The 108721-nt window shown below is 35.0% G+C and overlaps 1 protein-coding gene and 1 pseudogene across 4 annotated transcripts; both read left to right on the forward strand.

The window, feature by feature from the left end:
* Positions 1-5239: 5239 nt before the first annotated feature.
* On the forward strand, positions 5240-92755 carry Rmdn2 (regulator of microtubule dynamics 2). 4 transcript variants are annotated; one of them, XM_071601505.1, is made up of 12 exons: positions 5240-5615; positions 14212-14679; positions 52119-52293; positions 58418-58520; positions 62448-62508; positions 71595-71670; positions 72285-72362; positions 77547-77645; positions 83035-83088; positions 83174-83254; positions 87707-87756; positions 89712-92755. In XM_071601505.1, exons 2-12 carry the CDS (start codon positions 14228-14230, stop codon positions 89758-89760), a joined length of 1278 nt encoding a protein of 425 aa, XP_071457606.1. In that variant the 5' UTR covers positions 5240-5615; positions 14212-14227; the 3' UTR covers positions 89761-92755. The 4 variants fall into 4 exon arrangements, with proteins under 4 accessions (XP_071457606.1, XP_071457607.1, XP_027789285.1 ...); XM_071601506.1 differs by lacking the exon at positions 5240-5615 and adding an exon at positions 7401-7453; XM_027933484.3 differs by lacking the exon at positions 5240-5615 and adding an exon at positions 13479-13653.
* Positions 92756-94868: 2113 nt separating this feature from the next.
* On the forward strand, positions 94869-95599 carry LOC114091043 (shieldin complex subunit 3 pseudogene; annotated as a pseudogene).
* The last annotated feature ends 13122 nt before the right edge of the window (positions 95600-108721 follow it).

The raw sequence follows: 108721 nt of genomic DNA on the forward strand, positions 1-108721 counted from the left end.
TTTACTTTTAATTTGCTATAAAATTGACCTAGGTTTGTGAAGTTAATGTGTATACTGTCAAGGACGTCCTTGAACATTTTCTCTCAAGATAAAGAAAGAATGAGGGAGGGGCAAAGTTACTCTTTACTCTGCATCTGTTGAATTTCATTTTAGAGTGTATCCAAGGCTGTTCTTTGAACAGACTACCAAAACTCAATGTAAGAATGTGACTTCTGTGATTTCTGAAGAAACTTTGTTCTTGTCTTGAAATGTCGCAGAAAAACTGTTGATAACCATTGAGCACGATTAGTATCAATCAGAGAAGGTACTATATATGCTTTTCTAAAAATGACTACTTCTTCATCAAACAAAGCTAGAATTTTTAACAAAATAGAAAGTTCCTAACAATTCTATACCTTAATAAAATAGCTGTATTTGTAATAAATTGATTTAACTTTGAACTGCTAGGTAATATTGCATATATATTGTTACTAACTTATCTTTCATATATATCTTTCTAAATTACCATTTTTATTTATTCAGTTTAGGGCAAACCATTTTATCATATTTAAGTGATTAATAATTTCTTGCACTAATTGGTCTTACAGAAATATTCAACAATAAGCATACCCTCATATGTTTTTCATATAAAGCATTTTTCTCTTATAAGGTCCAATTTAGTCATGATAATCTTTTCAGAAAAAAATAATTTGTAATTTTCTTGTATTTTAGAGATCTCCTAATTTTTTAAACAATTTTCCCCCAAACTCTTTGCCTAGCCGAACCTGAATATGGTGGGCACAGAGTGGCTTAGAAAGCATGGCCCTGGGGATTATGCTCCATGAAGTAAGTACTCTGAGCTGAAGATCTGGTTCCTCTTCCAACAGAAGCAGTGAAGGCTGAGTCCTTGGTAGTTGAAGTGGAAGACACAGACATGTGTGTCATGTGAGGGAAATAGTCCCTCGGGTGCTCCATCAAAGATGGAAAGGGCTGGCTGCGTAGGCGGAGCTTGCTGGGAGTGGTGAAAGGTTTTCAGACAGTTGTTTACTAATTGCCTCTAAAACTGGTTCACTGCTTGGTGTGGGACTCGTTTTTTCACCTCTCAAAGACTCCATTTCCTTACCAGTCATGTTATTCACCTCATTGGCCTATTGAGAAGATGGAGTAGGATGACTCATATAGATGAAGTGGGAGAAGTGGGAGTAAGACTCAGATGTTCTTGCTATGGCTGTTGCTACTGTTGTTTGCAGGCCTGACTGTGGCTTCAGTTACACCTGATTGGCTCCTACTCTTCCCTGGTTCTTTGCGTGTACATTCAGCCTGTGGACACCTTGCCAACAGCACATCTCTTTGAAACTCTCTCAATAGAGAGGTTATGGCTGTTCTAATTAATTTTTAAAATAATTTCTTCACCTGTTTAGCAATAAAGTAGTTCCTTAATCCCTGCTTTGAGATAAATTAATTTATTAATTTTGCTGTTTTGAGGTAGGAGTTTGTGGTTACATAGTGGTGCTGATTATATTCACGGTTCATCCCTCAGCTTACAAATTAAGAAATTCGGGCTATAAATTTAAAAATCTGAAAGGCAAAAGAAATAAATAAATCACCCTGGAATGTAAGTTGTATTATCCGACCATTACCAATCCTTAAGCTTTAAAGTAAAACTCATATAAATTTCTAACAAAAAGAAGACTATCTTCTCAAGGAAATGGAGAAAAAAACTTTGGGTTGCCTTCAAACTAAACAATTCATTTTCCCTTAATCTGTTCACTTGGTCATTTGATAGGTGATTAAAGGGTTTAGAAATAATCAAGGAATTATAATACAGAAAGTTAACTATATGGTATATTGGGAGCTGTTGGAGGGCAAAAACGAACTTAATTGCCTCCTGGAAATAGAACTATTCAGATACAACCTCAGAAACAAAAACATAACAAAGCAAAATGCAAGTCGTTGACACATTACTACTACCTGAAGGACTATGAATTTTCCAAGTGGTTTTCCCTCAAGAGTATATATTACTTTCAAAGAAATGTTTTCAAATATTTACCTACTACAAAGAGAATACAGGTTGTGCCAAGCGCTGGGAAGATAAAGTTAAATATTACCTCCTTCCTTGCCTTGAAGATGGGCACAGTGTCATGGACATAGTAGTCACTGGTGAGCAGAAATTACACAGTGTACATGATGCATGCTGAAGAACAGTATATGTGGGGGCGTTGCATTTGTTTAAATTCCATATCTTTGCACAAAAGTTTCAATGAGGCATGAATAAATACTTCTTAAGGGGCCAAGGGAAATGTGCACAGTACCTTCTCCAGGGAAGCAGATCAAAGTAGATGAATTAACAGGTGGCAAGGAGCAGGGTATTCCAAGCACAAAGGACAGTATGAAAAGGACACAGCTTGTGAAGGGAAGATCAGGTAGCTTGGTTGCAGGTATAGGCTGGCAGAAATGGAAGGGGGAAAATTAGACATGGAGGTGAGACAAACTCAGAAGGGCCAGTAGTCATTCCTGACAAATGATTGTAATGCTGTGTTGGTTGTGATGAGTAAAAGCAACCTGAGATTCTTAGTGTTCTGTTTTTATTTTTCTTTAGATGTTCCTTTTAGATAAAATACTCCTGTTAGGGGTGGAGTCATATTTTGTCACTCCTACTACAGTGCCTGATCAAGACAATGACTCTTTACTATTTAACTTTGCCATGTATAATGGCTATCAGTTTCTGAGTTTCTACCTCTCAGATAATTCTTACTGCTTAAGGAATAGAATCATAGGTATTTAGGAGGCAGGAACAGATGTTATATAGGAAAAGAGGAAAACTCCAATTATTTCTCCCTACTTGAAGGTCAAGTATCAGCTGGCATCACTATTTCCCTCTCAGAGAAGAGGTGACACAATCCCTCAGCCCGCACCCCACATTTTTTTTATTAGTTGTTCAAAACATTACAAAGCTCTTGACATATCATATTTCATACATTTGATTCAAGTGGGTTATGAACTCCCATTTTTACCCCGTATACAGATTGCAGAATCACATCGGTTACACATCCACATTTATACATACTGCCATACTAGTGTCTGTTGTATTCTGCTGCCTTTCCTACCCCCTACTATCTCCCCTCCCCTCCCCTCCCCTCCCATCTTCTCTCTCTACCCCATCTACTGTAATTCATTTCTCTCTCTCTTTTTTTCCCCTTTCCCCTCACCTCCTCTTATATGTAATTTTGTATAACAGTAAGAGTCTCCTTCCATTTCCATGGAGTTTCCCTGCTCTCTCCCTTTCCCTCCCACCTCTTGTCCCTGTTTAATTTGGTAATCTTCTTCTCATGCTCTTCCTCCCTGCTCTGTTTTGCGTTGCCCTCCTTATATCAAAGAAGATATTTGGCATTTGTTTTTTAGGGATTGGCTAGCTTCACTTAGCATAATCTGCTCTAATGCCATCCATTTCCCTGCAAATGCCATGATTTTGTTATTTTTTTAGTGCTGAGTAATACTCCATTGTGTATAAATGCCACATTTTTTTTTTATCCATTCATCTATTGAAGGGCATCTAGGTTGGTTCCACAGTTTAGCTATTGTGAATTGTGCTGTTATGAACATCGATGTAGCAGTATCCCTATAGTACGCTCTTTTAAGGTCTTTGGGGAATAGTCCGAGAAGGGGAATAGCTGGGTCAAATGGTGGTTCCATTCCCAGCTTTCCAAGGAATCTCCATACTGCTTTCCAAATTGGCCGCACCCATTTGCAGTCCCACCAGCAATGTACAAGTGTACCCCTTTCCCCACATCCTCACCAGCACTTATTGTTGTTTGACTTCATAATGGCTGCCATTCTTACTGGAGTGAGATGGTATCTTAGGGTGGTTTTAGTTTGCATTTCTCTGACTGCTAGAGATGGTGAGCATTTTTTCGTGTATTTGTTGATTATTTGTATATCATCCTCTGAGAAGTGTCTGTTCAGGTCCTTGGCCCATTTGTTGATTGGGTTGTTTGTTTTCTTATTGTTTAATTTTTTGAGTTCTTTGTATACTCTGGATATTAGGGCTCTATCTGAAGTGTGAGGAGTAAAAATTTGTTCCCAGGATGTAGGCTCCCTATTTACCTCTCTTATTGTTTCTCTTGCTGAGAAAAAACTTTTTAGTTTGAGTAAGTCCCATTTGTTGATTCTTGTTTTTAACTCTTGTGCTATAGGTGTCCTATTAAGGAATCTGGAGCCCGACCCCACGAGATGTAGATTAGAGCCAATTTTTTCTTCTATCAGATGCAGAGTCTCTGGTTTGATATCAAGCTCCTTGTTATAAGCCTCTTTTGTGCTGTGTGAGAGGCTGCAGCAGTGACCTGGAAATGCTTAAATTGTCTTTTAAGCCTTAAAAAAAACCCAAACAAACAACAACAAAAAAAACCAAACAAACAAACAAAAACCCTCCTAGTATTACTGAAGAGAGTACAGTTTCTTTTGTATTCAAATCTCCAAAGAAGAAACTATCACTCCACACAGGTTTACATTACACTGTACTCTGGTTAAATAAAGAAAATACTGACATTAGATGGAAATTATCTTTGCAAACCATAATAAAACAGGAGTTAAAGTGGTTCCCTGTAAAGAAATTTGAGAGCATAAATATTAGTCTGCTCTTTAAATAAAATGTGGCTAGGATTCAATGCAGTTTGCTTAAAGCTAAAAAATAAATTACATAAACATACAATCCCCAATTTCCATCTGTGAATACGGATTGTACAATCAGTCTTCTGAAGAATCCTTATGGGGAAGTTTGGTTTTTGTTTTTATAAACAAGAGTGTACCCATTTTTTATTCTGTTCAGTATATTGGTGGGGGATTTAGTAATTAAAACTAAGTTTTCAATACAAGTCTAAGCTTAAATCAATAATGCTCAAGGTTGAAGGCAATACAAAAGGGGCGTGTGAGCAATATTTAACAGTTTGCCATATTATTCTCATTTTACAAACCACAGAAACTGAAGTTGGGCAGAACCTTGAACCATGGTCATTTGAGAAGATAAATGACTTTTATCTAAAGGCGACTCGGACTGATGCGAGGACGAAGAGATTGGGAATTTTGCTCATTAAAAAAGAATGTGAGTTACAGTGAAGTTAAGGAAAAGGGGCTGTGGACACCATTTGCAATAGATGCAAACTGTGACGTTTGTTTGCCATGCAGAATAGGGTTCAAGGTTATGCCTAAAAGGGGACAACACCGGGGAGAGGGGGGAAGGTTTGGGAGTTGGAAGGAAGCAGAGTTGGCGCGAGTTTGGAGGCAGTGATGGCAGAAGGGGACGCCGGGGAGCAGGCGCGGTGGCCCTGAGCTCGGGTGGCAAGTCAGGAGAGGGGACGAAGTGACTGGAGCCGCAAGGTGCTGTGCGGGTGAGGGCGGAAAGCACGCGGGGCGCCCGTCCCGGGTGAGAAGTCCGGACGGGCGGAGGCGGGAGCCGCGGGCCGAGCAGCCACGGACTCCTCCCCCGGCGCCTAGACTTTCTGGGTCAGGACACGGCGGCGCGGTGCTGGACTGTGGGACACGCGGCCTCGGGCGCCGCCGTCTGCCCGCTGCTCCCCGCCCGCCCGCAGGCCAGGGTCGGCGGCCGGCGAACCGCAGACAGGTCCGCTTAACGAACGCAGGTGCGTACGGAAGAGGGAAAGGGGCAACTGAGCGGACCAGGGCCGACGCGGTCGGGGGCGTGAGGAGGCAGCGGCAGTACTTCCGGCAGCGGCGACTGCACTTCCGGGGTCGCTCTTTTGGCCCCGTCTGCGGTCTGTTCCTGAAGCTGGAGAACTTGTGCTCGGGTTTCCAAACGCAGCTTTTGCGGAGCGCATGCCTCGGAAGTGGCGTCCGGGAAGTGGCTGGCCTTTCCACGCTTTAACCCCAGGGCCGGGGGAGTGGGCACCATGTCCCCGCAGCCTGGCGGGTCCCTGCGAGCCGCCAAGTTCCAGCAGAGACAAGCCGGGCGCTCATCCGGGCGGCGGATCTTTCCTCGCCGCCTAGCGCCAGCGTTGCGTTTTGTTTGCGTTTCTTTCCCCGCTGAAATACAGATTCTTTTCCTGTTTGGCACAAAAACGAAGGCCCGGATATCAGTACTGTCATTTGCAAATAAGCCAAACGTCAGGGATCCCTAAATTTAAAATAAATTCTAACTAAGTAAAACCATGAAAAGCTGATGACAAATGAGTAGAATTCACTTTGAAAGTAAACCGAGTTTTCTGGGTCGCATCAGAATCTGATCACTTATTCAAGGTCTCAGGGCAGTTCCCTTGGGAAACTTAAACCTCAGGTTGGTCTATAAGACATTAATTTTTCTTTAACCTTACTGCGAAAGTCTTCATTGATTTCTCGAGTTTATCAGGGCATTTTATACTTTTTCCCCTAAGGATCAGCAGATGAATTATAGGAATATATATATATATATATGCTAGATATGTACTGTAAGCATTAATATAGTTATGTGGTAAAGCATAATTTTATGTCTAAAAATTAAAAGTTGAAAATGAAATAACTTTATTCAGAAAGCATTATTTTTATGTTCTAGTTTTCTTTAGCAACATTTTGATTTATCGTTTCACTAGAATTCTCATTTTACTAGACAATTCTGTAACCTTGGATTAAGTACTAATTTTAGATGCCAGTAATTTATATTAAAATAAGTCTAATTTTCTGGTATTACTGCCTTAAAATTTTAACATTGTAACATTAACAGTACTTTGCACCTGAGTATTAAAATATTAGAGCTCTGAAGTTTGCTCAGTGAAATTCTTAATTATTGTATTTTTATTCTATAATAGAAGTAATTCCAACTAATGAAAATGAAAAAGCTATGCAAATGACTTCATACAATCTTTGAAATCATACTTCAGGCAAGAAGTATTCTGGTTATTACTTTTGTATCTCAATATTTTTAATTAGTGTCATTTTTCAAATTATTGGTGTAAAAGCACATTGATTTTATAGTGATATAAAATTCAAACATAGCCTAAACTATTTGTTTATAATTGTAGTTATTTAAAACAAATACCAGCTCCATTGATTCTAGTTTTTTCCACAGCTAAATTTCATGATTCTGAAGTCATATTTCACCTATGGACATCTCTGCACAGTCAGCATTCTCCTTCATGTCCTTGTTGATGCTTTCTGAATCTTCAGCATTCAGCTAGGTGCATCCCGGGAGTTTCCTCACAGGATGTTAAGGGTGACATTTTCCACTTCCTAGTTGGATGACCCTCAGGGTAAATGACTTGGTAGTTGCTGGTGCCTCAGCTTGCTTATCAGAAAAATAATAATAGTACTATTATTATTTATATATTTTTGTGGTTACTGAAGATTGAGCCAAAGGTATTTTATATACTGAGCTACATCCCCAGACCTTTTTATTGTTGATTTAAGACAAGGTGTCACTGAATTACTCAGGCTGGACTTGAATTTGTGATCCTCCAGTTTCAACCTCCTGAAGTCATTGAGATTACAGGTGTGTACCACCACTCCTGGCAGGACTTGACTTTTGTTTTACTCTGCCTCCAGCAGATAATTTGAAAGTGGTGTAATTACTAAAGAAAGGTTAAGCAAAGTATATTCCTCATATGTTTAAAGGTGGTTCTGTCTCAGGGATAAGGTTTTTACCCTAGGGAGATTTTCACATCTAGTTACTTATGAAATGAAAAAAAAAAAAACAAAACACTTTTAAAACTAAACTGTTTATTAATGTAAAGTTCAAAGAAACAATAGAGGAATGGACAAAAAAAAATGCAGTAAGTATAGGAAAGATCTTTTTAGTAGTCATCTAGACCAGCATATGGACATCCTGATTTTATCTTGTATGTAGTTTGGGGGTGGGGCTCTAACCCAGGATCTTGTACACGCTAAGCATGCACTGTACTAGTGAACTACACCACCACCATTGATCTTTTTATTGAAAAAAAAAGATGATCAACCTTGATACATTATTATTAACTGTGATGTAAATGTAAGTTGTAGGTATATAGTGGCTTTTCTTAGATCTATTGCTTTTTTGCAATAATCTTCCAAGTAAATTTCTGATACAGTATAATGTTTTGTGGAAATAACAACTAATAATTACCTATAATTTCAGCTGAAGTTACAGATTGATTGAAATATGCTGTTGGCATTTCTTCTTGATATTATGGGAATAGGCAGATAGTTAGATTTATAAATTCCCAGTTATAGTGTTAGGGGACAGATAGATGCAAATGACAGGAACATGAGGTTAAGGGAAAAAAAGCTATAAAATGGGTCCACTGTGCTACCCCCCACATGCTTTCTTTTCCAAGAAGCAATTTACCTGCAACTCTGCCTGGTCTGAGTGGACAGGCCATGTCACATTCCTCACCAAACTACCTGTTAACTATAGGAGAAATGCAGGCCCACGGTAATGTTGATAAGAGGAACTCAAATTACCTTGAATGGAGAGACTTTTGTGACTAGATACTGAAAATCAGAAGATGGTTAGGGTAATTCCTTCTAACCATAAGAATTTAAGGTTAAGAATCCAAGTAGGACTGGTCAGCATGGGCCAAGGTGACCTACAGTTGTCCTGGCAGTGGGGATTTGAAAGTCTTGATGTCACCCTAATGTGGGACTCTGTAGAAACTTCTATGGAATCCCCAATAAAACTGAAGTGCAAGAGAGACACATTGTTCCTCTCCTATCTGAGACGACCCACTCTCCTTTTACAGTGATCCCTTTCCCTTTGCCTATTCTTTAAATAAATTCATTCCTGTTTCTCTGAGTGACATTTCTGAAATCTTTCTGAGTTGATCACAAGAATCAGGGTTTGAACAGGAGTCTTCACATTGCCTTAGTTTCCAGGAAGTCCCCAGCTCTGTAACAATACCAACTAGGTAAAAGTATCTAATCCCAGGCAAAATGATCTGTCATTCAGGCCAGCTTAAAGTTGCAAGACTTTCTCTGGAATTCTTTTAGGAGATAAACCTAAAACCTCTTCAAGATAATATTCACTGACATCTGAAGTAATTTCTAGAATACTATTTTACAGCTGGTCCTTCTCATTAACCTTTCAGCCAATAATGAGGTAGAACATCCAAATAGGGCAATTGTTGTGATCATGTATGTAGTGCAGTGTAACAAATCTAAAAAGAGCCATTCTTTTAAGAAGTCTTCTCAGAATAGATTCTTGTTCCTTATTCTTTGAGAATCTCTTTCATAGGTCATATGACACATTATATTAAATCGGCCATTTAGTGTATAAGGAACAACGATTTGCTAGAATATGTGGAATCATAGAATATAAACTCTAGGAAGTCAAATTTTTGGTATACAACCTAATTTAGAATTTGCATATTTCCAATATTTCTGCCTGGATTCTTAATCCTAGCTGTTTTACTATTTCACTTAAGAAGCAATCGAAGAGAACTTCCATCAGTTCTCACCACAACATCTACCCACATACCTGAATCTCTGCTCACATAATCTGCCTTGTTTTTGTTACTGTGAATGAGTGGTTTGTGTTCCCATCAAAGGTCAACCCTTGAACTTTTGCACTAGAGCCCACCCCATTGGCTTTCTCAAGTTTATTGTTGTACAGTTTTCTAACATTTCTTCCGCTTTTCCTTTTTAATTGGGTTTTTTTTTTTTTATTGGCAAATAAAAATACTGTTGTTTCTTCATTTCTTAATAGAGTTACGGCATCATTTCTCTTTTCCTGGTTGTTTTCTGTTTGTCTGTCTGTTTTCCCCCTTTCCTTGAACTAATGAATGTCTTCAGTATTACATTTTTGTCTCCACTACTGGCTTATCTATATCTTTGCATTTTTTTCCCTTTATTCTTGTAGTAGCTATTCTAGAATTTATAACTATGCATCTTTAACTTGATAACACTATTATAATTTAAGATATTTACAAACACTTTGAGTTATTGTATTATTTTTTACTTATATGTACATTATAAACCCTATGGTACATTATTGTCATCTTTGATTTAATAAGCAAACATTTTATAAAGAAATTTTAAAATGAGAAAAATGACTTTGGAGTGGGGTACCAGGACTTGAACTCAGGGGCTTTGGACCACTGAGCCACATCTCCAGCCCTATTTTGTATTTTATTTAGAGACAGTGTCTTACTGAGTTGTTCAGTGCCTTGCTTTTTGCTGAGGCTGGCTTTTAACTGAGATCTTCCTGCCTCAGCCTCCTGAGCTTCTGGGATTACAGGCACGCACCACCATGCCTACCTAGAAAATGACTTTTATGTTTATCCATGTGTATTTTCCACAGCAGGATTTTTGTTTTGTTTTGTTTTTTAGAGAGAGAGAGAGAATGAATCTTTTTGTAGATGGACACAACACAATGCCTTTATTTTTATGTGGTGCTGAGAATCGAACCCAGGTCCTGCCCATGTTAAGCGAGTGCTCTACCTCTGAGCCACAATCCCAGCCCACAGCAGGTATTCTTCATCCTTCAAACTTTTCATTTTTCTTCTGCTTTAAGAACTTCTGCTAGCATTTCTTTCTTCTCTCTCTCTTTTTTTTTTTTTTTGGTAAAAGAGATTGAACCCAAGGGGATTCAACCACTGAGCCACATCCTCAGCTCATTATTTTTTTTTTTATTTTTTATTTTAAGACCCTTACTAAATTGCTGAGGGTGGCCTTGAATTTATGATCCTCCTGACTCAGCCTCCTGAGGTGCTGGGAGTACAGGTATGTGTCACCACGCCTGGTTGTTAGCGTTTCTTATGTCTGAATTGGTGATGAATTCCCTCAGCTTTCCTTTGTCTAAAATAAATAAATAAATAAATGTTTATTTTGCTTTCAATTTTGACAAGATATTTCACTGGGTATAGTAATTTAAGTTGACAGTTCTTTCACCATTTTAAATATGTCACTTCATTGTTTTCTTGCTTAAATAGTACCTGAGGTTTATATACAATGTGTCTTTTTCTCTGATGACTTTTTATTTATTTGTTTATTTATTTATTTATTTGGTACCAGGACTTGAATTCAGGGGCATTGGACCACTGAGCCACATCCCTAGCCCTATTTTGTATTTTATTTAGAGACAGGGTCTCACTGAGTTGTCCAACGCCTTGCTTTTGCTAAGGCTGGCTTTGAACTCCCGAGCCTCCTGCCTCAGCCTCCCAAGCTGTTGGGATTACAGGCATGTGCCACCCTGGTTGGCCTCTGATGACTTTTAAGATATTCTTTTTGTCACTAATTTTTATCAATCTAATAATGTTATGCCTTATTTTTGTTTTCTTATTCTACTTGGATTATGTTGACCTTGTGTGTTTTCTCTAATTTGGGAATGTTTTTGGTCATTTTTTCCCCCCTCTAACTTCATGTATTTTTTCAGACTGCTTGATATTGCCCCCTGGCTACTATTTTTCTGCTTAGTTGCATGTTTAGTAATTTTTATTGGTGTTGAGCATTTTAATTTTACATGGTTTTATATTTTGATCTGTTATATGTTTATCTAACTTGGGAATTTTAGGTTACTGTTCCCCCTCTAATTTGATGTATTTTTTAGACTGATATTGTTCCATAAGTTTTGTTTGTTTTGTTTTGTTTGTGTACTTTATTTAGAATGGCTGTTTTTGCTATGTCTTCAGGATTACTGATTTTGTTTTTTGTTCCATGGTGATTTTTCTATTAATCCCATTTAGTACAGTTGTTTTCAGACATTTTATTTTTCATGTCTAGAAATTCCTTTTGGTTTGGATTGATACCTTCTTTTTCTTTCCCCGTCATGTTTATGTTTTCTGTTAATGTATTTGTATATGTAATAAATAGCAAACATATTTGCAATCATTCTAACACCTTTGTCTTCTAATTATCTCTGTCAGTGTCCTGTGTCTTTCCATGTCTAATAATTTTTATTGGATATTAGACATTTGATTTTATGCTGTTGAATTCTGGCTTTTCTGATTTTTCAAGTATTGGACTTTCATCATCATGGCAGTTAAAGTATTGTTGAATCAGTTTAATCCTTTGGAGGCATATTTTTAAGTCTATTTTAGGGAAAGCTTAAATAGCCTTAACTCTAGAGTTACTTTAGTCCCACTACTCCCTATGTTACCCATCTGGGGTCTCTGCTGAAAGCTTCATGTATTCTATAGGAATTCTTGGGAACTTGAATACTTCCCAGTTCTGTGTAATCTAAAGGAGTAGTTCAGTTTATAGCTTCCTGGTGATTGTTTTCTCCGTACAAATTGTTCTTTGCCAGTCCTGATGGGGTTTCAATGTGTATTTCTAGAGCTCTTTCTCTGAATATACCTCCCTCATCTCAGTACTCTGACACACAAATTCTGGGTGCTTCAGTTTGTATGAATTCAGATCTCTGTCCATTCTGTCCATTTAAACTCACTGAGACTATCAGGCTGTTGGTTTTCTCCTCTTTGTGCCATGGCCCAGAAATTGCCTCCAGTTGGAAATCAAGAGACAGTATAGGACTTTCTCCTAACCCCTTTTCTCAGGGCTCTAGGTGGCAATGCTCTAATTATCTGCTCCTTGATAAAGTTTCAGGAAAAATTAATCAAAAAAATTACAAATTTCATTTACTATATTGAACAACTTATTACTATTTGTAACATTTCTCCAAAGTCATTAGTAAAATTTAATATAGGTTTTTACCTGTTATAAAATAGGGTTTACTAAAGGTAAAACAATTTGGGGAACTTTGAATTTATAGGATTTTTTTAAAAAAAACTTCAGTATACTTTACTGTAGTTTCAAAAGTTTAGTAGAGCACTAACATATTTATTGCCATTTTAAGTCTCAGATAAAAGCATATATCAATGGTTTCCTTTATTTGTCTTGTGATTTTAAGAGCAGGGATAAGCCATAGAACTAGTGAAGTGAGATTTACTAGAGAATAATTTTATGTATTTAGTCCAAGTAGCTGAGTTTATGTGGAATGAGGTGGGGGATAGCTTGTGCCTTGAATGCAAAAAGGTAAAAGGTCAGAAAGAGAAAGGAATCAAATCAAAATATTTTTTAAAGTGAAAATATAAAATAAAACAAAAACATTAAGACTTCAGATATAAGCAGAAATATAAGGAGAGAGAAATTCTGGGTTAGAAGATGGACAATACTTACATATATGTTAGTGAGTCAGAAAGATAGACCACTATAGGCAGCCAGGAAAAGGGTCTCAGAGAAGAAAAGGAGGAAGACACCATGCTATCTTAGTCTGGAGAACATTCTATTGCTTCCCCTGACAACTTCAACCACAAGAGCTCTTCCTTAGTTACCCCTACCCCTACCCTTAGCAACAGCCAACCACAAAATCTGTATCTACCCCAAGCACTTCCTCTTGAGCCAACAAACCCAACCCCCCACCCCGTGCCAATAAAGGCTTAAAAAACACTTTTCTCCAGATTTGCTGAAGAAGACAAAATAAAGAGAGCTGATTGGCCCCTTTCTGAATCCTGTATTTACATATCATCCAACCAATCACCTATAGGGACATATGAAACCATAAAAACCCTAGACAACAGACATGCATTGGCAGCCGTCTCTTGGGACCCCTCCCTCTTCAGGAGCTCTGCTTTCTCTCTATTATTCTAATAAATCCTGTTACTTTGATCTCTCTCTTGTGTCTGGAGATTTCATTCTTCGAATTTGTGGGATAACCCACCCATCCATGCTGTATGTTACATTATCACTTCTGCTTTCCATGTTGAATAAACCAGAGATGAGGTGAGTTATAAACTTACCAAAACTCTCTAATATATTTTTTTTCTTTAAGTCCTGGACTTTAAAAACTGTATTGTTAATCACTCTAAATTTAAGTCCTAATATGAGGTAGGTGCCAGGGAAGAGCTTCTTGGCCTTCTTTAAAGACTAGATAAGACCAAGAAATCCATCAAATTCATTATGTATAAATAAAATTTCAGAGAAAATTAATAATAACTTGAATTCACAAATTTTCTCAGAGATTTATAATGTAACTTTTGCTTCTATTTATCAAATCCTTTACAAATATAAATAAAAGGTGCATTTCAAATAGGTCATGCAGAATACAAATTCTGGATTAGAGTCCATACTTTACACTAGATTTCAGTAATTTTTCTTAAAGTAAATATTTCCATTGGGTCATATGTATTATTGAGGTACTTACTCATACACGTTAGATTATGATTTCTGAAGATTTTTTTTTAAATGTAGACTTGTCTTTTATTGATTGCAAATGCACTAATATTTTTGTCTTGGACAAAGACAAACAACATTCATTTACATTTATGCTTTTAATTTTAGAAACAAAACCCAAGAAATGCTTCATTCCACAAATAAGGAACTGATACTTGGCATCATGGTGGGAACTGCTGGGATTAGTTTGCTGGTTTTGTGGTATCACAAGGTCCGTAAACCAACTACAACATTGAATTTACCTAAATTTCTTTCTCTGGGTAATATGTGTAATTCAATAACTCTGCAAGATGAAATGTATACTGGCCAAGGAACAGCAGTAATTGTCCAACGAAGACAAATTCAGATACTGGAGAAGTTAAATGAATTACTGACAAATATGGAAGAACTCAAAGAGGAAATCAGATTTCTTAAGGAAACCATTCCAAAGCTGGAAGAATATATACAAGATGAATTTGGAGGGAAGATAACAGTTCATAAGATAAGTCCTCAGCACAGAGCTAGAAAAAGAAGGCTGACTACAGTTCAAAGTACAGCAACAAGTAACAGTTCTGAGGAAGCAGAAAGTGAAGGAGGGTAAGTTTCCATAAGATGTTTCCCATCTTGAATTATTTTTTGTATTATTGCTATTATTTAGGTATTTATATATTTCCATATTTCCAGTCATATATTATGATAGTAACAAGAAATGAAAAGGAATTATTATTTTGAATGAGATTATAATTAAAACCATATTCAGTATTGTCATTATTTTAGGCTGTTTAGATCACATTGACAAAAGGAATTTAAGTAATTAGTAATAGGTGACATTATGTAAGTATTGAGAAAGATATAATTGTTTGCTGAAATGGATAACTTATTTTTTAATGTGGTCACTGTGTGATCTTGTATGTAAGAACTCTCTAGATAGTGCTATCTAATAAAGCATTCTGTGTTGATGGAAATATACTATATCTATGCTGCCCAATATGGTAGCCACTAACCACATGTGGCTCTTAAGCACTTAAAATGTGGCTGGTGAAAGTAAAAACCTGAATTTTAAATTTTATTTCATTGTACTTATAATATTTTGTAATCAAATTTGAATACCTCTTGGTGATAGTGGCTACTGAATTTTAGTGCAGTTCTAAAAAGATTTGAGAATGTGTGATTCAGTTTCATCCTTACACAGATTAATTTATTGAATTCTAACACCAAAAACATAATATTCTTTAAGGAAGACACAAATAATTTTTAAATTAAAAAATTGTGCCTGACTAGTGTTTTTAAGAGTAAAGTAAATAGGTTAAAATTTTAAAAATCACTGGATATGGTACAGTTTATAATTCTTTTTTTTATTTCTTACATACATGACAATAGTGGAATGCATTACATTCATAATTACAGCACAATTTTTCGTAACTCTATGTCAGGGCCACTGGGTTTCATTGTTGTATTTCTAACACCTTACTTCTGTACCTCGCACAGAGTAGATTCCAGTAAAGAGTTCTTGAATGAATGAGTGTTTCCAAAGTTTTTGCCATGGAATTGGGAGGAGGGATATGAAGGGAAGAAACAAAGAGTAGGGTATGGATAAAAGGGTGATTTCATAGAAAGAAGTATAAATAGTTGAGAGATCAATGCCAGGACTGAATTTGTTTAGCACCTTTTATATGAACTTGGGGAAATGACTATGAAAAGTTTTTTCAGATTGGGAAGAGCCACAAATGATGGATCTAGATAATAAGAAGGTCTGAAAAATTTGTGTTCCTGAACACAAAAAACAAACAGTTTTAAAACAGGCAAGTGAAATGTTTAGAAAGAATCTAAAATAGTTCTAAATCACTCAAAACTATAACTCATAAAAGAGACCTTTAGTTACTATAGGAATAGGTCATGTCGGTTTAGTACTCTGATAAAGACAAAAATTCCACCATAACATGGCACATCATTGAGAATTATTAAATACAAATCATCTGGTTATTCTGCCTGCATATAAACCTGTGGTATTTCCTCATCAGGAGTCCTGTGTTCATTTTTTGACAATCACGTCATAGGAAGAACATAACAGAACTAGGAACTAGCCAGAGAAGAACTTCTAGGCCAAGAGGAAGATTGGCAGTCTAGGCCCAAAGCATGAGTGGACCTTATCTAAAAAGACCTTTGCTAAGTGAGCATAAGCTTATTCAAGAAATGATAACACTCTAGAATTTAGGAAAGATAGAAATAAGATAATTACAGGACTTATAACTTCAAATAATGTCATAGGCATACATTTTTAATGTGGGTTCAAGAAGGATTTGTGAAATTTATGAGTAACAGTCACATGCAGCTAGTGTGGAAAAGTAAGCATATGACAACTGATAGGAGGTAAGACATTGCCTCTCTTGTTTGATCCTGGTGTCTTTGTTAGTAATAAAATACTAGAGTAAATTAATGCAGCCCTAATGACAGAGTAAGCTATAGTAAATGGTACCAAGTATAGTAGAGGGAAAGTCATTTTTCCTATTTTCTCCACATTTAAAAAATTTTTAAATAAATTAACCCATACTGAATTTGATATATTTTGGGGGAAAGGAATAAGATATAGAAAGATTTAACACATTTCTGAATAAATACCAAGAAACTAACCTTATAAATAAAATAGAATAATTTTTAGAAACAAAGTATTTATGAACTATGTTATAGACTGCCTGTTCTTTTATAAATTCTTATGTGTCTGAGATGATCATTGGTGGTGAGATGTAGTCAATATCCCTTTAGCACTTTAAGATGGGATGCATCCTACATACACTATGTCCTTGATGACAGAATTAAAACATCAAATGACAATTACATATTCCATATGGAAAACTGATCTTTTGTGAGAGGTGCCTAGAAATTTTTACTACTTTTAGCAAAATAGATACCAGCTACAATTTTCTAATGCTTTTAGTTTTACAAAAGAAGGGAAAAATATAATCATAAGATTAGTTGTTGATTAAAACTCAATGTTGGTACTCGTAAAATCTGCTCACAGAAAAGTTTAGTGGGATGCATTTTCTGCAAACATTATAAGAATCTATTATTACATGCCTTCTTAATATGTGAGTATCACTGTGGCCTTATGAGTTCTATTGCCTCTTTTGGACTCAGCTAATTTCATATATTTGGGTGTGAAAGTGATGACTGATGCCCAAATTCTTATACACTCTGAGGGCATGTTAAAGTTGTTTCATTACCTGAACAAGTATTTACACTTGGAAAGAATCTTTGCTTCTTAATAATAATGTATTTTGACCGATTGTGTTTTTGTCCCTGCTCCATGGCATATAATCAGTTACTGCCTTGCCAGCATTGGTTCCCCTTAGGAGAATAGTATTAAATACTAAAATCTTGACATGTGGAGATGTGGAGGTGTACTGTTTTTGTTTTGGTTTGGTTTTTGGTGCCAGAGATTGAACCCAAGGGTGCTTAACCACTAAACCACATCCCAGCCCTATTTAGTTTTTTATTTTCCGACAGGATCTCACTAAATTGCTTAGAACCTTGCTAAATTGCCAAGACTGGCTTTGAATTTGCAATCCTCCTGCCTTAACCTCCCAAGCCACTGGGATTATTGGTGTGTGCCATCATCCTAGCTTTGGGGGTTTTTTGTTTGTTTGTTTGTTTGAATTCTGCTTTATCAGATATAAAAGTACCTATTCCTGCTTGTTTTCAGATTCTGTTTGCTTGGTATATTAATTTCTATCCTTTCACTCTCAGCCTATGGCTGTCTTTGCCTGTAAGGTGAATCTCTTACAAACAATATATAGTTGTGTTTATTCCATTTTGCCAGTCTATATCTTTTAATTGGAATGTTGCAACCATTAACATTCAACATTATTATAGAGGAATGTTTATTAATTCCTGCCATTTTGATTTATTTATCATGCTCAATTTGGTCCTGCTTCTTATTTGCTTAGCTAATGTGATTTCTTCATTTGTGAGTTCTGGGTTTAATTTTTTATTTTTCCTGTGTATTTCTTTAAGAAAATTTTGTAGTTTAGTAGTCATGAATTGTTTTAGTTTCTGTTTATCTTGGAAGGTTTTTAATTTTTATTCTATTTTGGAGGATTGCTTTGCTGGATATGGCAGTCTTGAAGACAATTGTTTTCTTTCAATATTTGGAACGTATCATTCCAAGCTCTTCTGGCTTATTTCTTATCATAAACCCAACATGTAACATTACATGTTGGGTTTGTGCTAAGAATTCAGAAGTGATTCTTATTGGCTTGTCTGTAAATATGACCTGATGTTTTTCTCTTGAGACTTTTAAAATGCTATCATTGTTCTGTATGTTAGGCATTTTAATTATAATGTATTGTGGAGAGGTTCTTTTTTGATCTTGTCTGTTTGGGGTTTTGAATACCTCTTGTATCTGGATGTTCATCTCTCTCTGAAGCCTTGAAAAATGTTCTGTTATTACTTCCCTGAAGACAAGTTATCCATTCCATTAGCCTGCCTCTTAACAACCCTTCTCCAGCCCAGTGATTCTTAAATTTGGTCTCTTAATGTTGTCCCAGAGTTCTTATATATTCTGATTATGGTTACTTATTTTCTTATCTTTAATGCTGTCTGAGTGTCTAAGGCTGGCAACTTTGTCGTCCAGCTCTGAGATTCTGTCTTCAGCATGATCATGAGACTTTTGGCTGAACATTTTATTTAATTCATTTCCAAGATTTATGCTTGGTTCTTTTTTTAGTATTTATATCTCCTTATTGAATCCCTCATATACAAGATATAATTCATATCTTGTACTGACTTCCTTAATCAATTCAGTTGCTCTTCTGTGTTCTCTTGGAATTCATTGATCATTTTTATAATGATTCTTTTGAATTCTTTATCTGCTATTTCATCCACTTCAACATCTTTGGGATTAGTTGCTGGTGAATTTTGAATTTTAGGAGGTGTTGTGTTGTCTTGTTTTTTCTTATTTTTTGTATCCTTGTGTTGAGTTTTATGGATCTGCTGGGAGGGATTTTTCTTCCACTCTTATATTGTTAAGGTGTGGTTCCAAAAATCCCAAATAAAACTATGGGTCTTTTTGAAGTAAAAGACAAAAGATTTATTCTGGCCAGGGCTGAGGGAGCAGAAAGCAAATAGTTCTGCCACTATGACAAAGAATACAGGTGGAAAATTAGCTTAAGAACAACAACAGAGTAGTCACATCACCCCAATTGGAGTAGGGGCAGAGCAGAGCCACCGCCCGCACCCGGAACAGGCCCAGCGACCCGCCAGCGTGGTAGTCACATCACCCCAATTGGAGTAGGGGCCGAGCAGAGCCGCCGCCCGCACCCGGAACAGGCCCAGCGACCCGCTGGCATGGTAGTCACGTCACCCCAATTGGAGTAGGGGCAGAGCAGAGCCGCCGCCCGCGCCCGCAAGGTAGGCAGACCTGCGACCGACCGGCGGAACAGGCCTAGCGGCCTGCCGGCATGGTAGACACGTCACCCCAATTGGAGTAGGGGCAGAGCAGAGCTGCTGCCCGCACCCGGAACAGGCCCAGCGGCCCGCCGGCGTGGTAGTAACGTCACCCCAATTGGAGTAGGGGCAGAGCAGAGCCGCCTCCTGCACCCGGAATAAGCCCAGCGACCCGCCGGTGTGGTAGACACGTCACCCCAATTGGAGTAAGGGCAGAGCAGAGCCGCCGCCCGCTCCTGCAAGGTAGGCAGACCTGCGACCGACCGGCAGAACAGGCCCAGGGGTCCGCGGGCGTGGTAGACACGTCACACCAATTAGAGGAGGGGCAGAGCAGAGCCGCCGCCCGCGCCTGCAAGGTAGGCAGACCTGCGACCGACCAGCAGAACAGGCCCAGCGGCCGTCAGCGTGGTAGACAGATCACCCCAATTGGAGGAGGAGCACAGCCACTGCCCGACCCTGCAAGGGAGACTTTTCAACTATACAAGAGCAATATAAATATATAGGGGGAAAATTTCAAAAACACAACAGTTTCACCAAGCAGAAAGAAACGCGAGCAGTATGAAAAGACAAGGAAAGAAAGGACCACAAGCAATGCAGGTCAACTCAACTTTAGAAGAGGTAATAGCTGTAGCAGATGGAATGTCAGATAAAGAATTCAGGATATACATGCTTCAGATGATCTGGAGTCTCAAGGAAGACATTAGACAGCAAAATCAGACAATGAAAGATCACTTCGACAATGAATTACACAAACAAATCCAGGAAGCAAAAGATCAACTATACAGGGAGATAGAGGTTATAAAAAACAAACAGAAATCCTAGAAATGCAGGAAGCAATAAACCAACTTAAAAACTCAATTGAGAATACTACCAGCAGAGTAGAACACTTAGAAGATAGAACATCAGACAATGAAGACAAAGTATTTCAACTTGAAAAGAACATAGACAGCTCAGCAAGACTGTTAAGAAACCATGAGCAGAACATCCAAGAAATATGGGATAACATAAAGAGACCAAACTTAAGAGTCATTGGGATACAGGAAGGTATAGAGGTCCAAACCAAAGAAATGAGCAATCTATTCAGTGAAATAATACGAGAAAACTTCCCAGACTTGAAGAATGAGACAGAATCCCAAATCCTAGAAGCCTACAGGACGCCGAATGTGCAAAATCATAAGAGATCCACACCTAGACACATTATAATGAAGATGCCCAACATACAGAATAAGGAGAGAATTTTAAAAGCTACAAGAGAAAGGAAGCAGATTACATTTAGGGGTAAGCCAATCAGGATAACAGCTGATCTTTCAACACAGACTCTGAAAGCTAGAAGATCCTGGAATAACATATTTCAAACACTGAAAGAAAATGGGTTCCAACCAAGAATTGTGTATCCAGTGAAATTAAGCTTCAGGATGGAAGATGAAATTAAAACCTTCCACGATAAACAAAAGTTAAAAGAATTTGCAGCTAGAAAACCATCTCTTCAAAACATCCTCGGCAAAACATTACAGGAAGAGGATATGGAAAATAACAATGAAAACCAACAGTGGGAGGTAGGACACTAAAGGGGGGAAAAATAATCAAAGAGGAAAACAAACCATGTTTAGTAACATAAATAAACAAATATGGCTGGAAGAACAACCCATATCTCAATAATAACCCTAAATGTTAATGGCTTAAACTCACCAATTAAGAGACACAGGCTAGTAGAATGGATCACAAAACGAGACCCAACAATATGCTGCCTACAGGAGACACATTTGATAGGAAAAGACATACATAGGCTGAAGGTGAAAGGTTGGGAAAAATCATATCACTCATATGGACTTCGGAAACAAGCAGGAGTGTCCATACTCATATCAAATAAAATAGATTTCAAGCCAAAGTTAATCAAAAGGGATAAAGAGGGACACTACATACTGCTCAAGGGAACCATACACCAACAAGACATAGCAATCATAAATATATATGCCCCAAACAATGGTGCAGCTATGTTCATCAAACAAACTCTTCTCAAGTTCAAGAGTCTAATAGACCACCATACAATAATCGTGGGAGACGTCAACACACCTCTCTCACCACTGGACAGACCTTCCAAACAAAAGTTGAATAAGGAAACTGTAGAACTCAATAACACAATTAATAACCTAGACTTAATTGACATATATAGAATATACCACCAACATCAAGCAGTTACACTTTTTTCTCAGCAGCACATGGATCCTTCTCAAAAATAGATCATATATTATGTCACAGGGCAACTCTTAGACAATATAAAGGAGTAGAGATAATACCATGCATCTTATCTGATCATAATGGAATGAAACTGAAAATCAACGATAAAAGAAGGAAGGAAAAATCATGCATCACTTGGAGAATGAACAATAGGTTACTGAATGATCAATGGGTTATAGAAGACATCAAGGAGGAAATTAAAAAATTCTTAGAGATAAATGAAAACACAGACACAACATATCGGAATCTATGGGACACATTGAAAGCAGTTCTAAGAGGAAAATTCATTGCTTGGAGTTCATTCCTTAAAAAAAGAAAAAAACCAACAAATAAATGATCTCATACTTCATCTCAAAATCCTAGGAAAAGAAGAGCAAAACAACAGCAAAAGAAGTAGAAGGCAAGAAATAATTAAAATCAGAGCTGAAATTAATGAAATCGAAACAAAAGAAACAATTGAAAAAATTGACAAAACTAAAATTGGTTCTTTGAAAAAATAAATAAAATCGACAGACCCTTAGCCATGCTAATGAAGAGAAGAAGAGAGAGAACTCAAATTACTAACATACGGGATGAAAAAGGCAATATCACAACAGACACTTCAGAAATACAGAAGATAATCAGAAATTATTTTGAATCCTTATACTCCAATAAAATAGAAGATAGTGAAGGCATCGATAAATTTCTTAAATCATATGATCTGCCCAGATTGAGTGAGGAGGATATAGACAACCTAAACAGACCAATATCAACTGAGAAAATAGAAGAAACCATCAAAAGACTACCAACTAAGAAAAGCCCAGGACCGGATGGGTATACAGCAGAGTTTTACAAAACCTTTAAAGAGGAACTAATACCAATACTTTTCAAGCTATTTCAGGAAATAGAAAAAGAGGGAGAACTTCCAAATTCATTCTACGAGGCCAACATCACCCTGATTCCTAAACCAGACAAAGACACTTCAAAGAAAGAAAACTACAGACCAATATTTCTAATGAACCTAGATGCAAAAATCCTCAATAAAATTCTGGCGAATCGGATACAAAAACATATCAAAAAAATTGTGCACCATGATCAAGTAGGATTCATCCCTGGGATGCAAGGCTGGTTCAATATACGGAAATCAATAAATGTTATTCACCACATCAATAGACTTAAAAATAAGAACCATATGATCATCTCGATAGATGCGGAAAAAGCATTCGACAAAGTACAGCACCCTTTATGTTCAAAACTCTAGAAAAACTAGGGATAACAGGAACATACCTCAATATTGTAAAAGCAATTTATGCTAAGCCTCAGGCTAGCATCATTCTGAATGGAGAAAAATTGAAGGCATTCCCTCTAAAATCTGGAACAAGACAGGGATGCCCTCTCTCAGCACTTCTGTTCAACATAGTTCTCGAAACACTGGCCAGAGCAATTAGACAGACGAAAGAAATTAAAGGCATAAAAATAGGAAAAGAAGAACTTAAATTATCACTATTTGCAGAAGACATGATTCTATACCTAGCAGACCCAAAAGGGTCTACAAAGAAACTATTAGAGCTAATAAATGAATTCAGCAAAGTGGCAGGATATAAAATCAACACACATAAATCAAAGGCATTCCTGTATATCAGCAACAAATCCTCTGAAATGGAAATGAGGACAACCACTCCATTCACAATATCCTCAAAAAAAATAAAATACTTGGGAATCAACCTAACAAAAGAGGTGAAAGACTTATACAATGAAAACTACAGAACCCTAAAGAGAGAAATAGAAGAAGATCTTAGAAGATGGAAAAATATACCCTGTTCATGGATAGGCAGAACTAACATCATCAAAATGGTGATATTACCAAAAGTTCTCTATAGGTTTAATGCAATGCCAATCAAAATCCCAACGGCATTTCTTGTAGAAATAGAGAAAGCAATCATGAAACTCATATGGAAAAATAAAAGACCCAGAATAGCAAAAACAATGCTAAGCAGGAAGTGTGAATCAGGCGGTATAGCGATACCAGACTTCAAACTATACTACAGAGCAATAGTAACAAAAACAGCATGGTACTGGTACCAAAACAGGCAGGTGGACCAATGGTACAGAATAGAGGACACAGAAACCAATCCACAAAACTACAACTATCTTATATTTGATAAAGGGGCTAAAAGCATGCAATGGAGGAAGGATAGCATCTTCAACAAATGGTGCTGGGAAAACTGGAAATCCATATGCAACAAAATGAAACTGAATCCCTTTCTCTCGCCATGCACAAAAGTTAACTCAAAATGGATCAAGGAGCTTGATATCAAATCAGAGACACGGCATCTGATAGAAGAAAAAGTTGGCTCCGATCTACATACTGTGGGGTCTGGCTCCAAATTCCTCAATAGGACACCCATAGCACAAGAGTTAGTAACTAGAATCAACAAATGGGACTTACTCAAACTAAAAAGTTTTTTCTCAGCAAAAGAAACAATAAGAGAGGTAAATAGGGAGCCTACATCCTGGGAACAAATCTTTACTCCTCACACTTCAGATAGAGCCCTAATATCCAGAGTATACAAAGAACTCAAAAAATTAGACAATAAGATAACAAATAACCCAATCAACAAATGGGCCAAGGACCTGAACAGACACTTCTCAGAGGAGGACATACAATCAATCAACAAGTACATGAAAAAATGCTCACCATCTCTAGCTGTCAGAGAAATGCAAATCAAAACCACCCTAAGATACCATCTCACTCCAGTTAGATTGGCAGCCATTATGAAGTCAAACAACAACAAGTGCTGGCAAGGATGTGGGGAAAAGGGTACACTTGTACATTGCTGGTGGGACTGCAAATTGGTGCAGCCAATTTGGAAAGCAGTATGGAGATTTCTTGGAAAGCTGGGAATGGAGCCACCATTTGACCCAGCTATTCCCCTTCTCGGTCTATTCCCTAAAGACCTAAAAAGAGCATGCTACAGGGACACTGCTACATCGATGTTCATAGCAGCACAATTCACAATAGCAAGACTGTGGAACCAACCTAGATGCCCTTCAATAGACGAATGGATAAAAAAAAAATGTGGCATTTATACACAATGGAGCATTACTCTGCATTAAAAAATGACAAAATCATAGAATTTGCAGGGAAATGGATGGCATTAGAGCAGATTATGCTAAGTGAAGCTAGCCAATCCCTAAAAAACAAATGCCAAATGTCTTCTTTGATATAAGGAGAGTAACTAAGAACAGAGTAGGGAGGAAGAGCATGAGAAGAAGATTAACATTAAGCAGGGATGAGAGGTGGGAGGGAAAGGGAGAGAGAAGGGAAATTGCATGGAAATGGAAGGAGACCCTCAGGGTTATACAAAATTACATACAAGAGGAAGTGAGGGGAAAGGGAAAAATAATACAAGGGGGAGAAATGAATGACAGTAGAGGGGGTAGAGAGAGAAGAGGGGAGGGGAGGGGAGGGGAGGGGAGGGGAGGGGAGGGGGAATAGTAGAGGATAGGAAAGGCAGCAGAATACAACAGACACTAGTATGGCAATATGTAAATCAATGGATGTGTAACTGATGTGATTCTGCAATCTGTATACGGGGTAAAAATGGGAGTTCATAACCCACTTGAATCAAAGTGTGAAATATGATGTATCAAGAACTATGTAATGTTTTGAACAACCAACAATAAAAATTTAAAAAAAAACAAATTTTCAAAATAATTTCCAATTATTTTCTGTATTTCTATAGTATCTGTCATATTTCCTTCTTTTCATCACAGATGTCAGTAATTTGAGTTTTCTCTCTCCTTCTCTTCATTTAGCATGGCTAAAGGTTTATCAATTTTATTTATCTATTCAAAAGAACTAACTTGTTTTTTGTCAATTTTTTTCGATTGTTCCTTTTGTTTCAATTTATTTGATTTCAGCTCTGATTTTAATTATTTCCTGTCTTCTACTGCTTTTGGTATTGATTTGTTTTTCCTTTTCTAGGGCTTTGAGATGTAATGTTAGGTCATTTATTTGTTGATTTTTTTTCTTCTCCATGCAATGAACTTTCCTCTTAGTCTTGCCTTCATAGTGTCCCAGAGATTTTGTTATGCTGTTATCAGTGTTCTCATTTACCTCTAAGAATTTTTTAATCTCTTCTTTGATGTCTTTTGCAACCTGTTGTTCATTCAGTAGCATATAATTTAGTCTCCAGGTGTTTGAGTAGCTTCTATTTTTTATTTTATCATTGATTTCTAATTTCATTCCATTATGATCTGATAGAATGCAGCGTAGTATCTCTACTTTTTGTATTTGCTAAGAGTTGCTTTGTGGCAAAATATATGGTCAATTTTAGAGAAGTATCCATGTGCTGCTGAAAAGAAAGTGTATTCAATAATTTATGGATGAAATATTCTATATATGTCTGTTAAGTCTAAGTTATTGATTGGATTGTTGGGTTCTATAGTTTCTTTGTTTAGCTTTTGTTTGGAAGATCTATTCAGTGATGAAAGAGGTGTGTTAAAGTCACCCAGAATTATTGTGTTGTGGTCTAGTTGACTCTTGAACTTGAGAAGAGTTTGTTTGATGAATGTAGATTCTCCATTGTTTGGACATATATATTTATAATTGTTTTATTTTGTTGATGTATGGTTCCCTTAAGCAGTATCCCTTTTGATTAACTTTGTCTTGAATTCTACTTTATTTGATATGAGGATGAAAAAGAAACGCCTGCTTGCTTCTACAGTCCATGTGAGTGATATGTTTTCTTCCAACCTTACATCTTCACTGTGAATGTCTTTTCCCTTGATGAGTCTCTTGAAGGCAGCATATTGTTGGTACTTTTTAAAATCCAATCTCCTAGTCTATGCCTTTTGATTGGTGAGTTTAGGCCATTAACATTCAGGGTTATTATTATTGAGACATAATTTGTATTCCCAGTCATATTTGTTTACTTTTGGTATTTAACTTGACTTGGTTTCTTCTTTGATTAGTATTTCCTTTAGTGTAATACCTCCCTTTGCTGATTTTCATTGTTGTTTTCGTTTCTTCCTCATGGAATATTTTGCTGAGGATGTTCTGTAGTGCAGGCTATCTAGTTGTAAATTCTTTTAACTTTTGTTTATCATGAAAGGTTTTAATTTCATCAGCAAATCTAAAGCTTAATTTTGCTGGATATAGATTTTTTGTTGGCATGCATTTTCTTTCAGAGCTTGATATATGTTGTTCCATGATCTCCTGGCTTTGAGGGTCTGGGTTGAAAAATCTGCTGAGCTACGTATTGGTCTCCCTCTATAAGTGATCTGACTCCTCTCTCTTGCAGCTTTTAAGATTCTCTCCTTATTCTGTATGCTAGGCATTTTCATTATAATGTGCCTTGTTTTGGATCTGTTGTGATTTTTACATTTGGTGTCCTGTAAGCCTCTCGTATTTGATTTTCAAATTCATTCTTCATGTTTGAAAAATTTTCTGATATTATTTCATTGAATAGATTGTTCATTCCTTTAGTTTGGAACTCTATGCCTTCCTCTATCTCAATAATTCTTAAATTTCTCTATGCCTTCCTCTATCTCAATAATTCTTAAATTTGGTCTTTTTTATGTTATCCCATAATTCTTGAATATTCTGCTCATGGTTTCTTACCATCTTCACTGTGTGGTTAACATTCTTTTCAAGATTATATATTTTGTCTTCATTGTTTGAGGTCCTGTCTTCCAAGTGATTTAATTTGTTGGTGATGCTTTCTATTGAACTTTTAATTTGGTTTATTGTTTCTTTCATTTAAAGGATTTCTGTTTGTTTTTTTTAGAACCTCTATCTCCTTATTGAAGTAATCTTTTGCTTCCTGTATTTGCTTATGTAGCTCTCTATTGAAATGATCTTTTGCAGCCTGTATTTGCTCTCTTATATAATCCTTTAATTTACAGAACATTTTAATTATGTACATCCTGAAATCCTTCTCTGCCATTTCTTCTATTTTGCTGGTCATGGATTCTAATAATGTATTATCTTGGTTTGTTGGGGCACTTTTTTTTCCCCCTGTGGTGCTGAGGATTGAACCCAGGGCCTTGTGAATTCGAGGCAAGCACTCTACCAACTGAGCTGTATCCCCAGCCCTGTTCCCTTGTTTTTGTTTTTGTTTTCATGTTGTTTGTGTGTGTCTTCCCTTCCAACACTGCAGATCCGAGGCATTACAGTTTTTACCCCATAGGCTAATAGTGTCGGTACAGGTTTCTAATACCTCTCCTTTAAGGGGGAGAACAATGTGAACAAATCCCAATGCAAACAATATACAACATTAAACCAAATAGCTGCTATTAAGATGTTTATGGTTTTGTCACAATATACAGAAATAGTACATTCAATTATTATCTACAATATAAACAGTAGGTTTGCAAAAGAGTCTACAGTTTCTGATTATGAACAAAGAATTGGGTGAGGTGTAGGATGAGATATTGAGGGTGTAGGAGGTGAGAATATAGAGTTTTTCTATTTTAGAAAGCATGGAAGAGGAGTATAAATAAGTTGGTCAGTAGCAGGAGAAGAGAGAAAAAGTGATTTTGGGGAGACAAGTAAGTGGCAAGACAGTAGAGTACAAAAACCAAACAAACATATATATTAAGAAAAGTAAAATATGTAAAAATAGGAGATAAAAGACTATACAACACCACTGTAATATACTATTCAGACATCCCAGTCCTCAGTAGCCTAATTCATGTAAAGCACTTGGTTTCACAAATGTTGGGGAATGTGATGGCAGGAGAAGAGAGAGAAAAAAAAATCTCAAAGGAAGACACAAGTATTGTTTTGGTTGGAGATCAGTATTTTTCCAGCTTTCCTTCTCATCCAATAGGTGGGGTTGTCTGTTGTTTGCTGCTATCTCTAACCTCAGGATGGTGACGGTTATTAGGGTGGGAGGGTTGGTCCAAGGATTTCTTTTGGGGCCTCTTCCTGTGATGTGGGCACCTGCTCTTATCTCCTTACATCCCCTGTAGACCTCACAATTCCTGGTCTCTATTTTAGTCTCCAAACTGTATCTCACTTACCCTCTCCCTCTCTACTTCCCAATAAGGAACCTTTCTCTAGAGGTTTTAAGGGGTGCGCTCTGGGAGCTGTACACCTATTGTGCAGAGCTGTTTTATATTGGGCAGCTCAGGATGCGATTTTGCTACCCAGGTTTGTGACCCGGTTTTGTGAGCTACAGACTGGCCCTGTAGCCACAGGCACTGTGCCAGGTTAGTGGCTGCCAGGGAGAGGTGGGAGTTGGGGACTTTCCGTACTTTGATAATAACACCCTGCTGGTGTTCCAAGCTGGGAGTTGTCCAACTAAAGATGGTGAGGAAGGTGTCTCAAGATGGAGGTGGCTGCTTCAAGCAATGGGGTGTAGGGGGTCACGTAGGGCTAGGCGGGCGGTGACGTTGAGCAGCGTGTACAGAGAAGCAGTTCTGTGGCGTTCAGTATTGTGGCTGGCGGCTGTCTGTGTACCCAGTGCAGTGACCCCAGTTGCAGGTAGCCACGAGTAGGGGACTGTGCAGTAGTTGCAGTGTCCCAAGTTGGAGGGGACCAGAAGAGTCCCACATGGGGATCACACGGGAATGGCGACCGGGTGTCCTGCGTGGGATCAGTGATTGGGATTCCTGTGGGGGTGGGCATCCAGGAGTCCTGTGCGGGTGCTAATGCCGGGTGGTCCTACTTGGGTACCTGGAGGACCTGTGTAGGTGTGTGGCCTGGAGTCCTGTGCTGATGCTGAGGCCTAGAGACCTGTGCAGCATGGTGGCGACAGTGTTTCCTGCACAGGAGCAGCTGTCGGGGTCCTCTAATCACTCGAAGAGAAACATTATTCCCACTGCTTGAATCCCAAGTCCATGAGTGACACAGAATGCAGCCTCCCTCTAGCCTGCCATTTTACATCCTTCAAAAGGAGTCCTTTAGCAAAAGGTAACCACAGATCTTAATATGACTGAGGAGCAATCTTCAGCCATACCATTCTGAATGTACCTGATCTCATCTGACTGAAGAAAAACAGGTAACAATCTTACAAGAAAGAAAAAATAGTGTCAACCTGGTGGTGCAGGCCTGTAATCCCAGCGGCTCAGGAGGCTGAGGCAGGAGGTTCGTGAGTTCAAAGCCACCCTTGGCAACTTAGTGAGGCATTAAGCAACTCAGTGAGACCCTAAATAAAACACAAAAGAAGGGTTTGGGATGTGGCTCAGTGGTTAAGTGCCCCTGAGTTTAATTCTCATACCCCCGCCCCCCAAAAAAGTTGGGGGAAAATAATAGATTGCTGCACTAAGAGACAGAATTTCTTGGGCTTCCTGTACTCCTATATATCTTTGTAGGTCTGCCAAGAACAGCCCTGACCATTCTTTATTTGGGCCACTTTTCAGAGAAAAGAAACCTTTAGGAAGGAGGGAATGTTTTCCTCTAGGACTTGAAGAAGATTAAGCCAATTCGCTTACTAGCCATAAAAGTGTTGGATCACCTAAACTCACTGTTTTTTCTCTCAGGACCCTCTACATTGCCCCTGTGGCCAATATGGAGCTAAGGAGGACCAACACACAACACAAATAATCAATTGGTCAGGCTTCTTGCTGTGCCATGAGTAGTATAAACCTTCTGTTTTTGACCTAGGAATTTTATGTCTTCTGTTTAAGAGATTGACCTATTAAGTCCCAAGTTTTCAGTTCTGTGAATATTTCAATGAAATTGACATAGGTGCATTAAAATAGGTTGGAAATCCTAATCTAGAACTTATATATCCTTTATTATCATTAAGATAAAAAATGTGGATTGTCCTATAAATAGGACACTGGAACAATATATATAAACTATCCTATAATAGGACATTGGGCAAATATGATTCCTTTCATACATTGCATAATATAAAAAGAAGTGACTTTAATGATTATTCAATAATTAATTTTGGTGGAAATGAGCAAAAAACTTCAAACAAAAGGTTACATTTTTGATAAGTTGTTGCCAGTTTTACATGACATGACTTGTTTTGACATCATTCTTGCTCTTGCTATTTCAGAATATTATAGCTTCTCATGTCAAATCAGATGTCATCTTAGCAGTAGTACGTCTAGGAGTATTAACTTTTCTTTCTCCTGATGGTTTTCATTGCATCATTCCAGGTATGCCAAGCAGGTACCACTTTTGAAATCCAACAAATTTATGAGATATTTCTTATCTTTGTTCAAAAATTTGTGAATAATCCATGCATTTATGACACACATGTTAATTATTCAAGTGAAAATATCCAGTACCATCTCTTACTTTTATAGAGATGGAATATTTGGAACCCAGCCATCATGTTGATCCACACCACTATTGATATACATTGTGGTTGAAACACATTGACTCTGCTCTTTAATTTTTTTCCATTGTTGAACTTTGCCAAGTGGTTCCTTAGTCTGGTAGTTTGTTCTAACGATGATATATTTATTATTCAGCCACTTTACAGGAAAATGTCATTATTTTTGCTGAATCTGTTATTATACGACCCTCTTTCTTGTATTTTCATTACTGTTGTCAGTTTCAGAGGACATTTGTTTAGTCTGTTTTCCCTCATGGTGCCTGTGGCCTGGGATTCAATTCCTAAAGTTTTAACAACAAATTATAGCCAGTGAATAGACTGTTGAAGATCACAGTCTGATTGTAGATTATTTATTACTTAAAGCGTTTATAAAACTACCTTATTCCCAATGCAAAAGGTCATCATGGCACAGTCCTTCTTAAGTACTTTTTCCACAATACAAATCAAAGTTATAGCAATATCCCAATACTCTGCACAGTGCCTGGAATTTATAACCAAATCTTATGGGCTTACCTCATAAACTGTTTTAGCAAATTATGTCTATAATGTCTAATAATCATTGCTTCTTCTGTCAAATGTTCTTCAAAGATATCAAGTTTCATGAATGACTTTTGAATCATATTTATTAGAGGATCAATTTTAAAATATTTTCTTGTCCTTCATACTGCAAAAAATATATGTTAGCAAATGATTTCTTGACATTTCATTTTTAATGATAGATATATCCAAATCTTCAACATTGACCAATAGTTTCATGTGGAGGGTAATTTATGCTATCCTGAAAACATAACAATTCCTAAAAATGTTTTAACTTATTACATTAAGTACTTCAAATTAATTCTTATGTTTTGCAGAAGCGCATACAGTTTCTTTAACAATATAATTGTATATTTGGGGCTTCAATATTTCTTTAGAAATCTCCACCAAGCTTAATACTCCAAGAATTTTTCTCACTGAGAATTCATAATAAGTGTTTTCTCTAAATATTATTTAAAGTTTTTGGATGCTATTGATTGCCAAACAGGTACTGACTTGTATAATTTTCACTTTTTACCTAGTGATATCTGCCAATTTTCTTTTTTCCCTGAGGACAGATAGAAGAATCAATAGCAGTAACATGAACATCTTCACTATCATCATACCTTCTATTTTGGCAGCTAGGTCAGATGTTTCAATATATAACTCAAGAGGACATGGAATATCTTTCACTATTGGTTCACCAGTTTCACTATCCCATCAGCTTCATTGTTGTCAGTTAAATTATTTACATCTGATAGAATTATTACTGTACCAGATGCTTCAATATTCTCATCTTCAGAATATTTATTCAGCAGTTCCTCAGTTTCTTCTAGTGTTAGCACTTGAACACATTCTCACTTGTCAAAACATTGTAGACAAGTCACAAGTAACAAGTTAGAGTTTGCCAGGCGTCAGTGCACTACACTACAAATGACTATGCCCTGTACTTGGTCCCTTTGTTCAGTTGAATATTTAGCAAAAGGAATTTGTGCAGTAAAGTTTGTGCCATTATAAGTATAAAATATTTTCAAACACTCTAATCATCACCTATTTACTTTTCTCAAAAGAATAGAACTCAGAGATACCATAAATGGCATATTTGTTGCTCAATTTATATATATATATATATATATATATAGAGAGAGAGAGAGAGAGAGAGAGAGAGAGAGAGAGACAATGGGACTGAATGTGTTAATTTATTAGTATGTATGTAGGGTAAAATCAAATCACAAATCTGAAAATTGTGTGAGACAATTAAGCAATTAAGAACTTTAGGCCTCTTAAAAGGAATTTGTTCAAGGGGTTTCTGAAGCAGGCTATTAGGGAACAAAGGTAGGAGGAAACAGAGGGTACAGTATCAGGATATTGAACAGTGATTAAGTGTTTGAGAGGTGTTTAATGTCACAAGTAGGTATGCACATAAATACATCATGGAGACAGTATTCCAAATTGGGTTGGAAAAAAAAAATTAACAATGTTCCTTTCCTACTAACTCTGTTAACTTCACCATTAGATGAATATTAAATTGTTTCAAGCATAATAAAAGTGACACATCACCTCTCCATAATCTTTGCATGTGGCTCAGACAATCACATGACACGTTTTACTATCAGTGTGGATGAAGCTTGTTGCGTTTGGGAGACAGAAGTGACATTTGGTACTTTTTAAATCTTTCCTCCCCTTTTCAATATATCTTCAGACCAAAGTTTGTTAATAGTCATTTTTCATTTCACTGAAGTATGTAAAATCCTGCTGTAAAGTATGTTTAAGTGAAAGAAAAATTAGTTAAACCAGGGTGTGGACAGCTGCTGGTGAGAGAGACACTTCCAAGGAAAGAATTTCGGCGATACTATGTTTGTTATTGCCCCCATCCTGCTGCTTTTTCATCCCTTGATTTGATGGCAGACTCTGAACATAATGAACTCAGAATACGAATGCTACAGCCACACAAATTGGAGCTTTTCAAAAAGGTGAGCCACAAAATAATTCTATTCTACATTGATGTCATTAAATTCTAGAGTCTGCTGTCATCACATTCTGTGTTGTTGCCATGTTAGTTTCACATGCAGCTTAAGCATTCATCTTCTGACTTTTTCCACCTACACAAGGCATTTTATGGCTTAAAGATGATGATCTAGAAAGGAAGGGAAGACAGTTTGGATTAAAGTTAACATGGGAAAATGCTTAAGGTAAGCCCTTAAAAACAAAACAAAATAAAACCAAACATAACACTCCATGTGTTTCATGCTTCGTGTGCTAAAGAACATTGAAAATATTCATAAGACAAGCGTTAGTGCTTGCTTTAGTTTCCCACAATAACAGGAGTGTCTGTATATTTAGTTGGAACATCCTCTACAGAGAGGTTCTGCTTCTCCCACAGTTAATATTTTTAATACAAATCAGTAAACAGGATATAAGAATATATTACTTCTTTAAATATGCTAGTTTAATAGTCTTGAACAGATGTTGTAATTTATTATTTTTAAAAACATAAGTTCTATTTTTCTTCCTGGGGATCCTTTAGTCCTGGGGGCCTTTCATGGATCTCCTTTATTTTTCTTTCCACCTTCTCCTCTGAGTCTTTCAATTTCCTTCCCCAAGCTTTAGGAGAAGTGGGCAGGTACTTACAGAGGTGGTCTTCTATCTACTCATGCCTTCTTTGGGGTACATCTGTATGACCACCAACTTCAGCTACCTTATTTTTCTTATTCCCTATTGTTTCCCTATTGGGTAAGGTGGATATTATTCCTCAGGAGGCTTGGCAGGTCTCCACTTTGCTCCCTATTTTTTTTCCCTCATTTGACCCTTTTTTCACTCTAGCTGCTGCAAAGAGGACCAGAACTTCCAACCAAATTGTACTGAAGATCAAGTTACTTCACACCCCCAGCATCATGAAGCCTCTTCTATTTTACGACAACATAAATTTCTTAATCTTAAAACATATCGTCCTTCTGCAACATATGAAGTCAGTTCAGCCACAGGAAGTAGAAAATTATCTCATCCATCAGATACATCTACTCATTCAATTCTCTATGCAAGAAGACAATCTTTATCTGATAGACTTAGAAAAAGCAATCTTTCCCTTTATCAGAGACAAAGTAGAGCTAATTTTGATTCTCAAGAAAATGAAGATGATTCAAAATCTTCAGGCCATTTTGGTGCCTTTAGATACCGAAGACGTCTTTCTTCCCCTAAACTCAGTATAGTTTCCTATTATAATACTAACATGTTTTTTGATCCTCAACCAAGAAGTCGGGAGAAGTTTAACTCAAATGAAATTAAAATCTTTTCTAGAAGACAAAGTCATCCTGGTACAGAAAAACGTATAAGCTTCTCTAAGCCTGAATATAGCTTTTTCAATTTAGAAGCAAAAACTATTTCTTCACCCCATGGTAACACTGCTGACAGAGCCTCCCTTCAACAAGACATGGCATCTTTCTTTTCTCTTCCAACTATTAATTCATCTGCCTCTATAGCAAATAAATTTGCCATTGCTGTTGAAGAAAGTGACCATTTAAGTAAAGAGTCAAAAGACTCCCCTCATTTCAAGTCTCACAGTCACAGCACCAGTCATTCTCCAAGTATGACTCAACAGCGTCTTTCTCAAACTTCCCCTATCTTCCATAAAGTTGGATATTCTTCATCTTATAAAAATTCCAATAGCTTTGCCCTATCTCAAAGTGAAGTTACTTCAGGCCCCTTTGAAGAGGAAAATATTTCTGTCTCCTCCCAAGATGAAGACAAACCTTCGCCTATTGAAATTCAGAAGATAAGGTCATCTCAGATTTTATTCTGTCTTAGAAGGGCAGCTTAAATCAGATTTCACACCAGTTACACACCAGAGTCTGTAGAAATCAGTGGTTGCTTTTTTTATAGAAGTTTCCTCTCCCCACTAAGCTTCACTGCATTTTCTGAAAAAGATTCCTACAGTGTAGTCTAATTACAGTAATTTTGAAAGTTAGTTTATTGACGTTATTGGAATATAGAAGTAAAAAATGACTGTCTCAGAATTTTTTAAGATTATTCCTTAAAGGTTGACTAGTCCCAAATTTCTAAGGGATACATTTGTGGTGTGAAAATAACAACAAACTTATAGGTTATATAAATGAGTACATTTCAGTGCCTTCTTTTTTCCTACTCTAATCATTAAACATAATATTCTTACATAACTTGTAGAGCTATGTTGATCAATTCACACAATTAAATTTTTATCAGGCTTGCTAGCTATACATCTCATGTCATACTGATAATGTTTTTATTAACTCAAGAATTAAATTATAGACAATCATGGTGGCACATGCCTGTAATCCCATTAGCTTGGGAGGCTGAGGCAAGAGGATGGCAAGTTTGAGACCAGCTTTAGCAAGTTAGAGCAGCAATAAGCAATTTAGGGAGACCCTGTCTTAAATTTTTTTAAAAAATAAAAAGGGCTTGGGAATAGCTCAGTATTAAAGTGCCTCTGGGTTCAATTCTCAGTACAGCCACCCCTACTGTTAAAGAATCAAGTTATAAGTAAACAATATTTAATGCAAATATGTAGAATATTTAGAAACAAGATATTTTAAGTAAATTTTAAATATACATTTTAATATGCCTTCATATACGCACAAATCTGAAGATTCAAAGAACTCTGAAATCAGAGATAAGAAGTATGTATGTCAGTATCCCAAAATGGTATTTTTAAAAGTATTTTACAGATATCTTTCATTAAACAAAAATTATATTTATCAAAATAACTAAGTGAAAAATGAATATAAGCAATTAAAGATATTGAAGTTAGAATATAGTTAAGGCTTTTTAAGAGGAAAGGAATTTGCATTATTTTCAATGATTTATCATATTAAATGCTTTCCAAATCTATATCCTTAGGCTAAGATGTTGTTTTTATATTTATGGTTTTCTCTTCCCCTTAGTATATATTCTTTTAAAATATTTTTTTTCAATTTTAATTTTTTTTAGTTGTGATGACATACATATCACAAAATTTATCATTGTTACCATGTTTAAATGTACAGGTCAGTGTCATAAATACATTTACTTTGTTGTACAACCTGCACCATCATTAATCTCTACAATTCTTTTCATTCTGCAAAAATGAAACTGCACTCAGTAAACAATAACTCTCTCCTTTCTTCTCTCCCCCAGTTCTTGTCAATAGCCATTCTACTTTCTAAGATTCTGATTAGTTCATAGTGCCTTATATAAGTAGAATTGTATAGTATTATAGAGACTGCTTTGCTTCACTTAGCATAGTGTCCTCAAGGTTCATCCATGTTGTAGCATATGTCAATGTTCTTTTTCAAGGTTGAATAATTTTCTATTGGGTGTGTGTACCATATTTTGCTTATTCATTCATCTATCAATGGACAATCTGAGTTGCTTTTATGTTTGAACAGTTGTGAATAATACTGCTATGAACATAATTGTGCTAATACCTCTTTGAGACCTTACTTTTAATTCTTTTGAGTCTATACCCAGAAGTGAAATTGCTGGATCATCAAGTAATTCTATTTTTAATTTTGGGGGAACACATTGTTTTTCATTGTTGCTGCACTATTTTATATTCCCACCCAGAGTGCACAAGACTCCAATTTCTCCTTTACTTTGCAAAAAATTGTTGTTTTGTTTTATTATAGTGGCCATCCTAATGGGTTTAATTTGGTATCTAATTTTGGTTTTGATTTACATATCCCTAGAAATTAGTGGTGCTGAGCCTCTTTTGATCTGATCACTGGACTTTGTAGGTCTTCTTTGGAGAAATATCTGTTCAAGTCCTTTGCCCATTTTTTAAATCAGGTTCTTTGCTCAGTTTTTGTTGTTGAGTTTTTTGAGTTCTTTGTATATTATGGATTTTTGGCCCCTAACTACAGATATATATGACTTTCACATATTTTCTACCAATGTGTGGATTGCCCTTTTACTTTGTTGATCGTGTTCCTTGATGCACAGAAGTTTTATATTTTGATGTAGTTCAGTTTATCCATTTTTTCTTATATTGTCTGTTCATTTGTTCTTGTATCCAAGAAATCATTGCCAAATCCAATGCCATGAAGTTTTTTTCTGTTTTCTTCTAAGAGTTGTATAGTTTTGGCTTTTGAAATTAGGTCTTTGATATATTTTGAGTTGATTTGAGGGACTGATGTTAAGTAAAAATCCAGCTTCATTTTTTTTTTTTTTTTTTGGCATGTAGATATCATTTTCCCAACACTCTTTGTTAAATGTACTGTCTTTTCTCCATTAATAGATCTTGGCATCCTTGTCAAAAATCAGTTGGACAAATATGTGTGGGTTTACTTCTGGGATCTATATTATAATCCATTGGTCTACATTTTTGTTTTTATGGCAGTACCAAACTGCTTTAATTGCTGTAGGTTTGTTGTAAGTTTTGAAAAGAAGAAATGTGAGATCTTCAATGTTGTTCTTCTTTTTCAAAGATTGTTTTGACTACTGAGGATCCCTTGAGATGCCAAATGAATTTCAGAATAGATTTTTCTATTTCTATCAAAAAATTATTGGTATTCTGAGAGGAATTGCATTGAATATGTAGATCACTTTGGGTAGTATTGACATGTAAATAATATTAAATCTTCAAGTCATAACATGGTGTATCTTTCCATTTCTGTCTTCTTTAGCATTCTTCCAGCAATGTTTTATTGTTTTCAGCATACAAGTCTTTCCTTAATTAAATTTATTTTATGCTTTATAAATTAGATTATTTTTATAATCCTTTTTATATAACTTATTGTTAGTGTATAGAAATACAACTGAATATTTTTTATTGATTTTATATCCTGAAACTTTGCTGAATTTATTATTTTTAAAAAGTTTTATTTTGTATGTGGAATCTTTAGGGTTATTTTTTCCCCTACATGTAAAATCATGTTGTCTGCGAAAGGAAGATTATTTTGCTTCTTCTTTTCTAATTTGGATACCTTTTATTTCTTCATCTTACCTAATTGCTCTGACTCAGACTTCAAGAACTATGTTGAATGAAAATGCAGGCACCCTTGCCTTGCACCTGTTTCTAAAGGAAATGTTCTCAGTATTTCTCCATTAATTATGATATTATCTGTAGGCTTTTCATATGTAGTCTTTACTATGTTAAAGTTGCTTCTATTTTTAACTTGTTTAAAATTTTTATCATGAAAGGGTGCTGAGTTTTGTTAAATGCTTTTTCTGATTTAAGGGAGATGATAATGTGGCTTTTCCCCCATCATTTTGTTAATATGATATATTATTTTGGTTTGATTTTAGTATTTTGAACTATCCTGGCATCCCACGAATAAATCCTACTTGGTCATGGTGTTTACTCATTCTAATGTATGTTCTGTTTGCTAGCATTTGAGGACTTTTTTGCATCAATATTCATCAGGGATAATTCATCAGGGATAATCATCAGGGATATCTCTGGCTTTGGTATCAGGATGATGCTGACCTCACAGAATGAATCTGGAATTGTTTTCTCCTCTTCCATTGTTTTGGAAGATTTTAAGGAGGACTAATGTGTATTCTTCGTTAAATGTTTGGTAGAATTCAAGAGTGAAGCCATCTATCTAGTCCTGGATTTTGCCTTGCTGGATGGTTTTTGATTATTGATTCAACCTTCTTACTAGTTGTATGCCTGCTCATATTTTGTTTCTTCCTGATTCAGTCTAGAAATATGTGCGTTTCTAGGAATCTGTCCATTTCATCTAGGTTGTCAATTTATTGATATACAATTCTTATAATCCTTTTTATTTCTATAAAATGAGTAGAAGTATTTCCCCTTTAATTTCTGATTTTGATCAAGTTTACCCTTTTTTCCTTAGTCTGGATTTGTCAATTTTGTTGATCTTTCTAAAGAATAAACTCTTGGTTTTGTTGATTTTTTTCTGTTTTTTTTTTTTTAGTCTTATTTGTTCTAATCTCCATTTTATTTAGTTTATTTGTTCTAATCTCCATTTTTTATTCTTTCTATTATCTTTAGGTTTAGTTTGTCCCTTTTATTAATTTCATAATGTGTAAACTTAGATTTTTGATTTGTAATCTTCTTTTGTAATGTAAGCATTTACAGCTATAAATTTTTTTATTGTCACTCACTGCCTTTGGTGCATCCCATAAATTTTGGTATGTTGTGTTTTCATTTGTATTTTACTCAAGATAGTTTTCTAATTTCCATAAAGGTTTCTTCTTTGGCTCATTGGTTGTCTAAGAGTGTGTTATTTAATTTTCACATATTTATGTGTTTTGTTCAGTTTTCCTTCTATTGATTTCTAGTTTCATTTCATTATGATCAGAAAGATAGTTTGTATGATTTAAATATCTTTAAATTCACCAAGACTTTTTTGTGGCCTAACATATTATCCTTCCTGGGGAATGTTCCATATGCACTTGAGCAGAGTGCCTATTCTATTATTAATATGAAGCAAAGACTGTGAGTGTCTCTTAGGCCTTCTAGGCCTATAGTAATGTTAACATCATCTGTTTCCTTATTTTTCTTCAGACTGATTGTTCTATCCATTGAAATATGGCATTGAAGTCTTTTTATTATTATTGTACTATTTCTTCCTTTAATTCTGTCCAATTTTGCTTCATATATTTCGAAGCTATAATGTCTTATAAAACCTTACATTTTATATGGCTATAGGATGTGGATATTTATTATTATTATATCTTCTTAGTGAATTGATCCTTTTGTTATTATATAATGTCCTTTGTCTCTTGTCACAGTTTTTACTTAAAGTCTATGCTTTGTGATATTCGTATAGCTACTCCCACTTTATTTTTTGTTACCATTTTCATAAACTAGCTCTTTCTATCCTTTTACCTTTAACCTACATGTGTCCTTAAAGTGAAATTCTCTTATAGACAGCATATAGTTGGATCCTTATTTTTTTTTTATCCATTCTGTCAATATATGACTTTGGTTGAGGAAGTTAATCCATTAATATTTGAAGTAATTAATGATAGGAAAGGACTTACTATTGCCATTTTGTTATTTGATTTCTGTATGTCTTATGCATATTTTTGTCCCTTACTTCCTCTACTACAGCCTTCCTTTGTGTTGATTTTTTTGTAATGATGTGTTTTGATTTCCTTTTGCATATGTTCTTTATGTATTTTGTTTGTGGTTGTCATGGAGACTACATACAACAAAAGTTATAACAATCAACTTTAAACTGGTATCAATTTCAATTGCATACTAATATTCTACTCCTTCATAGTTCTACCCTTTCCCATTTGTGTTGCTGATGTCACAAATTATATCTTTTTTGTTTTGTAACCATTAATATAGATTCACAATTATTTTAACACTTTTATCTTTAAGTCCTAAAAAATAACAAAAAGTGGAGTTTCAACCCAAAATTATAATAATTCTGGTTTTTGTATTTGTTCAATTACTTACCTTTACAGGAAAACCTTACATTTTTATATGGCTTCAAATTACTAAGATCAACTTGAAGAACTCCCTTTAATACTGCTTATAGAGTAGGTGCAGTGGTAAATAACTCACTTATCTTTGTTTTTCTGAGAGTAGGTTGATTTCTACCTCATTTTTGAAAGACAATTTGGAGTTATTATAGGATCTCAGTTAACTTTTTTTTTCCCTTTCAGTACTAAAAATATATTATTCCATTACCTTCTGGCCTGCAAATTTTCTGCTGAGCAATTCACTAATAATCTTATTGAGGATCCCTTACATGTGATAAGTTTCTTTGGTTACTTTTGAAATTCTCTTATGTTTTTTCTTTCAATAGTCTGAGTATGGTATGTTTTGGTGTGGATATCTTTGAGTTTATACTACTTGGAGTTTCCATCAAGTGTCTTGTATTTGTATTTCCTTGTCTACCCTCAAATTTGTTTGTTTTTGTTGTTGTTGTTGCTTATTTTGTTTTGTTTTGCTTTTGTTTTTTCAAATAAGCTCACTGCCCCTGTACCTCTCTTCTCTCCTTCTAAAACCCCATAATGGGTATTTGGTCTGCTTCGTGGCATCCCATGAACGGCTTAGGCTCTGTCCACACTTCTCCATTTTTTAATTCTTTTTGCTCCTCATAATCAATATTTTCAAATGACCTGTCTTCAAGTTTGTCTATGCTTTTTGCAGTTGTATTTTTCAACCTTGTGGGGAAGCAGAAGATTTTCTCAAGTCTTTTTTTCAGTATGTACTTCTATTGGACCTGAATGTGTATGTGCTTATACATTTTTACCACTTCTCCCCATATACATGACTGTTTAAAAAAATCTTAATTTACCTGAGTCTCATCCCTGTATCTCCTCGGAGACTTAGATATTCAGTTGTATTCCTCTGCCCATAATCTCTTGGACCTATGCACCCACAAGCCTGTGGTCCCTCTATAACTCACATGTACTACAGTGCCCATTCACTGCTTTCAGTAGCCTCTAACATGAATCCAAACTATGCCTTGCAAGACAGAAACCCATTTCTCAGGAAGCTGCCATACAGGCCATAACACTGCAGACAAGTTCCATTATTTTTCTTCTGTCCTGAGTGAGAATCCAGGAATAGGACAGCTTCTTTTCAGCCATGCCACATGAGAGAAGGGGTGTGACAAAAATTAGCAAAAATGTGAAATTTCCATCGATTTCAGCCTTTTCTTGTTTGGACATTTACTTGGTTGTTGCAAATCCTGTATCTAGATCTCCTGCAAAGTGATTTCACTGTGTTTTTCCCTTTGGTGTTTCCAAGGAGGAATTGAGGGACTGTTCCAATGCATATAATTACTGATATACTTCTATAAATCTACTATTTTATTTTCACAGAAAGTAATTTCCTTTTCTTTTTTAATAATGCAACTATACCTTCAAAGATGCTGTTGTTGCTAGGGAAATAAGTAGTTGATCATACATAATTGAAATAAGGAACAAGATACAATCCTTCTTAAAATTCACAGCAGAAAATAGGACAAGAAAAGTAATAAATTTGACATTTTAAAGTGATCTTCTTCAGACCTGATAAGAGGCTATTGAAAAAAATAGATTTGACATTAGATAATCTATGAAATGCCTTTTGGGGGTGGTTGAAGAAGTAGTAAAAATCCAATCCCTAACCCAAGATTAATAGATATAATTAAATTTTCCTGATCATGTTTGTATGTGTCCTATTGTTTAAAAATTGGCTTTCAGAACTCTCTCACAGTTTTCTGAGAAATGCCCATTTTTAAATAAAAGATCTCTGTCCAAAGTAGGAAAGCAGTTTTCTCTCACTTTGTGTCTTTAATGTGGAGAAGAGACTTTCCCAGATGTTTCCTTTGTTTTTTGATCCAGTATGCATATTGCTATGCCAATACCATATTGACCTAATTTCCATAGCTTCATCCTTTTTACTGTGACCCTGCTATCTGTTATTCAAGATTGTCTTGGCTCTTCTTGCAATTACCCTTTCATATTAATTTTAGGGTCAGGTTAAGTTTCATAGCCAAATTTCATTGTGTTTCTGCTTAAATTGCTTTAAAAGTGTAGCTGAATTTGGGGTCATATGAAGTTGTTTAATATTAAATTTTTCTGTCCATGGATATATTTTTCCACTTAGGTATTTTATAACATCCTCAAATGATAATTTTGTCATTTTCTCCAGAAAGATTATTAAAAAACTGGAATTTTATATGAAAAATTGTGCTCTATATGTATAATATATGTGCCCTATAGTATAATATATATTCTGCTGTAATATATAACAGATTTTTTAAAACTTGAATTTTTTCATAGATACCTTTTATTTTATTTTGTGCTGTCATAAATGCTATATTTTATAAAACTGTATTTCTAACTTGCTTTATAGAGTTTAGGAATACAGTTGTATTTCAAGGATTGATTAGAAACCTTTACTTTACTAGTTAATTACATATCTGTAAATTATTTTAGATTTTCTATCCTATTGAAAAATCTCCAAATAGTGACAATCCTGTTTCTACTTTCCCAATTAGTATAATTCTTATTTCTTTTTCTTTTGATTTCGTATGACCAGGCCCTCCAGTATAATGTCGAAAAGAAACAGGAATACTGGAATTGTTGTCTCCCTGATTTTAAGGCTAATGCTTCACACCTTTATCATTAAGCATGAAATGTATTACAGTTTTTTCAACCTTTATCAGGTTTTGAAGTCCCTTCTTGTTTAAGGGGTTGTTATTGTTGTTATTGATGATGATGATGCTTTGTTGATGGTTGTTGTTGTTCTTTTGTTTTGTCCTGAGATTGTATAGGAGTTTGTTGGGGTGGGGAGATGTGGCAGAGAACTATGGAAATGATCATAGTTATTCTTATCTGTTACACTAGAGAAATTTCCTAATTTAAATTGTGCTTGCAATTCCTAGAATAAACCCAGTGTGGTTATGATGCATTCTTTCATGTTGGATTCTATTTTATTGAAGATTTTAAAATCTATTTTATATGACATTGACCCATAATTTTAATGTCTTATAACATATATATTTGATTTTTAATTATTTTTATTTATTCTAATTTGTTATATATGACAGCAGAGTGCAGTTCAATTTATGTTACACAAATAGAGCACAATTTTTCAATTCTCAGGTGGAACACAAAGTAGAGTTTCACCATTTGTGTTCTCATATATGTACTTAGGGTAATGATATCCATCTCAATCCACCATCTTTCCCACACCCATGGCCTCTCCCTCCCCTTTGCCCTACCTAAAGTTTGTCTATTCCTCCCATGCCCTCCTCCCATCCCCATTATGAATCAGAATCCTTATATCAGAGAAGATATTTGGCATTTGGATTTTTGGGATTGGCTTACTTCACTTAGCATTATATTCTCCAACTCCATCCATTTACCTGAAAATGCCATGATTTTATTCTCTTTTAATGATGAGTAATATTCCATTGTGTATATATACCACATTTTTTTTATCCATTCATCTTCTGAAGGGTATCTAGGGTGGATCCACAATTTACCTATGGTGAATTGTGCTGCTGTAAACATTGATGTGACTGTGTCCCTGTAGTATGCTGTTTTTAAGTCCTTTGAGTATAGACTGAGGAGAGGGATAGCTGGGTCAAATGGTGGTTCCATTCCCAGTTTTTCAAGGCATCTCCATACTGCTTTCCAGATTGGTTGCATCAATTTGCAGTCCCAACAGCAATGTAAAAGTGTGCCCTTTTCCCCACATCTTCGCCAACACTTATTGTTGTTTGTATTCTTAATAGCTGCCATTCTGACTGGAGTGAGATGAAATCTTAGAGTAGTTTTTATTTGCATTTCTCTAATTTCTAGAGATGTTGAACATTTTTTCATATGTTTGTTGATTGATTCTATATCATCTCCTGAGAAGAGTCTGTTCAGTTCCTTGGCCCATTTATTGATTGGGTGATTTGTTGTTTTTGTGTTAAGATTTTTGAGTTCTTTATATATTCTAGAGATTAGTGCTCTAATTGATGTGCGTGTGGTAAAAATTTGCTCCCATTCTGTAGGCTCTCTATTCACTTCACTGATTGTTTCTTTTGCTGAGAAGAAGCTTTTGATTTGAATCCGTCCCATTTATTGATTCTTGATTTTAATTCTTGTGCTATAGGAGTCTTATTAAGGAAACCAGGGCCTAATCTGACATGATGGAGATTTGGACATACTTTTTGTTCTATTAAGTGCAGGGTCTCAGGTTTAATCCCTAGGTCCTTGATCTACTTTGAGTTGAGTTTTGTGCATGGTGAGAGATAAGATCTTAATTTCATTTTGTTGCATATGGATTTCCAGTTTTCCCAGCACCATTTGTTGAAGAGGCTATCTTTTCTACAATATATATTTTTGGTGCCTTTGTCTAATATAAGATATCTGTATTTATGTTGGTTTGTCTCTTGTGTCCTCTATTCTTTACCATTGGTCTACAAGTCTATTTTGATGTCAATACCATGCTGTTTTTGTTACTATAGCTCTGTAGCATAGTTTAAGGTCTGGTATAGTGATGCCACCTACTTCACTCTTCTTGCTAAAGATTGCTTTGACTATTCTGGGTCTCTTATTTTTTCAGATGAATTTCATGACTGCTTTTTCTAATTTATTGGAATTGTGTTAAATCTGTATAGTGCTTTTGTAGTATGGTCATTTTGACAATATTAATTCTGCCTATCCAAGAACAAGGAAGATCTTTCCATTTTCTAAGGTCTTCTTTAATTTCTCTCTTTAATGTTCTATAATTTTCACTGTACAGGTCTTTCAGTTCTTTGGTTAAATTGATTCCCAGGTGTTTTGTTTTTTGTTTTGTTTTTTTAGGCTATTGTAAATGGTATAGTTTTCCTCATTTCTCTTTCAGAGGATTTGTCACTGACATATAGAAATGCCTTTGATTTATGGGTATTGATTTTATATCCTGCTGCCTTGCCATATTCACTCACTAGTTCCAGAAGTTTTCTGGTGGAATTTTTTGGGTCTTCTATGTATAGAATCATCATCAGCAAATAGTGCTAATTTGAGTTCTTCTTTTCCTATCTGTGTTCCTTTAATTTTTTTTTTTTTTGTCTAATTGCTCTGGCTAGAGTTCAAGAACTATGTTAAAGAGAAGTGGTGAAAGAGGGCATCCCTGTCTTGTTCCAGTTTTTAGAGGAAATACTTTAATTTTTTTCTCCATTTAGAATGATGTTGGCCTGGCGCTTAGCATAGATAACTTTTACAATATTGAGGTAAGTACCTGTTATCCCTAGTTTTTCTAGTGTTTTGAACATAAAGGGGTGATGTATTTTGTCGAATGTTTTTCTGCATCTATTGAGGGGATCATATGATTCTTATCTTTAAGTCTATTGATGTGATGAATTACATTTATTGATTTCTGTATGTTGAAACAACCTTGCATCCCTGGGATGAACCCCACTTGATTGTGGTGCACTATCTTTTTGATATGCTTTTGTATTTACTTTGCATTTTATTGAGAGTTTTTGCATCTGTGTTCATTAGAGATATTGGTCTGAAGTTTTCTTTCTTTGATGTGTCTTTGTCTGGTTTTGGAATCAGGGTGATATTGGCCTCATAGAATGAGTTTGGAAATGTTCCCTCTTTTTCTATTTCATGAAATAATTTAAGGAGTATTGGTATTAGTTCTCCTTTAAGGTTTTTGTAGAACTCAGCTGTCTATCCATCTGATCCTAGGCTTTTTGTGGTTGGTAGGCTTCTGATGGTGTCTTCTATTTCATTGCTTGAAATTGATCTGTTTAACTTGTGTATATCATCCTGATTCAGTTTGGGCAAATCATGTGACTCTAGAAATTTGCTGATGCCTTTGTAATTTTCTATTTTATTGGAGTACAAATTTTCAAAATAAGAAATTTTTTAAATTATTTTCTGTATTTCTGTAGTGTCTGTCATGAAATTTCCTTTTTCATCACAGATGTCAGTAATTTGAGTTTTCTCCCTCCTTCTCTTTATTAGCATGGCTAAAGGTTTATCAATTTTATTTATTTTTTCAAAGAACCAGCTTTTTGTTTTGTCAATTTTTTCAATTGTGTCTTTTGTTTCAATTTATTTGATATCAGCTATAATTTTAATTATTTCCTGTCTTCTACTGCTTTAGATGTTGATTTGTTCTTCTTTTTCTAGGGCTTTGAGATGTAATGTAAGTTCATTTATTTGTAAGTTCATTTCATATATTAAATTTCCTGTTAAGCATACAATTGACTTTTTCTTCTTTTGAGGAATGAACTCCATGCAATGAACTTTCCTCTGAGTACTGCCTTCATAGTGTCCCAGAGATTTTGATTATGTAGTATCAGTGTTCTCATTTACCTCTAAGAATTTTTTAATCTCTTCTTTGATGTCTTTTGCAACCTGTTGTTCTTTCAATAACATATTATTTAGTCTCCAGGTGTTGGAGTAGCTTCTATTTTTTATTTTATCATTGATTTCTAATTTCATTCTATTATAATCTGATAGAATGCAGGCTAGTATCTCTACTTTTTTGTATTTGCTAAGAGTTGCTTTGTGGCATAATATATGGCCAATTTTAGAGAAGGATCCATGTGCTGCTGAGAAGAAAGTGTAATCGCTTGTTGATGGATAAGGTATTCTATATATGTCAGTTAAGTCTAAGTTTATTGATTGTTTTATTGTGTTCTGTAGTTTCTTTGTTTAGCTTTTGTTGGAAGATATATCGGTGGTGAAAGAGGTGTGTTAAAATCACCCAGAATTATTCTATATCTGATTTTGTTTACAGATATACTAACTTTATAAAATGAGATGAATGATATCACTTCTTTTTTCCATAGAAGAGTTTGACTAAGTGTGGAAAGCCACCTGTGAAGTGAAATGTGTAAGGACCTTTTCAACATTGAAGCCAGTGAAGGGGTAGATCCAGTATTTGGGAACTTATAGTGGCACTCGCACTATTAAGACCACCCAATACAAGTGAACTCCCCCTCAGCTCTTCCCTTAAAGGTCCTGCGCAGCAAGGGAGATGGGTGTGACCTGTTAGAAACTGAGCACCCTACCTGCCCCCACCTGTATCCTGTTTTGGTGAAGAACTTTCTATCAAATCTCTTTGATCTGTTCTGATATAAATAAACTGGGTGTGGGCCCTGTTCTTTGTCAGAAGTTGTACCCATCTGGTCAGATTGGCCCGTGGTTGTCCCCATTCTGAAACTATATTTCTGTTTTCTGTGGTTATTTCATAGTACTACTTTTCTTAGCTTTTATTTCTCAGCCAACCCATTCTTCTGGAGGAGAACCCTTTCCCTCACCATGCAGGATGTGAGCGAGAACTAAGTCTAATTCTTTGGATATTTGGTAGAATTTGTTATACAACTGTTTTTTTTGTGTGTGTGTATGTGTGTGTGTATGGAAGGGGAGGAGAAAGAGTAGATATATAATTCTGAGTTTGTTTATTTAATGTCTAAAGGAATATTCAAGTTTCTATTCTTATAAAGAATAATAGATTTACTGAGATATTATATACGTACCATAAAATTTCCTGTTAAGCATACAATTAATTGGGCACTTTTTATTTGGTCATGGAGTTGCCCATTTTTAAGTTGGATATTTCTTTATTGTTGAGTTGTAACAGTTCTTTTTTAATATATAGTCCTTTCTCAAATATAAGATTTATAAGTATTCTCTCCTATTCTGTGGAGTATCAGATTATTAATTCATATGGTTTTTTTCCTAAGAGTTTTTTAGTTTAGATCTTATATTTAGTTTTTTGATACATTTTGAGTGAATTTTTATATATAATATAAAAGTTCAATTTCATCCTCTTGCATGTAGATATTCATTTGTCCCAGCCCAATTTATTGAAGAGTATTGCCTCCTCTGCTAAATTGTCTTCAAAATCTTGTCAAAATAATTGACCAAAAATGTAAAGACTTATTTCCAGACTCTTAATTCTTAATAGATTCTTAATGTCTAGTCCATATGTCTATCCTTATGCAGGTACCACACTCTCTTGATTACTGTAGCTTTGTAGTATATTTCCAAATCAGAAAGTATGAGGCCTCCACTTTTTTTCTTCTTTAACAAGAATTTTGACTATTCTTGGTCCTTTGCATTTCCATAAGGGACACAAACAAACACACACACACCACACACACATAACATATATATCTGATATATATGTTAGATACACTTTGAGATCATTGTAATGGAATATTTTCTTTAATTATGCTTTTTAGGTATATTTGGTACTTTTTAGATATATTTGCCCTTTTTAAAATATTTTATTTAGAGATGGAGTCTCACTAAGTTGCTCAGTACCTCACTAAGTTGCTGAAGCTGGCTTTGAACTCATGACCCTCCTGCCTCTTGAGCCATTGGAATTACAGGCATGTACCACATATGCCAGACTTCCATAGGAATTTTAAGATCAGTTTTCCAATTTCTGGGGGGAAAATTCCAGATGAAATTTAATAGGAATTGCTTTGAATCTGTGGTTAAATTCAGGAGCATTTCTGTCTTAATAGTACTATCTTAATAATCTTATAATGCTACTTAATAGTACTGTCTTTCAATTCACAAACATGAAATTTCATTTTAGACTTATTAGATCTTATTTAATTTCAACAATGTTTGTAGTTTTAATAAAGTCTTGGAATTCTTTATTAAATGCATTTCTAAGAATTACTTTCTTTTTTAAAAAAATGTTTTTGTAGTTATAGATGGACAGCATGCCTTTATTTTATTTGTTTATTTTTATGTGGTGCTGAGGATCGAACCCAGTGCCTCACACGTGCAAGGCAGGCCACTGAGCTACAGCCCCAGCCTCAAGAATTGTTTTCTTATAAATCATATCACAGATCAAATTGTTTTCTTCATTTCGTCTTTGGAATGTTCATTGCTTTATAAAAATTCAGTTCATTTTTGTTCATTGATCTCATATCCTGTAACCCTTCTCAACTTTTTATTTGTTCTAATAGGGGGTACAGGTGATGTGTGTGTGTGTGTGTGTTCCATAGAATTTTTTGTATACAAGGTGATGTTACCTATGAATAGAGATAATTTTACTTCTTTCTCTTCTAATCTGGGCACTGTACCAATACCACACTCTTTCCTTGTTATTGCTTCATAATAGGTCCTATTATCTGGTAAAGTAAGTTTTCTACTCTTGTTCCTTTTTTTTAATAATGATTTGGCTGTTCTAGACTTTTCACTTTTACATATAAGTTTTAGATCATCTTATGAAATTCTATTAAAATTCTTATTAGACTTATAAAATTGGCCTTCGATTGAATCTGTATATTGCTCTGAGAGAATTCAAATATTTATGATGTTTGGTCTTCTTAGCCATGAATATGGTGTTATTTGTCTCTGAGCTTAGGTCATTTTATAAACATCTTTTAATGCAACTTTTATAAATTTTCTCCATAGTATTTCACATTGTTTTTTATTACCTTTATTCCAAGATGTTAGATACACTCTGAGATCATTGTAAATGGAATATTTTCTTTAATTATGCTTTTTAGGTATTTTTATGTTACTGATATATATGAATAAAATTGATTTTCATATGTTAATCTTATATCCAGCCAATTTATATCCAGCTGAACTCATATATTTTATAATTTGCAACTTATTTGGGGTTGTTATGTAATTAATCATATTGCCTACAATAATAAGGTTACATTTAAGTAAACAAGGATGTGAAATAGTCAAAAAAGTAAACTATGTGGATATTCAGGGAAGAACAGCAGGCAGAAGTAAAAGCAAGTACAAAAATCTTAAAGCAGGAAAGTGACTATGTGTTCAAGGAAGTCAAAGTTCCTGGAATGCTAAGCAAACAGAAAAGTGGTAGATGAGGTCAGAAGTATTGGACCAGATTATGTAGGGCCTTGTAGACTACTGTACAGACAAGTTTTACTCTGCTTTGGGCATCTGTGAGAGGAATTTAAGCAAAGGGTCACATGATTCAGGTTTTTGAAAATGCTTCTGTCTACTCTATTCAAAATAGACTAATAAAAGTCAAGAATTAAATCAGGGAGACATGATAGAAGGCCATTGCAGTAATTCAGGTGAGATGTTGGAGGTTTAGATCAGGGTGACACTGGGAGAGGTGGTTAGAAATGGCTAGATTCTGGGTACATTCTGAAGATAGAATCAACAGAATTTGCTAGATGGTGCTTAGGAAAAAAAAAAAAATCAAGGATGAGTCCAGGTGTTTTGTTTTGAATCATTGGGAAAACATGGTTTCCATTAGTAAAGAATGTTTTTTTAAGAAGTTAGATATCAGTTCATAAAATGTCTTCTTTATAAGGCCTTTGAAAGAAATTTGAGTCAGCATTTGGTAATAGTTGCAATTTTCCAAAGAACTCACTTTTATCTTTGTTTATATCTAATGAGAACTGCAAATTATATGACTGATTGCATTAGCTGCTCAAAAATGAAGAACCACATTTGTGTTCCTTGTAAAAAGGAAAAAATATATGTATCTTTTATTGACTGTATTCATCTTTGACCTTTTTTTTTTTTTTTGCTTTCCTCACTATTTCTAATTTGTTTTCTTATATATTATAAAATATAAGTGCCCCGTTTGGGCACTCGACACATGAGTTGATGAACCCAACTATCAGGAAGCATTCATTCTTATGGAATGAATGCTGACAAATTACAGCATATGTAGTAGATTAGTAAGCTATACAGTATATTAGAAGATAATATGTGCTATGTGAGTGGGGAGTCAAACATGATGAGGGAGATTGAAGGTGAGGAGTGTGTGAGTTCCTGTATTAAATAGAGTGACCTGGATGGGCTACACTGAGGAAACGACATTGGTGCAAAGATTTGAAGGAGGTGAGGGTGTAGTGTAGCTGTCTAAGGTAAGAGCATGGCATCAAAGCAGCATCAGAGCAAAGGTCCTGAGGTAGGACATGCTTGGCAGGCTTAAGGAACAGCGAGGAGGCCACAGTGGAGATGAATGAGTGAGAAGAGTGGTGACAAATGAAGTTAGAGAGGAATTGGGGTTGGGAGGCAAATTGTACAGGAACTGTTATTAGATCTTCAGCATTGTCTCTGTTGTCTACTGGGCACCAATTATAGTTCTATGTATGATTCGATTTGCATTTTAAAAGTATCACTCTGGCAATTATGCATAACTTTCATAGGAGTTAATGGTCATTTCTGCCATTTTAGGTATATTACAGCTAATACTGACACAGAAGAACAAAGTTTTCCAGGCACTAAGGCATTTAACACACATGTAGAAGAATTAAAGTTAGATGCCCTTCTTCAGAAGGCAGATCATTTACGTATGAATGAGTCTGGCAAGACGGAGAGTTTTGAACTACTTTGTGACTACAAAGAAAAGGTAAGAACTTCTGGGGTTATGGCTCAGTGGTAGAGTGCTTGCCTAACATGTGTGAGGCACTGGGTTCAATCCCTGGCACCACATGAAAAAACTAAAGAAACAAAGAAAAGGTAAGAACTTTTTGACAATATGTTGTTTTCATTTTTTTTACTTTATCTATCATCTTATTTATGTTATGTCACAGTTCACATAATGTAAATGATTGATGTGAAGTTTTTTAATAAAATGACTAAAATTTTTAAAAACTTAAGTACAAGATTTAATTAATAGGATATATCAAGATGGCAGAATAGAGAAGGTCACTTTCCTGGCTGTTCTGTGGTATGAAACCAAGAAAGTAGATAGGCAGTGTCTCAGCAAGGTCAGTGAATATAAAAAAAAAAAAAAGGCAGTACTTTACTGAAATTTAATACTGGATAGTCAAAGCAGATCAGAGACTCAGGAGGTTGGTTATAGTAAAGTTACAAAGAAATCCCCATGCCACAGCCACTGCCACAGCCAGAGAGGTCCCTATGTGAGCAAAGTGGAGGGATAAAGGAATTAAAGGAACCAGCATTTTTAGGAACCCTGAGACATGTCTGGGTATGGAAAGTTTATAGATCAAAAACACTGCCTGATTAAACTGAAAGGCATACTGCACAATATCCTCATGTGGGAAAGAAGCTGATTCTCTCCCTGTGGCATGTGGAAGACAAAGGAAGGAATAATTTTGCAGCCACTTCATGGGGGCCAGCAGCTGGGGGAGAAAATTCCTGGTAAACCTGAGTTTGGCCTGAAATACAAGTCTTGCAAACCCACATTGCACGACATAGAGAGTGCCTGTGTGACCAGGAAAAAATCAAATGTGGAGAAAGGTTTACACAGAGGAATATTGGTTGTGGAAACCTACCCAGCTCTCCCTTTCCCTGTCCCAATCCAGCTGCTTGCAGGATCAGCTGGGAGAGACATGCCTGGCCAGGAATTTGAAAGGGCCAGAGCAGGAGAAATTGAGTTTGGAGACTGAGCCCAAGACCAGGAAATGTTGGGTCTGCAGGTGACACAGTGGACTAAGAATTGGCTCCTCCACCCACAAGTGGAACCCAGGGGAGATCACTGGGGGGAAATCTTCCAGTGAAGACTCGCAATTGCTGAGCCCAGAGGTGTGCTGGCTTAAAATCTCCAGACCAATTTGCATTCTATGAAGAGCCTCCAGCATATCTAACCAAATATTTGGTTGATTCCCAAATATTTTATTTTCTTTGAAGCTACTGTGAATGGGATAGTTTTCCTTATTTCTCTTTCAGTTGATTCATCACTAATGTTTAGGGAATGCAATTGATTAATGTGTGTTGTTATATCCTGCTACTTTGCTGAGGTCATTCACTAGTTCTAGAAATTGTTGTTTTGGGGGTGTCTTCTAAATATAGAATCATGTAAGCAAAGTAAGATAGTTTGAGTTCTTCTTTTCCTATTTGTATCCCTTTAATGTCTTTCTTCTAATTGTTCTGGCTAGAATTTCAAGGACTATGTTGAATAGAAATGGTGAAAGAGTGTATCCCTGTCTTATTCCAAGTTTTAGAAGGAATGCTTTCAATGTTTCTACATTTAGAATGATGTTGGCCTTGGGTTTAACATATATAGCTTCTACAATGTTGAAAGATGTTCTTTCCCTAGTTTTTCTAGTATTTTGAGCATGAATGGATTTTGTATTTTGTCAAATTCTTTTTCTGCATCTATTGAGATGATCACATGATTCTTGTCTGTTAAGTCTGTTGATGTGATGAATTATGTTATTAATTTCTGTATGTTGACCCAACCTCGCATCTCTGGGATGAACCCCACTTGATCATGCTGCACTATCTTTGTAATATGTTTTTGTATGTGATTTGTCAGTATTTTATTAATAATTTTTGCATCTATGTCCATCAGGGATATTGGTCTGAAGTTTTCTTTCCTTGATGTCTTTGTCTGGCTTTGGTATCACATGCTTCAAAGAATGAGTTTGGAAGGATTCCCTTATTTTCAATTTCATAGAATGATTTGAGGAGGATTGGTGTTAGTTTTTCTTTGAAGGTCTGGTAAAACTAGGTTGAGAACCCGTCTGGTCCTGGGCTTTTCTTTCTTGGTAGGCTTTTGATGACATCTTCACTTTTATTGCTTGAAATTGATCTGTTTAAATTTTGTATGTCCTGTTGATTCAATTTGTATAGGCCATATGTCTCTAGAAATTTGTTGATGTCATCACAGTTTTCTATTTTATTAGAGAATAAATTTTCAATATAGTTTCTGATTATTGCCTGTATTTCAGAGGTATCCATTATGATATTTCCTTTTTCATTATGAATTTCAGTAATTTGTTTTTTTCTCTGTCTCTTCATTAACATGAATAAGGGTCTATCAATTTTATTTACTTTTTCAAAGAAACAACTTTTTGTTTCATTGATTTTTTTGGATTGTTTTGGTTTCAATTTCATTGATTTCAATTCTGATTTTAAGTATTTTCTGTCTTACACTGCTTTTGGTGTTGATTTGTTCTTTTTCTAGGGCTTTGAGATGTAATGTTAGGTTATTTATTCAGTGACTTTCTATTCTTTTAATGAATGAGCTCAATGATTTCCTCTTGGCATCTTCTTCATAGTGTCCTTTCGATCTTGATGTGTTGTATCACTATTCTCATTTACCTCTAAGTAATTTTTTAATTTCATCCTGATTTCTTTTTCTATCCATTGGTCACTGAAGAGCATATTATTTATTCCCCAGGTATTAGAGTAGATTCTATTTTTAATTTTATCATTGATTTTTAATTTCATTCCATATGATCTGACAGAATGCAGGGTATTAACTCTCTTTTTTGTATTTGCTAAGAGTTGCTTTGTGGCATAAGATATGGTCTATTGTACAGAAGGATCTATGGGTTGCTGAGAAGAAAGTATATTCAGTGATTGATGGATGAAATATTATATATATATATATATATATATATATTAAAGTCTCTCTCTCTCTCTCTCTCTCTCTCTCTCTCTATATATATATATATATATATATATATATATATATATAAATTATTAATTGTATTTTTTAGTTCTATAGCTTCTTTTTGTTTGGAGAATCTATTCAGTTGTGAGAGAGGTATGTTAAAGTCACCAAGTATTATTGTGCTGTGGTCTATTTGATTCTTGAAATTGAGAAAGATTTGTTTGATGTATGCAGATGCTCCATTGTTTGAGCCATAAATATTTATGATTGCTAGTCCACTATGTGAAAGACTTCCACAATGAAAACTAAGAGAACACTAAAGAAAGAAATTGAAGAAGACCTTAAAAGATGGAAAGATCTCTCACATTCTTGGATAGGCAGAACTAATAATGTCAAAATGTCCATACTACCAAAAGTGCTAAACAGATTTAAAGCAATTCTTACTAAAATTCCAATGACATTCTTCTTAGAAATAGAAAAGGCAGTTATAAAATTCACTTGGAAAAACAAGAGGCCCAGAATAGTCAAAGCAATCTTCAGTGAGAAAATTGAAGCAGGAGGCATCACAATACAAGACCTTAATTTATATGATAGAGCTATAGTAACAAAATAGCATGGTGTTGGCACCAAAACAGACTTGAAGACCAGTGGTACAGAATGGAAGACACAGAGACTAACTCACATAAATATAGTTATATCATATTAGACAAAGGTGCTATAAACATACATTGGAGAAAAGGTAGCCTCTTCAACAAATGATGCTAGAAAAACTGGAAATCCATATATAGCAAAATGAAATTAGTCCCCTATCTCTCACCCTACACAAAACTCAAGTGGATTAAGGACCTAGGCATTATCCCAGAGACCCTGTGCCTACTAGAAGAAAAAGTACACCCAAATCTCCATCACATTGTCTTAGGAACCAAATTCCTCAACAATACTCCTAAAGTGCAAGAAGTAAAATCAAGAACCAATAAATGGGATAGTATCAAATGAAAAACTTCTTTACTGCAAAGAAAACAATCAGTAATGTGAAGCGAGAGCCTACAGAATGGGAGAAAATCTTTGCCACATGCACCTCAGATAGAGTATTAATCTCCATATAAAGAACTCAAAAAACTTAACACCAAAAAACAAATAACCCAATCAATAAATGGAAAAAGGAACTTAACACACACATCACAGAAGAAGAAATACAATCAGTTAATAAATATATGAAAAAATGTTCAATAGCTCTAGCAATTAGAGGAATGCAAATTAAAGCTACACTGAGATTTCATCTCACTTCAGTCAGAATGGCAAATATCAAGAATACAAGTAACAATAAATGTTGGTGAAGATGTGGGGAAAAAGGAACACTCATACATTGCTGGTGGCACTGCAAATTGGTGCAGCCACTCTGGAAATCAGTATGGAGATCCCTCAGAAAACTTGGAATGGAACACCATTTGACCCAGTTATCCCACTCTTCAGTCTATACCCAAAGTACTTAAAATCAGCATACTATAGTGACATGGCCACATCAATGTTTATAGCAGCTCAATTCATAATAACTAAACTGTGGAACCAACCTAGAGGTTCTTAAACAGGTGAATGGATAAAGAAAATCTGGTACATACATAATGGAAAATTACTCCACCATAAACAAAAATGAAATTACGGCATTTGCCAATAAATGGATGAAACTGGAGACTGTCATGCTAAGTGAAATAAGCCAATCCCTAAAAAACCAAAGGCCAAAAGTTCTGTCTAATATGCAGATGCTAACTCACATTAAGCAGGGCAGAGGAAAGAATAGAAGTTCACTGGATTAGACAAAGGGGAATAAAGGGAAGGGAGGATAGGAATAGGAAAGACAATAGAATGAATGGGACATAAATTTCTTATGTTCTAATATGAATACATGACCAGCATAACTCCACATCACATACAATCACACAAATGGGAAGTTGTACTCCATGTATGTATGATATGTATGATATATCAAAACACATTTTACTGCCAGGCATGGTGGCACACGCCTATAATCCCAGTGGCTCAGGAGGCTAAGGCAGGAGGATCATGAGTTCAAAGCCAGCCTCAGCAAAAAAAGTGAAGAGCTAAGCAACTCAGTGAGACCCTGTCTCTAAATAAAATACAAAAAAGGGCGTGGCTCAGTGGTTGAGTGCCCCTGGGTTCAATCCCTGGTACTAAAAAAAAAAAAAAAAAAAGGTTACTATCATGTATAACTAGAGAACACATAAAAAATTTTAAAAATGAAAAAAAAAGAGTTAATGAAACTTATCTAAAAATAGGTACCAGACCTATAATTATAAGGATTTCCTTTTTTATTAATTTATATACATAAATGATTAAGAATAAGACATTATGCCAAGGCATATAGTACCTGTTCTCTGGGGAGAGGAAAAACAATATTTTAATTTTTCTATTTTGTTATTCGTATGATGGGACTATCAATATTTAAAGGTATTTCAACCGGTGGTCATTTTGCAATCTTTAATGTTGGACCTGAATGGAAAAACTCATCCCTTTTTCCACTACCAGTAAAGAAAAAGGTGTCAGGGGAGGATATTGCAGAATCCTCAAAAGAAAAAAAATCTTTCCCATGAGCAATTTAAGCCTAACCTCTAAACACATTGTCTAAAAACCTAAGTATTCTGAGTAGAAATATACCAAAACATCACACTGTACCCCATAAAAAATACAATTACTATCTGTCAATAAAATTTTAAAACCTTAAAAAATCTTCAAGATTATATTTGGGAAGTTTAGGTTAAAAGTATGATTACCCTTTTGAGTATATATACTTAAGTATACAGATATTATTCATAATGTTCACTGAGCTATCTATATTGATAAAATAAATAACTTAGAAAAATAAGAAGGTACCATAACTCACAGAGAATTTATGGATTCTGATACCTGTCAATTCTCTCTTCTACATACTAAGACCAAGTGCCTAGGTAATATTAATTAGGTTTAAGATTCAATAATACATTAGGTCACATTTCTTAGTCATAGATATTTGGATTTAAAATGTTAAATACTTAAATTTGTGTATGCATAGATTCAGTTACTTAAAATACCAATTGTTAAAAGTTGCAGTTGGAAAACAGTTTTAGTCTGAACAAATATTGAGTACATCTAATGGGCAATTTTATCTTTTCAGTTTAAAGATGAAGCAGAGTATATGTGGCGACTTGTTCGTGCTTATGGAGACATGAGTGAGTTGTCTACAAACACACAAGAAAAGAAACATTATGCTAATATTGGTAAGTATTTTTTCAAGACTGGTTATTCTCAAGTGGCAATTAGGATCTAAAATAAACTGCTAGTGAATTATAATTAAATCTAAATAATCTTAATTAAAATCAATATGTTTAAGTTACTTTAGTATATCCTAGTAGCAAAAAATACACACAGTCTCAGGACAGTTTTCTTAGAACTAAAATATACATTGTTTAAAAATATTTGAGCATATTAGAATAGGCAACTGAAAAAAACCCTCAAATATCACCTTCTAAAGTTTATATAATCACAGAAAGACATTAAGTGGTAGTATTTGGGGAACAATAATAGGCAAAGGACTATTGTCACCAGCAGTAATCTACCACAATTAAAATAACACACCTTACATATTCAGGGGAGTACTCTGGAGACCATAAGGAAAGAAACTCTCATGTTTTTTTCAAAATATATCTTGATAAATCAAGATTAATCTTGAGTTAATAATGTTAAAGCTAACTGATAAATACATCATGATCTTTTATACTGTCATCTATACTTTTTTGTATATTTTTTAAAATTCCCTAATAACAACAAACAATAGCCAGAATGTCAAATTGTTGTTCTTAGTGTTATCATTTTCATATTTCACCTTGACTCTCAATGAATGCCAAAACACTTTCTTATAAAAGCTCCTAACTGCCATCTCTCTGAGCTTCAGCATTATAATTTGGCATCATGACCCCTAAAATTCTTCTTTTATTCCAAAGCCAACTCTTTTCCAAGCCTGTCTTCTCTAAGATAGCATGAGGAAGAAATGGCAAGAGAGATCTCCTCCCCATATAGTTCTCTGTTGTGTTTATTTCTACAAAGGAAATATTACCAAACTCTTTGTGATACTTCAGCTTGGAGATAATGTTTACGGAATGACCTCTGCACTTTAGTCTTCCTGCAGAGGGAGGAAAATAAGAGGACCTCCCTTCTTGTTTGTCATATTCATTATCAGCTTTGTGGATCAGTTTGTCTGGAGCAGTCCAATTTGCAGGCTAAATACAAAGTGGAATTCTAGAGAAGAGATTTATTAACTTCAAGGAAAATAGAAATTTAATCAAATAGAACAAAGTATTTAATTTTCATATCTACTGAGAAAATATAAATATATTTGTGTAAAATGTTTGATACTTTCAGAAATTAGATATAAGTTTTTCTTAAGCACTTGCCCTAACCTGGGCTTTATATTAGCAGGTAGCAGGTGAAGATCACAAAAATGGAATAACAGAATACATAGAGTCTCAAAATAGACTATGGGGAAGCTTACAACTGATGGGAAGGCACTTTTATTCAAATAACCTTATGTATAAGGAACCAAAATGGAATAAGCTATTATCAAAGAAGAGTGCAGGGTATTAACCCATCTAGTCCCAAGTTTTTAGTTCTACAAATATTTAAATGAAATTGACACAGGTGTATCACAATATGTTGTAAATTATAATCTGGAGCTCAGTACATAATTTTTTATCTTTAATAATAGTAATGAATGTTATCACTATTCATTCCTCTTACTTTCCTCAAAAGAACAGAACTCTAAAAGCATCAATATTTATTTCAAAGTTACAGAAGTGGTGTATTTGTTTTTCTACGTACGTTTTTTAGGTGTTTAATAAATGGGATGATGGTACATAACGGATTGTGAGATTGTATACCGTGGAGTATGTGATTGCAAGGATTGGAGTTTGATACGGGGAAGTCTTTCTTATGGAAGTTAACAGTTCCCCATAGAGTAAAATTACTTTGAATCTCTATTTTTAAATGGTTCAGGAGTTTAACTGAATTAATGAAATGGATATATGCTGGAGGAAATCCCGGGGTAAGATGCAGCATAGAATTGAAGTAGAATATATAGGAAGAAAGGAAGGAGGGAGGAAGGAAGATATGGAGGGAAAAGGAAAAAGGGAGGAAAGAAAGGAAGGAAAATTTATCATGTCAAAGAAAAAGGAGAAATACCTCAGATATTGAAATAATTAAGAAGACTTTATTGAAATAAGTTAAAAAAGACTTCATTCCTTTTATTCATCCGTGTAAGAAATATTTATTCAGGCTGGGGATGTGGCTCAAGCGGTAGTGCGCTCGCCTGGCATGCGTGCGGCCCGGGTTCTATCCTCCGCACCACATACAAACAAAGATGTTGTGTCTGTCGAAAACTGAAAAATAAATATTAAAATTCTCTCTCTCTCTCTCTCTCTCTCTCTCTCTCTCTCTCTCTCTCTCAAAAAGAAAGAAAGAAATATTTATTCAAAATTATTGTGTCTAGGAGCAATGTTAAAATGAGGGTTAGAGGAAGGCAGAGGAAAGACATAAATATTATCAAGACAATAATACACTAAGGAACTTACTATGTGAAAAATATCAATAAAGCACCCGTCAATTATAATTTAGTGTATGTGCTTAATAAGGTTATGAACAAGTACAATGGAGTTGAGAGCAAGGATTCAGGCCAGCTATTGAAGAATGGTGGATTTGGTATAAGGGAAGAAGTATTGACTGTTTTTTTTTTTTTTCCTCAAAATAATGTGTTTGTTGTACCAAGGAAACTTTGATCTTTGAAAAGTGCAGAATTCTTTTATAAAACTCACAGTGAATATATCATTATGCAGTACCTTTTTGAAGCATTATGATTGACCCTAACATATTCCAAATAAAATAGAAATCTTAACATTTAAAGGAATGTTACTATATTCTTCATAATTAAGTGATCTATACAAATGTCTCAAAAAGAGTACAAAATACAGTTCTGTAACAGAAATAGCTTTCCTTTTGGGCTTCAGCTACATGGGAATCCAGCCTGTAAATTTCCCAACTTTCTTTTGTATTCTAAGAGTGATGGAGTCACCTCTATTTTAGTCATGTGGTAGTACACTAAAAGTTTTATTTGGCAATGTTTCTAAACGTTGATTTAGTTTTTAATATTTTTACACTAACAAGTATGTTTTCGCCACTCACTTAAAAGTACTAACTCCTTTCATACTTGTACATAATTTAATATCAGTTATTATTAAAATACTTTACTTTTTAATTCCCTTTGGATAGAGCTATATAGTGCTACCTAACAAATCAACAAATGGGAGAATAGTTTTAGAATTGAAGATTCTTAATCATAAAGGTTATCTCAACCATTTATATAGAAAGGTATTTTCTATATCATTGGATAGTCTTTTCAAGCAAAAAAATAAAAATAAAAAAAGAAGTGGGGGAGTGGAGAAAGAAGGTATAAAACAAAATGGCCTCTTTGAGAAACATTCTGAGAATGTGATTTTCTTTAAAACATTTTGATTTTTTCAAAGTATTAGACACACCTCTGCCCAAAGTAATTACTACATGATCAGAGTTATCAGAGTTATTCTAAAATTAAGTGAAATAACTTAGGGAAATAATTTCTGTCACTGAGCCTCTTCATTATTGCAAGTGACTCAGTAAGAACATCATCTTCCTTACTCCTTTAGACACTCATTCTACTGTGTTCTGTTTTCTTTCTCCTTGCTTTTTTTTGGCAATTTACTTGTTTATATACTTGCCACCTTCTGACCTGTGAGCCCTGAAAGTCAAGGACTGTGTCTTATTTGACATTTTATTCCCAGATATAGCACTTAGTAGTTATTCAGTAAATGTTGTTTGAATTGATTACAAAAAAAAAAAAATTCTATGCTTTGAAGTAGTGACTGAATGATTTTCTTGTGCTTGGTTAAGTCTGTTAATCAAGTGGGTCTTGAACCTTAGCACACATCAGAATCATTGGAGGAGGGTTAAAACGCAGAGTTTATGATTGAGTAGTCTCCCACATGTGCTTTTCTAACACATTTCCAGGTGATGATAATGCTTTTGGTCTTGGGATCATACTTTAGGAACCACTGATATAATTACAGAATCCACCTCCTAACAACTCACATGAAAGTTCTAAAAGCACATTTATCTTTCAGGAAAAACTTTAGGTGAACGAGCTGTTGCTAGAGCGCCCATGAATGGATACTGTCACCTGTGGTAAGTATACAGGATTTGTGCAGTATTTTGTGTTCTAATATGCTCTTTATATTTTGCAATGGATTTTTAAAGCTACAATTGACCCAATGAACTTGTCAGCCATATTCACTGGGAAAAAAATGTGTTTAGGAGATAGTACAGCAACTGTGCTATTTTTTATTCTCATGTATTTCTTTTTAAGCATATTTTAAATACATTTAATTTAAACTTTCATTGAAGACTTCATCAATGAATCTACTAAGTCTAATGCCTTTGCAGATGATAAATTATAATTAAATCTAACAACATAGCATTTTGTTTGAAAACATACTGAAATAATGTCATGTTCTAAACAAAATATAGAAAGAATGCTTCAAATAATAAAAAAATACGTTAGCCATTTTCTTCTGAGTTGCTGAGTCATCAGATACAATTTCCATAGGTCAAAGAAAAGCCAGTTATAATACAAGAAAGGCCAAATACAGGAAAATTTTTATTTGTTTTCCTTAGTTATAAATGACAGTAGAATGCACTTTGATACATCATACATAGATGGAGTATAATTTCTCATTCTAAACATAGGGAATTTAATTATTTGGGTGGCATGCGTGAATATCCTTGGGGCAAGAAAAAAACTATTCAGGATTTGTTTCGGACCCTTTGTATATTTAAAATTGTAAAACACAAATAAGAAGAAATACATTGCTTTTAGTTATTGTTATTCCTTTTAGTTGCATTTAATTCCTTAGTTCCCCGCCCCCTCCCCAACAATACAGATAGGTATTTTAGATGCTAAGAAGATGAAATAACCATTTATGACACTTTCTTCAGTCTTAAATTTCCATAAATCCATCCCCTCTCTGGGTGTATTTGATTCCCTCCTTACACTGTTATGTAAAAAACTCTCTCCAAATAGCTGCTTTTCCACAGGTCCCCATTTGACCTTCGGGAAATCATTTTTGCCCACCTAACTGAAGTACAAACCAACTTCCCAGATCATACTGTTTCTTTGGCTTGCTGTCAGCAGGGGGCGCTCCATCACAAAAATCTCATTTAAAACTCCGTGTGCAGGAATCCCATAACGTTTCCTAAATCCCCCAAATTTTAAAAACAAAGGCTGAAATATGAAAAGGTTTTTAGAAGCTGCCCTTACTTGGCCTAAGATGAGCTGCAATCCTGGTTCCTGACTTCTTTCATGACAGGGTGGTCCATATCTCGCCCACCTCACCATCTCTTCCTTCCTCCTGTGAAGACTTTGCCTTCCCGCATACATCCTAGAGATGGCTAAGGCACAAAGCCCGCAGAATTTGTGAATGATTTCCCTAGCATGGCTTTCATGGATAGAGCATCTTGACTTAGGAACTGAAGCACCTAGTAGAGAAAGTATTATTCTTACCCATGGTGCTTCTGCAAAAACTCTAGGAAAGGGACAGTTGCAGTTACATCCTGGTAGAGATTTTTAAGATCACTTCCCTAGTATATAAGAGTGTTGGTTATTATTTCCATAGCCACATTTTCCTAGATAGTTTAATTCACATAGTATTAAAATATACTAATAAACTAACATGTGTATGTGTTAAGTACTTCCTGTCTTCCATTTTTATGAGTTACTGTAGTCAATGTGTATTGATCAAACATCTCTCCCCCCATCCCTGCCTTCCCTCCATCTCTCTCCCCTCCACCCCACTTTCCCCATTCCTTAATAATTGGAGGTGTTTGGCATTTGGTTAGCCAGATTAGGATGCAGAAAGAACACACATTTTGCTCCTAACTCTGTCTGAGCTTTTTCCCTTCCCCTCTATTTCCCTTTTCCTCCTTCTGCCCCTCCCTAATCCTGTCTTCTTCCTCTAAAGCTCTTCCTCTTCTGTTCTCATCCTTTTCCCATTCATTGATCTGTATTTATGAAGAATCACATTTAAAATGTACATTTGATGTAAATCCTCAACCTGAGGACATTTACCAATGTGAGTTTCCAATTTTCATAGAGGAACAATATTGAATCTTGTCTGAGGGTTTCCTAAGTATCTTGAGATCCATTTTGTAAGCACAGATTATGCTGGACTCACCCTTAGTAGTTGCTGTAGTCTATCTTCCACCAATCTGGTTACTTCTCCATTATCTATCTTTTTTTAACTTTTTGTTGTGAAATAAATGCCTTGTCTGTAACAATGAGGTTTAACTCCAAAATTAAATCTCATCGATACATATGCAAAGCAATGATCCAAATGTGTTTCCCATGATTTTTTATTTGGTATCAGTTTTTAATTTAAAAATACTCAAATGTAATTGATTGATAAATATTAATAAATTTGAATGCAAAAATTATTCAGTTAAACAGTTGAGGTAAAAGGTGATATAAGAGCAACTTAAACTTTGACTTGAGAAATAATGGGTGAAATTTAGGTAAACCTATTCCATAATTAATTATAATAGAACGTTGAGAAAAATCTTCTTTTAATGAAATCATTTTCAGTATGTTAAGATGTTAAACCTTTTCTCGTTCATTCAGTATGAGTAACAAAGTATGGCCTGCAGGCCAAATTTCTGACTGCCTGTTTTTATAAATAAAGATTTACTGGAGCACAGCCACACCCATGCATTGTTCATAGCAACAGAGTAGGTGTAAAAGAGATTATCTGGCTCCAAGCCTAAAATATTTACCATCTAGTTCTGCAGCAAGTTTGCAATGTTATATGATGTTCTATAAGTCTTTACTTTAAAATAAAAGATGTAATCATTAAGAATAATTTTCATTAAGGGTTAATAATAGGTAACAACTAATAAATCAGGAATCGCTTTAAAGATATAATTTTCATCTTTATATTTTCCAAAATGAATTGCTTTGTGACTTTAAGGCTGCTTAAACTTTCTATTTTATTCTGTTGTTTTTGTCAGACCAGGCTAAAATACTTCTGAAATCAAGAGAATAAAATGACCAATGGATTTGCAGCTTGTAGGTCAAACAGGGATGGCCTTAATCATAAATAATGTCTTACATATTTGTTGTACTCTACCATTTGCAAATTATGTCCACATGCCCTATAGCATGTGATTCACAGAACAGCCTGTTTTCATTTTCTAAGTAGGGTAAACAAAGCACAGTGTGTATGAGTGTGCGTGCCTGTATGTGTGTGTGTGTGTGTGTGTGTGTGTGTGTGAATGTGTATATTGATTGGTAACCGGTTCACACAGTAAGTGGAAAAATAGGAACTAGAACTCAGATCTGGTATTACATGATCACTCTTTCTTCTGTGAAGTATACTGCCTTTGCTTTCTCAAACCATATAAATTGCATCTGCATTGAATCAGAAAACACTGCAGGGAAACTAATGGAATTGTACTTGATAAAACAGTATGGTTGTCAACTATTAAGAATATCTTTAATATCAATGCAAAGAAAATACAGAATTCTTGTCAAAGCTTTTACAGTTAAAATGACCTCTAGATGGAGATAATACACCACATTGTTAACTTTCTTCAGAGTTCCCATCAACCTGAGAGTTTGGGAAATAAAACATTAAATTATGTTTTTAAAAAATTAACAATATTATAACTTAGCGAGGCCCTAAGCAACTTAGCAAGACCCTGTCTCTAAATAAAATATATAAAAGGTCTAGTTCTGCAGCAAGTTTGCAATGCTATATGATGTTCTATAAGTCTTTAAAGTAAAAGATGTAATCTTTAAGGATAATTTTCATTAAGGGTTAATAATAGGTAACAACTAATAAATCAGGAATCACTTTAAAGATATAATTTTCATCTTTATATTTTCCAAAATGAATTGCTTTGTGACTTTAAGGCTGCTTAAACTTTCTATGTTATTCTGTTGTTTTTGTCAGACCAGGCTAAAATACTTCAGTGGTTAAGTGCCCCTGGGTTCCATCTCTGGTACAAAATATATATATATAAAACAATATTATAAAAGACACTTAGGTAGAATTGATAGAAAAGAAATGATGACCTTTTTGGTAGAAGGTAGCCAGGTGACCCTGAATGCATAATATGTAAGAAGATAAATAATGTTTTAGATTTGAAAGAAACAAATTTCCAAAAAAAACAAGACTCAGTGACAAATTATTTAAAAGGGAAAATAATATATAATAATATTTATTTATAATATATAATATTTATGCAAACCATGGGTTTTTTGTTTTCTTTTTTCTTTACTTGAGTAACTTGGAGAGAATGTGTTGAGAAAGCAAAATAAAAGCTTAGAGATGTGCAGAAGTAGTTCTGGTTTCCAGAAAATACAAAATCAAACCCATTTCTATAAATTATTCCTTTAATTTTAGCACAACAAGGTAGTTGAGTTGTTTTATAACTCTCTAGATGAGAAAGTAAAATTAAGTAGACTCAACGCAGATATTCCTAAAATGCAACATTATACACACACACACACACACACACACACATTTATTTATTTATTTATTTCTGTGCTAGTAGTTGAAGTAGGGAAATCAGCCTAGTATACGTGGATTTAAGCAAGGCATTCTATCCCTATAGACAAGAAATAGATGTGTAGGCAAGTTGATGAGGTTACTCATGCTGCCTGAAGGGTTTGAGCTCTGCTTTTTAAAGATCATTGTGAATGTGGGGGTTATTCTAGGTGAAGTCTATATATCTTAGACCCTAAGGTGTTTAGAAATTTTGTCAGTGGATTAAGATATAGAAGGTATGCTTACAAAAGGTTATCTGCAACCTAAAATAAAGGAACAGAGTATATGATGGATGGCAATAGTAATTCAAAAGATTTTGACATGATTAAAAATTATAACCTAATCTTTTCACCTAGAGATATCCCACATTCTTCTTTGAATGTGTATTCCTCCTTTTGATCCAAGAGATATCTCTTGGGATTGTCCTTATTCTCCTTTGAATATATATCTACTTACCTAAATAAACCTCCATCTATATCTCTGAAAAAAAAATAAACATCAAAAATTTTAAAAGTTATACCTAATAGAATGTGAATTAATAGAAATGTGGGTGGAGGGATGGAGAGAATAGTGTCAGAAATGCCTAATAACATTAGAGAAAAACCTAAATTTTAATAAAGTATACAGTTTAATTGATAATAGCATATTAATAAAGGTATATTGTGACAATTTCCTATCAATGTTGCATAAAAACATTGGTGCAATTATGGCAAATTTACTATAGTAATGTAAGGTATTAACAACAGGGACAACTATGTGTGGGTTATATGGGAACTATCTGTACTATCTGCAAATTTTCTGTAAATCTAAAGCTACCCCAATAGAAAAGTATATTTAATAGGAAGTGACCAAAGGTTTTAAGTGCAAATAAGTTGGAAAATCATAATTCTTATAACAACAAGAGGGAGCTTGTACAGGTAGTTATGGGAATTTTGGAAGGATTGGGATTACTCCACAATCTAGAACTCTTTGTGGTGGTATGATAACAGAACTTCAGGGGGCATTTCAAAAGAACATGATAGATAGACAATCTGAGTAAACCTATATCCATATTTAAAAATGGAATAAATAATTAATAACCTTCCAAAAGAGAGATCATTAGGCCTGGATGAGTTCACTGGTAAATTCTACCACATATTTAAGGAAGAAATTACTACAATTTTCTACAATCTCTTTCAGAATAAAGAAGCAGATTATATATTTTCCAATTCATTCTATGAGGCCAGCACAACTCAAATGTCAAAATCAGACAAAAACATTATAAGAAAACCACTCATTGGTATCTCATGAATGTAGATCCAAAATTCTCAACACAATATTAGCAAATTGAATTATATACTACAACCAAGTGGAATTTATCCTCAGGGATATGCAAGGTGGTGATTCAGAATTTTGAAATCAATTAATATATCACATTAACAGATCAAAGAATAAAAATCACATGATCATATAAATAGATTCAGAGCATTTAACAACATCCAACATTTATTCGTGTAAAAACCTGAAAACAGGGCTAGGGTTGTGACTCAGTGGTAGAGCACTCACATGGCGCATGTGATGCACTGGGTTCGATCCTCAGCTCCACATAAATAAATAAAGTAAAAGTATTGTGTTCATCTACAACGAAAACAGAGAGAAAGAAAGAATTTTAAAAACCTGAAAAACAAACAAAACAAAGTCTCAGCAAATTACAAAGAGAGGGTAACCTCAAGTTGATAAATGTTTTAGGCAGCTATTTCACCACTGGGACTAAAAGACCTAACCAGAACAATTTTAGAGGAGAAAAAGTTTATTTGGGGGCTCATAGTTTCAGAGTCTCAATCCATATACAGCAGGCTTCATTCCTTGGGGCTCTGGGTGAGGCAGAGCATCATGGTGGAAGAGTGTAGTGGAGGGAAGCAGCCCACCTGATAATCAGAAAGGAGAGAAAGATATCTCCACTTGCCAGATACAAATATATACTCTAAATCCACGGCCCCAATGACCCACCTGTTCTGGCCACACCTCACTTGCCTCTAGTTACAACTCAGTTAATCCCATCAAGGGATGATTCACTGATTGGGTTAAGGCTCTCACAACCTGATCATTTTCCCTCTGAATGCTCTTGCATTGTCTCACACATGAGCTTTGGAGGACACCTCACATCCAAACCATAACAATAATGAACATCAAAAATCCTACAGTTAACATCATACATAAATGGTGAGAAATTTGCTTTCCTTGATTAAAATAAACTAGTATTAGTAACAAGGAAAGGATGCCCCTTCTCACCAGTTTTTCAACATTCTATTAAAAGTTATAGCTAATGCAATAAGACATGAAAAGTATATAGATTGGGAGTGAAGAAATAAAAATGTCTTTATTTCCTAATGACATAATTGTCTTTGTAGAAAATCCAAAAGAATTCACAAAATAGCTCATGAAATTAAATAGTTATGACAAGGTTGCAGGATATAAGGTTAAGTACAAAAGTAAATCGCTTTCCTGTATACTGGGAATGAGCAAGTGAAATTTGAAATTAAAATATATTAACATTTGTACTATCACACCTAAAACCGAAATATTTGTAAAAATCTAACAAAATATGTACAATATCTATATGAGAAAGACTATAAAACTCCAATGGAAGATATCAAAGAATGAAAAAAATGGAGAGATATTCCATCTTCATGAATAGAGACTCAATATTGTCAAGATGTCAGTGTTTCCCAAGTTGATTTATAGATTCAACACAATCCCAATCAAAATCCCACAAGTTATTTTATGGATATCAACAAATTTAGTTTATATGGAGAGGAAAAAAGACTTAATTCAATACTGAAGGAAAACAAAGCCAATGAACTAACACTGCTCAACTTCAAGACTTACTATAAAGCTATAGTAATCAAGACAGCATGACATTGCAGGGAAAAAAAAAGATCAGTGGAACAGAACAGGGAACTCAGGATAGACTCATATAAATATGGTCAAATAGTTTTTTACAGAGAAATAAATATAATCTTCCAAAAAATAGTGCTGGAACAACTAGATATCCATATGCAAAAAATAATGAGAGTGTAGACTTTATATCCTTCACAAAAACTCAAAATGATTATAGACCTAAATGTAAAATGCAAAACTTATAAAACTCATAAAAGATAACATAGGCAAAAACCTAGATAACCTTGGGTATAGCAGTGGCTTTTTATATACAACACCAAAGATTCACTCCATGAAAGAAATAATTTATAAACCAAGTTTCACTGGAGTTTAAAATGAAAGACAACGTAAAGAATATTAGAAAACAGGTCACAGACTGGGAGAAAATATTTTTTAAAAAATCTGACAAAGAACTGTTATACAAAATGTACAGAGATTACTTTAAATTTCACATTAGGGCAACAAACAACACAAGTAAGAAATAGAAAAAAAATCTGAATGGACACTTCACCGAAGAAGTTGTATAGATGGTAAGTAAGTAAAAGAGGTTCAACATGATATGTCATCAGTGAACTTTAAAACAGTGAGATACCACCATATACTTATTAGAACAGCCACAATTCAAAACCCTGACTACACCAAATGCTGACAGGGTAGTGAAGCAATAGGAATTCTTATTCACTGCTGGTGGAAATGTATAATGGTACAGCCATTTTAGAAGACAACTTGGAAGTTTCTTATAAACTAAATTGTTGCCATAATATCCACAGTTATACTCCTTGGTATTTATCAAAGAATTGAAAATGTATTTCTATACAAAAGTCTGCATATGAATGCTTATAACAGCCTTATTCATAATTGCCCAAACGTGGAAGTAGCCAAGATATCTGTCATTGGGTGAATGGGTAATTATATTGTAGTACATCCAGGTAATGAAATATTGTTCATCACCAAAAAGAAATGGTCTGTCAAGCCATGAAAAGACCTGGAGGAAGCTTAAGTGCATTAATAAGTAAAAGAAGTCAATTTGAAAAGACTGCACACTGCATGATTCCAGCTATATGACATTCTGGAAAAGGTCAAACTTTCTGGAAAAGACAGAAAAATGTAGAACACCAAGTGTGAACCCTAATGTAAATTATTGACCTTGGGTAATAATGATGTGCAAATGTATCATGAAATCAACGATCATTGATTTTAACAAATATACCTCATGCAGGATATTGCTAATGGAGGAGTTTTTTGGTTTTTGTGTTTTAATGGGGAAGTATTTGGGAACTCTCTTTCGGCTCAAGTTTGCTATAATCCTAAAAGTGTTCCATAAAATGTCTATTAAAATTTTTATGTTTTAAAAAGATGATGACAAAAGAAAACACATTGAGGCCTAAAGTTACCATGGCTATTTCATAAAGGAGTTTGAGAGACTTTTTCTGGGAATCTACTTTTCATTTTTTTCCCCAAGAGTAAATAGGCAAATTGCTGAACAAATATTATGTTCAGTTTGTTGTCACATAATCATTTATGTATTTTTTTTATTTTCAGAAGAATAAAGTACATCATTCATGGGATACACAATTCTAATAACACTATTTCCAGGAAAGGTTGAGGAAAATGGCCTTATCTTAATGTCAAGTATTTATTGTTTTCATGTTAAATATTAATGAATGCTTTAACAATGCTTTTTAAATGTTATGTTTTGGTAGTATTTGATTTTAAATTTTACTTGATAACCTCTGTTTTGATCTTTTTCAGGTATGCAGTTTTATGTGGCCAGGTATCTGAGTTTGAGGGCTTACAAAACAAATTCAACTATGGATATTGCTTCAAGGTATTTATCAACATTAAAAATGCTGTAATGTAGTTATATGTTTAATTAACAGGTGTAAATCAGATTATTCAACAGATTAAGCTCTGGGAATATTCATGTTGTTTAAATTGTGAGCAGGAAATGAAATGGCACTCTTTAAGCTGTACTGTGACAAAAAAGAATCAAACTATTTGGGCAATTAAATATTATTATTATTCCAAATCCTGGAAATAAGTCACATAGGAAATGAGTGCTATTTTTTTTCAAAGATACAGGGTTAACCTCTTAGTTGTGAGCTAAGTTATCAACATCATAAGTAGACTGGGCGTAATTACAATCTACATATGAACTTGGCAGGAGCAGATAGGGTCCAATATAAAGTTTAAACTTGCAGCAGTAGATGAATAAAATAAGTAATTCACGTACACATCACTTATTATTTGCCTTTAGTTATTATAGCCCAATAAATAACCCCTCAGGGTCATCATTTAATTATATTAATGGTTGGGGTAAGGAAGCCTCTGAGACAACACTCTAAGTCACTTTAGAGTTTACTTTTACTAGGAGTTAGTGCAGTTCCATTCAGTAATATCTGAAACTTAGAAGATGACTTTTCCTTTGGATATTTCTTTCAGGAACATCTAGATATAGCAATCACACTTTTACCTGAAGAACCCTTTGTGTATTACCTCAAGGGAAGATACTGTTACACTGTAAGTTGAATGCCTATATTTATAAATCTTATTTAAATGCACTATGAGTATATGATAGAGAGATAACTTATTCATTATGTTTACTGGGTGCCAATTGTAGGGAGACTATAAAATCAGCATAAATTTTGTATGAGTGCTTATGTTTTTATAATTGTGCATAAATGTATAATTTGTATACTATTTTAAAATTGTAATGCATATGTTATAACTTTAAAACTTGAAATTTGTTTATATATGTATAAACATGCATGATTTTTGCAGTTGTCTCACTTTGTGATCTCTTGGGTTGGCATCAACCACCCATATGCATTCACTTTGTATATAGGAACACTACTTGTGGTTCTGTGGGAAGACTTCTTTTCATCCAGCAGTGTTTATTGAACATAAATTATGTTCTGGCTAACTGACCAAAAGATGAATAGAACACTATGTTTGTTTTCAAGGAGCTTAATTTAGAAGAGATATGAGACAGTGCTCAAAGAAAGCAGCTGGTCAGCCTTAGACCCAGTGTCTAAAATGGCATCATTAGTTTACAGAAGTAACTGAATGTGGAACTATATCTTAACAGGTACATGGAAAAGTTACCATGAAAGGGAAATGCTATTTGTAAGTGTGAACATTAGGGTGGACAAAAGAGGTGACTTTCTTTTTAAGACTGAAAGAGGAATAGAGGTAAAGAAATTTGCTTTTATTGCCCACCCGCTGAAGATTAAATGTATATTTTATAGTTTATTTCTTATTGCCTTAATCCTTAAAACAGTCCTGTAAAGCAATTATTCTTCCAGTTCTAAACAGTTCAGAATTTGAGTCTTTGTGATGTTAAAAACCTCCCCACAGTCCTAACTAATTAGTCTTTGAAAAAGCCAACATTGAAATTAAAATTTGCTTAATTCCCAAAATCACATTCTTTATATTATGTAACATAGGAAGGAAACTTACATTTTAATAAAGAAAAAGGAAAAAAAGTAAATAACCCATTTTTCCCATTTTAGCCTAGTTGTGAGACTGCAGAGTCAAATAGAATGATTTTTAGCACTCATGTTTTTATAATCAATATAATGTTCGAAAACACAGGATGATGTCTCCATTCCCTGTAGTACTGCACTATTAAATATACCATTCTTTTGCTAGGCTGTACTGGCTTTCAACAACTCACATTTTTATTTACTATTTACTTTCAATTGATCCTAAGTTATCTGAAATCTCCTTAAGTAGAAAACCTACATTTTACACTTCTTGATATCCTTTTCATCATCAAGCTCAGTTCTTCACACTTAAGCTTCTGTACAAGTATTTGTTTTTGAATAATTGATTGATTCACTTTGTATATAGGAACATTACTTGTGGTTCTGTGGGAAGACTTCTTTTCATCTAGCAGTGTTAATTAAAAGTAGAGAAAAAATACTGAGAACCAAGAATATTTAAAAGCAATAGTAATAAGGCTAATATTTTCATGGTTCTTATAAGCATTTTATACATTTAAAAATAATTTATTTATTTTAGCTTATTTATTTCTTCCAACACCCTGTAAGGTAATTGATTTGCCCAGGGCCACTTAGCTAATAAGTGATACAGAATAGGATTTGAACAGAGGCAGTTTGTTCCCAAAGTCTTTGCTTTTTAGTAGTATGTTCTCCTACAAATTGTAAGTACAGGTGATAAATATGAGTTGTGCAAGAAAGAAGTTGGAATTCATTCCAGCAGGGGAAATAGAAGTGTGAATAAATGTATAAAGATCATTTCTAGCATATATAGACTAGAGAACTTAAAACTTTCTGGCCACAAAATATCTTAAAGTATGTATATGTGCCGTGTGTCTGTGCGTGTGTGTGTGTGTGTGTGTGTGTGTGTGTGTGTGTGTGTTTCTAATCAAATCAGTAAAAGAAAAAGAAAGAAAGAGAGAAAGGTAAGGGGAAAGGGAAAGGAAGATCCAGGGGCCAAGAACACCAGCTCTGAGGACAGGTAAAGCAGCCATGAAACCACCTGATACCCAAAAGTATTTTTTAAGCCTGGTGAGCAGATCTTTGTTGGGGATTGAGGGACTGTGGGCCTAAACAGAGCAGAAAGTATATGAAGAGTACCACAGTTTATCTAAGACTCAAAATATACTTTTTCCTAGGGAAAATAAAAAAGTGAACATGAATAAAATTCAGCAGAAGCAGAAGCAGAAGCTTATAGCAATGACTATTCATTCTCAGTCTTGACAAGGGGGCAGAGGGAAGGGAAGGAAGGAAACTCCTGAGACTTACAAGCCATTGACCCAACCTCACATGAGTCTGGGGCTTGAATGTACAAAATTTGTTTAGGCTTAAAAACCCAAGAAAGAAACTTTAATTCAAAACAAGCCCTGATCCATATGCCAATGACAGAAGCAAATTCTGTTCCTTCCTGAAAATTGTACTTTCACAGAGACTTTGTAAAACTTTCACACAAAGTGTCCCAACAATGATGAGCTCACAGTCAAAAATTATAGACTATAAAAGGAAATAAGCCAAGAAGAATAACAATCAATGGAAACAAAACAAAACAAAAACCAAACAAACAAACAAACCAGAACAGAAGTAGATCTAAAAGGACTTCAGATTTTGGAAACATAGAATACAGGATATTAATCAGCAATGTACAGTGTATTCTTTTTAAATACAGTGTATTATTTTTAAATAAGAAGAATTAAAGGGAAAATGGATGCTCAGCTTTAGTAAAATTCAAAGCTATTTTCTGAGTATAAGCTGGGTTAGTTTATGGCTTTGCAATAAGACAAGCTAGAACTCACTAAAGAACTTGATAAATCTTTTCTCTTACTCTAGGATAGGAAGTTTGTATAACATTACTTCTTCTAATTATAGCATTTCATCCAACACTGGATGTTTAATTTTATCCATAAAATTAAATGAAAAATGAGTAAATTAAAAGTATTTCCTAATGCACTAAAAATGCATATATTTGTTTTCTAGATCAAATTTCAATTTAATCACTTTATAAATAAATGTTATGGAGTGGCAGGTAAACACATTAAAAGATAATTATTATTAGTTCTTGGAAAATAGAGAACCTCTATATACTCACTTAAAGGATTCAAATTAAAAATTCAGGCAATAGCAAGTGTTGGCAAGGATATAGAGCAACTAGAACTCTCACATATTGTGGTGGGAATATATGAATAATAAATAAATTCATGAATGAATGGTAGAGCAATTTTTAGGTATTTAATAAGACAAATGAAAATATATATTCATAAAAGACTAATACATGAATGTTCACAGCAGCTTTAGCAGCATAACAACATGGATGAATCTTCAAAGAATTATGCCAAATAGACTCATTAAAGAGTATATAATATATATTCCATTGGTGTGAAATTCTTGAAAAGACAAACTGTAGTCATAGATCAGTAGTTGCCTTGCGGCAGGAACGGGGTAAGGAGATTGACTGCAAAGGGGCATGAGAGAGCTTTTGGGGATGATGGAAGTGTCCTATATATTGATTGTTTTGGTGATTTAGGATTATATACATTTAGCAGAACTCATTGAGTGATAGACCTATAATAGATGAAATTTTAGTTTATTTAGATTATACTGTAATAAAGCTGATTTCATTTTTCATTTTTTTTTAATTTATAATTCTTGTTGTTTGTATTTTGTTTTTGTTTTGTTTGGGTACTGAGAATTGAACTCAAGGGTGCTTTACCACTGAGTTACATTCCCAGTAATTTTTGTTTTATATTTTGATTCAAGGTCTCGTTAAGTTGCCAAGACTGGCCTCAAATTTGCAATCTTCCTTCCTCAGCATCCCAAGTCACAGGGGAGGCTGTGAGCCACCACTTTTAAAGCTAATTTTAGAAACACATGTGATCATAAATTGTAGAAATTAAACCCGTGCAAAAATATATCAAATAGCAATCAAAATAAAACTGCTAAACATGCATGTGCATACACACACCATATAAATTTTAAGGCAAAATTATATCTAGAGATAAAAAAGGATAACTATACAATAATAAAAAGTTCAATTCACCAAGAATTTCTAAACTAGTATGTTCATAATAACAGCCTCAAAATTATAAAATAAAAGCTGACCAAATTATAAAGATAAATATACAAACTTACCATCTATTGGTAGACTTCATCTACCTCTTTTGTTAATAGAACAAGAACACACTCATAAACATTAGAATTTATGCATATTAAACCTCACATTTTAAAAGTTATTTAATGGACTGATTTCTGTTACTCTAATTAACTTGGATGAAATTTTAAAACCATAATATTAAGTGAGAAAAACCACATCATAAAAGGAAATAAACAGTATAATATCATTTTTTACAAACTTCAAATCAAGTGAAATAAGCATATCAATAAGTAAAATTATATTGAAATGCAAATAATTTTTAAGTAGAGGGTAATGATTACCTAGAAATCTAGAAGATGGGAATAAGAAAGAAGTTGTTCAATGGAGTTTAGGAATTATCAGCTACATCAATACCCTTCAAGTATTCATTTCTGAACGAGCTTAATCTTTAGTTACAAACATCTAATATCCATATTTGAAAAAATGAAAAACTTTTAAGAGAAAGCAAAAACTATATGGAGTATAAAATTAGTTTGTTTGGTTATTGGTTTAAATAAGTATACCGGACCCTCCCTCTGCACCATTTCTGAGTTGAGGTTCCTTATTCTATTTCCATTCTGAAATACTGCTTCTGATTCAGGAGGCAGGTTGGCAGCTAAGAATAGGCAGAAAAAAAGTAAGGCTGAGCTTTATAGCTAGTAAGTGCTAGGCAAAGAAGTACTCTGCACTTATATCAGAGTCACAAATCAGATGAACAAAGAGGATTGGATATTATTCTTCAATCTATATGAGTATTCCAAGCTGGTTTCAAAACCAGTGCTTCTGGAGCTCATGGCTTGTTAGGATTATGAAAAGAGGCTTGGGATGTTGCTCTGGGGTAGAGCACTTGCCTATTATGCATCAGGCCCTGGGTTTAATCCCCAGTGCCTGTCCAAAAATAATTATTGGAAAGGGAAGCAAAATTAATATTAATATCAGAAGTGTGATATCTCTCATGTGTTATTTATGGGTATTTTTATTTATAAGTACATACATATACATACATACATATAACTGGGGAGAGATTAACCATTCAAAAGGTGAACAACTTTTGAGAGTAATGTTCTGTACTTGCAGATCTCAAAACTCAGCTGGATTGAGAAAAAGATGGCTGCTACTCTGTTTGGAAAAATACCATCTTCAAATGTACAAGAAGCTTTGCACAACTTCCTTAAGGTATATTTTATCTATCTGTTATTTTGGTATCAAATTGGCTGCCATCTGTACCAGTCCCTGTGATCCTTGTTGTCAAGAAAGTCTTCCTCTTCTCCACGTGTAGATCTCCAAATGAAGCTTCAGTTTGAATCCTAGACTTGGCATGTTCTATTTTTAAGCCTTTCATGGTACAAGTTACATTTCTACTCAAACTTCTAAAGCAGCTGCATATACCCTAGATCCTGGTAATGACAAGCTGCTTTTAAAAAATAATTTAGCAGCTTAAATGAAGGTTGAAGTAGAGCAGCCTTTACTACCAAATCCAGAAGCAGCTCCCCAAATCATGTGAGCATGTGCAGAAGCAGTCATACCTGATTATCAGACTTGTTTCCGGTACTCCCGGTGAGCCTAATATAGAACCAGTTTCATCTCAAAGCACTAAAAGATACCAAAAGGAAGTTATTTTTAATAACCACCTTCTAAGCTGCAGACACACTTCTATGGAGGATTCTCGGGGCATCAGATCCGACCAGTATTTTTATTCCAGTATTACAATACATTATTGCTATGCTAATACAAATTTAAATAGTATGTAAATATGAACATATGTTAATAAATGTGTAATATATCCACCCATATAATCAACTTTCTATAGGACTAATCCTTTGCCTTTCTTCGGAGCAAATTATAAAATCTTATAGTTACAGGTTGAGCATCCCTAATTTAAAACTCAAGAGTTCCAAAATGATGCAAAATCCAAAATTTTTGAGCACCATCATATCATTTCTCAAAAAGTTTCAGATTTTGGAGCATTAGGCATTTGGAGTTTCTGGATTATGGATACTCTACTAGAAGGTAAAGTCTATACACATTTTCCAAAATTTAATAAAGAATTCAAAGCTAAAACACTCCTGGTCCTATGCACTTTAAATATGGGATACTCGGCCTGTACTAAATGTTGTTTCTTTCTCCACCAACCTAATTCAGGATTTATAAAAATATAAGTAAAACCAGGCTCTCAATTGTATTGTCCAGTGCCAGTATTTGCATTGTATTTTAGAGATATATTTTGTAAAATAGAAAGGGAATTTAGACATCAGGAGTCTGAGGTGGCAAATAGGCTTTCTTTCTCTTGCCATCTCTGACCAATGGCCAGTGGCTACCTGGAGGGCTTTGTGAAAAAGTAAGTGTTCTGAGATCAAATACAAGCCAAACAAAGAGAGTATAGTAAATAAAAGCACACTGACCTACTCTTTTATTTTTTATTTAAGTGATCTTTTTGTTTTATGAAAAGGGAATCAAGGAACAACTAATTTGTCCAGTTTCACACAATGACAATTGAAGACTTGATTTAATATATGAATGAAGTCAAAGAGTACAACATCTTCATTTCTTTCATATTTTTATATCACTGAGAATTAGTTCTTTCATTTTAAATTCTATAAGAATATGTATCATGGTAGATTTAAGATAGATGATTTATACAAAAGATGCCAAGTTAATTAGAAAAAAATGTATTTGAAATTAAAACTCATTTCCTCATAATATCACAGTTATGATTGGAAATTAGATTTTCATAACACTGTAAAAAAGTTCTTAGAAGATGCTAATATGCCTGAAATAATACACAGATAAAATCAAACATGGTTATCAGCACAATAACATAGAGATAAGTAGTACAGATTCTGGAACTAGAGTACCTGGTTCAATCAGTTCTACCACTTATGGGCTGATTAACATTGGGCAAATTATTAAACCTCTGTCTCTTTCAATTTAATCAATAGCATGGAGATAATAGTACCTACCTCATAGTGGTGTTGTGAGGATTAAATACATTCATAAGAGTAAATTGCTTAGAGTGTGTCTAGCACCTAGTATGTGCTTAATTTACTAAAAAAAAATTATCAGAACTTTAACCTTATTAAAAATTTAAACATCTTGGAAAACTATCTTGGGAACCCTACCATTTGATCATTATTTAGATTCTATATGAAAATGTGTTCTATAGTGTTTATCAAAAAGAAGGGAGAAAGCACAAGGAATGCTTCTCTCCATATTTACTTCAACAGCTGAGGGTACTGAAGAGCAAGTGCTGAGGGGTGAGGCTATGAAGGAAAGAAGAAACTTGTCCTGGGAGTGGACGGGAGGACAAAGAAATAGCACAGGCCTTGGATTCTACACCCAAGGAGAGTCTGCAACCCCTGGTTCCCACAGGAGCCCATGTTGTTGGAATTCCTGTTCCCAATCCATTCCTCCACAGAAAGTTCACAGGTTCCAGGAATGGGTCTCCAGAGCCACCCAATAGGGTGCAGTAGAGGTCAAGAACACTGACTTAGAGTCAGACAAATGAAGCTAGGACTCAAGCATTTTCCTGTCTGTATGATCTGAAACACATTTTTCAAATTTCTCCTACTCTCAAATTCTTCATCTGTTAAGTGGGCATGGTAATACCTACTTTTTATGGTTTGTGTAAGGACATAAAATAATAATCTAATGATCTTGGCCCAGGGTCTAGCATGTTAAAGGTTCTAACCAAATAGAAATATCAGCTACAGTTATTTTACTCTCATAATGGGAAATCTGATCCTCCTCAGCTTCCAAGAATCTTAGACTGATCATCATCTGTGAATCCGTTATGGGAATTCTTTCAAGCTGTAGAATGTTTCCCACCTCATCCAAAATTCTGGCATGATTCTCTGGGGCAGTGATTCATACCCTGGGCAATGCATTAGAATCACCTGAGAGCTTTGAAATATGTATCCAATGCCATTACTCAGACTATTAGTTTCAGAATCACTGGCTATGTCAAGATATGGTTTATAGACAATAAATCACATTCATTTTAAGTATACAGTTCAGAGAAGTTTGACAAATTTTTATCCCCATATAGCCATCACCATTTTAAAAATTGGTATTTTCATCACCCTAGTGAGTTATCTTTTACACTTTGCTGTCAGTTTTCTTATTCCCCACCAAGGTAACCACTAATCTGCTCATACAACTTGTACTTTTGTGTATATCTGGCTTCTTTCACTCAACGTATTTTTAGATTCATTCATTTTATTGAGTTTATCAGTAAATCTTTTCATTGCAGAGTAATATTCCATTATGTAGATATACCACAACCTGTTTATACATTCACTTATTGGTCAATATTTGCCTTGTTTCCAGTTTGGGCCTATTATGAATAAGGCTTCTGTAAGTTTTCGTTTATAAGCTTTTGTATAGACATGTTTTTATTTTTCTGGGGTATGTACCTGGGGGTAGAATTGTTGGATCATATGGTTTTACAACTTGACCAGTTTTTTTAAAGCTTTCAAGGTGATGTCAGTAGCAACCTATAGGAGGGTTGGGAATTACTAAACTAGAGGGTGAATACATATAGGGAGATGTGGCAATATTGGTGAACAGTATGTGAAACATGATTTCACATACTTTTTGCAATCATATAATCCATGAGTCTTTATTAGTTGTTTTACCAGCTATAGAGCTTTCTTCTATGTCCTGATATGGTATAAGGCAACTTCCTGAAATTATGAGATGTTTTAAAGCAAAATTTATTTACTCAACAGTGTTTATTAAGCACATAGTGCTTAACACATTAGACAAACACACTAATGTCAAACACAGTTAGATGCAAGAAATACAGAAATGACCAACACAGTTCCTGCCCTCAAGGAACTTGGACAGCCAGGTAAACATGTACAGCAGTCTTTGCCAAGTGTTGTAATAAAGAGTGTTATCAGAGCCTCTTTAGAAACTGCCCCTTAATTAGAACATAATACTAAATGTTGTTGCCCTTCTTGTAATTCATCTAAGGGCTTTAGTAAATGGTTAGAATCTCTTCCAGTTTAGGAATTCAGTGTTGCCAATAGTCTGTATTCCTTTGGGTTTCATTTGTTTTTAGCTATGAGAACAAAAAGAAGTACTTCAATTTCTAATCACTTTGGCTAATTAAACACAGGTGTTAAAGTAAAGTATGCAGAATTAAAACACCAGCATTGAAGAAATAAACTGCCTACGTGCATACTGTTAGGACTAGTGTTTCAATCCCAGATGGGATTGGACAGAGCTGGCACAACTACTGAACATAGAAGCAGGTACAGTTGGACAAAGTTCATTCTATCCTTGTTAGGATGGCTCAAGAAATGTATTTACTAAACTAGAAATGTTGAAGTGAAAATAATTAGACAAGAGAAGAAGCAGGAGAACCAGAATCCATCAGCACCACAGATGGCTCTACATTCAAAGTTCAGGCTAAAACTGAAATGACAACTTCCTTTAATCTGTTGGTCTCCCTTCTACACAGGTCCACACATTGGTCAACTACTTGATCTTTAAAAATTGTACCCAGGCTGAGTTCCCAGCCCGGGAGATACGGTCCTCCTCCTCCTTTTGGAATAAAGTGTCTTTTACAAGGAATATGCTCTGTTAAGATATTGCAGAACCCTTCAGCACCCTAACTTGGTCACACACACACACACACACACACACACCTTCTTCAACTCAGCAATTCAACTTCTAGAAGTCTCTTCTATAGACATAATCACACATGTACATAAGCACATGGGTACAAGTATGCTCACTGATTGTTATTGGGGATAATAGAGAATAAATCTAAATGTCTACTGGGGAATCCTTCATTTAATTAAGGCATATCCACAGTATGAACAATGGAGTGGGTCTGTATATACTAACATTAAAATGTGTCTGATACTTGTAGGTAAAATAAAGTTTTGAACTCATGTGCAGAAAATGATCCCATTTTAAATTTTCTTTCAAAAACCGTTGTTTTTTTTCCCCCTCTACTTAACAGAAGGTCTGGTAGGATGCATGTCCTACTTATGTAGGTAGTCTACTATTAGGACTAGTGTTTCAAGAATCTGTTTTTCCTTCAAAAGGACTTGCTGTGAATGGACTTCAAGTATTATCCAACTCATATAGAATGTGTTGAAATCATAAAAAGTTAAATATTAATCTCACGGAAGATGCTTGCCATTGTTACCAATCATGCTCTTCTCTCATTACCTAAAGTGTGTGAAATGTATAGGACCTGCCTTGCAGTGAATATATCACCAGTTGTTTTTGTTGTTGAAAGGAAAAAAGAAAGCATAGACAAAAAAGAGTGAAGGCAATGATTATGTTAAGGAATTTCAAAACTTAAAGTGTTTCAATGCTTTGTCAGCTTTATGACCATACTAATCAATTTCATTTTAATGGTTAAATGCAAAAGCTATGTTTATGCCCAAAAGACACTTAAATTGATAAGATGATTCAAATGTGAACAACCAGCCTAAGTTCTTAGAGCAGTTATGTTAATAATCTTACTTATTGAAATATATCCTCATCACTTGTGGCTGCTGTTGTGATACTGTCCTGTTATCCTCTTATCTGTTTTCTCTTAAATTAGGCTGAAGACCTACACCCTGGTTACTCTGTGCCCAATTATATGTATTTGGCCAAGGTAATGAAGAACACTATTTAAAGATCACTTTGAATCCATTACATAAAAATGCAATTACCTTTAAAATATCTTTTTTCATTTCCAGTGTTATATAGATCTTCATGAAAATCAGAATGCTTGGAAGGTCTGTCATTTGGCATTATTACTTCCTGTTGTTACCAAAGAGGTAAGTCTAGTGACAATGAGTGATGGTGTCTTATTAGTACTATTCAAGCTTAAAATAAGAACAGTTGACTTAGTATATTTAGAGTTTTCTTTATTTATTAAATTTGAAAAAAATTAAAAATAAAAATAAATTTGACATTTTTAGCCTTATTGAGGTATAATTGGCATATACAAGTATTTGTATGTAAGGTGTACAACTTGATGTTTTGATATATGTGTAACTATGAAGTGATTGCCACATTGAAGCTGATATTTCCATCGCCATACAGTTACCTTTTTTTTTATTGTTTAAAATACTTAAGATGTTCTCTCTTAGCAAATTTCAAGCATACCCTACAATATTATTAACTACAGTCACCAGGCTGTGCCTAAGATCTCCAGAACTTATTCACTTTCCAACTGAAAGTTTGTACCTTTTGACCATCCCAGAGGAAACAGGGAGATGCTGACAATCACTCTTACATTTTCTGCTTCTGTGATGGCATTTTCTTTAACACTAAGACATTTTGACCTGGATTTTACATGTACTGTGAAGTTTTAAAATTTGCAATAGTTCTGAAAAATAACTATCACTAGAAGACCACTTGAATCTTTTAAGGGACATGAAAGTCATGGGCTAGCAGATAAAACATCCTGATGCTTGCTAGGTGTAAAACTACAGAGAATGGATCAAGCCCCACTGGGAAGGAGGGCAGACAGCACATGAGCTAGCGATCAAACTGTGTAGGCAGCAAACAAACTTAGAGCGCAGTGAGATTATCCAAGGCCCTCAAAAGGATTAAAGGTGTATATTAACATTTTCTTTGTTTTTTGACACCTTCCATTAATGTAAAAGTAACTACTGCATTGCCTCTTGACCTTTTATCCTAAAATTCAGACTTCTAGGTATGCTATGTGGTTTAGGCATGCTTCAGGATTCACAGTTCAGTCTCTGCTTCTCTGAGTCATTGCCTGGTGTTGTGGGAACAGATGGAAATAGGTAAAAGTATTCTTGCTCCCTTCTCATACCACCAACATCATCATCCTCTGATTCATATAAAAAAAAAAAAAAAGAACTGTCTCTGGAAAAACTTTGCTCTTCTGTGTTGAAGGAGTGCAGGTTCCACTGTTGGTTGTGATCTGGAATGTAAACAAGTAAGACTCCTGTTGCCCTCTAGGAGCTTGTGGCCTGAGAGAACATATGGTGTACATCCAAGTGACTGAGGTTTAAAGTAGAAGGCATGAAGTGCTAAGAGAGGTACAAATAATTGGTTATGAAAAGTTTGAAAATGGGAAAATTATTTCTCCTAGAAGAGGTTAGGTGACATTAGAGGTGGTTTTTAAAAGGTTTGTGTAATGGGGAAGTGTGAGTAAAGCATGTTGCATGTCATGAAAGAGGCACAGAAGTGAGAAAGCAAAGATTTGTTTGCTTCCTGGGGTGGAAGGAGTGCTCAGGGCATTTGTAGGAAATGAGGCTGAAAATGGGAAGTGACACAAGATCTGCCAAGGAACCTTAGGGTTGGGGGATGTCTATGTCTCTAAAGAGGATCACTGAGTCCCTTCCACAGACCCATGAGCAAGGTCCTGGGCTGCAGATATATATTTTCTGGATATTAGGAATTCCCAAAGGGGTTGATTGCCCTTCTAACTCAAATCCCTTATTAGGTTCCATAAGTTAATAGGAGGTACAAAATGGTACAATCTCAGTAGCAGTTTTCCAGAAGACAAAGTTTTAGGTAATTTTTTTCAGCAGAAATCAGATTTTTGTCCCTCTAGTTGCTTGATATGTGTTGGTGATGGGAACCCTACTGTCTTTCACGTTTTTCCTGAATGATGTCAGTTACATACAATCATTCATTCATATTATAATGTAATATTAGAATACAGTATGATAATGCTATATAATACCTAGTTTGACTTACAAATTTTATGCATGAAATTTAGAGCTCTCACAGGAGGCTAAATATTGACATTGCTCAGAGTTTGGTCCTTGATCTGTAAGTCTCTTGTCTTCTCTCCTATTTCTTCCTCTCCCCATGCCCAAGCCTGTCCTCCATGGCTTCAAGTGCCATACGTATGCCAGGGGTCCTCAAATTTCTATCTCTAGACCTCTCTTCTGAGCTCTAGTACAACTTCCTACTTGACATCTCCACTCGGATGGCCTCAGACCTCTCACACTCAACTCACCATCAGGCCTTCGCATCTTCTGTTCCTCCACCTTCCTCCTTAGTAAGTAGTACCTCCATCCACCCAAAAGGGAAACCTGAAAATCATTCTTAATGCCTCCTTCTCCTACCACCCCCCCAAGCACAGACATATCCCCTGGCACCAAGTTCTCAGAATTCCTCTTTTAAACCACCCCACTTTTCACTCTCTACACTGCTGCTGCTCAGAGCGCCACCTGCCTTCAAGGCGTGAGAGCCTCCTAGATGTCCTCTCACAGCTTCCTTGCCTCATGCCTTTTTGTGAGAGTGAAGTTCCACATTTTTAGCATGTCCTTCAAGACTCTGATTTAACCCCTACCAGTCTCATGTCTTCCCTCCCCTTTGCCCCATGTTCATCCCTGCCTTTCACCCTTAGAGCTTGCTCTTCACTCTTCCTGAAACACTCACTTCCCACACAGCCCCTCACCCCTTTCACTGGCTTTACTCCTATTCATCCTTCAAGTCTCACCACAAATACCATGACTTCAGGAAAGACATCCATGATACCCCCTGGCAAGAAAGGCCCTCATGCTTTCCTTCATATCTTTTAGTGCCATTGTGATTATACGTTATTTGTTATTTGTGTGATTGTTCCATTAAAATAGCAAACAAATCTGCTTCATTCACCACTGTATCCCTAGTGTTGAGTATGTTGCCTAGCATATTACCATTCAGTAAGTACCATTCAGTAAGTATTGGTAGAAAGAATCAAGACACTAATTCTACACAAATAAAAATAATAGTGTGAACACTAATAATAAGTAGGACTGTTAGTAAATATAACTAAGAAATTTGGATGCTGTATGAGTATTTCTTTAGTAAGCAAGATAGCATGAGCAGATATTTCTCACATTACCTTCTTCTTTTTCTTCCAGTGATGTCTCCACTTATAATCTTAGTAATTTTTTTAAAATTTCTTTTCCAAAGAGATCAAAATGAAGTGAATTACATATCATTCTACCTGTCTCTAAAAAGATTGTTCATGTTGAAATATAGCTCATTAATGATTTTGCTAATCATCAAAATGTTTTATCAGTGCCACAAATTACAATTAAGATCACCTGGAATCAGCTGGGCATGGTGGAACATGCCTATAATCCCAGTGGCTCTGGAGGCGGAGGCAGGAGGATGCAAGTTCAAAGCCAGCCTCACAGATTTAGCGAGGCACTAAGCAACTCAGTGAGACCCTGTGGTCAAGTGCCCCTGAGTTCAATCCCTGGTACCAAAAAAAAAGATAACCTGGGCATTAGTTTCCACTCCCTCATGAACTTGCTTAACATACTTGCCTCTTTCTTGTGGCATTTGTAACTTCTTCCTTGTCATTTATAGACATGTCTTTTGTCCCCTACCAGGGAGCTCTAAGCCCATCACACTCCTATTTGATATTGGGAATGTCAGCCAAGGTCTCTGGAGCACAGTTTGGCATGTTTAAGCAGCTTTACATTCCCAGAATTTGAAATTGCAGTATTTTTATTATTCATGTGGACTTTTCTTAACCCTAGGGAGGTAATCTCAGATCCTGAGAAACGTTCCTTTTTTTTTTTAAATAAAAGGGATTTCTATGTCTAAGATAGTGTGAAAATATTGCTAAATGAAATAATGACTTCACCAGTAGCTTGAAAGTTGTTTGCCTAGAGGCAGTATTCATGTTCATTGGCCTGAAGTGTACTGAGAAAGCTTAAATATAAAAAGTATTGTGTAATTTGTTTTTAACAATGATGGATGTGCTAATCTGGGGAGGGACTATAGTTTTAATTGCTATAATATTTTAAGTGACATTAATCACCCTTCTAAAACAGACTCATAAGATAGTTGTCTCCAATATAAGTAAGCTACTTCATAGGTCAATAATGTGTGTGTATGTGTGTGAGTGTGTGTGCGCACATGCATACACGTGATTTTTCTGGCTCTTAGTTTTCTTCACATTTTTCTGGTAGGGCTAGGGCTTCTTCACATCTCATAGTTGAAGAAGAAAACAGTAATACTGTTAACATGCTGGTGGATCCATTGTGTCAGCTTGCATGGAAGGCTTTCCCCTTCCTGAATCCTACCACTCCAAATCTGGTGCAAGAAGATCATGGGAATAATTGCCCACATTACCCATATCTTCATATATCTGGATCATGCTTGGCCATCAGAAATCCACAGTTTCTTTGTAATGACCTTCCAAAAAAAATATGCCTGCACTGAACAATAATCTATTTAAAAATACCAAAAATTATCGGAGTAAGTGTGTGAAATTTCATTGTACACTTGTATTTTCTTTATAGGACAGAGAGGCAAACACAGAGGTGAAAAAAGTAATGACTTCTTTGAAGAGGTAAATAAAAGAGCTTATTCTTCAACAAATCCAATGTGGTCTACTAAAATTTAAGTTTCTCAGAGTTATATTTTTATCATTTTTTTCTTTTTTGCTATAAGTGTAATGTGTTCAGATTTGAAGGTACAACCATGTTTCTGCAGAATTCATTCCACTAGTAGCACTACAAAACAAATCAAGTTATTTTGAAAATCTATTTACATAAGTATCTATAAACGTGTGCTTTTTATTTTTCCTATCAAACTATAACTTTCAGAACATTTCTTTAAATAAAATGTTTAAATCAATCCAATAAAATTAATTTTAGTGTATATTTTATTGCTGTATTAATGGAGACTTTATAAAACAAAATAATTTAAGTAAGGTCCATGGAAAAATAAAACAATATAATATATATTACAATATATTGTTATAATATATTATAATAAATTCTATATATTATAATATTATAATAAAAAATTCTGTTTTGCTATTGAATTTACAAGAACTTTTCTTCTTTAAGGAAACACTCAATATTGGCAGTATTGCCATGAGATGTAATATTCTTATACTGCTAGTAGGAAGGTATTTGGGGCACAAACTTTTGGTAAAATGTCTAGAGCCTTAAAAATATATTAACACTAACATTGTAATTCCATTTCATAGACATATCTTAAAGAGAAAAGTATGAATTATTTACATGAAATGTTCATATCAGTATGAGACTATGTCCAACAATAAGAAAACAGCTAATCACATTACAATTTAACTACAATAGCATATCATTTTGACATTAAAAACAATTGTTAAAACAATACAAAGAAATGCACAGAATATTTTAAGTACATGATAAAATAGAACATACATATAAGCTCAACTTTATAAAAATGTGCACAGAAAAGTTATCTAGTAGGAAATATATTAATATAGTAGTAGTTTATGTTTCTGTGAGGCTGTGCTTTATTTCTCATATTTTCCAATTTTAAATAATAAATTGCTATGATTTTTTAAAAACTGAATTAGCTAACAGTAATTTTAAAGATTCCCTGGTATCCTTTAACTAACCTTTATCCTGGAAATCAGACCAAAACTTGAATACATAGATACATACACACACTCAAAATTTCCAAGCCCTGACTTAGAAATGCCATTGAATCAAATTGATCTTGTTCTCCCTTCTCATCTTTTATAATGGCCAATAGAGATACTGAATCAGTTCAACCTCCTTTACAACTGGCCTAACACTAGAACTGTTGACTAGATGGGGTAGGAGTGTTGCAGGTCCTCTCATGGATTTGCAGAGTCTGTATTGCTATGGATACCTCTGATAGCTCTAAGCCACTAAAGGAATATGCAAGTTAAAACAGACTATTCCAGCTAGCAGCAAATGACATAAAACCCATCGTGTTGTAGGCTTCATGGGAGCAACTCACGCAAACCGAAGGCAATTAGACTTTCTCCAGGAATTATGAGAAATATAGAGGAAACTGGTAGATATCAGTGAGACTTGGGACTCATAACTAGAACATGACAATGTTCAATTATTTTAATGAAATTCCTCTTTGGTCCCTGCAATCAACATGTCTTCAATTGACAAGTGGATAGAACTTTGCCTAATAGAAGAAGTATAACACTTCTACATCAGTCTTCAACGTATTAAGAATTTCCTAACCATTGGGCAATAGCATATCATTTTGACATTTCCCCAACAGTGTGGTAGAAGGAACAGTACCCTTCCCCATTATGGTCATAAACCTTCAAAATAGCACCAAATTGTATAATCATAAGAGTATGTGTGACGAGGCCATCTAAAAACAGTTTCTCCATTAAATATCCCATCTTGTCAAAGCTGAAATTTTTCTTGTATGACAGTGTTATATGTAGAATATTGCACTTACTTCAGGAAATTTCACACAAAGTGAGCCATGGAGACTCTAATTTTTTTTTTTTTTTTGATTACTTCACTCATCACTCAGGTTGCTTGACTTTGAAGAAGCCAGAAAAACTACTGAGTGTCCTGATTGAGGATTTCTGCTACTGGGTCACTAAGGCCAAACTATAATAATATTCTCCCTTCACTCACAGAGAAAGTACACAAACTGCTAACCTCTCAAGCGACTCCATGGACAACTTGGGAAAGGGGGGTTCGGATCCAGAACTTTAAACATGTTCAGCTTCAGGAGATAGGAATCAACCTGTATGCTACAATTCCTCATGAAACATTTAAAGAGTAACTTAGTGTTCCACAAAAATTTTAACGATTGTAATGTCCATATAACTGCATTGATAGCTCTTACTTAACAAATAGCTTTCATTATAACATAAAAATCCCATCTGTTGCCCCTAAAAAGTTGTCAAAAGGCTTTTCATGTGATAATATTTTTATACTCTTGAATTACAAAGAACAGTGGTAAAAACTGGAAGAGACCTTAAATATAAGCTCTTATACCAAACTTCTTATTTGCATTGATGCATAAGTAGCACAGTGAGGGTCAGAGAATTGTACTGGCCGAGCCAGGGCTGTGTCCAGGCCTTGCAATCTTACATCTTCTGCATCCCTCTTTGAGCCAACACTCTTTACATGCAACTGATTGGAATCCAATGTGCCTGGCACAGAGCGGGGGCTCTCAGAATGGTAACTTACATGGTGACTACTTATTCTAAATGCTTTTTCTATCTCAGCCCATTTCATCCTCATAGCAGTCCTATGAGGAAAGAACATTCAGTTTTACTCCATTACTCCCCTATGCAGGGGAGCTAAAGTGAGCTTTTAAATAACATGCCTAAGACAGTGAGCAAAGGATTTGAAATTGAGCAGACAGCTCCAGAGTGCATGTTGTAATCTGGGCCACAGTGCAATTCTGCCAGCCAGTGGGGGAAACTATGGATAGGGGAGGAAATGATAGAAAGTGGAAGGAGAGCATAAGAAGAGGAAGGAAGAGAAAGGTAGGAAAGAGGATTTTTTTTAAGTGGAGGGGATCATAAGGAAAGAAGGAAGATAAAGATAGGGAAAAAAGGAAAAGAAAAATCTTATATTTATTTTTTGGATACTAGCATGCATTTTCTAGTTTCACATCATAAATTTCCAATACACATAATACTCTTACGTATTTTCCTTATATTAAATCTTTCTTATATGCCCCAGCGTCCCTACCCAGATAAGGAAAGAGAGGCACAAAAAAAAAAAAAAAAAAGAGGGTGGAGAAGACTAATTTTAATAACATGATCTTACTTGGTCTGTTTATGTTAGGTGAATCTCATTGTGGGCTCTATAGTCAATTGATTGGGCAATTAACAAAACTAGTTTATTTCACAGTGATAAAGTACATTTTAGAGGCAAGTAAAGTTAGTATCTTGAAGTTCTGTGATTTTGGAGCTCCCGAACCTGTATTTTTCTATAGGAGCCTGAAGCCAAATCATTAAGGTTGAGTTTTTCAGGTTTTATTGAGATGTAATTGATATATAAATAATTGCACATATTTAAAGTGTATAATTTTGATAAATTCTGATACATATATATACCCACAAAAGCATCACTATGATCAAGATAAACATTTCTATCACTTCTTAAGCTTGTTCATGCCCCTCTACAATCTCCCTCCTGACCTTCTCTGTACCCCATCCTCAAGCAACCACTGATCCGCTGTCACTAGAGATGTATTTTTTTAAATTTCATATTAAAAGAATTATGTATCCTTTTCTGTATAGCTTCTTTCATTAAACATAATTATTTTGAGATTCATCCACGTTGCAGCTGTGCCAATAATTAATTCCTTTCTTTAATTCCAAGTTGTTCTTTTCATTATGTGGCTATGCCACAGTTTGTTTCTAAATCCCCTGTTGATAGATATTGGAACTGTTTCCAGTACTTAATTATTACAAATAAATTTTCTGTGAACATTCATAGAAAGTCTTCAAATTTGTATATACTTTCAGTTCTCTTGAATAAATACCCAGAAGTAGGAAGTATGGTTGATGTTTGTCTGTCATTTTGATAACTGTCAAACTTTTCCAAAGTGGTTCTGTCATTTTACATTTTCACCAATAACATATGAAAGTTTCACTTGCTTAATCTAAATTTAAAATCACTTGGTTTTAATTAATGTTTTTAATTTTAGCTACTGCACTAAGCATGTAGTAATATCTGGTTGGGGTTTTAACTTGTATTTCCCTAGGGACAAATTATGCTGAGCCTTTTTTCATGTACTTATTTGTCATTCATTGATCTTCTTTGTGAGATGTCTATTCAATTTTTTGCACACTATTTAAATTGGGATGTTTGTTTTTTGTATATAGCTTGATGTATGCCTTGAAGTTCATTTGTTATGTTGTTTGGAGACTTAATTATTCTAACACCATTTGTTGAAAACACTGTCATTTCTTCACTGGATTACCTTTGTACCTTTGTCAAATATCAGATAGATATGTATTTATATTTGACAGTTTCTGGAATTTCTATTATGTTGCAATGATTTATTTGTGGCCCTTGATGCCAATACTATATTGTGTTTATAATGTAGTATAAACCCTTCAACTTTTTAAAAAATTGTTTTGGCTATTCTAAGGTCTTTTGCATTTCCTTATGAGTTTGAGAATCAGTTTTTTACATTTCTACCCACAAAATCATGGCTGAGATTTTGATTGGTGTTGTATTGATCAGATTGAAAAGAATTCACATCTTATTGAGTATTTCAATCCATAAATATATTATACCTCTTTATTTATTTAGGGCTTTAATTTGTTTTGCAATGTTTTGTAGTTTTTAATGTACAGGTCTTTCACATTTTTGTCAAACCTACCCCAAGTATTTCATATTTTAATGCTATTATAAATTATAATGTTTTAAATTCAATTTCTGATTTTTCATTATATATAAAAATACAATTGATTTTTGTACAAAGGTGTATCCTGCAACCTCTTTAAACTCACTTATTATTTCTAGTAGGTTTTATCTAGATTTCACTAGATTTTTCTTTACAAACGATCTTGATGTTTGTAAATAAAGACATTTTACTCTTTATTCTGGATGATTTTGTTTTGTTTTTGCCTTGTTTTACTGTCTAGAACTTCGAATACACTGTTGGACAGAAGTAGTAAGAGTGAACATTCTTATTTTGTTCCTGATCTTGGATTTTGCCATACATTATAATGTTACCTATAGATTTCTTGTAGCTTCCTTTTCTTAGGTTGAGAAAGTTCCCTTTTTATTCTTAATTTGCTGATTTTTTTATGGAATGAATGTTGATTTTTGTCAAGTTTGTGTTCATTGTGATCATATGGTCTTTCTGTTTTAGTTTGTTTATATGATAAATAAATTGATTTTTTAATATTTAGAAAATCTTGCATTCCTGGGATAAACCTTAGTCTTAATTTATAATTGTTTTAATATACTGGTGGATTGCTAACATTTGTTTAGAATTTTTACATAAATATTTACAGTGGATATTGGCTTGGGTTTTCTTGTAATTTGTTTCCTTTGGGCATTGGAGTAATCCAAGCTTCATAGAATGGGTTGAGAACTCTCACCTCCTCATCATTTTTCTTAAAAAACTTTGTGTAGAATCAGTATTATTTCTTCTTTAAACATTTTGTAGGATTCACTAGTGAACTCCTCTACGCCTGGAATTTCTTATTGACGTGTTTGTAGCTATAGTTTCAGTTCTTTTAATAGATACAATTAACAGGGATATTTAGTTTATCTTTCTTGAGTGAGCTTTGGTAGTTTGCATTTTTTGAAGAATTTGTCTTATTTCACCTAAGTGGTCAAATTTATTAACACAAATTTAGTAATATTCCCTTATTATCCTTTAATTATCTATAAATCTATAGCAACACTACCTACCTCATTTCTGATAATGGTGATTTCTGTTCTGTTTTTTTCCTGACCAGAAACTTAGTATTATTGAGCTTCTCAAAGAAACGGCTTTTGTTTTCATTTATTTTTCTATTTTCTGCTTCATTTCTGCTATAATCTACTTCCCTTCCTCTTATTAACTTTAGGTCTTATATTGTCTTCTTCTAATTTCTTAAAGTGAAAACCAAGGTCATTGATTTGAGACTTTGCATCTTTTCTAATGTAGGCTTTTATTGCTATTAAGTTCTCCCCAAATAGCACATAAGCAGTATACCACAATTTTTGATGTCGTGTTCTCATTTTCTTTCAATGAAAAATAAACTCTAATTTCCACTTTTATTTCTTTATTGACACATAGATCATTTAGAAATCTGTTTGGTTTGCAATATTTGGGGATTTTGCCGATATCTTTCTGTAGTTATATTTTACTTAAATTTTCTTGTGATCAGAAAACATTTTGTATGAATGGAATCTTTTTAAACTTACTGAGGCATGTTCTATGGCTCAGAATATTCTCTGTCTTGGTTAATGTTCATTATGTACCTGTGCCCAGCAGGTTCAAAAACCTAGAAAGACATGCTGTTCTTTGACTAGGAAGACAGCATGTTAAAATTCTCAAGTATCCTTCAGTTAATCTACAAACAGGATGTAATTCCAACACAAATGTTAACAAGATTTTTTGTGTTCTAAGACTCAAATGGAAAAACAAACCAGTAAAAGTGATTGTGAAAATGCTGAAAAAAGTCAAGGAAGTCAAGTAATAATATAGGCAACCACATCTACTAGATAGGGAAAAAATATGTAAAACTAATATTCTAAGAAATACTGTGGTTCTGGGGTGCTGCATACTGGTATCAAGGAGTGGTTTTTTGAAATTGCAATGTGTGATTATAGATGGACCATTGATGTAAAAGAGAAGGGATGACTGGGATGAAATGAAGCTGTTGGAGGCTGTGAAGGACATAGTAAAAAGAGAATTTAAAGTACCACCAGCTGAGAGAGGCTATTGAACATGTATTTGATGCTGGGTCTCCCAGTAGTGCATTTTTCTGTTATCTTTAGGGCCATGTGGAACCTCTTTAGCCCCTGTAAGCAGTGGGTCCAAAGGGCCCATCAAAACAGAAGTAAACTTCCCCAAACAGCAGCACCTGCAGACACTGAAAGGTCCTGTTCTCTCTGATTTGACAGGAAAGACAGTCTTGTAATCGTAAATTACATTCTGCCTCTGAAGAGCTCAGCTAAGATTTCTTTTCATTGAGAGTAACTGGATTATTGCAGAATGACTACAGAAGTAATATTACATTATCCACCATACCAAAGTGATCCCATACAATTGCCAAAAATTAATTCAAAACTTCTACTCATCATCATCAAGATCTGTTCTTTGGTTTCCACATGATAGGTCCAAACCTCCACTCCAACCTAAGAGATTGCCACCTGTTATTTCTGGAAAGGCAGTTGAAGATGCAAAACAGTACTTAACTATTTCAGAACATTACATTAAATCACAGAGTTATGATTACACAATAATCTTTTGGACTTCCAACCTAGTTTGAAAAAGCATCACTTAATCTAGTCAGACACACTGAATGAACAGACTAATTTGGAAATTTGGATTTTAAAGTCCATAAAAAAGGAAAGCAAAAAGAAATTTTGGAGTGTTTTACTTGCCAACAATAATTATACTGAAAATATTTTCTTTTGTCTAAAAAATTGCAATATAGTTTAAAGGCACTAAATTTGTATTCACTCTATAGAGCAAGAGGGACAACAGAACACAATGTTTGTAACAACCAAACCTGGAAGACATTTGGGCAAAACTTGACCGAATTATTAGGCATGAGGAAATTCCATCTTGAAGTGCTATAATTCAGACATTTAGGTCAAATGTAAGAGTTCTGTGATGTTAGGTACTCTGAATATGTGGGAAATGTTTTTAAAGGAAGATGAGTTCTTAATGGAAAAATTAAGTTACTTGTGCATAAATATGGTGTTCTTTTTATTAAGTAATGAATTCTACTGATTGTCAAAAAGAATATTTTGAATGAACTGAGCATGGACTGAAATAGTGAAATGAACTTTTTTACTGGCTTTACATCTTAAAGACTTTTTAAAAGTCTGATGCTTCCATAATATAGCCTATTTATTCTTTAGATTGTGGATAAATTACATTGTGGGTAATATATGTACAATTTATGTCCCAGAAATGAATAAGTATTCATGAAATACCTAAGCATGTTAATTATGTCAAGAACTTTCTGGATTCTACTTATTAACAGTATTATTTTAAATTAATTGTAATAAGTGTTGTTTATACTGGAAAAAAGAAATATTGTGAACGAACAGGCAGATACATTAATGGCATAGAAGAAAGAAGTCTATAAATATATTCAAATACACAGGCAAACTTAATATATGTTAAAAATGGCAGGAGTAAGGTTGTGGCTCAGTGGTAGAGCACTCGCTTAACTTGCGGGAGGCACTGGATTCTATCCTCAGCACCACATAAATATAAAATAAAGATATTGTGTCCACCTATAACTAAAAAATATGTATTAAAAAAGTGACATGTAGAATGAATTATTCAATGAATAAGCCCCTAGAGGGTAAGGAGGGTAGGAGAAAGATGGAATGCACCACAAAGTTGTTAACAGTTTAGATCTAGATTCATCAGCAAGAGTCAGGAGCATCTTCACTTCAGACTTCCCAAAGCACTGATGTGTCTTACCCATCATTATATTCCAAGCACTCACAACTGTATCCAGGCATGGTAACTGTACCAAGTAACAACAGAGTAACTACTCAGCAGAGTAACAGGTGCATATCCTATTTAGTTCTGAATATCACAGCAAGGCAGGATATGCCAAGTAGGAAGAAAATCAAGAAGAAACAAGGATAAGTAGGAAAAATAATGAGAGAAAGAAAGTAGCCTAGCTGGGCAGATACTCAAGGGAAACTTGTTGATGTGGGTCAACTTGAAGATAAAGAAGTACCTATGATCAAGAATCACAGAGATCGCATCAGAGAGATGTTTGATGTGTGATCTGGGAGGGGGCATCCCTGCTGCAGAAGCATCACACCAGGAGCCAAGAGACACAGTTCTGCATGATCTTGAGCCCAGCTCACAGGGCTCACACAGGAATGACTCGAAATGACAAATATGAGTATAATTTTCAAACTCTATTTGGTGGTACTCACTCAAAAAATAACTGTACACTTGAGTTGAGTTGAGCCTTGTTCGTGACATGCACAAACTTCACTGTTGTCACCTTTTATTTCCATAAGAGCCCTGGATGACATGGACTATGTAGACCCAGCCAGAGTTCTCATATGTCCTATCAAAGGCAGTTAAGGCTGGGCACCATGGAGTTAATCAGCATCTTCTTGCTGCTTGTCCATATGCAGGTCATGGGTAGCAGAGTTTTGCCTGTGAACCTCCTGCTTCATTTGCATTCATCTTTGCAGGCATCTTGGGAATCCTGATGAAAGACACAGAGCTAAGCCAGATTGCAGCAGCAACAAGGCTTTCCTGGATCCTGGGCTCACATCAAAGTTCTGTTGTTCTGTACTCACATATGCATCTCTTTAGCTGATTTGATACAGACAGCAAGGCAAATCCTTAGGTGCCTGCTGGGGAGAAACAGGGTCAAAGGTATGCTAAAAGAGCTGGCAAATACAGCATCCTCTTTGCTGAGGTCTCATGGGATAGCAAAAAGACCAAAATCCACTATACTCACTCTGAATCAAGGTGACCAAGACTACCTCAGGTACCTTGGTGGCTTCAAGATATATGTCCAAGGATCAAGAGCAAAGAACATGGGCGGATGTGCTGCTTTGTCACCAAGGTCCATTTATTTCCTAGAAATCTATGCATATAAACAATGGTAGCATGATATAAAAGAGAAATAGGTACTGGATTTGTGACCTGATTCAAATTCAGACCTGGTACTTGCTACCTGTATGAAATTAGGTAAGTGGCTTAAGCTCTCCTGAACCTCAGTTTCTTCATCTGAAAAAAAAATGGGGATAAAGATTCCTACCATGAGCCAGGCACAGTGGCTATAATCCCAGTAACTCGGGGGACCGAGGCAGGAGAATGGTCAATTCAAAGCCAGCCTAAGAAACTTAGTGAGATCCTGTCTCAAAATAAGAAATAAAAAAGAACTGAGGAAATACCTCAGTGGTAAAGCACTCTTGGGTTCAATCCTCAGTACCAAAAATTAAAAATGGGTTCCTACTGTGAAATATTTTGTCAGAAGATTAAGTGAATGCACATTAAAAAAAATGGCTCCTTGAAATGGATAATATTTTCTCAGCTTCCCTCACTGAGAGACAGTGGCTACTTACTACCCAGACTTTTCTGCATCATCATATATTTCTAATACCCTTGCTGCACTACTAAAGTTGCCCACATACAAGAACTAGGCAAATGTGTCTTGATTATTCCCCTAGATTCTGCTTGTTTCTGTTTTTTTCTTTTTTGGATATAAATATTATTTACACTCTTATCTACTGTTATTTTACATGATATAACAGTAGATAACAAAATTATAAGATACTCGTTATAAGGCAAAAAAAATTTACACCACACTAAGAGTCCATGCTTAGATCCATAGTTACAAATGCTTGACAAGAATTTTTTTGCTTTTTTAAACATTTTAATTTGTTATGTATGACAACAGAATGCATTTCAATTCATATTACACATACAGAGCACAATTTTTCATATCTCTAGTTGTACACAAAGTAGAGTCACATCCTTCGTGTCTTCATACATGCACTTAGAGTAATGATGACCATGGCATTCCACCATCTTTCTTACCCCTATGACCTCTCCCTTCGCCTGCCTCCCCTTTTCCCCTTTGCCCTACCTAGAATTCATTTAATCCTCCCATACCCTCCTCCCCCCTGGCATATTATGAATCAGCATCCTTAAATCAGAGAGATCATTTGGCATTTGGTTTTTTGGAATTGGCTAATTTCACTTAGCATTATATTCTCCACCTCCATCCATTTACCTGCAAATGCCATGATTTTATTATTTTTAATGCTGAATAATATCCCATTGTGTATATATACCACTTTTTTTATCCATTCATCTTCTGAAGGGCATCTATGTTGGTTCCACAGTTTAGCTATTTGTGAATTATGCTGCCATAAATATTGATGTGGCTGTGTCCCTGTAGTATGCTGTAATAAATGCATAACCACAGAAAAGGAGATTCCGGTGCCAATCCCCAGAGAGGAGCTGTCACTCAATTCTCATACATTGGGTTGTCCCAGCAATGTGCTGCCCACACACTATATGATGAATGGTGCTGGTTTTCTTGACTCAATTGAATCTCAAGACAGAGTTCAGAACCCTGGAGATACATCCCTGAATTTACATTTTTAGTGTGGTTAAAAGTTCTCAGCTTCCCATTTGCTATTGAGAGGTTGAAAGAAATTCAAGGATGAAAACACCCAAACTGCCTGTAGAAGATACTGTGTGAAATGCTTTACACATTTGGGCTTTTATAATCCTCTCATAGGTCATGATGCCCATTTTTACAGTTGATAAACACAAGCTTCCCGAAGTTAAATAATTCATGTAGCTTGCCAGAACTAGAGTTTGCCCCAGCAATTCACATGCACATAGACAGTTGAGAATGAGTAAGAGAATGAGATGTTTAAGATTAAAAAAGAAAAAAAAAAAAAAAAAGAGCAGTGGTCTCAGACTAGCATTAGTTCGCTCACCACCTCTCTTCTCATCTCCATTTTCCCCTTCCTTTCTTCCACTTCTTCCCCGTCTAGATCATAGAAAGGCTCTTGCAAGTTTCATTTTAGCCAACAGAAATCTCAAGCCCAGGGGACAGGAACTGGGGACTTTCCACTCTGGTCGCCCTTGGGGAAGGCTAGCACAGCACTCTTAGGCCCAAGGGGAATCCAGCCCTGCGGACCGCTGAGGCGACTCTCCGCATAGCATCTTTGTCTTTCTTTCCTTTGAGGTGTTTCGGATTTTTCCCACAATCAAGCTAAGTTCTGTTTTACTGACTCGGTTATCTTGTTGCATGGGGGAAAGGGCCAAGAGGAAACCTGATCCCCCGCGTTGAGTAAGCTGTTTTCTGGGAAATTCTGAAATGATTCCTGCATGGTTCAAGGTTAATTACCGCTGTCTGCAGCCAGAGCCGTGAAACTGGCGTCGTCTTTAGCAAACACATCCGCGCGGGTTACGTTCTTATGCTATAGCCAAACGGAAACTGCACATCTTCAATCTGTGCATCCACAGCATCTAGAATGACACCTGCCACAAGGCAGGCACCTAGTACATCTTTTGGAATCAGAATGGAAGGTGAGTTGAGGACTTCTCACAAGCCCCCAGGGTTGGAATTAACAGGTGTATGGTGGATAGATAGGGCCAGACCTGATTGTGGAGTCTATATCTCAGGACTGCAGGGTTATTTCTTGACATCTGTCTCTCATGCCAGCATTTCCCTCAGAGGTTCTGCCCCTTTTGCCCTACTAAGAGGTCCAGGTCATGGGTTTCCTTTGAGGTGTGTCCCCAGCAGTCTCAACAAGGTGCAGAATTCCCTTGTGCCCATCTCTGATTAGAGTTTTACAAGTGACACTGAAAATGCCCTTATCTTTGAGCAATATCTAAAAGCCAAATAATACTAAGCACTTCATATATATAGATCATCATGATTCGTAAAACTGTCCTGCAGAGACAATCTTTATTCTTAGGATTGTCCTTTAAGATTTCAGTCATTTTTAACTGTCTTTATTTTACAGATGAGAAAAATTGTATCTTGGAGAACTTAAGTAATGTTAATTAAATTTTGAGGATAGATCCCTCTCACTCCCCTGACAGAAATCAGCCAATGTCAAAGGCTGAAACACAGGTCAAGAAGAACAACAAGAAGAGTCCTGGACCAGGCTTGCGGTCCCATGGACATGACTTCTCAAGTTTCACCATCTGCCCCAGATGCCAAGGATTGGACCACACTGTGAAGATGAAATGAAAGCAAATGTAAAGGTGCCCAGTACAACATCACAAGCACCCACAGCACCCCCTACCTGCCCCCTCCTACCACTTCTTAGTATCTCCTCCTCCTCGATTTTCTTTCTTCTAAACGTTTTATACTTTTGTGTTTCACTGAAGTCCACCACAATGCATTTTGAATTAATATTTGTGACTGGTATAAGCTCTGTGTCTATATTCAATTTTTGCATATAGTTGTCCAGTTGTTCCAATACTATTTGTTGAAAGACCAATCTTTCTCCATGGAACTGCTTTTACTCAGTTGACTATATTTGTAGGATTTATTTCCAGACCCTCCACTGAAATATGCATCTGCTATTTTATCAATATTATGTGTTGTGATAACTTTACAGCTTTATGGTTAGTTCTTGCTATGGTCTGAATGTTAGTGTCCTGTCAAAACTCATATATTGGAACGTAATACCCAAGGTAATAGTATTAAGAGGTGGAAAATTGGGTAAATGATCAAGTTGTGAGGGCTCCATCCTCATGGATGGGATTAGTGCACTTATAAAAGAGGTTCCAGCAATTTTCCTTGCTCCCTTTGCCATGAGCGGACAGCTATAAGTCACCATTTGTGCACAGAGCAAGCCCTCACTAGACACCAAATCTAATATCACCTTTGTCTTGGACTTCCTAATCTCCAGAACGAATTAATCAACACATTTCTGTGGTTTACAAATTACTCAGTCTAAAATATTTTTTAATAGCAGTTTAATGAACAAAGACAATCCTGAAGTCAGGTAATGTATTAATCTTTAACTTTGTTTTTTTTTCCAATATTATCTGTTCAAGATTTTTTTTCTTTTTCATATAAATTTTAGAATGACAATGTCAATATCCAATGATAACTTGCCCAGATTTTAATTTGAATTCTTACAGATCAAGTTAGGAAGCATTGATATCTTGGCCAGGAGCAGTGGCACACACCTGTAATCCCAGCAGTTTGGGAGGTTGAGACAGGAGGATCACAAGTTCAAAGCCAGTCTCAGCAATTTAGTGAGGCCCTAACAACTCAGTGAGACCCTGTCTCTAAACAAAAAAAGGGTTGGGGATATGGCTCAGTGGTTGAGTGAACTGGGTTCAATCCCCAGTACCAAAAAAAAGAAAAGAAAAGAAAAGAAAAGTGTGGGGGGGGGCGGTTGATATCTTAACAATAGTGAATCAACTCATGAATATAGGATAGCTGTTCATTTATTTAGATCTTCTTTGTTTTCTTTCATTGGAGTTTTGTACTTTTGGACATATAGATCATGTATCTTGTTAGATTTATATCTAGATATATCACTTTGTGATAGTGAACTGCTATTTTTTTATGCTGTTTTATTTTTGGTTCCAAATTCCAATTGTTGTTCATAGGTAACAATTGACTGCTGTATATAATCTTGTATCCTGGTAACTTGCTTATTAGGTTCAGGAGTTTTTCTGGCTAAGTTTTTGATTTTGTACATAGACTATGATGTCATCTGCAGACAAAGATGGTTTTCTTTCTTTCCTAATTTGTATGTTTTTTAAAAAATATATTTATTTTTTAGTTGTAGTTAGACACAATATCTTTATTTATTTATTTTTCGCCTGTGCTTGGTGAGCGCTCTACTGCTGAGCCACAACCCCAGCCCAATTTGTATGTTTTTTATTTCTTTTTCTTATCTTATGCTAACTAGGACTTTTGGTATATTGAATAAGGAGTAGTAAAAAGAGATACCAATGCCTCATTCCCAATCTTAGAGAGAAAGTGTTTTGGTCAGTTTTATGCTGCAACAACCAAAAAATCTGACAAGAACAATTAAGGGAGGAAAGGTTTATTTGAGGCTCACAGTTTTAGAGGTCTCAGTCCATAGAAGGTCAGCTCTATTCCTGGAGCTCAAGGAAAGGCAGAATATCATGGCAGAAGAGTATAGGAAAGGAAAGTAGCTCAGAACATTATCAAGAAGCAGAGAGAGTTCTGCTCAACAAAGACAAAACATATACCCCAAAGGCACTGTTGTAGGGACAAACAAGGCAAGGCACCGAAGATAGCAGGAAACAGTTTTATTTGGCTGCAGCCAGGTTCAGAGGGCACAACTTTTGCTGTAATCAATTAATCCCCTGAACCCCAAGTTCAGGGAGTTTCAGAATTTTATACCCAGCATGTAAGGGGAGGGGCTCAGAAGTTCACAGTCTGCAGAAGTTCACATAAAGCAGCTTTTTCTTTCACTGTTCTGAGCAAGTTAACCCTTCAAGGACAACACCTGAGAAGGGGAGCGCTTCATCTCCCCTTTCTTTCCTCCCCCTGCCAGCTATTACCATGGAGCCCAATTGTAAGTTATCTTAAAAATGTAGACATCTCTGTGAAGCCCAGCTCAAGGCCAGGAGCCTTGTTTGCACATTTCTTTAAAGTACTATACTGGATTCATTTGTGAAAAACTAGTAAGGGGGTGTCCAGCACCTGGAGTGCTGGTATCTTCTTGGCCAGTGGCCAAGTAAACAGGGAGACATGAAAATAGGAAGTTTATCTACATTGAATTCTTTCGCAGAGACTCTTTTGCTGACAGTTCTAAAATCAGCCATGGTGAAGAGGGCTTTTCTGTGGAGAAAGGGGATGCCACTTCAGTACAACCTCAGGGACCCACCTTCTCCAGCCACAATCTATCTGCCTTCAGTTACCACTCAGTTAATCTCTATCAAGGATTAATTCACTAATTGGGTTAAGGCTCTCATAACCCATCATTTCACTTCATGTGCATTGTCTTACACATGAGCTTTTGGGGGGCACATATCTAAACCATAACGAAAAGTATTCCATTTCTTACCACAAACTATGGTCTTTTGTATATCTTCTTTATCAAGTTAAAAAAAATGTCCCTCTATTCATAATTTACTGAGAATTATGAGTCATTGCTGGATTTTGCATTCAATAGAATTCATTTTGACATAGTTATAAAAGCGTGGAACACAATTTGTTCTAATTCAATCCCCTTCCCCTTCCATCCTCCCTCTTCCCTTGCCTCTGATCTTTTGCTATTTACTTAGTTTCTTTTTAGTGTCTTGTGGATGTACATGATGGTGAGATTCACTGTGGTGTATACATAGATTCACATAAGAAAGTGAGGTTGATTCATTCCACTGCTTTCCCTATCCCATCTCTTTCATTCCCCTTTATCTCCTCCACTGATCTTTCTTCTATTCTTTTTAAATAAATAAATAATAAAAAAGTTTTTTACTTCATTGATATTCTCTATTATTTTCCTTTTTTACAACTTTTTAGATTTCTGTTCACATTTGTATTGTTTCCTTTCTTCTGCTTTCTTTGGGCTTTTCTTTCTGTTGTAATGTGGAAGCTTAGATTGCTGACTTTAGATCTTTATTATTTTCTAATGTATGCATCAATGTTATAAATTTCCCTCTAACAAATGTTTTCACTGCATCTCACAAATATTGAGAAGATGGATTTTCATTTTAATTTAGTTCAAAATATTTTTAAAATTTCTCTGGAGATGTCTTCTTTACTTCCTGTAAGTGTTTTGCTTTATCCCCAAATATTTGGGGGAATTTTCAGCTATCTTTCTCTTCTGGATTTTTAGTTTGATTCCATTGTGGTCTGAGAATATACTTGTGTATTATTTCTAATTTTAAAAATTTAAGGTACATTTTATTGCTTATAGTGTGAACTCTCCTGGTGAATGTTCCATGTGACTACAGACAAATGTGCATTTGGTTGTGTTGGATGGAGTTTTCTATAAATAAATATCCTTTAGATGTGAATGATTGCTAGTGTTGTGCCAATCGACTATATCCTCACTGATTTTCTGATTGCTTCTCCATCCATAAGGTGAACAATTCAGCTATAAAATTCCTATCAGATTTTACCTAAAGTATTTGCTATTCCATTGTTGGATGTACACATTAAAGATTGTTATATCTTCTTGAATAACTGATTCCTTTAAAATTATGTTTATCTTTATCTGATAATTTCCTTTTTCTTGTATTTGCTTTGTTTGGAGTTAATATAGTGACAGCAATTTTTTTAATCAGTGTTAGCACGGTGCATATTTCTTTATCCTGTTATTTTCAACCTTTCTGCATCTTAATATTTAACACAAGTTTCTTGTAGACAACATATATTTGAGTCTTTTTTTTTAAATCTACTCTCACAGTGTCTGTTTTCTAACTCGTGTACATTGAACATTCACACTTAAAGTGATTATTGATATAATCGGATAGATATCAGCTGAATTCATAACCTTTTTTATTCATTGTATTTGGTCTTTGTTCCTCCTCTTTTTCTGTCTTCTCTAATTCTAACTGAGAATTTTATATTTTTCCATTTCCTCTCTTCTTTTAACATGTCAATTATACTTCTTTTCAGAAAAATGTTTGTGGTTGCCCTAGAATTTGCAACAGGTATTTACAATTAATCTATGTATACTTTCAAATAACACTATACTATTTCATGGGTATGGCAAATATCTTGTATTGGTGTATCTCAAATTCCTCTGCCATCTCTTATAATATTGATGTCATTCATTTCCCTTATCCATATGCTATAATCACCCGATACATTGTTGTTATGATTACTTTGAGTAGTTATCTGTTAGATAATTCAGAATAATTCAGTTATTCTTTTTCTGATGCCCTTCCTTTCTTCATATAGACCCAAGTGTCTTTATATTATTTTCCTTTTCTTTGAGGAACTCAAAAAATATTTCTTACAAAGAAGGCCTACTGACTATAAATAATTATAGTTTTTGTTAGTCTGAGATCATCTTTCTCCTTCACTTTGGAGGAAGAATTTCACTGAATATAGAATTCTAGATTGTAATATTTTTTCCTTTCAATATTTATTTGTTTGTTTACTGTGGTACTGGGGATTGAACCCAGGGACTCTACCACTGAGCTACATGTCCAGCCCATTTTATTTTGTATTTTGAGACAGGGTCTTGCTAATTGCCCAAGCTGACCTCAAACCTGTGATCCTCCTGCCTCAGACTCCTGAGTAGCTGGGATTAAAGGTGTGTGCCACAATTTCTTTCAACACTTTATATATTTCACTCCACTCTCTTTTTATTTGGTAAGAAACAGGATATAGTTCTTATCTTTCTGTCTCTATAGGTAAGATATTTTATTTTTTTTCCTCTGACTTCTTCCAAAAATCTCTTTTAATTTCCTACAGTTTGAATATGATGTTCTATTTGCAGATGCTTTGGTATTTTTCCTTCTTGGTATTCTTCAGCTTCCTAGATCTGTTATTCTGTGTCTATTGTTAATTTGGGGAAAGTTTCAGCCATTTTATTTCAAATGTTTCTTCTGCACCCTTTGTTTCTTTTCCTTTCAGTATTTCCATTATGAACATTTACAGTTTTTATCATTGTTCCACAGTTCTTGCATATTCTGTTTGATTTCCTTTTTCCATTCTTTTTCTCTTTGTATTTCAGTTTTGGAGGTTTCTGTTGACATAACTTCAAGATCACTTATTGTTGGCTCAGTTGTGACAAGTCTACTGATAAGCTCATTGAAGGCTTTCTACATTTATGCTAGTGTTTTTTTTTTAATTTCTACCACTTATTTTCTATTCTTCTTAAAGTTTCTTTCTCTATATTTATATTACTTATCTGTTCTTACATGTTGTCTACTTTCTTGGTAAAAACCATTGGATAAATATTGTGGAATTCCTTGGTAATGTTGGTGTAATGTAGGAGTAACACTCAGGTAATACTTTAATCCTATTATAGTAGGTGTTGTTGAATAAAGTTGTGTTTTGGTTGCTTGACTTGATAGATAACATATCTAAATTGTGTAGAAAAAAAAGTTGTAGGATAATATACTCCCAGTATACAACTCTGACTCATTTGAGATATTTTTAAAGGTAGAATTGTTCTCTTTTATTGTGTTAAATGGTAATTGACATGATTATGTAACCTTATGTCTTCCTTTTGGTCAAAAGTAAGCTTCCAAAACTCCGGTATGTCAACTTCTTCTTTTTGGGGGAAGGGGGTACTGGGGATTGAACTCAGCGGCACTCAACCACTGAGCCACATTCCCAGCCCTATTTTGTATTTTATTTAGAGACAGGGTCTCACTGAGTTGCTTGGCACCCCTCGGTTGCTGAGGCTGGCTTTAAACTCATGATCCTCCTGCCTCAGCCTCCAGAGCCCCTGGGATTATAGGTGTGCAGCACCTTGCCTGACTGTCAACTTCTTGAAAGAGAAAGGTCCTGGTGTACATCTAAATCTAATCTTGAAAACAAAGCAAGAAAAAAATGAATAATCTAAGTAGGTAGTGGCTTAAGAGTTCCCTGCTGAAATTTTCTGATTTTTCTCTTTATTTGTTTTTCTCTAGAAGAAAATTAGTAAGGGCTCTGCAAGAATTGAACCAGTTTTTTTTTATTTTATGAGGATCAATGGAGGCCATGCCTGGAACACTCTAAACATAACATTACAGCATAATGGTAGAGCAAGAGCCTTGAAAATTCTCTCCCCACAAAATAATAATAAAACAAGACACAATTGTAAAAAGAACCATCTCAGAATGAAATTATCAAGGAAGTCAATCAAAGGCAAACAACAAATTAAAAAACATTAATTGAGGAAAATTCTCCTGAATCTTAGCTAAGTATAGTGGTAGTCAGGAACTACTGCCTAGGGCTGTGCCCATTTACCCTCCCAACCCACCCCACCCAGCATAGTTAGTTTGGTAGTTCTACTAGGGTGTGGCAAGTAATGAAAACTAATAGTTTCATTTATGAGGCTGCTGACTTGATTTGGAACAAAGCATGGAAAAACCCAATGCCACTGGGGTATTGCCATAAACAATAGCAATCTCCGGAGGAAAGAAACAGGGAAGGCCAACATTGCAGCTAGCTTGAGGTCGTAAGCCTGGTTGAGACCAGAAACAGAGACAGACTGCCTAGCAAGACGATTGATCAAGGGAATGAGGCAGCCATAGTTGGTTACTACATATCCTTGGTAGTGCCCAAGGTGGGCTTGTAGAATTTGTCGGAACTTTGAATGCTTTTCCCAGTCCCACAAAAATTCATTTGCAAAAGAGGTAAAAGTATTTGAGTGCAACTCTGACCATGCACTGGCTAATCTATCACAGGGGAAACTCCAAGAAAACCAAACTTAAATTTTAAAAATAATAGCAATAATAATAATTTTTAAAACTAAGCAGAGATAACAAAGGGAAGAAAAGTATTTGATGAAATAATGACTAGAAATTTCCAAAACTGATGAAAAACATTGAATATTAAATCATTAAAAACCTCAAGAAACCTCAAATAGGGTAAATACAAAGAAAACCACACCTTAGTGCGTCATAGTCAAATCATTAAAAACTAAAAAACGAAGAGAAAACTCTTAAAAACAAAGAAGTAGGAGAAAACAAATTATTATATTAAGAGGGAAAAAATGTAACAGCTGTTTTCTCACTCGGAAAAAAAAAATAGAGGGAGAGAGAGACCAGATGGAAGTGAAATTGACCATCATCCAAGGATTTTATATCCAGAATAACTGACCTTTAAAAATGAAGGTAAAATAATATATTGTGTGCATGTACAGATATGTAACAACAAATCCCATCATTATGTACAACTATAATGCACCAACTGAAATGTAGAAAAGATGAAAGTAAAATAAAGACACAACTAAATAAAGACTGGATTCATTGCTTACTAAGCTTCCTAACAAGAAATTCTGAAAGAAGTTCTTCAGATTGAAAGAAAATAATGCCAGATAGTAACTGAAATCCATCCACACAAAGAAATAAAGAGCTCCAAAATTAATGCTTAAATAAAAGTAATTCTGAATAAATATGTTCCCATAAAGACCTGTATGTGAATACTCATAACAGCAATATCTATAATGGCCAAACAATTCAAATGTCTATGAACTTGGTGATATTAAGAAAATGTTATCTATCCATACATTGGAATACCATTCAACAACAAAAAGAATGAGCTACTGATACATACTGCAACACACAAGAAATTTCAAACCATTATGCTAAGTGAAAGAAGCTAAATACAAACCAACCAACCACATGGTGTATAAGTCTTTTTGATTCTTCCCACTTACTTAGATTTTCTTTGATTTCTTTATGTATTTATATATGTTTGTACCTCTTTTGTTAAATGT

The sequence above is a fragment of the Marmota flaviventris genome, chromosome 14 (genome assembly GCF_047511675.1).
Source record: "Marmota flaviventris isolate mMarFla1 chromosome 14, mMarFla1.hap1, whole genome shotgun sequence".
NCBI classification, from domain to species: Eukaryota; Metazoa; Chordata; class Mammalia; order Rodentia; family Sciuridae; genus Marmota; species Marmota flaviventris.

Coding starts and splice junctions, on each gene's coding strand:
- Rmdn2 (XM_027933483.3), top strand. Junction 35,337..52,118: donor ATTGAAATTCAGAAGATAAG/GTCATCTCAGAT, acceptor CTGCCATTTTAG/GTATATTACAGCTAATACTG. Junction 83,255..87,706: donor TTCCTGTTGTTACCAAAGAG/GTAAGTCTAGTG, acceptor TTTTCTTTATAG/GACAGAGAGGCAAACACAGA.